The sequence below is a fragment of the Peromyscus eremicus genome, chromosome 4 (assembly GCF_949786415.1).
Source record: "Peromyscus eremicus chromosome 4, PerEre_H2_v1, whole genome shotgun sequence".
NCBI classification, from domain to species: domain Eukaryota; kingdom Metazoa; phylum Chordata; class Mammalia; order Rodentia; family Cricetidae; genus Peromyscus; species Peromyscus eremicus.
The window spans coordinates 18,434,632-18,578,810 of NC_081419.1; the positions used below are offsets into that span (position 1 = coordinate 18,434,632).

General features: G+C 37.7%; 1 protein-coding gene across 3 annotated transcripts; it reads left to right on the forward strand.

The window, feature by feature from the left end:
* The first annotated feature begins 32,135 nt into the window (after positions 1-32,135).
* Positions 32,136-93,937, forward strand: Spopl (speckle type BTB/POZ protein like). 3 transcript variants are annotated; one of them, XM_059260402.1, is made up of 11 exons: positions 32,136-32,325; positions 71,079-71,214; positions 71,393-71,514; positions 71,770-71,921; positions 73,375-73,502; positions 79,435-79,525; positions 79,690-79,745; positions 86,057-86,179; positions 89,371-89,513; positions 89,603-89,656; positions 92,991-93,937. In XM_059260402.1, exons 2-11 carry the CDS (start codon positions 71,137-71,139, stop codon positions 93,133-93,135), a joined length of 1,092 nt encoding a protein of 363 aa, XP_059116385.1. In that variant the 5' UTR covers positions 32,136-32,325; positions 71,079-71,136; the 3' UTR covers positions 93,136-93,937. The 3 variants fall into 3 exon arrangements, with proteins under 3 accessions (XP_059116385.1, XP_059116384.1, XP_059116387.1); XM_059260401.1 differs by having other exon boundaries at positions 79,435-79,612; positions 92,991-93,936; XM_059260404.1 differs by lacking the exons at positions 32,136-32,325; positions 71,079-71,214 and adding an exon at positions 75,341-75,437 and having other exon boundaries at positions 71,401-71,514; positions 71,841-71,921; positions 79,435-79,612.
* The last annotated feature ends 50,242 nt before the right edge of the window (positions 93,938-144,179 follow it).

Consider the following 144,179-nt stretch of genomic DNA (forward strand, 5'->3'; position numbering starts at 1 on the left):
GATAGTATGAGATGACAATTTTAACAAAAGAATTTAAGATTCTAAGCAACTTATCTAAATCTGGTTTTGTCAAACTTCAAAAGTGCAACTTCAAAGAAGCCACTTAATCTTTATGCCTCAGTTTTTTAGTTGTCTTATTTGTCAAGTAGAGATTTACCATCCCTCACTGGATAATTGTGAAGATTTCATAAGGCAATAGATGTAAAAGTACCTTGAAATTTTCAGATATCCTACACACATATCATCCGTTTTTTAGTGTACTTGTGCAATCATTTCATTTCATTGTTTAATTTTTTAAAATTTCACAAAGAAGTCCTCTACTGACATCCTTTCCACCCTCCCACCCTCTCTATCTTCAACTTTTCTTATGTTCCCCCCATTCCTCTCAAATTTATGACCTCTTGTTCTATGATTATAACATATATATATATATATATATATACACACACACACATATGCATATGTGCATGTGTAACCATTTAGTGTTTTCAATATGTATATGTATCTAGGGCTGTATATGTATAAGGGGCTCATCCCTAAAAAAACTGAGTCTCCATTTATCAGTAACCATTGATTATTTATAGCTCTTGTGTGATCTTGTGAAATTTCCATCATTCATTTTGGCGTGTTGACTGGTACTGTTATACAGGTATTGTTAGGTGACCATATTGTTGAGTTTTCATAGATGCAGCATCCTTGCTATGTCTAAAAAAAAATTTTAAAAAAACTATCTCCCAGCAGGTTTCATGGTTATTTGATTCTTATAATTTTTATGCTTCTTCTTCCTTGACGATATCTGATGCTTAGTGTAGAGGGTGGATTGTAGATGTACTAATGAGGGCTAGGCATCTCACCAATAACTTGTTCTCTGAATTTTCTCTTATTATGAATCTCTGTAGTAGGCTCCATCTGCTGCAAAAAGAAATTTATTTAAGAAGTAAGAGCTACAATTACCTGTATGTATAAAGGTATCTGGTGATATATTATGCACCTCAATAAAACTTATGTGGGGATCAGAGGACAGAGCGAGCCACTAGATTAGACATAGAGGCCAGACAGTGATGGCATACACCCTTTATCCTATCACTTGGGAGACAGAGATCCATCCGAATCTCTGTGAGTTCAAGGCCACACTGGCAACAGAACCGGACATTGTAAAACACACCTTTAATCCCAACATTTGAGATCTCATACCTTTACTTGGGAAGCACACATGCCTTTAATTCCAGGAAGTAAGATGGCAGGGCAGAAAAAGGTATCTAAGGTGTGAGGAAACAGGAATGCTCTCTCTTGAGGCTGAGGATTTCGTAGAGGTAAGAATGTGGCCGGCTTGTTCTGTTTCATCTTTCAGCTTTCATCCCACTGTCTGGCTCCAGGATTTTTACTAATAAGACCATTTAGCAATTTGTGTTACATCTGGTGACCCAACGTTTGTGGCACAAATTCATGAAAAAGCCGCTTACCTGTTTCTCAGGCTGGAGCTACACAAGGCCGGAATCTCCACCCTTCCTGGGCTGGAGTCCCTAACCCACTGGCTAAGACTCTATTGCAGCCTCTCTGCAGCAAACTCCTCAGGCTCAAGCTCCAAACGCCCCAGAATTAGCTGCTTTCACACGTTCCCCAGTGCAGAAAACTGGCTTTTTGGTTTCATTCCTCTCCTGGTGGATTCTGGCTCCCCCTGCATCCCCATCTCAGGCTGCTACCACACTAGGTAGCTGCCTTGAAATCCACTTGGGCTTCTACTGTTCTATGTAGTCAACATAGTTGGTGAGTCAATTAAGATATCTTAAAGAGAGAAATTAGTAAAAAGAGAATTTTTTCCCACATTAAAAATTGGGGAACATTTTTATAATGAAGGGTAATTGGTCTCTGTTTGATAACACATTAGGCAGTCTGAAAATGGAACAATTAAATGAGAGGATAATTAATTTTGATGGAATTTATATAACATCAATTATAAATATTATTTGTTTGATCTTTTTGTTTTATCATTAAAAAAGTTGGTTAAGGGGGCTGGAGAAATGGCTCAGGGGTTAAGAGCACTGCCTATTCTTCCAAATGTCCTGAGTTTAATTCCCAGCAACCACATGGTGGCTTGCAACCAGCTATAATGAGATCTGACGCCCTCTTCTGGCCTTCAGGCATACATGCAGGCAGAACACCGTGTGTGTGTGTGTGTGTGTGTGTGTGTGTGTGTGTGTGTGTGTGTGTATAATAAATAAATAACTCTTAAAAAAAGAAGAAAAAAAGTTGGTTAACATGAGTGCTAAGATAAAACTTTTAGAAAAACTTGTTAAAAAAAGATCATAGAGAAATTCAGACCCAGACGGAAGAATTTAAAGCTGAACCTATCTCAGCTGCATTATATGGTTACAGAGAAACAGCCTAAGGCTTTCTTTCTTTCTTTCTTTCTTTCTTTCTTTCTTTCTTTCTTTCTTTTTTTTTTTTCTGCTTTCTTATTGTGGGGATATCTTTGTGGATTTCTGTGGGCCTCTCTAGCACTTTGCTTCTTCCTATTCTCACGTGGTCTTCATTTACCATGGTCTCCTATTCCTTGTTCTCCCTCTCTGTTCTTGATCCAGCTGGGATCTCCCACTCCCCCAAGCTCTCTTTCTCTCGACCCTTGCCCTTCATTACCCCCACTCATGTCCAGATTGTTCATGTAGACCTCATCCATTTCTCTGTCATTGGGTGATCCCTGTGTCTTTCTTGGGGTCTTGTTTTCCAGGTAGCCTCCCTGGTGATGTGAGTAGCAGTCCAGTCATCCTTGTTCCACATCTAGTATCCTGCTATGAGTGAGTACATACCATGTTTGTCTTTCTGAGTCTGGGTTACCTCACTCAGGATGATTTTTTCTAGATCCATCCATTTGCCTGCAAACCTCATGATGTCATTGTTTTTCTCTGCTGAGTAGTATTCCATTGTGTATATGTACCACATTTTATTTATCCATTCTTCAGTTGAAAAGCATCTAGGTTGTTTCCAGGTTCTGGCTATTACAAACAATGCTGATATGAACATAGCTAAGCAAGTGCTCTTGTGGTATGATTGGGCATTCCTTGGGTATATGCCCGAGTGGAATAAATTCAGCTACTCTGAACCCGCTAGAAGAGAAAGTAAGAAGTAGTCTTGAATGCATTGGTATAGGAGATCACTTCCTAAATATAACACCAGTAGCACAGACACTGAGAGAAACAATCAATCAATGGGATCTCTTGAAACTGAGAAGCTTTTGTAGAGCAAAGGATACAGTCAACAAGGCAAAGCGACAGCCTACAGAATAGGAAAAGGTCTTCACCAACCCCACATCTGACAGAGGACTGATATCCAGAGAATTCTCAACAGAGGAAACTCAAATGGCTGAAAGACATTTAAGGAATTGCTCAACATCCCTAATTATCATGGAAATGCAAATCAAAAGGACTCTGAGATACCACCTTACGCCTGTCAGAATGGCTAAGATCAAAAACACTGAAGACACCTTATGCAGGAGAGGATGTGGAGCTAAGGGAACTCTCCTCCACTGCTGGTGGGAATGCAAGCTTGTACAACCACTTTGGAAATCAATATGGCGCTTTCTTAGAAAATTGGGAATCAATCTCCCCCAGCCTAAGGCTTTCAAACAGCCAACCTTAATCTATCTGATAACCTTACAGGAACTGCCAAATGCTCGAGACTGTATACAAACTGATTGAACTCCTGTGCAAATGTTAGATTGGAGGATATTCAAAGAAGCTATAGTCTCGTATGGTATGCATTCTCCATTCATGAAGCAAATGTTAAACTCATGGTCAACTTGTAATAGAATTATCCCTCAAGACTGGAAAGATTTGGTTACAGCTGTCCTAGAAGCTGGTCCACAGTTACAATGGAGGAACTGGTGGAAAAATGATGCTAAGACAATTAAATAATGATGTAGGGCTAGAGGTATGGAAATTTCCCAAGATCAACTTCTTGGAGAAGGCGATTATGCTGATATACAAAGACAATCTTTATATGATGACCACACCCTAATTTTATGACAAATGGCAACCTTGAATGCTTGGGACAGACTTGAAGAAGTAGGAAAGAAAATTAAGTCATTTACAAAAGTTATACAGGGCCCAAAGGAAACCTTCACAGATTTTTTACAAAGACAGTCTTCAGCAGTTAGACAGATAATAATTAAATCTCTGTCTTTTAAAAATACTAATGTATAATGCAAAAGGATAATGGTTACAGAGACCATTAGGCCAGTAAAGGCAAGTTCAGTACCCTTGGAGAAAAGGATCTGAGATACAATTAATATTGAATCTCATGACCATGATGATGCTTGGATAGGAGAGGTGATTTCCAGAGGTTTGAAGAAAATTAGTAATGTCAGTTGTTTCAATTGTGGTAAACAAGGTCACCTAAAAAGGGAATATAAACAGGGCATTCCTAGAAACAATGTTTTTTCAAAGAATAATCCCAACAGAATGCACCACCCTTCTGGATTATGCAAAAGGTGTGGTGAAGGCAAACATTGGACTAACAAATGTAGATTTACAGGGGACAGACATGGTAATTCTTTGCCTTTGCCATTGGGAAACTCCCAGAGGGGCCTGTTGCAGGCTCCCTTGACAAATTCATTTCAGTCTTTTCCTACCATCATAGAAGAAACCCCTTCCCAGAGCAATTAAATAACCTAATGTCTATTGTAAAAAAAAAAAAACAAAAAAAAAAACAAAAAAAAAAAACATACTACTTGGGGTGATAGAACAGCAATAGAAGAGAGTACAAAAAAAATTTTAAGGAGAAATCAAGAATCAAAATTGATAAAGATTAAAAAGGGAACCTCCCCAAACTTAGGGTTGAGGAAGTGTTTTGTTTTTATCTTTCAGGAGAATGAAGGCTAAGGAATCTGAAGAACACTGGACAAATGAGACATCTGAAGAAAAAGGACAAGTCATCCAGAAAAAATGTCCCAAGAAAAAGAGTAAATTGGCTTATTGGTATATCACATATCTAACAGGATAAAATTTTATAGGTCTTCCTAAATGTTTTTTTCTGCTGTTCTCTACAGACATATAACATAAATGGTCTTTATTTAGTCCTAGTTCAATTAATAATTAAAGCTGGCTTTGGAGTTGTAGTGTGGCTCTCTCCTTCTCTAAACCCAAGCATGCTTGTTAAAAGAAAATGCAAAATCTCTGTTTCATGTCAGAAGAGCCACTTGATATGGGACAGAAGAAAAACCAAAATTAATTATTCTATAACCACTAATCTCATGATCTTTGGTTTTATTTTCACTCTTCAAAACTCTTTCATAAGATATGAATATTATCTCAAAATTTATAAGATTAATACATATTTTTAAACTTTTTGTCATATTTTAATGGTCATATAGAGTACTAAGTAATCCTAGGAAGGAGGCTTCATCTAGCTTCCTGTACATGATTTTGGGTTTGAGTCTATATCAGTTTTCTGCAGGGAACCATGACTGCACCTGACAGTGACTCTGAAGTCTACAAAAAGATGATAGGGACCCACAACGATGATTCCACCAGGATGATGATAATACCACTAAGCTGACAAACATCACCCAAAAATCTTCTTTGGGCTACAAACTGCTCAGGACAACCTGGAGATGGCTAGCTGAGATGATCTAGCCTCACAGACTACTCAAGCAAGGACTTGAGACAAGCCCTGCACTTTCCCATTATGCAGAGAATGGACAACAAATGATACAGATACCTCTCCCAGGATTTGATAATTAACCCACAATTTTCTTTTCAGGGTTTCCTAGAGGTAAGAATGTGGCTGACTTGTTCTATTTCTCTGAACTTTCAGCTTTCACCCCAATGTCTGGCTCCAGGTTTTTTTTATTAATAAGACCATTTAGCAGTTCATGTTACAAAGGTAAGTACTTAAATTACAGTCAGAAACTGTATTTACTTAAGAAAATCACAATATTTGGCTCTCCCCTCAAGGCTATGACCTCTCTAATCATGGGTAGTGAAGTTTACAAGACCAAGCATTAGTTCTCTTTCAATGAGGAGACTTAGATCCAATGCCAGTGCTGCACCATTGGGGATGTATGTAAGGGCTAGTGATTACTGTAGCTAACAGGCTTTACAGATGCTTTGACTACTCATTGATTTTTCTCCTTTAACGTATTGCATAGCACCTTCTAATATGACAAGAGCTAGTCCTCAGGAAGGAGGCTTCCAAATCAGTGCTAATTCCATTCCTCCAAGTCTGGTGGTCAAAATGTATGGTGTCCCCAATAAAAAAAAAAAAAAAAAAAAGAGCAGAACCTTCAAGTTCTTGGAGTCATTCAAAGGCAAAGGCAAAGGCAAAGGCAATAACTTATATGTTTGGGTTACTCTTTTAATACATCTTCAGTAATAATGTACTTTTCTTTCCTTCCTCTCCCATAAAATTATGCTCTCTCTCCCAAATTCTTTCACAATTTTTTCCCTTTCACACTTCATAGCACCTATGTCCTTCTTTCCTCTCGACAGAGATCCTTCTCTCCCATCCCCCATGGTCCCTCTCTGTTTTCCTGGTATCTCAGTTACTCCCAGTTGTGTGCTCATATCCAAAAATCCATCCTTTTAAGTCATTAACCATATGTTAGATGTTGAAAGTGACAACAACTTAAATGTTATCTTTGTATATTAGTTTACCTAATACGACATGACATAAGCACCAGGAAACACTCAAGGAAAAAGGCTGTTGACACAGTAGAAAAGTCAAGGCCTACACCATTACAGTGTTGAATCCAATCACTCTCATGAGTTCACTGTAGATATTTATGGATCATTGTGGGGTTAAGTAGGAATGTGACATTCTGAAAGGGTGGTAGGAGAGGATTTCCTTAAAAAATGTGAAATTACCAAAGACAAATCCACTGCTAACTTAGGAATTGGATGTTTTACAAAATATCCAGCTTGTTTTTTTTTTTTCAGGCCTAGCATTTGTGGCATGCAGCAAACGAGTTGTCATAGGAGCACAGTAAATGTTCTAAGTACTATGCTTGGTCCTAGCACAGCTGTAAAAGGGATAGATTATAATCAGGACACACACCCCCACCCCCATCCCCCCCATCCACCCCATCCACCCCCCACCCCCACCCCCCACGCACTTTGGCTTCATAAACATTGACAACATTCATGCTTTCTTTTTCCAGAACCTAGGGCTTAGGAATCACTACTAATCAAACAAAACACATATTCCCTTTGGTACTGAATTAGATTGGGCAGAGTCTGTACAGAGCTCCTAACAAACAAGAGAATGAATCATTTTTCTAAGCTAGTAAGTCTTATTATAGTATGTTATGCCAAGAAGGGAAGCCACACATTTTTATTAATGGATGGAAGGGAAGATATAAGAATAACCATCATGACATCATTATTGGAAAACTATATTGGATTAAATTTTATATTCCTATAATAGCTATACATGCTTAAGTAAGCATATATAAAAATGAATGCATATGTTAATTAATGAAAGGCAGGAAGCCTAATGAAAGTCATATAAATCTCTAGAAGTTGGTTCATTTTGTAGAATTAGAAAATTCAGTGTTGGGGACTTGGTCACCACTGAATAAAAATACAGCTATTATTTCTGACTTTGTTCATGTCGCACAGCTACAGAAAGTAAGCACCCTTTAGAAGAAGCAAATTCATATTCTACGTTATGCCCAGTCTCATTAGTCAAGGGCACACCAATAAGCCCTGCAGAAGAATCATTACCACCATTTGTATTTGAAACACAAGCCTATTCTTAGAATGTCAGTATCTTACAAATACACTAATTGTTTTTTTTAAAAAGTGACTATAAGGCTATATAAGACCAAAGAGATTCTTTAACAGAAATGAGAAATGCATTCTTCTAAATTATGTGCTAGATCTCCTTCAACCTTAAAGTCCTCAAAACCATCCTCATTTATGCCCTTGATTCTGACACTCTCAATGTTGGAAAGATCTTCAGCTCATATGTGAAGGAATTTCTTTTATATGATACAGTTAGAATGTATAATAACTAAGCCCTACAACATCCTAGTAACTGTAAAGGTATAGTTCAGACATTCCATATAAGGTTTTCCACAATCACAATTTTCCAACCATAATTCACAGTTCTGTGCTTAATTATATTGCAGTCATTAGTATACTCAAATGTAATCTCCTAATGTCTCACAATGTACTTTAGGATAACTATGTATCTCAGTTGTTTAATAGATTCCTGGTACATGCAACAGCATTTTTGCCCCAAACTATTTGGTGAAACTATAGCTTTCAGTAGCCCTAGGCATTTTTTTGTTGTTGTTCAACTACTCATCAAGATCACCTATATATAGTTTTCTAGATCAAACAAATGTTTTAAAGACATTTGCCTATGCATATATTTATTCAAGTTTTGTATTTCCTCCAACAGTCTCTCTCTCTCTCTCTCTCTCTCTCTCTCTCTCTCTCTCTCTCTCTCTCTCTCTCTTGTGTTTTCATTTGAGGTTTTCTTCAAATTTTAAGTTACTATTTTCCATAACAATTTCTTCCCCTTAATGTTTATTTTAAGGCTGTACTCAGCAAGTCCTCCAAAACTGTCCTCTCTCCATTCTTAATGGATATAAATATGGCAAAATAACTGATGTATTATTTAGGAAGCAACCAAAATGGTCCTTTAAACAATATAGTTTTGCATTCCAAATGCCTCAACTTATGCAACTCTGTCTTTGTTTTCTGTATTAGGATTCCACACAATATTGTTTGTAAAATAAATAGGAGAATAAGTAATGTTGTCCCAGCTGTACTAATAGAAAGTGAATATTTCACTTGGATGGGTCTTCTTGCTAGTTGACAAACCCACTATTGAGCAGTAGCAGTGATGGTGATAAGTAAAAGTACTTTGGGACAAAAATATTTTAAAACACAGTGCACAACAGTGACTAAAGCTCATATATTCCCAATACTTACAGTTCAATGTAGCAAAAACAGTTAACTCAAATTTTTCTTCATAGTTCTAATGTTAAGCACACACACACACACACACACACACACACACACACACACACACACACAATACTTGTCATTAACAGAGATTTGCATTACAATATTTGAGAAGCACATATGCATGCAATTTGACTCTTCACACTGGAGTAATTACCTAGTGTTGTAGCTGGACTCAAGGGATTTGGAGTAAAGTAATGAGTAACTGCAAATCTTCCAAGAAATATAGAGCCATATGTCTCTGGGACTGGGTTGAGGCTGCAGCTTTAGATAAGAATGTGAGAAGGGAATGAGAATGCTTCCAAAGCTGACTACTAATGTGAATAAAGCTGGAATGCATTCTTCCCAAGCTGTTTAGAGTAGAATTTGTCACATAGTAGGAAACTGGTTGCTAAACTTCGTAAATTGTTTTCTAGTGATTAAAGAACAAAATATCCAAATACTTGAGATTTTCATACTACACGTTCAAAATTACTAGAACTTCCTTTATTTTTGTGGTTACAATGTAAAACTCTCAGGAGCTTTGGCAAAAAAAAAAAAAAAAAAAAAAAAAAAAAAAAGCCAGAATGAGAATGAAATCAACAAGAGTTAAAACACAGTGGACCAGAAAAGTGAGCTACAGACATTCAAGGACGTTCAAATTGAAGCAAGAAAGAAAATGCAAATAAGAAAAATGCAACCTAACCAATTAGATCTATTTATTGTTTGTGTGTAGAAAGAATGGGGTATATTTGTAGAATCACAACAGTTCACACTAAGGCAATTTAAACTCAGCAGGTTTCCAAAATAGACTAGTAAAAGGTTTATTCAACATTAGAAGAAAAGAGACTATACCTAGGTCACATGAAGTGTATTGCAGCTATGAATAGGGGCAAATCAGCAAGCTTTTTCTAAGTTTCTTTATTATCTTTAAGATTCCAAGAAAGAAAGGATAAAGAGTTGTGGGGGAAAAAAGCCATCTACAATCGTTTGACTTTATTTAAAGGAAATAATCCAAGGTAATCTGACTCCATCCATTGAAAGGCCTTTGCAGGGAACTGAACTTTCCAGGAAAAAGGAGAAACTGTTTATGATCTATAACTTCATTACAATTAAGAGGTCCCCACACACACACACACTCTGCTTCTTCTGGACTTGCTTACCCAGTTTCCAAAGCCAAGTGAGCCAGTAGAATAAATACCCAAGAATATGTTGTCTAATGGTTTTGCTTATTTCCATTTAATCTTATTTATTTTTCCATGTAACCTTTCTTAGGCAACTAATGCATACCATGTACTTGATCAAATAGAAAGAGTAATTAAAGAAAGAAGATTATGGTCAAGAAACAGGCAATTCAACTGAAAAGAGAAAGTGAATTCTAGAATTCTGATAACTGAGAAACCCTGGGAGAGCAGTCATGGATCATATTCAACAGGATACCTAGTATTTGTGAGAGAAAAGATAATTATATGATGAAAGTTACCATGCATCGGATTAGTATATGTCAGTAGCTTGAGAAAATGGCAAACAAGGCCACTTTAAGAACAGTATTGACCGAAGTATTCAGTGCCTAACACAAAGCTTCCAAGTAGCTTTAAAGGACAGAGAAGTTTGTCTATTGTCCAGGAAGGAGAGCACTAGTGATACTACCCCAGGTCCTTATGATAGAAAGATAGAGAAAATCTTAGGGGTATGAAAAGGAGAGGAAACCCTCCACTGGGAATCTTGCTGAAGACTGGTCAATAAAGGAATTTAGTATAATTAACAACTGTTTAAGGCCTTTGTTCCCTTCCCAGCTTAAACCTGCAGTTTTCTAAGAATCTCACCAGAAACTCGTTGCCTCTTTCACAGTCTTGGTTCTGGTTTTACTTTATCAGACTATAACTACCCAAGGCATTGCCAAAGCCACAGAGAGATTATAATTTCAGTAATCAAAAGAAAGGGGAAAAAGAGGGCTCTTATTAACCTTGTAAGATGTAGCTTTAGAGTCACCAAGATGGTATATATGGCTAATACTAAAATAAGTAATTACGACTGCTTTGAGGAGCTTCTGTGCACACATTTCCACCTACTGTTTGTGACTCTGTCTTAGTGAAGCCCATACCTATGCTCTCGGGTACATTCTCTTTTCTCCTTAATCATCTGTTTTTCCTCCTAGCTCTTACGCTTAAGTCTGTATCAAAGTACCCTTAATATAATCTCCAACTCTGCTGCAATGGGATATGCTTGCAACTCTTTTGTATGGCAGTGCCATGGTTCTGCTTTATTCTGAGTCATTGTCTCAATTAGATTAAGTGATTCCTCAGACTGCTGAAAGGGACATTATGAAGCTGTGTCTCTGTCCCCTCACTGCTTATGCCTGCCCATGCCGTAATCAAGTCCTCAAGATGAATGTTTCTCAAGATAATGGAATTCTGAACCACAAATGCCTGTCCATGGTTTTGTTATAATAGAGAAAACTAATTTCTGAACACAAATGAAAAAATATCAGGATAGAAAATATTCTCTTCTTCTTTTTAATATTCTCTTCCTCCTCCTCTGCCTTCTTTTCCTCATCCTCCTTTTTTTTTCTGATTTTTTGAGACAAGATTTCATGTAGCCCAGGCTGGCTGTGAACCTCTGGTCTCCTGCATCTTAAGTACTTGGACTACAGATATGAGCTATTAAAGCAAGCTTGAAAAATAATCCTCACAGTCAAAAGAAAATCCAAACTTGTGTTTAGAAATATTTACTGGGAATTGGGAAGGCACTATGAAAGTTGTGATTTTATACATAGTCATATAAGATGCTGATCAATCATGGCAATTTTGATATTAGCTATCAGAATCTATTAATAAAATACATTATTGAGATGTCAGCATCATAGTTTTTGATCAACTAGGTCAAAGCTAAATTCAAAAAATGTTGGCTCTGAATTGTGCCTTAGCAAAAGGGAAACTATTTGGATGGCAACATCTGCTAGCTTCATGATTCTATATTGCTGTGGGATGGTCTGTATGTCAAATTGCTCTGATTGGTCAATAAATAAAATACTGATTGGCCAGTGGCTAGGCAGGAAGTATAGGTGGGACAAGGAGGAGAATAAAGCTAGGAAGTGGAGACACTGCCAGCCGCCACGATTAGAAACAGCATGTGAAGATGCCGGTAAGCCACGAGCCATGTGGCAAGGTATAGATTAATGGAAATGGATTAATTTAAGTTATAAGAGCAGTTAGCAAGAAGCCTGCCACGGCCATACAGTTTGTAACCAATATAAGTCTCCATGTTTACTTGGTTGGGTCTGAGCAGCTGTGGGACTGGCAGGTGAGAGAGATTTGTCCTGACTGTGGCCAGGCAAGAAAACTCTAGCTACACTATATGATTGGAATATTTTGTCCATTCTTTTGCTTTAAAGTGGAGCCTATCTTTAGAGTTAAGATAAGTTTCTTGTACACAAGAGATAGATGAAATTTGTTTCCCCATTCATTCAGGTAACCTGTGTCTTTTGTTTGGAGAGTTGAGGCCATTAATTTTTGGAATTATTATTGAAATATGTGAATTTTGTTATATTTGTTTGTTTCTGCTAGTTTGTGTTCTTAGCTGTGCTTTTTATGTATTTAATTAAATTATAGTTTTGATTATTTTCCTTCTAGAGTTTCTTGGCTGTGCTTATTTATCTCCTCAGTTTGAAGAAATTTTTCCAGTATTTTGTGTAGTATTTATGTTACCATTAGATATGAATATTTTGAGGCTGTTTATGTCATAGAAAGTTTTTCCTTCTTGTTCAGCTATGGTGGACAGTTTTGCTAAATATAATAGTCTAGGTGGATAGTTATAATCTTTTAGAACTCAAAGCATATTTCTCCAGGTTCTTCTGATTTCAAAGTTTTCACTGAGAAATCAGGTATTATTCTCATAGGTTTTCCTTTATATGTGACTTGTTTTGCTCTTGTAGCTTTCAATATTTTTTTTCTTTTTTCTGTATGTTCAGTACTTTAACTATAATGCAGGATGTTTCTCTTCTGGTCTTGTATATTTGGGGTCCTACATGCTTCTCTTATCTGTATGAGGATGTTTGTCCTTAGTTTCGGGAAATTTTCTTCATGATGCTGTTAAAGATCTGGTCTATGCTGCCAACCTGGAGATTGTTTGGTCTTTTCATGGTGTGCCACATTTTCTGTATATTCTTTTTCTGTTTTTTTTCTTTTTAACTTTTCACATTCTTTCCTTATTTTGTCTAGATCTTCTACTTTATTTTGGGGTCCTGATATTCTATTTTATTCTACATTCATTCTACTTGTAAGGCATTCCTCTGAGTTTTCTAATTGGGATACTGAAGATTTTCATTCTATCTTCATAGCATCCTCTTCAATATTTCTATTTTTTTATTAAGTTTAGTTTTCAAATCCTGAATTATATGAATCATTTCATTCAACTGTGTATTTGTATTTTCTTGGATATCACCAAGTACTTACTTTCATCCTCTTGGAATTCATGGAAGTATTTGTTCCTGTTTTCTTTAAATTTCCTGTATTATTTGATAAAGTTTGTGATTTTTTTTAATCTGGTGTCCTGACATTCATCAAGGTAATTCTTATTACAAAACACTTCTATAAGACTAGGGGGAATGATTGGAGACATGCTGTCCTGGCCAGTCCTGTTTTTTATATTACAATTTGACCCAAGCATGTAAACTTGTCTCTTTTATTGTGTCTGATATGAAAATCTGGCTTTCTTTAAATTGGGCCAGTACAGAAGCTGTATGGCTTGAGGTAGGCCATGTGAAGCTGCTGTATGATCTGTTTAAAAATGCTAGGCAGCCAGGTGGTGGTGGAGCACACCATTAATCCCAGCACTTGGGAGGCAGAGCCAGGTGGATCTCTGTGTTGAGGCCAGCCTGGGCTACCAAGTGAGTTCCAGGAAAGGTGCAAAGCTACACAGAGAAACCCTGTCTTGAAAATAAATAAATAAATAAATAAATAATAAATAAATAAATAAATAAATAAATAAATAAATAAATAAAATAAAAGTGCTAGGCAAAGATGGCTCCCAAACCACAGGTCTGGAACTGGGCTTATGGGTATAGAAATGGCAGCTAATGGAAGAAAGATGAGAGAAGGAAGACATGTCACTAGCCAAAGGTGGCCCTTTAACAAGGTTTGAAGGTGGTGGATATAGACCTAGACCAATGAAGGCAAAGATGGCCATAGTAAGGGGGGGATTTTAAGGTATGGAGGGTATAGAGAAAGGCAATAAGGGATTTACTTATCAAAGATGGCTCACAAAGAAAGAGGAACCAAATTTGTGGGTTTTCAGATGTTGGCCAATATTCTATTTTATACACATTTTGTTATCTTTTAAAAATGCAGAGAAATAAAAACATACTTATGGAGAAGTCATCAAGGAAAGCCACAAAATCAAAAGGATATTTCAGATATGTTTTTTAAAAACTAGATGGATGTGGGTTCCAGGACTCTTTTTCTGATGGAGCAATTTTTAAATAGTTTTTTTATTATTTACCAGAGTCACACTGCTAAAAAACATTAAAACTAAATAAGGTTTTGTTGTGTTAGTTAACTCATTAGGTAATTTATATATGTGTTTAGACAGGGTCTCACTTTTTATGCAGGTCTGGCTTTGGATTCACTTTGTGGCTGAGGATAACTTTGACTTCCTGATCCTTCATTTCCATATTCCAAGGGCTAAATTACAGTGATGTGGCTCCATTTAAACAACCTTTGATAGAGTGCACCCCATATCTTTTTTGAAGGACTAGGTAGGTATTTTTTTCCATACAAGGATTTTTGGATAAATAGAATATTATTTCTTGATAAGCAGATCTCTGAGGAAAAGATTCAGATAATTTCTGCAAGTTTTTAAATGTTTTAGTAGCACATTTGTACATAATAATGAATCTCATAATAACATTTTCATACATATATAAAAACGTATTTTTGAAGAGCAATTTTATATTATATTTATGTACAAGAAAGTCACAATGTACATTTAACTCAATTCATGGCCTTTTTTTCCCCCTCCAGCTTGGCAATGCAAGCCACAAATTTTGGACCCTGGCTCTTGTTGCCTCTCTGTGATGGTGGAGATGAGTGTTTCTGTCATTGCAATTGGTCTACATAGCTACAACCAGCTTAGCCTTTGCTTTCAAACCTGTGTGAAGTCAAAGGTGGTCCCTGTCTTCCTGTGGACCAGTCCCTCCATCCTGAAATTCCTTTTATTGATGATGCTGTACAGGACCCCTGTATTTTGACACAGGATAGACAGGAAAACCACCAGACGGATTGGGTCTACATCAAGTGCACTCGCCACCAGCTGAACCTTCTTGTTCTCCACCAAGATGGTGGTAGTATTGATCCCAGCTTAAGGTCAGGCTGTCAAATGAACCAACAGCCTCTACTGCTTTATTTGTTTTGTTTCTGGCCTCTTCTTGCAGGAGAGATTAAACAGCTAGGTGACTACTTGTTGATCTGGGGCCTTAGCAAAGTAGTTAACCATAAGCAGTACATTTAGCCACTTATAGAGGACAGCCCTTTGCCTCTGCAGCCATATGTCACATCAATGGCCATTTGATGAAGGGTGCAAGGTTTCTTTGAGGATGGATGTCCTATCCAATGCTGAAGTTAGGCATTTTCACTGAGAATTCACCCTCCTTTTTTTGGACTCCTTCTTCTTTAAGGGAACAGGGGGCAGGGCTACCTTGTTCTCCTTTGCCTTCCTACCTTTTGGCATTTTGTTTAGTTAGAAAAGCAAGAAAGTAAACAGAATTATGGGCAGTCATATATAATGTATTTTGATTGTATTTACCCACCATTACCTTGTTGTCTCCCTCCCACTCTTGCTGCTCACCTTCCTCTTCCCAGATATTCCCCCTTCTACTTTCATGTTTTCTTTGTGTGGGAGCCAATGAGTCCTATTAGGTTTGGACTACCATTAGGTAATAGGACTCCTCTTCCTCCAACAACCATTAACTGTTGGTAGTTTCTCAGTTGGGGATGAAGCCTTATGAGTCCTTTCTCCTCTGTTATGGGATGTTGACAGGCAAAATATCAAGCAGGGAAACACAGCTACTATGAATGAGTTCAAAAGAGTCAAAGCCATGTTGTGTCCAGATGACAGCTTTACACAGGACTCTTCTCCATCCTCTGCCTCTTCTTTCTTTCCACCCTCTCTTCCATGATGCCCTGAGTGGTTAAGGAGATGACATAGATGTCACATTTCTGGCTAAATATTCAACCAATCACTTATTTTCATCGCTTTGACCAGTTACGAATTTTTGCAGTTATACTACCTGCCTCATTAAGAAGCTTCTCTGACAAAAGCTGACAGCTGCAATAATATATGGGAATAAACATCACCATTTAAAAGGCAATTTAATTGGCATGCCATGCCCATTTAGTAAAAACAATAGCTAGAGCTTCCACACTAAGGCCTATGACCTGCCTATCCACTCTTTTGGTTAGGTTTAAGGTACCAGTTTTCTACAATATTTAATTCTAAATATGACTCTAAAACTCTAAGCCAGATGTTGGGTTTAATGCTGGATTATCTTTCTGTCCTCTTATTTATACATGATGTTTGGTCCAACTTCATTTTACAGATCAAAGTTCAAGCTATGTTAACATGTTATGGAAAAACACAAGAGCATGACAGTCCAGGTCACCTGACTACTGCAGATGGCTATGATGCTTATTTTCTGGAACAATGGTTGACCTATGGCAGGATTAAGTAGCACCTGGGGCACATACATTAACTCAGTAACTGAAGTCTGTAGAAGTGCTACACGATAAAATTTCACAACTAAAACAAAGGAAGGTTTTGTAGAGTACGAGTAGTAGTCACACTTCTCTTTCTTATAAAAGCAGGAATCATAACATTGTTAGTCATTATTTAGAGTCACAGTTACTAGATACTGATTCGTGGATTTCTTTTGTGATTTAAAGAGCTGCTTGTACTTCCTATTTGCCAACCATGACTTCACTTGCTACCTGAAACAGAATGACCTGGGGAAGTAGCTGAAACAATGGGCCGTTGCCCTTAACCTACTGACTATCAAGAACACTTCTCTAAAACCTTGCTTGCTTGCCTGCCCTCTCCCTTTGGGTTTTGTGTATAAAAACAGACTACAGAATTACAACCTGGACCCAGGATTGAAGCCTTTCTGGAATTTCCCTGGCTTCTGCATACCTGTGACATCACCTCTCTTCCACTCTCATTGGTGTCACGGTGTTTATTCTAGAAAGATTCCCACATTTCTAGAGCCTCCCGTTGCCCAGAAAGATCTCTTTCTCTGCTACCCCAGTTGGTCCAGAGAAGCTGACACTCCAGGGCCTTTCCGGCCACTAAATGTCTCTGAAACAGGGAAGCAAGTGCCATGGGATTCCAGGGTCACCTTCCAGTGGTGAAGGCGACTGTCAGTCCCAGAACCAGAGTCTTCATGTGGAAGAAGAGACTAAGCTAGATGTTCAGCCCATGCAAGGACCCCCAGGGAGGTGGGCAGGAAGAGCTGAGCTGGCTTGAGTAACCTGCATGAGATTGCATCTAAATCCTCAATAAGATATTGAGGTGGCATGGGTCTCCAAGGAAGAGCTTCAAAAAGATACTGAGATACTGGTATTGACCTCTGGAGAAATAGACATACTAGAAATTTAAATGGGAATGTATAGGTTCTGAGTGTGGATGCTTGCGACTGTCCCACAGCCCTGTGGCTATGACATCCGACTGGGTCCCAACCTGTGCTTCCACTGCCATCATTTAACCTAACGGTGTTCACCTTCCCTAATCAGAGACTACTGATCTCAGAGATCTACTTGCGGCCCTAAAGCAAGTCCTTTTAAGTCACTGCTGTGAGGTGGCAGGACAGGCAGGTACCTGCTTGCGGGAGACACCTGTCTTCTCCATCCCACCCTAAGCACCACATGGAGCTAGGCATATATAAACTTCCCAATTCCTGGTTAGAGAACTCTTGTCAATGGGTCTGCACTGTCCTACAAACTATGCTTGACAACTTTAAGAGATGATTTAATATTAACTACAGAATAAAGATGAAGCCCTCCAAATTAAAGACTCAGTGAAATTGGTTAGATTACCTTTGATGTCTTCTGGCCATCTCAAGGAACTCTAGATTTGACTCTGATTGACAGAGCCCAAGAGGTCTGTATGGGACCTGCTGGCTTAATAACCTCTGAATGGCTTTACTACCAGATACCAGGACCTTCCCAGCCCCAGATGATATTGACTGCAAACATTGTTAAGCCTGAAGACACCAAGGAAGCACCCCCTTTAGCTTCCCCAGAGGACGAAATTTCACCCATGATGCTGTCTCTCCACTATTTCTGATGCAGGCACAAAACCTCCTCCTGCTGCTGCTGCTGCTCCAATAAAATCTGCTGGCATGCAATGTTCAACAACTTCATCCATCCGACCAGCTCCATTAGAATCTGGTCCACTGTGTTTCAAGGATGAGCTCATTCCAACGTGTTAACTAAGGGGAGTTCTAGGTCATTCCCTCATCCAAGAAGATGGAAGATATGTTATTCTGCCACCTACTTGCCTATGATTGTGGAGAAATTACAAAAGAGATTTTTCTCCTCATGGCTAGTCTAAAGGACAAGCCACTCCCCAAAATTCAGATCTGGAACCTTTTACAGGTAGACACTGAGGCTTCCAACAGGGGGCATAGCCCTTCACACCAAGAGACTAAAAGCAGCAAGGTGTTGAGAAAGGGATTTGCTTACCTCAGGGGACAAAGAAATTAAAACAGAGATCAAGTCCTCCAACTGCTAGAAACTGTCTGGGCCCTGGGCTATGGCAGTGGTGACATTGCCATATTCACATAGAGCCCATATGGGCACACAAACAGGGGTCCTATGCATCTGAACTTCTAGAAGTAGACTTTAGTGGCATTAAACCCAGCAGATGGTACCAATACTTGCTGGTCATGGTGTGTACTGTCTTAGGCTGCATAGAAGCTTTTTCTACATGCACAGAGAAATCACTTGGAACTTGCACACGTGATACCACCTCCGATCAGGCCACGTTGAGAGACTAAATCTCTGAACCTATAAACCAGCCCCAATGAAATGTTTTCCTTTGTAAGAGGGGCCATGGTCATGGTGTCTCTTCATAACAATAGAAACCCTAACAAGTCTAAATTTGATATAGGGATGGGGCATTGCTATGAGAGGCCTGACTATGATTTTCTTTGGCAGAATTTGGATTTCGGATAAGGGAAGCAGTTGAGTATTTTAAGTAGGGAGATAAACAGATTAAAGAAAAACCTGATACTAGATGGAATAAAGAGAGTGGTGCCCTTAGGGCACAACTCCACCCAAGTAAACTTTTAACTTGTGATAATTAATTAAAGAAAAGCTTAGGGCCGGAGATGTGTTGGTACAAACCTTTAATACCAGCACTTGAGAGGCAGACTGAGGTGGATCTCTGAGTTCAAGGCCTGTCTTGTCTGCAGAGCAAGTTCCTGGACAGCCAAGCTTAGGTAGTGAAGGAACTCATCAAAAACAGAAAGTTAGTAAAAATGTATTTGAATGAGGTGATCATGTTCCAGCCCCAGCCAACAGCAGAACTTGGCAGCTTCATCCATGTGATTCTGGCATTAGAATCAGAGATATAAGAAAGAGGTTATGGAATATCCCTCTGCGATTAAGAAAAGCCACTGAGGCCAGGCATATGTTGGGGGAGAGGCTCTGTATGGAGGCCTAGAGAGGCCATTATGTGATGCTGTGAAGCTGAAGTCTGGATTGCCTTCGAGCCACCAAGATGTTGAAGATGCCAGAGTTTTGGGATTTCTGCCGAAGAAAGCTACTAACAGGAAGTGGAACTAGCTCAAGAGAGAGAAGTATGTTGGAGTTAACAAAGCTGAAAGGAGTTGGAGATCGGAAGAGCATTTTGACATCATACGTGGAGTGCAGAATTTGGAGTTTGCCCAGCTGGTTTTTGGTCTTGCTTTGGTCCAGTATGTCCTCACTATGCTCCCTTTCTTCCCTTCTGGAATGGTAATATATAGCCTGTGCCATTATATGTTGGAAGTATGTGATCCGATTTTTTATTTTGATTTTATAGGGTATTGCCCCTGTGAGTACCAGCCTCCAGCAGCGCCTGGCTCAAAGGGAATCCACGGAGTCAGTGTGCTAAGTAAGACTTTTTATCTGAGGGAGTAAGGGAAAAGACACACACATTCTCTCAATGGTTTTCTTCTGACCTTTTCTTTAGTCTTTTTCTGTATTATTCCTCTACATATTTCCTGGTGTATTCCTTCTCTCATTCTTGATGTTTTCCTTCTAACTCACTTTATTTTTTCCCTTACTGCTTATACACCCCAACAAAGTCTTTCAAGCAATGTAAAAATTACAATGTAGTTACATTTTATTTTTCAAGTGAATGATTACAATGAATACAAGTAAAAAAACAGCATGTTTTCCATATCCCTTACATTAAACATTTTACATATTACAGATGAAAAACAAGTTGTCCCAAGAACCCATATACATTCATATCCAAGCCACTTGTTATAGATTAACAGAGTGTGAGCAGAGCAAGCAAGGTATTCTTCTTAGCCAGATCTTTTACTAGCAGGCTGCATATTGCAGTTACAAAGAAAGGACCAATCATTTTATTATCTATCTCAAAAGGTAATCTTATAAGAAATCTTAGAAGGATCACAAATCTAAACTTTTATATATAAAGAAGAATCAGTCAACTCTATTTTAAATTCTCAGGCTGCATATCTACTCATTAATAGTTTTTTATATTGGGAAGTTGAGGGCAAAAATGGGTACAAGGAATTAATCATCATCTTTGGTCACCAACCCATTCTAGCAAGAAAGGTACATCAGCTAATAATAATTGAGCTGCTTTATTTTTGATCTCAAACCTTAACAAGTCCCTCACACAGCTATGTGCCTTTCTAAAACTTCAGATTATCTTTTTGGGGTTTTCACCTCAGAGTTATTTGACAAAAACATCTTTGTCTGACCTTAAGTTATTTTAAGGCTTTGTTTCAGCTATGATATAATCCAAAACCTGTGAACACATCTCCCAACATTAACAGTAGAAGAATTTGAACTAGCTGGGCTACTGGGACTCAGTTATTTCTCTTAATCATTAATCTAAGCCACAGTCTATATAGCTCCTCAATAGAAACTCATGTGTTCTAGCTGTGTGACACTTCCTTGTTTTATTTTTATCCTCTGCAGCCGCTGCTTTATCAGGAGCAAGGGCAACATTTTATCCTACATTTATCTATGTTAATTTTTCCATTAAACTAACCTCTATCTTAACCCCTTGCTATACTTTTAAAAAGCCCTCAGTCATAAAATTCCTATTTAAACTAACACTATTATTGTATACAATCACTGCTTCAGTTAAACAATACCGCTTAGGAGGAAATCATCTCCATAATAATCCACAGGTAAAAATGCCCAGTAGAACGGGATATTTCCAAGAGATGATCATCCTGCACTAAGGGCAGTGGGGATCTCCCCACGCCCATCCATAGCAGGCCAGATACCAGAGAAGAACGGCAGCAGCAAACATGCAGACACCGCAGTAACAGAAAACACTCTGTGGCCAAGGATTTCGGAGCCTTGTCCATCCAAGGTTCACCCATCAGGGTTTTGTTTCCTGGTGGGTCAATCTCCTAAAGTCAACTGAACTCTGCTGCTCCTCTGACACAGCCACCAGCAATAGGAGATTACAGTTAAGAGATTGCCTTGTGTCTCAGAAGAGACTTTGGATTTTTATACAAGGTTGAGACTTTTATTGTAGACTATGGGGACTTTTGAAGTTGGATTGAATGCATTTTAAAGTTGGGCTGATTGAATGCTATAAGCCTAGGGGGCCAAGGAGTGGAATATGGTGGTCTGAATGAAAATTGCCCCCCGTAGACTCATAGGCAGTGGCATTATTGGAGATGTGGCCTTGTTGGAATAGATGGGCCTTTTTGAGGAAGTGTGTCACTAGTGGTGAGCTTTGAGTTTTCAGAAGCTCAAGCCAGGCCCAGTGTCACCCTCTCATCTTGTTGCCTGCTGATCCTGTTGTAGAATTCTCAGCTGCCTCTCAGGCACCAAGTTTGCCTGCATGCTGCCATGCTTCCTGCCATGAATGATAATGGTCTAAACCTCTGAACCTGTAAGCCAACCCCAAGTAAATTTTCTTTGGACTTCATACTTGTGGTCACTGCGAGCTGCAGGTAAAAATGTGTTTTTGCATATTTGGAACTAACACTTAGGACTGGGGATAGGCTAGAGGTTTGAAAGGGTTCACAGGAGGAAGGAGCCCAGAGTGTTCAGCCAGGATCTGCTTATTTCATGTCCTTGCAATGGAGGGAGATAGTGAACAGAGTTCACCTCTGCCATAGCACTGGGGATGAAACTAGGGTTGTAGCTAAAGGAACAGAAGGAGAAAGGGAGATCTACAGACAGCCTACCTGCTTCCGTGGCAGGAGTGGCCTTCGGGTCAGCAGCAACTGCCTGCTGGAAAAGGGCCTGAGATAAATCAATAGTGGGGAGAGGGAAGCTACGAGGGGAAGGTCTGTGGGATCCACAGGAGATAGAGCAGAGGAGGAAGGAAGACTGAGTCATGCTGCAAAAGTAGGAATGAAACTCAGGGATTGGCTTTGGAGGAGAGGAGGGAACTGTGAACATCTCCAGTTAGCTTACCTGTTTCCCTGGCTTGCTCAGCCACTGTTGGTGTGGCTGTTGGTGTTGGTAGCTGGGATACTGGGATGAATTGTGGGAAGGAAGGGTGGAGGATAAGATATTTGTGATCAGTTGGGCATGGCATCAGAGAGGAAAGGGATATCAATGCAGGTGTTCTGCTACAAAGTTGGGGATGAGCCTTGGGGAACTGGAACTGGAGGAGCAGAAGGAGAGGCGAAGATTTGCATTCAGCCTTTCTGCTTCCCTGGTAGGAAAGGCCTTTGTGTTAACAGGGGAAGGAGGTTAGGAGAGAGAGGTCTGTGGAATCCACAGTACTAGATGAGGGTGGGGTGGGGGACAGGGAAGGCTGCAGCAGATGTTCTGTTGCATGAGACTACGGGATTGGGTCTGGAGAAATGGAGGGAGAAATGAAGAGCTTCAGCCTATCTACCTGGTCCCCTGACGAATATGAGTTTGTGATTTTTATTTTAAACCACAAGTTCTATCTGTATGCTATTCAGATAGGTTTTTAATATGTATTTGTTTCTATTTTTAGATAGCATGATGCACAAATACATTCACAATAAATGATTGCTGCCACATTAATTTTAAACATATTACTACGACAAATACATTACCATTACATAGAAACGAACCACACTGACATTATATAGACACTAAACAAACAAGCATTATGTAGACACTCTTTTAGTCAGGGTTCTCTAGAGGAACAGAACCAATTTATTACATCTTAAAATAGTAACAGCCAAATCACGCCAGAGAAGCTGTACACCCATTAGTTCCTCATCCTTGGGGCTGAATGACTCAACAGTCAGAATAGTCCCACGATAGCTGTCTCATTCTTGAGGGTAACAACCGGTCGTTCTTTAGTCCCCATGGTAGGGTACCTCAGCAGTCCCAATGTGATGCCAGAAGTCCAGCGGGTTCCTGGAGAGTTGCTGGTTCCTATTGCAGCATGAAAGCTTGGAAACAATGGTACTGCCATCACAAAGCAATTATCAGCGCAGAAACAATAGGGCAAAGCAACTAGCTGGTCAGAGGGAAGCCAAGTGAGCAAAAGTGAGATAAGCTTCCTTCTGACTTTGCTTATTTTCTCTTCAGTCCAGAGAACTCCTTGCAGTATTCTCTGTAGGGCTAGTTTGGTGGACACAATTTCTTTTAGCCTGTTATTAACATGTGAAATTTTTCTTTTGTCTTTCAACTTGTGTCTTTGTTAGGGTTAACATTACTGTGAAGAGACACCATGACCATGGAAACTCTTATAAAAGAAAGCATTTAACTGGGGCTAGTTTACAGTTCAGAGGTTTAGTCCATTGTCATCACGGTGGGAAGCATGACAGCATGCAAACAGATACAGTGCTAGAGAGGTAGCTGAGAATTTTACATTCAGATCAGCAGATAGCAGGAAGAGAGAGTGAGCCACTAAGACTAATTTGAACTTCTGAAGCTTTAAAGCACACCCCCAATGGTATAATGCCTCTAACAGGGCCACACCTCCAATAATGCTACTCCCTATGAGTCTATGGGGGCCATTTTCATTCAGACCACCACATTACACTACCTGACCCCAAAGGCTTGTAACCATATCAAAATGTACGATGCATTCAGTACAACTTCAAAAGTCCCCAAAATCTATAACAGTCTCAGTACTATCTAAAAGTCTGAAGTCCAAAGTCCCTCCTGAGACTCATGAAATCTCTTAAATACAATCCTGTGTAAAATCAAAATGAAAAAGCAGATCACATACTTCCAACACACAATGGCACAGGATATACATTATTGTTTCAAAAGGGAAGAAAGGGAGCATAGTGAGGAAATACTGGACCAGAGCAAGACTGAAAACCAGCTGGGAAAACTTGAAACTTTCCATCTCCATGTCTGATGTCAAGGCACTCTTCAGATCTCCAAATCCTTTTAGCTTTGTTGACTGCAACACACTTCTCTCTCTTGGGCTGGTTCCACTCCCTGTTTGCAGCTCTCCTTAGCAGACATCCACAACTCTGGCACTTTCAACATCTTGAGGTCTCCAACATAATACAGGCTTTACTTCTATAGCTTCACACAATGGTCTCTTGGTGTATAGACTTCCCTAATGAACACCTGGTCTCAGAGGATTTCCTTAAGTGCAGAGGAAGATTCCACAACTCCTTTACTCCTGTATCCTCCATGGACTCTAAAATCACACCACTGAAGTGGCCAAGTGGTTTGAATAAAAATGTTTCCCACTAGACTCACATATTTGAACACTTGTTCTCTAGTGAGTGGCACGATTTGGGAAGCATATGGAAGCTTTAGGAGATGAACCTTGCTGGAGTTAGACAGACTTTGAGACATCTAGTTCTCTCTACCTGCTTTGTGTTTGTAGTTGAAGATGTGATCTCTTAACTTCATACTCTGACTGCTGCTGCTATGCTTCCTCTGCCTGATGGACTCTCCCCTGGAACCATAAGTCAGAATAAACACTGTTATCAGATTTAATCAGAGTAGCCTCTGTTTCCTCAGATGCCTGCACTGGTTCTTCAAGAAAAATGGGCCCATATATAGTCAGTCATGTACAGAAGAAGGGTTTCAGGGTACCAAATCCCTCACTACTGAACCCCTTTCTTCTGATATATTCAGAGTGAGCATTCATTATTGTCTTTAGTTGTGTACCCAGTGGAGACCTCCCAAGGCACCAATGAATGTCTGATCCAATGGTCCCACAAATGGTGCTGACTAAATTAAACTGGTTACAAAACAAAACCCTAGGTTATGAGTCTGGGAAAGGGACTGTAAGGAAGAGGGACAATTGATAGGGTTGGGAGGGAGATAAAAGAAGGTTGGACAAGAGAGTAATTAACATTGATTACATTTATGAAGTTGTCAAAGAACAAACTTATTAATAAAATTTTTAAAAGATAGAACAAATGGAAATACCAATGTAAATGAAAACTTTTAGAAAAATGTAATATTACAGATAACAAATAAAAGAAACATAAACAACTATATGAAAATGGACTTTGAAATAAACAACAAATAGCTGGCTGAACAGCCTGGGTATGATAGTACATATTTGTAACCGTATATTAGCCCAGCACTCAAGAAGCAAAGAGGGTAGAGGATTGAGGATCACAAGTTTAAAGCTACTCTGAGCTATGTGAAAAACTTTATCTCAAAAATCAAAGTAAATAAGTATAAATAAAAACAAATCATTGCACACCTTTAAATATGTGACTCCAGAAGACAGATAACAAACTGTTCTGAAGCTGGAAAGATTGTGGTGGGGAACAAGTATGTTGAATATAGAGTAGAAAAATAACAACTTTAGTTAAGCCAACTAGAGGAGCAGGCATATTTAAATTTAATGTGATTAATTTCCTGTAAGGGGGAAAATCACTTTTCTTGTAAAGAGTTAAGACCCCTATTGAAACATAAAGTTAAAACATGTGCAAAACTCAAAACAGAAGCTGTAACAATTACTTCAAAGTATTTGATACAAGGAATCTACTGCATGAGTGATGGAAAAACTCTAAAGAATCCAAGAATTAGCCACCAGAGGAAGCCTTTACACTTTTAAACAAAGAGGATGGAGAAGCTGGTATTTTCAGAATTCATGGCTAAGGAGGCGGTATTTCCGGATCCAATGGCTAAGTCCCTAGTGGCCTGTTCCATAAGACACACAGTTGCAGCAGGGAACTGTGCCAAAAGCAGGAAGAGAGGAGGAAAATACAAGAGAGGAGAAAAATACAGTGGATTCTCCCACTCTCCAGTCACCTGACATGTCCTCTGTTGACCCAACACAGCAGACATCTAACTGACACAGGTTTCCACATAAGAGTGGAGGTAAGGAAAAAAGGAGGTGAAAACAGGGAGGCAAACAAGAACCTGTCCTGCACACGGGTGCCAGTGGAAGGAATAAGGCACAAATTGGCTTAAAGCACCAAGTAAATACTCAGAAGTGTAGTCATGTTTTCTTTCAAGGGAAGATGTCTTCAGTCTATCCTAGACCAAACAAATAAATAAATGAAATAAAAATCAAACTCAGAAAATAAAGGCATTTGGAAATGAAGCAAATAAGATTTTATGTAAACATGCAGCTCTATTAGTGTTAAGTTCTTAGAATGAAAAGAAATAGCATATGTACATATATATATATGTATATATGCACTTATATATACTTTTTAAGAAGTTGGGAGTGATGTGATAGGATGATTACTACATTTTGAGACTGGAATGGACTATTGAGTGATATTGTCTCAAAAAAGGGGGAAAGAGAGAATACAATGATACAGATAAAATAGCTGTTCAGAAATAACGATATTTTTGTTGCATCTCTTTGCACCCAGTAAACTCCAAAGTCAAAATTGAGGCAATTATTTTGAAGTCATCACACCATGAAAATAAAATAATTTATCCCCTTTCCAGTCATAATTGTAGACTACATCATAAGAGAATTTTTAAAATACTGTCGTATACCACCATTCCCCTTTAAACCTTCATACCATTTCATTCTACATCTCCTTCTTAGAATCCCTTCCCCAATGGCCCCTTAGTAACTCCCTGGCTCTTGTGGGTATTGCAAATGGAACACACATAAGACTGAAGGCTAACGTCTTCAAATGTGAAAAGAGGATGGGAGAGAAGGATGGATGAGGGACTACATGCAGGCAGAACTAACACTAAAGATTCTTTGAAAGAGTCATGTGGAAATCTACTGTAGAAGCTTCCCAAGATTATACAAATATACATATAAAAAGAGTTTAAATGAACACATCCTATAATAGGGCAACAGCACTCCTTCTGTGTAGGGTCCTTTTTCTTTGTGGTCCATTGACCGCCAGTTCATGAGGACAAAGAGGCAGAAGTGGTGATAGAGATCTTTGTACAGCCAGGAGACATCTTCAGTGAGGCAGCTCAGCTTTATTCCAGAGTATCGGGGATATATAGGATTAGGGATGGGAGCTGGGAAATCATCTAATTCGCATTAGGTGGCATGTTCCTTTCATATAGTTGGATTAGTAGCAGCATGGTCCTATCAATATACCTAGAACATGTCACCTAATTACCATATGGGCAGCAATAGAAGAGCGTTTGCAGAGAACTGGGTCAAGGGTTATCCTTGAGATAAGTCAGGTATCTGGGCCTAGAGACATTCTCCAAATAAGATTAGATAGAAAGCAGGAAGCCCTCCACCAGGGGGGAAGGTGTTCTCTATGTTGTTGAACTTGGAGAGAGCTGCCAAGTCAACATAGACAGCAACCTTTGACCAACAGGGCCTCCTAACACTTTTACACACTAGAACCTAGCAAATACAAAGCTCAATAACAGGAGAATGGCACTTCTTTTGGAGTTGTTGGCAAGTGATGTCCCACAGACCATCAAACATTAACAATTATTACCAATGTTCTTGGTTACTACCTGCACCACCCCCTCCACCCCGAACCTGACAGTAAGACCCTATTGCTGAAGATACGACACACTTGAGTCATAGAGAAATAAAGTCATGGAGAAGTCAAACTGGTACTTACCTTGAAGATTCATCTCTAGTTGCTAGCTTTCATAGCACTGGAAAATGTTATGCTTTCTATCAAAGGAGAAAACCAATTACCAGTCTTACCCAGCTGTGAACCCTATGAGATACACCAATAACTGGTTTGTAGACATGTCCATTTGTGCCACAAAATGTTACAGGAGTAACCAACCACTTTCTGATTTGATTTAAGCACTCTCTGAAAATTGAAACCCATATCTAGCACCATTACTGGGGACAAGAACCCATGGCTAGATACGTCAGATTTTTGGAGGAAACCTACTATTATTACTATGGTAACTGGACACTATATTAATCAGATAACATTATACGTAGTATGGTAACCCCAGTCCACTGGAAAGGTAGAAAAGGACAATGATCTAGAGTGAAACCTAAACAAGCTAATTCAGGAGACTTGATCTCCCTGGCCAAACTATTGCTCCTAGATCTTGGAATATGCCTAGTTGCCAGGTCTTCACACCATTTGAGGCTCTATATGGTAGGCCCTTTCTCACTAATGATCTTGTACTAGACCATGAAACCACCAAACATGTCACCCATGTCACCCACCTGGCAAAATCTCAACAGATCCCATCAGAGCTACAAACAGGACTTTATAGGGAAGAACAAACAGGACCCCTACCTCTGTTGCTCTGGAAATTTGATACTATTCAAAATACCAGATCCCAATAAAGGCCATGTTCACCTTTTATGGGAGGGTCCATATTCTGTTTTCCTGTCCACTCCCATGGCAGTTTGAGTTGCAGAATTAGATGCCTGGATCCATCACATTTGTGTTGAGCTCTAAACAGCTACTGAAATCCCTGAGACTACAGCACATTCCCCTGAAGCTGTGTGTTTCAGGTACACCTGCAAACCACTAGAGGACCTCAGGTTACTCTTCAAGTGTCCACACTCTAGGATAAGTCCCCATAAGGGAAGCACCATGTTGGGGTACCACTCTCTGATGATTAAAATGTTTCTGTGGCCATTCCTTTCAACAGTCTTGGTGGAGCCTTCTTTGGCCTAGTGCCCCTGCTGGACTTCAAGGTTCTTTGAACCAGAGTCCCAGAAATGAACAGATATAAATGAGGTCTGTTGCACCACAACTGATTCTGGTGACGTTTAAAGATGTATTCCAATACCAACATCTGGTAAAGGGCTCATACAGATCTGCCATTTGTCATTCGTCAGCAGGGCCTCTTGCTCTAAGATGGAACAAGACTACCTTAGACCTATATAAGAGGGGATCATTTTCGAAAGTACTCTCATATTTGGGCCCAGGCCCCAGTAAAAGTTATCCCTTCAATTCTTTCCTGGTTGACACCTGTTTGGAAAAACAAAAACTGCCAGGGACAAATCTGTTGTTACAATCAGTATGATAAATACACCCGGGCAAGAATGACTAACCAACTGCAAGGCCCACTTCCAATCTAGAACATTTGTGTGCAGAATTTATGAACCTGACCAGATAAGGTTCCCTGTAACTTATAAAGCTGTCCCCAAAGCTCCCTGCCTTGTACCTGTGGGATACTTATGGAGTTACAACCCCAATTGACAGGAATAACCTTGTGGGAACACAGGCCTTCAAGAGCTAATCTCATTTTTCATGCTGAGTCTGACATGACTAAAATGATCCTAAGGCCTTCTGACACTCTGTAGGTTGAATGGATCTAAAAGCCTCTCCAGCATACCTAAACTTTTGCCTACCTGGGATTGGTACCAACTATTCTCATCCTTCAATGGGCTATTTCTAGATTTTGAATCCATTTTATACCAGTTGTACCCAAACCACAGTCCTCCAACAGACTCAGTTCCTTTGGTGGTTATCCCAAACTTGGCCAAAAGAAATGACAGACTGAGAGTGCCCTATGGCTACAGCCCCCCTTCCTAAAAGGACAGTCTTACTTGAGGGAAATTGGTATAGTTTTAGGGATTGCAGGACAATGAGCCACTTCAGAAGAGAGACACTCATTAGAAAACGCCTCTATCAAAAGTAGGACACAGACTTACAATATTATTACAAGAAGAAGGAAAAGGTGGAGTATATTAATAAAGTAAAATTTAGGGTTAAAAGAATGGATAAAGGCCACAAAAAAGATCTCCTACTTCCTGACAGGGAGCTTGTGCATAAGCCCAGCAGATCTGCTGGTCATTCAAGTTCAAATGAGATCTGACCTAACTATGGGCCAATGGCCCATCCTCCTAAATGCTGAGGCTAAACTCAACCATATTTTCACTACTTATGGTACCTGATCCTCTGGAAGATAACCTCCCTCAACTGCAATGTGGCATGTTATATCCTAACCACCCATGTTCTCTGATTAAATGAGGCAATTAAATATTCTATTGTCAAAATCACAGGATTAGGGGAAATTATTCAAAATACCAGTGTTGTAGCCATGGGATATCCATAGACAATTCTATTAAACAAAACACAATGACACTATATTTCCCTTTCAGAATGTCAATTGGGACTGACCTAGGCTGTCTACATATATGTGTGACAGTTGTGTAGCTTGGTCTACTTGTGGAACTCCTAGCAGTGGAAACAGGGCCTGTCCCTAACACTTTGGCTGGCTTTTAGGAAACTACTCCTCATACTGGGTTGCCTTGACTACCTCAACTTGATATACCATGCTTTGTTGACACCCATGGGAGATCTGCCCCTTTTTGGACAGAAACAGAGGAGGACTGGATTTGGGGGTGTGGAGGGGAGGTGGGGAAAGGGAATGGGAGGAGAGTAGGGAGGGGAAACTGCAGTTGGAATGTAAAATAAATGTATAAATTTAATAAAAAAAAAAAAAAAGAAAATGGCATTTGCCTTTGCCCTCAATGGGCAATGGAATGGGACCCAGACTTCACCTAAATTTGTCTTCTACTGTCCACTTCCATCAAAAATTACGTATGGTATATATTGTTGGGAGGGACTAACTAATAATGCAGTTCCTCTCATCAATTTCTCACATAAGGTTTCCAAACAGTCCTTCAGTCCTGCAGGGTTCTCATGCACTACTTTGCTGGTCATGCAGTCACAGTTTACCTTACTAAACAAAATTTATGTTAATCATGATGTCAAGGAACTTTCCTCTCTAACCTTGTCTCCTAATGTTGCCCTGAGGTTTATAATAGAGGAAACTCAATAGCTGACTTCTGAACTTAAATTGGCTGATGAAAGGCTTCTTGAAGTCCTGAACTAGACAAATGGCTCCTCCAAGGTATACACATCTTAGAGTAGGCAATGGTGGCAGAGAAATCATCATTGTCATTGTTACCTATGACAAATTCTGCCAAAATTTCTTGGGATGGTTTTCTTTCCTGTCCTCTTCCCCTCATAAAGGCAAAACTGCCCCAGCTATTTTTCTAATTGTGCTCTCAGAAGGAATTACAGCACTACAAACTCTACCTTTTTATATGTTACAGATGGTATCCCACTCGTACGACAAGTTTCAAATATACAGATCATCACCAAATGGCTGTCCTATGCTCTGGATCATTACCATCAGTTAAATTTTATTGTGGCCCCTTAGATAGATCTTCCTCTGAGTCACTTTAATTTACTGTGGTTCAATCTCCAGTTGTTGTCTGGTCTTGTTGAAAGAGGCTCTACAGACTTCTCTCTTGTATGAAAAGTCCCCTTCACTCCCTCCAACCTAAAGTGTCTTCAACTATTTACCCACACTGAGTTGGTTTTCAGAAATTAGAACAGTTAAGGGCTCAGAATGGGAGGTGAGCACATGTTACACCCTGGTGCATCCTAAAGGGCCCTTGGCCCTCCGGTTTTCTCACTGTGTGGAACTTTCTGAGTTAGGAGGCATCCCAGGGAAATTTTCTATTGGGAGGTGCGAGGCGGAGTGCAGCAGAACACTTTCAGGGGCTGCGGCCCAGCAGGCACACCCGCCGCCGGAAGTCCCCAGCTTCGGAGCAGGAAGAGCTCTGCGGCGCACGCGCCCTGGTGACTAGCGGGGCGGAAACTGGACGCCCGAGCCCCAAGGCCGGGCGGGGGCTCGGGCTAAGCGCAGCCTCTGGCGGCCGGGTGTGTTGACGGTGGGGAAGAAGTTTAGCAGCCTGTGAGAGCCAGGAGGGAGGCCGGGAGGAGGATGCGGCTTGGCCGGGGCGCCCGCTGCAGGAGCTCGCCGCCGCCTCAGCCTCGGCCCCCGGGGCCGCCGAGGGTCCACCCGCCGCCCCGCGTGTCCGGGTAGGTGCTCCTGCGGCCGGCCGGTCCTGGGCCGGCTCCGCTCGCCGCGCCAGTCGCCGCTGCTCGGGCCCGTGCCCTCCGGCCCTGTCCCCGGGGCCCTCCCTCTGGCGATTATGCTTCCTCGGGACGTCCCCGGCCCTCCCGGGAGCCCGCTGCTTTGGCCCTAGGTTCCCTTTTGATCGCGTCTGACTCCCTCCTCACCTGCATCCACGCCTGCATCTTTATGCCTTCCCCTTTCTCCCCAAAGCAAGCAGCTGCACCCCTCTAGCGTCGTCCCCCGTCCCCCTCATCTCAAGCATGGGTACTGAATACTGTCGTTCTTGTTAGCTCATTTCAGGGCGACTTTTCAGACCACGGGAGTGTGCCTCTCCAACCACACACTTGCCCCTCACTGCTCTTATTTACCAGGATGTGACAGGCTGACCCCGTGACTCAGGGTCTAGTTTTTGAATATCGACAATTTTCTACCCCCTTTTATCTTTTGCTGCTGTCTTCTCCGTAATTCTTCCTCCTCTTAAGTATGTATATTTGTGTGCTGACTCAAGGGAAATGGGTGATAGAATTTTCTCCCTCGAAGAATTGAAGGTCCCTGTAGAAATCAAAGCCACCCCTCTATTTCTACGACAGAATACCATGGTTAAGCTGCCTGTCCATTCTTCCCATGTTTCTGACACTTCATCTATATCTGAATAATTCCGGGCTTAGTTTGCCCAATTAGGAAACTTTTCTTATTTTTTTCTACAGTTGAAATCCACTGTTTATTTGGGCTGGAAACTGAAGTGGTAAAAGGCTTATATGGTTAGGAGCTCAGAGAGTGTAGTTGAATTGCCAAACTCCCTATCTCTGTTCTGGTTTTGAGAAAGTCATTTAACTTCTCCAGCCTTTAGTATAAAGGGGATGTTGATAAAATTCTGGTAGTAGTGCTTGTACAAGTTAATGCAGTTAAAGTACTTGAAAGAGCCTGGGATATGGTAATGCTTCAGAAATGTTACCTTTATCATCACCGCTTAGCCTGACTTGATGTGATTGTTGGTAAGTTGATGGTAGGAAAGGAAGGTAAGAATTGAGGGTTGTGCAGGGTAGTGGTGTGGCACGGCTTTAATTCCAGCACTGAGGGAGGCAGAGGCAGGTGGATCTCTCTGAGTTCTAGGACATCCACAGCTACACAGAGAAACCCTGTCTCGAAAAATGAAACAAAACAAAACCAAAAAAAAAAAAGAATTGCTTGTTTTTTACTTAACATCCTTTTTTAATGTATATATGATTTGTACTGCATTATTATTTGCATTAATATTTCTTCTTTAAAAATACAAGGTTTTAGCTTTTTATGTTTCCTATTTCGCATAGAAAAATTGGTGAGTTCCTATTTCAAATATCTGTTTGGAACATATCAGGTTTTATTGTTTTGAGAACAAATGAAGTGAAATATGTAGCAGATTTTTCACAGTGGAAAAATTACATGCTGATTTTAGTACTACAAGTTAAATACTCAAAGCTGAGGTGGTAGTCCTTGTGCATGACTTATATAGAATTGTTACATGAGGCAAAGCTCTGCCTTCATCCGGAAGACTGGTATCTCTTTTCATTACACCTGTTACAATCATTCATCTTCCCAGGCTTTTGTCTGATTACTAAAATTGACTCACCTGTAAATGGTGACTTCTTTTTTTCCTGTTTTTGTCTACCTTCTGTGAACTGTAATTTAAGATATTTTTGATTCACTTCATTATTCTAAGTAATAAAAATTTGAACTATTTGCTCTCCTAATTACACGAAAATATATATGTACATGTATTAGTTACTTTACTCTTAAAAGTTCTTGTTACCAAAAATAAACCCAGAGCCAAGTATTGGGGTGAATGCTGGAAGATCAGAGAAGCAGAACAAGCCACAGCTAACCTCACCTCACCAATTCCTCAGCTGATCCTGTTTCCTCAAACTGGAAGCCTCTGTGTCCTCATCCAAATGGCTCTCAGCTGAACTGCTGCTCAAAAGCCTAAAACCTTAACCAGCTCTAGTCCCTGGTTTTCACGCCTTATATACTTTTCTTTCTGCTCTCTGCAATCACTTTCTGGGATTAAAGGCGAGAGCCACCATGCCTTGCAGGTTCCAGTGTGACTTTGAACTCACAGAGATCAAAGTGATAGGATTAAAGGCGTGTGTGCCACCATTTTCTGGTCTCTATGTCTATCTAGTGGCTGTTCTGTCCTCTGACCCCAGATAAGTTTATTAGGATGCACAATATATTGGGGGACACAATATATCACCATACTTTACTGTTGCTGTGAAAAGATACCACTACCAAAAGCAACATAAGGAATTTATTTTAGCCTACAGTCCACGATGGGGAGTCTGTAATGGTGCAGAAGATCAAGAGTTGGTGTAATGAGTCTTTGTCTGTCACTCCAGCCAGCTCCCAAATAATGACATGGAGACTCTTTGTTAATTATGAAAGCTTGGCCTTTACTTAGGCTTGTTCCTAACTAGCTCTTACATCTTAAAGTAACCCATATTTTGTAATCTATGTTCTACTATATGACTTTTTACTTTTCTTTCATTCTGTATCTCTGACTTGTTCTGAGTCTCTTGGCATCTCCTCTGTGCGACTAGATTCATCCCTGGTTCCACATTTTGCTCGGAAGTCCCACCTGTTTTCTCTGCCTAGCTGTTGGCTGTTTAGCTTTTTATTCAACCAATCACAGTGACACATCTTTACACAGTGTAATAAAATGTCTTACAACAAGTTGGAAATGGGGTGAGGCTGGAAACTCCCAAAGCCATCTCCCAGTGATGTGCTTCTTCCAGCAAGACGAAACTACCTAAATAGTCCACAACCCCCAAACAGCACTGCCAGCAGGACCAAGTGTTCAATCACATGAACCCATGGGGGACATTTCTCATTCTAATCACCGTAGTACATAACGTTTGAAATAAAGACATTTTTTCCATGTAGAACCTGAGATGGTTTTTGTATTACCTATGGAATGTGCATTACGCTTTGGGTGACATTTCCTTTGCTAAAGCTATACCTTGGCATAGAATAGTCTGAAGTTTTGCATATCCAGATTCTATGTACTACCTTTAAACTAGTTGTTGTTAATATTAGTTTCTTGGTTTGCTCATATTTGCATTTTTTTGGCTTTGAAATAATATAGGAAGCACAATTAGAAGAAAAACAACTCACATAGAATCTGACTTTTTTGTTTGTTTTTTTTCCGAGACAGTGTTTCTCTGTGTTATTTTGGTGTAGATTCTGACTTAAAGCTTATAGAAACTTTGAAGGGGGAAGGGAGAAAATTGGTATGTAGTGTCTATCACTTGCTTAGAACTGCCTTTATTTTATAAAGGTTCATTACTTTTAAAAATATTTAATGAGTATTTGTTGTGTGCCATACATTGGAAAACACTGAAGCCCTTATCCATGGTCCCAGAAAAAAATCAAAATTTTAATACTCCAATATCTTTCAGAGTATATAATGAATTACTTCATCTCCTAAGCACCTTTCATGATACTAGCTGTATACCATTCTTGAGAGAAAGTTTACTTCAGAGAACAAAATAGTCACTGCTATCAAATTTTTAGGATTAATTTCTGCCGAGAATTGGATCAGGAATGCCCTGTTAGAGAATAATTATGATGACCTCCTCAGCACCACCCCAGTTATAGTCTAGCATGGCACTGACAGATGGCCGCAAGTAACAGATCCATTGAAATGAGGACTGCTGATATCAAAGATAATGATAGTGGCTAATGTTTATAGAACATTGTGTCAAAGACATACTCACATATTAACTTATTTAGACTGGGAATCCTTTAAAGAAGGCTTTGTTGCCATTCCCTTTTTGCAAATGAGGGACTTGAAGCAATATCACTTCCACAGTTGAGTAAGCTATGCAGTGACAAAGAGTGACTTAGAGTCTGTTATCCTTTGCTACCACCTCTCAAATCTGCCACTTCTTGGCCAACTACCTTAGATAAGCTTCTCACCTTTTTGAATATCTTACTTATTTTTTTAAATTGGGTCTACATGCTGAGATTTCTTCTGGGTTGTTTAGGGAAATAGAGTAGTGCTTTTGTAGAGCAGTGGGGACAGTTTATCTGAGGCCTTACGTGTGACCAGATATGGAAGGCATTTGTGTTTGATTGTCTTGCTCATTATCTTTTTTCAGCAACACACAATAGAATGAATATTTTGGTATGTCAGATGGCTATTAAAATTTTTAAAAGTTTGTGGAGTAGTAGTATTGTAGTTCAAAGAACATACTTGGAATGGCTTTGAATATAGCTGTAAGAGTAATTTGGTTTGAGCATGTAGCTCAGTGCTAGAATGGTGCATATCTAAGGTGCTGCTTTCTGTTCCAAGTAATTTGGACAAGAAATGATGAAACTTTAGGGTAGGAAGAGTAGAATTGAAGTAGCTTTTATTTTACAAATACTTGAAAGGCAAAATTGATAGGACTTGGTGATGGATTAGATTTGGGATCTCAGGGAGAGGTGAAGTATATACCTGAAGTATGTAGAGTGAGAGGCAAGTATCCATGACTAGTAATATGTATGCATGTGTACCACAGGTATGCAGTGCCTGTGGAGGACACTTCCGGAAATGGAGTTACAGATGGTTGTGAGCCACCATGTCAGTGCTAGAAACTGAACCCAGGTTCTCTGCAAGAGCATCAAACACATCTAACCATTGAGCCATCTCTACAGATCCCAGGAAACAATTTTGAATGCACCTGAGAAAAAAACTACAGAATACACTTTGGGTTTAGTAACATAAAGACAGTTTTGAATTTCTCAGTCAGTCCACCCATAAATATTTGATGATTAAATTCTGTTTTAATTGCCAAAGCTACCACTGTAAACATAGAGGGGAAAAATCTATAGTGTGAGCCATTTTTTTCCTTTCTGAGCTCAGGCCCATGTTTTTTAATGACATTTGGATGCTATACATATCTGCACCCCTCACCCTTTAGTAATTTAAAGTCATTTTTAGAAGTCTCACCATCAGATACTGAGTTCTAGATTTAGGTATGTAGTTAAGAATTTGGAGTGTAGATAACAGTGGACAGGTAGATGCATATTCATTACTCTGGTATGAATAGTGCTGTCAAAGCAGTTTGTTCAAGTTGACTTGGAAAAGCGTGACATTGGACCAGAGTGTTAAACAGCAAGTTGAACTTGGGTGGAGTGGGTAGTATATACTTCAGGTGTTTTGATAGCATGTATAGGCAGAGGTTGTTAATGCTGTAGCTGGCAAAGCCTTGATTGAGCAGAGTCCCAGTCAAAGAAAACAGTGATGTGAAGGAAAAGGAACTTTAGATGTATCTTACATTGTTTTGAGGTAATCTCTTTTGGTAGGTCAGGCTGTCCTTGAATTTTAGTCCTCTAGTGTAGGGAATGAATATGTTCATGCATAGCATGCCCAGTAAAACAGGTTTTAAATTGCTTTTACAATTCTCTACCCCCGGTGTGTAGGGTCAGAGGACAATGTGAGGGAGTGACTTCCTTCTACCATGTGTTCCAGTGATTGAACTCAGGTCATTAGGCTTGGCTGTAGGTGCACTTAACTGCTGAACCCTCTCACACAAACATATTTTCAAAACAAAAGGCCTAGGAAGCGTTGGTTTAAAAGGAGAGAGAGGCTCTATAAAATATGCTGCTGAAACACTGTGTTATTCTAATCTAAGGTAGTCTCCTTACATTTTAGGTTAAAAAGTTGTGACTTTGAAATTTCTTTTTATACTTTCTTGTTGTCTTTAATAGCTACTGCTCCTGTGTTCTCCGTGCTTTTTGTAGGTTGTAGTAAGTAGCAATTGTGCTTTTCATATGTCCTTGGAGTTGTTGTCATTATTATTTCTTAATTATTGGAATAATATCTGAATTGTGCTACATAGTTATATGCAACTGAACTTTCCATAGCTAAAATCTACCAAATTTAAAACTTAAGGGAGGCCAGCCTGGGCTACAGAGTGAGTTCTAGGAAAGGCGCCAAAGCTACACAGAGAAACCCTGTCTCGAACTCCCCCCCCTCCCCCCCCCAAAAAAAAACCTTAAGGAGCTAGATGTGGTAGCACACACTTTTAATTCCATCATCTAAGAGGTTGAGATAGGAAGATTGTCAGTTCCAGGGATTCAGGGACTAGGTAGTGAAGCAGTTTCTCTAAATGCATCAAGTCTCAAATTGTGGTTGTAATAGGTTGTATGTACCGCAGACTTGAAAGTGTGCTGGTAATAGCACCTTTAATAACGCCAGTAGAACAGGAACATATTTAGAAAGCATGCTCCCCCCACCTTTGGGACTACTGTTTGCTTACAATGCATAAATCAGAAGTGAAAATTTTAACTAAAGGAGCAATTTTCTTCTCTTAGTAGCTAATACAGATATACAATCTTATATGCCTAAAGCATAGTAACATGCTTTTAAAATATTTCTGGTATTTATTAAAAAGAATATAGTAAGGCTTAGGAAATGGCTCAGTAGTTAAGATCACGGGCTGTTCTTCAGCGGACCTGGGCTTACTCAGAACTGTACCTCCAGTCCCAGGGCACCCATTACCCACTTCTAGTCTCCATGGGCATTGTATGCATGTGGTGCATAGACACACAGGTAGGTAAAAAAACACCCACACATCGTAAAATGAAAAAAGAAAGAACATTTTGTTGCTTCCTGCATGGGTATGTTTTCTGAAGCAAATTAATTTTTAAAAAGTTTTATAATTAAAAAGTTTTATATAAAGTGTATTTGTAAACTTCTCAGTTGCCCTACCTCAAGTAATTAAATAATTTACAGAGGAGAAGAAGAAACTTTTGGAAGCTGTCTGTTTTCAGTTGACAGCAAGTTGAACAGAAGGTACAAAGATTTCTCAAATTTCTCCTGTGTCTGTACCCACATAGTTTCCACCATTATCACTCTCATCTACCAGAGTGGTTCATTTTTTACAGATGATTAATCTGACTTAACAGATCATGATTACTCCTCTCCCTACACTAAGAACCACTCCTACTATATAGTCTATGAATTTCATCAAATTTATATTTACCTATCATGATAGTGTCATACAGAGTATGTTTACTGTTATAGAAATTCTGTGTGCCACCCGTTCATCCACCTGTCCTCAATCCTTGGAAAAACCACTAAATTTTAAGAAATGATTTTGACTTTCCAAATTGTGATATAAATGAGGCATACAATGTATATTTTTTTTTCATTCTGACTTCTTTTACTTACTATGCACTTAATCTTCCTTAGGCTTTCATAGCTTGAATAGAATATTGCTTTTAATTCTGAGTAGTATTCCATTGCATGGATGTCCCACCATTTATTTATTTGTCCCATTAAAAGACATATCTTCAAAGTTTGGGCAGTTATGAATCTAGCTGTTATGAACAACCAATTTGTAAAGGTACAATATTTCAACTCCTTTGGGCAAATAGCAAGTATTGTAATTGCTGTGTGTAGGATTATATTTAATTTTATGACACCCTGATCAGCTGTCTTCTAAAGTAGTTGTCTCACTGCATTTCCTCCAGCAGTGAATAAGACAGTTTTGTTTCATGTTTTTCTTTGCATTTGGGGTTGTCAGTATTTGGGACTTTGACCATTTTAGTAAGTGTAAGTGATGGAGAAGTACCTCTTCCTGTACATTTTTGGTATATGTGTAGTCTCTGTCCTAACGTGTTTGTTTTCTTGTTGTTTCAAGATCTCCTTATTTTCTGTTACAGTTTTGTTTTGTTTGTTTTCTTTTCAGCTGTACCATTTGAAAGTATTTTCTACCAGTCTGGCTTGTCTTTTTCTTCTCTCAACATGACTTTAACAAGTCAGAACAATTATCATTTTATTTCTTATGACTTGCATTATTTCTTTAATGGATTATACTTTTGGTTTCATCTTTAAAGTAATCATTAAGTCCAAGGCCATCTAGGGATTTTCCTGTGTTATCTTTTGGCTGTATTGAGGCAGGTTTCCATCCTCTCCCAAGAGTGGAGTAGGGAGACAGTGAAGAGTACAATGAGAAGGACTTTATTGTTGATTTGGGCTTAAGTACCTTAAGTGGGATAAAACAAACAAACAAACCAACCTAGAACAGACTGCCATGTAGGATTTAAATGAGCTACATTTGAACTCTGGTGGTTTGAATGAGATGTTTCCTGTAGCCTGGAGTATTTGAATACTTGGTCCCCAGTGGAGCTATTTGGGCAGTTTAGGACATGTGGCCTCCTCAGAGGAAGTATATCACTGGGGAATGGGCTTTGATAGTTTAAAGACTCAGTTGCTAATTTTCTCTGTATGTTTCCTGCTTGCCTTTGGGGTATAAGTGCATAGCTGTTCCTGCCCTCCTGCCTGCTGCTTTCCTACCCTAATAGACTCTTAACCTTCCACAAGGGTAATCCTAAATAAACCCTTCCTTCTCTAAATTGCCTTGGTCATGGTATTTTATCACAGCAATAGAAAAGTAACTAATACACCAGCAGAGAGCTGTTACAGTTCTGAGAAATGTGATAGCTCAGAAATTCTCAGGGTTTGGGGTTGCCAATGAAGAGCAGTTGCTTGCAGAGCAAGTTTACAAGTAAGGGCATAGAAAGTTTTGCAGAAAGGCTGCAAAAATGAGTTCCCATCTCTAGCTGAAATTTGTGGTGTCAGAATTTAAGGCAAGAATCAGCCTGCCCTGTGCCTCTTGTCCAGTCCTGGATGCTGGCCCAACCATGCTTCATGACGAGGGCAGAAGCCCCAGACTTCAGTGGTCCTGTCCTCAGAGTTCTGAGTTATTCTTCCTTCTGCAAAGAGTAAGCTGCTTGAGAGACAGGCTTCTTTTCCTCTTGGGAGTGGGGGTTGGGAGGAAGATCTGGGGACAGATGCATGGCCACAGTCAGGAGCAGGGCTTTCTCTTCTTCCTCCGTCTACACCTGCTGTAGTTCTATGCCTGTGTTCTGAAGTCAGAATTTATAAGGTATCAGGTGCATGTGATCCCAGAGTGACAATATAAGCATGCAAATAAAGTGAAAAAATGAGAGCAATCAGGGAAGAACTGTCAGATCTGTGGGACTGGAGAAGAGGTGTGGGGGGGGAGTGAGGAAGGGGGAGAAGAGAGACTAAGAGAGGAAGACTAAGAGGGCTAGCATAGCTGAAGTAGCAGAGTTATGAGGAGAGTGAGTAGCTGAGGGGAGGGAAGCCTGTGAGCTGGGGAGGAGCTGTGAGGTAGGGGAGGAGATGGGAAGAGCTGCTGTGCTAGCTAGCATGAACTTTGAAATGTGTAACAGGTACTTGTGATAGTGAGGTAGCCTGGAGGGCAGCAGTTCTTTGGTATGCTAATCACACCAAGGATAGCCATTTGTCCCTTTTGCGGTTGGTTAGTCAAATGTCTCCTTTGGTAGCAGGGAACTTGCTTCACAAGTTCCTGAGGAATGCTGGCTTTTGTCTCACCACCAGGAAATGGAGTTTCCTTTGGACCTGACAATTTATTGTTGGTTTTGATTTGTCTACATTGTTCTGAGGAATTTTCTGTTTATGACAAATACTTATTTGTACATTTCTTGAAGTGTTCTGGTCTAGTTTAGTATTAAGGTTATGGTAGGTTTGGTCTTCCAATGTTTTGTAGAGATTATAATATAATTATACCATTTCCTCCTTCCCTTTCATCCTCCCTCCAAACCCTCTTATATACCCCTCCCCTTTTCCTTTGTTGTTACATACACACACACACACACACACACACACACACATACACACACACACACGTATATACTGTAAGGATTATGTCCTTTTATGGTGTCCCAGCCTAAAAAGCGAGCGTGCCCTCCCATGGGCTCTCTTTCTGGGCTCTCTTTCTGTATCCCCTCTGTACTTCCCCTCCCCATGGTCTCTCTGTCTGTCTGTCTCCGTCTCCGTCTCCGTCTCTCTCTCTCTCTCTCTCTCTCTCTCTCTCTCTCTCTCTCTCTCTCTCTCTTTCCTCCAAATAAAGCTCTAAAAAGGTAACCATGGCTCGTGATTTTTCCGTCACCGCAGCATCCAGCGCTCTCTTCTGGTGTGCAGCGGCCAGCCAGGAGTGCCCCATTAAACCCTTCACACACACTCACACATTCTTCAATGTCATCTGCTCAGTCTGTATAATGTTACCTGTATGTATGTTTTCAGGGCTGAGCATTTGATACTGAATAGCCGATTGGTGTGGAAGGCTTTTTCTCCTACTCTCAGCATTCTTTAGTTATCTATAGTTCTGTGTACAGGTTGAGGCCTGGTGGTCTTTCCCCTGTATACTTTATCATGTCTGTCATTATCATTGCACAGCTCATGTTTAGGCAGTCATGTTGGTGAGACTTTATGAGCATAGCCTACTTCTGACTTTATAAGAGACAGAATCTCACTGCAAACTCCCTGAGTTTGCTAGCTTTTATAATCTTTCTGCCCCATCTTTTACTATGTTCATGAGCCTTGGATGTGGGAGTTCTTTCATAGATACATCTCTTGGGCCTTTTGTTGGTTCTGGTGTTGTATAATGGTCTCTCTTTGTCACAAAGAAAAGCATCCTTGATGAGAGGTGAGGACTGCATTTACATTGCTCCAAGTTTCCTTTTAAGATTTATTTTTCTTTATGCATATGTGTATCTCTTTGTGTATATGCCAGGTATATTAGGATGCTCACAAAGGGTAGAAAAAGGTGCTGGATCCTGTGGCATTGCAATTACAGGCAACTGTGAGCTGTTCTACATAGGTGTTAGGAACCAAACTCAGGTACTCTGGAAGGGCAGTATGCACTATTTATTAACCACTGAGCCATCTCTCCATTCCATTAATGATTCATTATTTTTATGTGTATGTATATGCTTGTGCCTCAGTGAGTTTATATGCACCACATGTGCACAAGCACCTGTGAAAGCCACAAGAGGGCTGTAGGGCCCCTGGAACTGGAGTTATAGATGATTGTGAGCTTCCATGTCGGTTCTGGAAACAGAATCTTGGCTTCTGCAAATATAGTAAGCACTCTTAACCATTTCCCCAAATTGCTATAATTTCTTCCTTAAATATTTGGTAGAATTATCAGTTCAGCTATCTAGGCATGGTATCTTCTGTTTTGGAAGTTTATTTTATTATTGATTTAGTTTTTTTCACAAATCAGCCTTTTCCCATGGTCTGTCTCCTGTGTGAATTTTGAAGATCCTGTCTCAGGAAATTGATACATTACATTTTCACTATCAAATAGTGGGTATAGAGTTGATTGTGTTATTCCTTTATTACCCATTTCACATCCATGGCGTCCTTTATGATCTTGTGTCCTTTCTCTCAACAAGCCGGGCGGTGGTGGCGCACGCCTTTAATCCCAGCACTCGGGAGGCAGAGCCAGGCGGATCTCTGTGAGTTCGAGGCCAGCCTGGGCTACCAAGTGAGTTCCAGGAAAGGCGCAAAGCTACACAGAGAAACCCTGTCTTGAAAAACCAAAAAAAAACCAAAAAAACAAACAAAAAAAAACAATTGGTGTCTTTTTTTTTCTTCTGGTTACCAGCTGTGCTGGATGCTTATCAGTTTCACAGCTCTTTCCAAGGAATGTCATTTTTTTTTTTTTATTGTTTTCTTACTTTCAATTTTATTGACTTCTTTTATTGACTTTGGGTTTAATTTACTTGTCTTTTTTTTTTTTTAGTTTACTAAGGTAGAAATTCAGGTGAGATTGTAAATCCTTCCTGCTGTTTTTATAGTTAGTTGTCTTTTGCTATTTATGGGGTATTGGTTCTAAGATTCCTATGAATGCCTAGATGGAAAGTTGCTCAAGGACTTTATAAAAGGGGGCAGTATTTTCATATAACCAGGATATAACTTCTCATATGGTTTAGATTAACTCAATATGACCCATAATTCCTATATTGTATACTGTATATGCAGAGAATATATTACCTGTAATGTAAATAATTTGTTATTATTACAGTATATTGTCTTGTTTACAGAAGAAAGACAAGTAAAAACAAATGTAATTTTCAGTATATATGCAGTTTGTTTCTTTAAAAATAATTTTAGTCTGCACTTTGTTTATTGACTCCACAAATGCATAACAGAGGTCAACTATATATTCATTCATTGTTCCTAACTTTCTTTTAGGGGTTGTTTTGGTATATCGCACAAACTTTAATAAGTTGTTTAATTTTCATTTAGTTTAGTGTATTTAGCAGTGTGTTGTTCAGTATCCACGTATTTTGAGTTTTCTCTACCATCGCTAGCTTTGATTTCTAGTTTAATTCCACTGTGGTTTGCTAGCAGCATTATCCGATTTATGCATCTATAATCATATAACAGTGAGCAGGGATTCTGGTTCTCACATATTCTGCCACAGTAGCTGTATGTCACATCTTATTTTCTAGTTATCCTGGTGGCTATAAAATGGTATTGCACTATAAGTGGGTTGTTTTCTCAAAATAAACATGATCTGACAAACTCAGGGGAAATGGAACACAGACCTGCATATTTTCACAAAATCTTTAAGATGGTCCCAGTTGACCAGATGCAGAATATAAAACGCATTTAAATATTGTTTGAGGAAAATAAGATTCTCATGAAAATTATAGCTTCCCAGTATAGTTTATTAGCTTTTGGCAAATAATACATTTCTGTGTAACTTGATACACATGGAACAGCTTTTCAAACTTTGCAAGCTAGTCAAGTTTCTTAGGTACTTATAGAGTTAATCTGTGATATTGCCTACAGCTTTAATTACACAGTATTGTAATATACTTGATCTTGACCTACTACCAAGATTGTGATTGTCTCTTTTTTCTGTAAAATTTTGCTGCATTTTAAGAAAAGAAACACTGTTTACACAAGTTTACTCAGTTCCCAGAACTTGAAATGAACAAATATGGAGAAATTCAACTTTATTATGGGCTTATAGCATGCTTATTTTAATATTTAATTTTTTTGTTCTTTGTGTGTTTTGTTACTTCTGTGTTTAAAACTTAAGTTTCACTGAAGGAGGTGTTGCTAAGTTTTATTTTTCATTATTAAGTTATGGAATTAAAGTCACAAAATATTTCTTACTGTGTATCTTTTGATTGTGAATATTGTAGTTCAACTCTTAATAATATAATATTTTATACTTTGAGAATTTTATACATTCATACAGTGTATTTTGCTCACATTCACCCCACTTTGCTTATCAGCAGTCCACTGCTTAAAAAAAGTGTCACTGAGGAAGGAGGTCTGGGAGCTGCATTAATCTGTGGCTATAGAGTTACCTATTGAGAGGGCAATTTGATACTGTGCCCATTTAGAAAGTAGTAGTACAAAGTTTTCTCAATTAGGGTTGTCATTGCTGTGATGAAACACCATAATCAAAGCAACCTGGTGAGGAAGGTATTTATTTGGCTTATATATCACAGTCCATTGAGGGAAGCCAAGGCAGGAATTCAGACTGGGAGGGCAGAAACATGGAGGCAGGAGCTGTCCTAAGGGTCATGAGTCAGTGCTGCTTAATGGCTTCCTCTTCATGGCTTGCTCAACTTGGCTTTCTTACAGAGCCCAGGGGTGTCTCCACCCACAATGCCATACAGGATTGTCTGTTTAGATCCTGATCTTCTGGAGGAATTTTCTTAATTGAGGTTCTCTCCTTTCAGATGACTATAGCTTGTGTCAAGTTGACATAAAACTAGTCAGCACATATGTTGATTCCAGGACCCATGAGCTCTCCTGCCATGAGTTCTTGACCAGATTTACAGTACCAGGTATGCATTTTCTCCTCTGTCTTTCCTGCCATGAGTGATAACAGAGATATGTGATACTGCTCCATTTTTAGCTACTTTTGAGTTTAGACAAGACTATATTTCTGTAGCTTGTGATATTCTTGAATGGCCAGGGTGGGACTAGGTGGAAACTGGTTATTATTCAGGCGTCTCTAGAGGAATAGAACTGATAGGATAAATCTATATATAGTAAAAGGGGACTTAATTGGTTTACAGGTTGTGATCTGGCTAGCCTAAGAGTGGTCATCTCCTGACAAAAATGTCAGGAATAGCTGTTTAGTCCACAGGCTGCCTGTCTCAGCTGGTCTCTAGACTACATTGGAATCTCGAAGAAGACTCTAATGCCAGTGAAGGAATGAACTTACCTGTAAGCGTGAGGTTGAGCAGGCTAGAAGCAAAGCTTCCTTCTCGGTTGTTCTTTTATATGTGCTGCCACCAGAATGTGTAGTCCAGATTTCAGGTAGGTCTTCTGACCTTAAGTGATCAAACTCAGGGTAGTGTCTTCCTCAAATGATCCAGAGAAGAATAATATCTTACAGGTGTGTCCAGCTGCTTGGGTTTTAGTTGATTCCAGATATTGTCAAGTTGACAGCTAAGATTAGCTATCACAAGTGGGGAAGGGAATATGAGTTGAAATATTGGCTCATTCATCTTAGAGCATGCTTAGTGGCTCTGTTTAATAAATCTGTGTGCCATGATACAAATATTCTGCAATCTTTGCTTTATAACATAGGGGTTATTACTTTTGTCGGTCTGTGAACAGCCAAAGTGAATCTAGAATAGACTTAGAAATGGATTAATAATTTTATAATTTAAATTGAAATAGGAATGTTTGGCTAGGGCCTAGCATTATGAATAGTCAGAAAGCTCTTATGATATTATATTTGGATATAATCTTGAACTAATTATTTCCTCATTTAGTAAGGCTTTTATTTTGAAGCAAATCAGTTGACAGCTGTGAGTTTAAAAAAGAAGTACTGATTAATGAAATCTATGCTCTTACAAAGCTGCTCTTCTGCTTTCTTTGAAGCCTTTCTGTGCTTTCCTCATCAGCTCAAATAAAGGTGGTGAGCTTGGTGTGGAATAGAGGATTACCTGGAGGTCATGGTAATGGAACAGGAGTGAAGTTTTAAGCATGCCATCTAGAAAGTGTTTGAAGTGATACCACATAGATTTGAGGTCTGTTAAGGAAGATCATTGTAAGAAAAACTGGTGACAGAGCAAGGATGTATTGGTAGTAAGGTCTTAAAGGATTAAATCTGTGTTATAAAAAGGTAAAGCAAGGTTTATTTTCAGAGTTAGTAAAGCTTACTTGAGAAAGATTGATAACATGTTAAGTAGATGAGATTATTCAGAAAGGCCAAGGGATTTTGTCCTGAGTAGGTTGAAAGTCCAGAGGTGTAAGGAGTAATCTTAACTGATGTTAGGAATAGTAAAGATTAGAAGTGAGGGAGGCAGTCATGAAATCCTCAGTAAACCAAAGAGTAAGAGGTGCTTAGATGATAGCGATGGAGAAGAGTCCAAGTTTAGGCCCTGAAGTTGTCAGTTTTGACAGAAGGCTGGAACAGTGGTCTGGAAGGAACGATGAGGAGTTGGAGGAACTTGGGGACAGTGCTTCTAGATCTTCACAGGTGTCAGAGAGGCCAGTTAGATTGGGACTCTCTGCTTATCTACTTCACCTCTCTGATCTTACCTTTTATAGTCTTTGTTTCAGTTCCTGGTCTATTTAGAAACTTGTTCAGTATATGCTAAAGAAATGAAACGAAACAAAACAAAAACAAAAACAAAGCAAAAACTCAGTGTCTTAGAGCTCTAGAACAAGAAGGATTACACAATAGATAAAACAACTGTTATTTTAATATATATTTTAAAATATGTAGTTAGCCAGTTGTAATGAGACATTTGTTTCAGAGAGATAATACAGAAAATGATAGTGTAAGTTTTTACTTTTTATCAGTTTCTTGATTTTTTTTTTTTAAGAAAAGTCCAGATTTCAGGTAGGTCTTCTGACCTTAAGTGATCAAACTCAGGGTAGTGTCTTCCTCAAATGATCCAGAGAAGAATAATATCTTACAGGTGTGTCCAGCTGCTTGGGTTTTAGTTGATTCCAGATATTGTCAAGTTGACAGCTAAGATTAGCTATCACAAGTGGGGAAGGGAATATGAGTTGAAATATTGGCTCATTCATCTTAGAGCATGCTTAGTGGCAGTTTCTTGTGCTGCCACCAGAATGTGTAGTCCAGATTTCAGGTAGGTCTTCTGACCTTAAGTGATCAAACTCAGGGTAGTGTAGTTTCTTGATTTTTTTTTTTTTAAGAAAAGATTTTACTTCTGTCTGTCCCACCTGCTCACTGGGTACAACCATTGTGCTTTCAGCCCCTTGAGCTGCATGCAGCAGAGGTGGCCCCATGCTGCAGGCCTGGCATGCTGGCCTGATCCTGCTGGCAGACCAAGGACCAGCCAGACTTAGCAATGACATGTTCCTTTGTCTGCTGCAGCTGCACACCCACAGGCATTGCCATTGAGTCTCTAGCCTTGCTTCTCTCCTCAAGTGCTCTGCTCCGCCATCTTTTCTTCCAGTGTCAGGAGACCACTTTATAAAAGCATCTTCCAATAAGACTTGCGTTATCTAGTTGTTCCAAAGATAATACATGCTCTGCAGACTCATCCTCCTCTGCTGCATCTCCCCCTAGAATCTCCAGCCCTTTCTTTTTTAAGTTAATAAAGTTTTATACATAGATTTTTAAAGGTAACTTCAGTGATAGAGGTGTTCCACAGCTCAGTGAAGGTATCAGTCGATCTCATTGTTTCACGAAGTCTCCTCAGTCCAGAATGTGATTCCTGGGAGAATGCTTGGGTGTCGACTACTTTCGCCTAACTTGGATTAAAAAGTAGATGAAACTTTAGAGATAAGCACCATCAGAGGGTCTAAGTAAATAGCTGATAGAAAAACTGATGGGGAGCCCAGTGATAAAAAGTAAAAAAAAGCAAGGGTAAGACCTTGGAAGCCTTATTTGGTAAAATTCCCTCTTTCTTTCATTGTTCCTGATAACTCTGGTTTCTAAGTTAATTCTGTCTTTGAGGTTTATATTAACACACAAGTAAGACTATAAGTCTTTCTCTGGATAGGAAAATTAAGGCTCAGAAAGTTTACACTGCTTTTAAACCCAAATCTAATATCTGCAACCAAATTATCAACTTTGATAATATTCTCTGAATTCTATTAAGAGTAGGCTAACTTTGTGCTTTGTTTTTGAAGGCAATAAATTATGTATTGCTTTTTCTAAGTAAATCATTCTTTGGCAGTGACTAATTTCAAATCCAGTTAATAATAAATTTGGCTTACTATACCAAGTAAGCAGTGGTTGCATGTAGAGGAAAATATAGTAATCAAAAGGACTTTAGAATTGAAAAAGAAGTAATATTTTCAACTAAAAATTATGAGTTTAATTTCTGATTTCCTGACCTATACCCTAAGATTATATCCTTTTTCTGCATTTAACGTTTCTGCAAAATAGACTCTTCACATGACTTCTAAATCTCTTTATGCAAATGTTTTTTGATTACATTAATACAATTTTAATATTTTATTATTTTATATGTTTGGGTGTTTTGTATACATGAATCTCTTGATACCATGTGCAGCCTGATGCTCTAGGAGGTGTTAAAGAGAGTTGTGGGTGTTGGAAATCTATCCACTTTCTCTGGCTGAGCAACAAGTGTTCTTAACCACTGAGCCATCTCTCTAGCCCCCCTCTTCACAGGACTTTTTAGAAGATCAAATGAAATAGATAATATGTATAGACATAAAGTTTAAGGTATGAAGCAAACCCTTACTGATGATCATTGTATAATTAATTATAGTGTATTTCATTAATTCTTGAAGAAGCATTACAAAAATGGTCAGATAGCTTGTGAGCAAATTATTTTGCAAAGGAAATGGTGGTTAAGTTTTATCATAAAGGTGATGTTGAAGAAAAGCAAATTAGCTCTGCCTCCATGCACATTCCTTTCCAGTCATGTCCAGTTCTATCTGGTACCAGTGTCCCTCACACAGTGAGCTTCAGGCAATTGACCAAGGGGGAGTTGAGGTCATGAACCAGCTCCTGTTTACATATGACCTCCAGAGTGAAGCCTTGTTACAGGTAGGTTGATGGTCTGAAAGATGTGGCTAGCCTGTGTATGTTCATGAGCAACTGCATGCAGGCCATGATTCCTGGATCAGCTGCTCCATGGGTAACTGACACCAGCTAGAAGCCCTCTCCAACTTCAAGGCCATCGTCAGCTATGGTGTGAACCTGTTGGAGAGTGGGAACATGATGCAGCTGACAGGGAAGGACGTGTCTTGGAGCGGCTGGACATGTCATCAGATGGAGAAGCAACAGCTGAACTTGCATAATGCTAGCTAAGAAGATATGCTGGTGCCTCCTTGGGCTGCAGATGTTTACCAACAAATGTGCCAACCAACCCAGTATGGTGGCCTATAGTACCAAGTGATAATTTCTACAGCCACAAGAATCACTTCACTGCTGTGGATTGACTGCGCCACCATCCTTTAGATGGGGACCAACAAGTCCTCTAGCCAGGTATAAGGTATGACAGCCCAGGGATCCGGAGACATAATTGCAGCACCAAAGTGGCACACACAAGTATGACAACTCTTCTCTGTCCCTAAAGAAGGGCTATATGCAGGGCACTGACTGGAGTGGCCATGTCTGGAGAGGCAGATACAGGACCCTCTGTATTGCCTGCAGAGCTCGATCTAGGGGCAGTTGCCCAGGCTAGGCTCTGGAGCAGCCCCACCACTGCCAGGAGGAGGCTGGCTACTGTGAACTATCTCTTATTCCCTTTAAGATGAGAACTGTAGTTTTTACATTGACAGTCATGGTGCCCAACCTCAGGCCCAGAGAATGATCCACCTTTCATGGGATGAATCCCATGAATGGAACCCAGTACCTATGTGGACCCATTGAATACAGTGCATCAGGTGCTCTGTCTTCAGGTGCATTGTTAGTGCTTTCCAGGGCTCTGGATCTCCCTTAGTTTGTTTGAGGATCCATTTTCGGTATTCTGAGCTGGTTCAGAAGGATCCTACTTCATCCGGTATCATTATTGTCTGCTTTCAAAGTATTTGGTTTACAGTATCTAGTTTGGTTGCTTTGTAAGTAAGCATTTTGATCTAGATACTTGGTTTCATTTGCTTGCTTGCTTTTGGATCTCTGAAGACATTTTGGATTCTGGCTTTTTGGCTTGTTTTCAGTATTTTGTTCAACTTTGGAATTTTGAAAGCATTTTGGTTTTTGTTTTGTCCTGTTTTTTCTTGTTTTTGAAATATTTTGATTTCTTATCACTTGTCCTTTGTCTCCTGACATTTCTCCTTAAATGCACAATTCTGCATTTTCCCGCTGCTTCTTCCATGACCTTGTCAGGCCTTTAGCTTAGGAATTTTATGAGGGCCTGATGATAAAGATAGCAGGCTGAAGGGCTGGCAAAGTCACAAGAAAAGGCAAGAGTCCAGTCTATAAATTAAACTACAACTTCACAAACTCTTCCTATCCAAATTATACAAAAGACATCAATGACTAATAATAATATTAATCATGTTTTGTACTTTAAGACTGATGTTTCTTGATTTAATTATCTAAAATGTTCCATAGTACAGTTTGCTGAGATTAAAAATTAATTAAATAATATTTAAGTTATATAAAGGAGAGAATACTACAGTAACTACTTTTTAAAGTATTGTTTCTAACTGTCTAAGTAAGATAGTTTATCAAATGCAAATAACTGTAAATAGAGGGAACTATATAGTCAATACAGTAAATTTTGTTTATTTTAGACATTTGTTTCATCTGTAATCTTCACTCCATCAGGCCAAACTGTGTTCACTATTATTTAATTTTAGACACAATAATCTATGTCACATGTAAATATTATGTCAAATAGAGAGGGTGAAAAAAATTCAGACCTGGATCATAATGGCTAATAATTTTAATATGATCTAGGAGTTTTCCTCTTAATGGCCTTTACCAGCTGTATCTCTTTCCTGAAGACTGCTTTGCTGCACACTACTCAGGCTTATCTGCATTTGATCATAGGAATGAGATTCCTAGCTATGAGGGACCTTATAATAGTTAATAAACAACACATGGCTCCTGAATGACAAAGTGTGATGTTTGGCCAACAAGGTGAACTCTGAATGAAAACTTTCGAAAAGAAGTTGCATCTCGCTGTGAACAAAAACTTCTGAAGGAGTCTGTCTGCAGAGACTGATTACAATTCCAGTACTGCGGGATAGTGCAGTGTTTAGTTCTGGAGGTTAATTATGTTGGACTAAGTTTTGGCCTTCTGGAACAGTCATTCCTTGCCAACTGGATTATGTACTTCCCTTTCCCCTGCTTAAAATACACTTTTAAAAATAGAAGTTCCAGTCATATGAATCTTTCAGTTACAGAGTAAAAAGACCAAATTGCTATCCAACACCTAGTTCTGTTCTTGAGCTGTGTCTGTCTGTAGCTATGTTAGTAGGTTTCTATGAAAGTTCTCTTCCTTAGCTCTCGACAGTGTTACCCATCTTTGTGAATAATAGTCTTGTTTCTTTCCCTACCCCTCAAACTCCCAGTCCTCCTGCTAATTTATATCATCAAAGCATTTATATAATGCATGATATTTTCTGAGTCCGTGCTAAAATATTTAATTCTAGAAATACGTGTTTATATGCGCACTCTGTAACAAAGTTGAATGGTATTCCCCACTGAAAAAAATGACAAAGAACAAATTCTTGTAGAGTCTCTCTTAACTCTTCCTAGTTCTTCCTTTTCCCCTGAGACTATAGCTTTCTTGTTTCTTCAACTTTGGCGTTTTCTCTTTCTCAGATTTCTTTTTCACTTGGTTAGAGCTGTAGTCCTCAAAATGAAGCATCCACATTATAAGGGATATAAAGTATACTGTGAAGGAGTAAGGTTAGAAAACAAATCATCTGTGTGATATAGAAAAAATGTAGGGTTCGTTGGGTTCAGAATACAATATTGAGTAATTGTTACTGGAGGCGAATGAACTGTTTAAGTGTTTGTAGTTTGAAACTGTTCTTTTTTTGACACTCAAATGTAAGTAAATTTGATTATGGAATTCCAAGCTCATTTTTTTTTCTCAGAAAATCTTAAAAATACTTACTATTTGTGTTAGCAACATTTAGATTTCAGTGTGGCTTGGTCTTTCGTAGATAACATGGTGAATTTTAGGATTTTCTTTATATTTTTAAAAAATAGAATCCTGAAGTTTTAATAGAAGTGTCTGTGTGTTGCTCTTCTTTCAGTAATCATTCTTGACATATAATGAGACCTGACTGTAACCTTATGCCTCCTTCATCTCATGACTATTACCCTTTTCTTTTTAAATGTATGTATCACTGTTACTCTTCTTTTAATCTTGTTCATGAGTACTTGTTGCTAAATCTGGTTCCCAGTGGCTCATTATTTCCTATATTTGGGTCTTCAAAAATAATCTTTTTATCTTTTATTTTCCAATTATGAGTGAGTTGTAGCCTTTTTACTTATGTTGCAGATTGAATTAGTCTTTCTCTAATAATTCCCATTTATGAACACCTTTTCAAAATAGCTTATTCTTGTTTTATTCAAATTAACTTTATCAGAAGACTTTTACTTTTTCTCACATTTTTAAACAGTCTCCTTGTAGCCCTGGATGGCCTAGAACCTGCTGTGTAGACCAGGCTGACCTCAAACTCACGTAGATCCTCCTGTCCCTGCCTATTTTCTAAGAAAATTTAAGTCTACCTTTCTGTTTCTTGAATTGACTAAGTTACTTGTTTCTGTTTTTTTCTTATTTTGGTTTTTCTTTTGAATGTTATTTGTTCTTCCCAAATGAATATTAGCCCTAGTGCTTCTGCTCATATTTTTGTTTAAATATGTTTTCTTGAATTTTTTAGATCATATGTATTATATCATTTCCTCTTTCTCTTTCTTTCCTTCCAAACCTCCCATGTACTCTACTTGTTCTCTTTCAAACTCATGGCCCTTTTTCTTTAATTGTTGTTAGATACATGTGTTTATGTATATAATATATATTCATACACATACAGAAAACCTGCTCATTCTATATAATACTACTTGTATATATTGTATGTATATGCCTCTCAGGGCTGACCATTTGGTATTGAATAACCAATTGTTGTACTCTCTGGGAAAGACTGTTTCTCTTGTTCTCAGCATTCCTTGTTTGATCAGGACTGAGGCCTCAGGAACTTTCGCCCTTCCATGTTAGCATGTCCATTGGTGTTACCCTTGTTCAGGTCTTGTTTAGGCAGCCATGTTGGTGAGATTTCATGGGTGTGGCTTATTTGACATTTCTAAGAGACACAATCTCACAGCAAACTTCCTGTTTATTTGGCTCTTAAAATTCTCTGGCTCTTAAAATCTTTCCTCCCTAACTATTAAAATAATCCTCAAGCTTTAGGTGCAGGAGTTGTGTTGTAGATGTTATCTTCTGGGATAACATCTGGCCTCCATAACTCTTCATTTTGATTGGCTTTAGTTTTCAGTAATAATAGTCTCTAGATATGTTCCAAAGAGAAGTTTCTTTGGTGAGGGTTGAGAAGTACATTTATCTGTGGGTATAAGGATAAATAGTTAGGGATTATGCTGGTTTAGTTAATTGCTAGCTGTAGTTTCTCCTTCATGATATGCTTATATTTTAAGGTATAGGACAATTTTGCAAAGTAATGGTATTTGGCTGGTATGGTTTTCTCTCAGGTTGTGCAGGTTTGTTTCCTCAGCAATGCTCTTCTGAGTAGAAATGCTGTGTACACTTTCAATGAAAGAGTTAAGGGTGTCTCAGTGTGATGACTTCCTTGTATGTTGGGAACTTTTACCCATGTCAAAATAAGGATTTTTTTTTTTTTATAGAAAAGACCTTTAATTTTATTTTCTGTCATCTTCTCTTACATCCCTAATATCTCTTAGGCTATTCAGAGTGAGTCCTATGTGTCCTCTTTGCTTCTCATGAAATGACATACTTAGAAAAAAGTATATGTATTCAAATGTTCCATGTCCTTTGGAGGACAGTTCTTAAGAGTTTGGCAAGATTGTAAAACCATGGCTCATCCTTGTGAAAAGCCAACTGTGTCTGCCAGTCCAGTCTAGTCTGCTTATGAAGTAATGATCCTGATGATTGCATTTGCCTTTTTGCTGGCTCTTTGTATTTACAAAAAGACCTTTTTTTTTTCTTTTTTTTTTCTCCCCAGAGGAATTATTTCTAGTATCTTGGATTCTAATATTTCTCCTATTTCTTGGATAACTTTTAATATTTCTTGACATTGAATATCTCAAAATTTATCTTTTTCCACCAGTACCCACCCCCCCTTTTAATTTTTCAGCCCTATTAGAGCTTGTTTATCATTTTCCCCATGAATATTTTTTATCTCATTGGTATATTAGGGAATAAACATGGCAGATAAACAGTATGCATGTTACTGTCTTAAACTATACTGTTTAAAAGTTCCATCATAAGTAGGTATCTTGAAATTGGACAATTGGATAGAAGGCCTTATGTCTGAGATCATAAACTCCATTTCCACTGCTTTATGGCTTTAACCAAACATTATTTTGTGCTACTAACATGCTCGAAAGAATTCATCTTCAATCATCTAGTGTAAGCCTTTGCTCAAAACAGGCAAGCGCTACCAAATTATTCTGTGACAGGATCTCAGTTGCCTAGGCCAACCTTGAACTCAATGTGTAGCTAAGGGATACCTTGTACTTGGAAAACTTCTGCCTCAGGCTTTCCAGTGTCTTGGGTTACAGGTGTGCACCACCACTGCTAGTCACTGTCAAATGCTTCTCTGCCACTATCAAAGTAAGCTTTTTACTTCATTTTTATGATTAATGTGATAAATTTCAATAATCGCTTTTAATGATAATTATTTACCTTTTATTAATTCATTGAGAATTTTGTACAATGTGCTTTGATCATATTCACCCTGTCTTAATTAGGGTTTCCATTACTGTGATAAAATACCACAACCAAAGCACCTTGGGGATGTAAGGGTTTATTTCATCTTTCAATTCTCAGTACACACTTTAATCACTGGAGCAAGTCAGGGCAGGAACTCAAAGCAGAAACTAAAGCAGAGGCCTTGGAGGAACACTGCTTATCCTCTTGGTTTGCTCAGTCTGGCTTCTTATAATACATGAGATCCCTTGCCCAAGGATGGTACCACCCATTGTGAGCTGGGTCCACCAATGTCTATCATTAGTCAGGACAGGATGCCATAGTCTTACCTATAGGTTAGTCTTAATGAGGAATTTTCTCAATTATTGTTTCCTTTTCTCAGATAATTCTAGCTTCTGTCAAGTTGACATAAAACTAGCTAACACACTCCCTTACCTAACTCCTTCTAGTTCATTAGTTCTCAGCCTTCCTAATGCTACTGCCCTTTAATACAGTTCCTCATGTTTTGGTGACATCCAACCATAAAATTATTTTCATTGCTACTTCATAATTGTAATTTTGCTACTGTTAGGAATCGTAATGCAAATATCTGTGTTTTCCAGTGGTCTTAGGTGACCCCTGTTAAAGGGTAGTGACCTATAGGTTGAGAACCACTGGTGTAGACATTTAATTCTGTGAAGTCTCTTTTTAGAACTACCTTCACTTTGTCCCATAGATTGTGGTATGTTGTGTTTTCATTTTTGTTCAATTCTAGGGATTTTAAATTTTCCTTCTTCATTTTTGCCTTTGTTGAATTCTCATTCAATAGTGTATTATTTCCATGAATTTGTGTTATTTCTGTTCTTTCTATTGCTGTTGATATCCAATGTTATTCCACTGTGATCAGATAGAATGCAAAATGTTATTTCAATTTTCCTATGAGTGTTAAGACTTGCTTTGTGCCCTCATATGTGGTTGATTTTGGAGAAAGTACAGTGGGCTGCTGAGAAGAATGTGTATCCTTTTGTGTGGGAGGAATGTTCTGTAGATATCTGTTAGGTCCATTTGATTCATGATGTCATTAACTCTAGGCTTTTTGTTGTTGTTATTGTTTTTCTAGATGACCTTTCTATCTGTGACAGTGAGGTATTGGAATTACCCACTATCACTGTATTGGGTTCAGTCAGTGATTTTATATCTAACAGTATTTCTTATATTGAATTTGGTGCCTCTGTGTTCGGTACTTATATGCTTAGGACTATACCATCATGTTGGTGCATTTTCCCTTTAATGAATGTAACATGTCCTTATCTTTTCTAACTAATTTTTGTTTGAAGTCTATTTTGTCAGATACTGGAATAGCTATCTCTTTTTGGTTCTTAGTTCTATTTGCTTGGAATGCCTTTTCTTATCCTTTACCCTCAGGTGGTAGCTATCATTGATGGTGAGATATGTTTCTTGGAGGTAGCAAAAAGATGGGTTTATAATCCAATCTGTGAATCTTTACCTTTTCATCAAGGAATTTAGACCATTAGTATTCAGAGTTATTTGAACAACACATGTTAGTTCATGTCAGTTTGTTGATTTTGTGGTGTTTTTTGTTTTGTTTTGTTTTTTGGTTTCTTTTGATAACCACCTGTGCTGGTATTGTGTTTTGTTTTTTTTGTTTGTTTGTTTGTTTGTTTGATCTCTCTGACTTCTTGGGTGTGTTTATTTTTTTCTTCAAGTTGAACTATTTTCATCAGTATCTACTGTGGAATATTTTTAGCAGATAACTATCTGTAATCTCTTTTTATTATGGAAGATTTTTATTTCTCCTTCAATTTTAATGGGGTTTTTCTTGATATAATAATGTGTTTGACAGTTGTAGTCTTTTGGAACTTGGAATTCATCTTTCTAGGCCCTTTTGGCTTTGAAGATTTCTGTTAAATATCATAGTATTCCAGTTGGCCTGTTTTGTATGTGACTTGATATTTTCATTTGCAGCTTTCAGTACCCTTTGTGTATTATGTGTTTGTAATATTTTAACTGTAATTCATGGAGAATTACTTTTCTTGTCTCGTCTGTTTGCTGTTCTGTAGGTCTCTTTGTTTGGGCATCCTTTTCTCTTAATTTGGAGAATTTTCTTTTGTTTTGCTGAAGATATTCTCTATGTTTTCCCTAAGGTAGTGTTCTCTATAATTCAGGGTTAGGTTTTTTTTTTTCCCTATGGTGTTACAACATTTTTCCATGTTCTTTTCATGCATTTTTTTTTTCAAACTTTTCCTTGATGTTTACCAGGTGTTCTAGTTCCTCTGATTCATCTAACACCTCTGACTTTCTGTTTTTGAAGTGTTCAATTCTGTTGGTGAGGCTTTCCACTGAAAATTTTAATTGGCTTACTGAATTTTTCATTTCAAGCATTCTTAAAGCCTGGGTTTTCTTCATAGATTCAAAATCTATTTTTCTGTTTGGGATTGACCTCCTTATTTCACTCATTGCTTTGTCTTTTTATTCTTTGAGTGGTTTAACCATATTTACAGTCATTCTTTTTGAATTCTGTGTCTGGGAGTTTTTCCAGGTTATTTTCAATAGGGACCATTATGGGATTTTACTTTTTGAATGAGAAATTATTTTGTTTTTTTTTTTTATGTTTTTATTTCTGTCTTTGGATTTTGCACATTTGTAGTTAGTTAAATTTTCTTTTTTGTTCAGATCACTTTCAGCATGGGTGTTTATAGTGTTCAGGATAAAATTCATCACAAGGTTGGGATGTCTGTATTCCCTGTTGGTCTGATAATGGGGCTGTGGCTCATCTGTTTGTCAGCTATAGTCTGGGGTCTTCTATGAAATGATCAAGTCACTTGGAACAAGTGTCCCTTGGCAGTATGTACTGGATATCAAGGCAATTGAGGATCTCAGTCAGGCAGCTGCCTGGGCTCTGTTAAGTTGTGAAGGGAGAAAGTTCTCTAGCCATGTCTGGAGAGTGCTTTGTGGGGAGCAGGCTGAGAACTGGAAGTCCCAAAGGAAGGAAGAGAGATTAGGAGACAGTCATGTTCCTGGCAAGCCACTATGGAGCTTAAGAGTGACCTGAATGGAAGAGTGCTGGCAAGGGGAATGCAGATAACCTCTGTGTATCTTTTTGATATATGGGCAAGGTGGAGTGGCCATGGTGTGGAGTGGTCTTAAAACCTTTGAAATGCATGTGTTTAGCTTAGCTACTTGTCTTAACTCTGAGCACTGCTGTCACCCCATGTCTTAAGCTGTGGTATGTTGTTCTTTTTCTGTTTGTTTGTTTCCTTGTCTCAATGTATTTTATAGTCTTGTGGGTTTTTTTCCATTTATTGTTTAATTTCACATACTTATGAATTTTACTTGTTATAAATTTCTAGTTTGACTCTCTTAAAATCAGAGGAAACACTTTATAAGACCTTAATCTTCAAATCTGTTGCATTTTTTTAATGAACTTAAGCTGTTAAAGGATGAAATGACTGCTAGGTCTGATTTGTTTATACTACTGTTAAAGTCATCTTGTTACAACTTGGTTCTTCTGTGTATTATAGAAGGTTGAGGAAAGATTATCTATTAATAGAGAAAGCTCTGTTCTTTTCTGTTAATTTTCGCATGATATGATTAAAGGTGTGTGTGTGTGTGTGTGTGTGTGTGTATGTGTGTGTGTGAATTACATATTAAAACTTTTTTATGAATTGACTCTTTTTCAAGGTAGTGTGTTACTGGTCACTTATAACAATTTTTGACTAGCCACTCAGTTCTTGATTAGATATTATTTGCTTGAGAGAGAGAGAGAGAGTGTGTGTGTGTGTGTGTGTGTGTGTGTGTGTGTGTGTACACATGTGCATGCGTGTGTGTGATTTTAGACTTTGGTTTCTGTGAATATAGAGCTGGAAGGGCAGGAATGATGCAGATGCAGTGCCTACATAGTAAGTTCTCAATACAAATTAAAACTGTAGTCTCTGTAGATTGGCTGTTACTTTGGGGACACTTCTTTAAAAAAAAAAAAATTCCTCAACTTTTTTCCTTTTATTGAAAATAGATTCTTTTTTTTTTTACACAATATATGTTGTTTACAATTTACCTTGCCTCTATTCCTCCCACTTACTTCCCACCTCCCCTCCTATCCAGATCTACCTCCTTTTCTGTCACTCCTCAAAAAAAAAAAAAAAAAAAAACAGGCTTCTAAGAGAAATTAGTTTCTATTTCTATTGCTGTGATGAAACACCATGACCAAAAAGCGAGTTGGGGTGGAAAGGTTTTCTTTAGCTTACACTTCCATATTGCTGTTCATCATTGAAGGAAGTCACGACAAGAGCTCAAATAGGGCAGGAACCTGGAGGTAGGAGCTGATGCAGAGGCCATGGAGGGGTGTTGCTTACTGGCTTCCTTCCACTGGATTGCTTAGCTTGATTTCGTATACACCACAGGACCACCTATCCAAGGAAGTACCAGCCATGATGGACTGGGCCCTCTGTCATTTGATCACTAATTAAGAAAATATGCTACAGGCGGACTATAACCCGATCTTTTTGAAGCATTTTCTCAATTGAGGTTCCCTCCTCTCCAGTGACTCTAGCTTGTGTCAAGGTGACGTAAATCCAGACAGCACAATAACAAAAATAAAACAAAACATCATATTTGAATTGGACAAGACAAAACAACAGAAAGGAGAACGCAAGAATAAGAGATCTACTTGTTTGCATACTCAGGAGTCCCAGGGAAACACTAAACTGGAAGCAATAAAGTGGATGCAGCAGATCTGGTGCAGACCTGTGCAGGCGCTGTGCATCTGTTTCAGTTTCTGTGAGCTGAGCTTTGCTGATGTTGATTTAGAGGGCCTTATTTTCTTAGTGTCTGTCATCCCCTCTGGCTCTTACACTCTTTCTGCTTCCTCTTCTGAGGGGTCCCCTGAGCTTTGAAGGGAGGGATTTGAAGGAGACATTCCATTTGGGGCTGAGTGTTCCAAGAACTTTCACCCTCTTTGAAATGTCTAGCTGGGGTTTCTATGTTTGTTTCCATCTGCTGCAGGAAGATACTTCTCTAATGATGGCTGAAGAAGTCACTGATCTATGAGTATAACAGAATATCATTAGGAGTCATTTTATCACTTTTTTTTTTTTTTAAAGACCAGTAGTATTTTGTTTTACCCTAGATACCTAGCTTATCTAATCTCTGGCTTTTTTTCGACCCAAGCAGTATCACATATGGGTTCCGTCTTGTGGAGGGGGCCTTAAGTAAAATCAGATATTGGTTAGCTACTCCCACAGGCTTTGTGCCACTATTGCCCTAGCATATCTTCCAGGTAGTACAGCATTGTAGATCAAAAGGTTTGTGGCTGGTTTGGTGTTTATATTTCTCTTTTGGTGGTGTGCAGAGTGCCTTTCTGTACCAACAACATAGGACATATGGGTGAAGGCACCAGCTCAACTTTTCTCTGTTCAGTGCATTCTATAGATGTTGTGGTCAGCAATGGGGCCCTGCTGTCAGTTTGTAGAGAGAAACCTGTAGTCTTGGCAACTGCCTGAGTTGGGGATTCCTGTGTTGCCCCTTTGACCACCAACTCAATTAGATGTGACTCAGTTCCAGTGCTGGGAGATTTGTTTGGTAATGAGATTACCTGTTGGGACTCTTCCCATTATTTCATGATTTCATTTAGATCGCTTTTATATATGTATATATTTTAGGAAGATTCTACTTTATTTGGTTTTCATACTACCCCTCAAATGGTCCTTACTTTTAGCTGTTTCTCCCCATATTCCCTCCCTCAACCCACTCCCCCTCCTGTCTTCCTCCCCTTTCCCCTCCCAAGTTAATCCTGATCCAGCCATCTTCCATCCATCTATAATTATCTATTTGATTTTTCCATTCCTAACAAGAACTATCTATATCCTCTAGTCCCTTATTCTGTACCTAAGCTCTGTTGTTCTAGGGATTGTTATTTGGTTATCACTAATGTAAGAGCTAATATTCACCTATAAGCAGTTACATACCTTAATTGTCCTTCTGGGTCTGGGATACTTCACTCAGGATGATTCTTTTTTCTAGTTTTGTTGCACTAATTGCTAAATTATCCTATAATAAAAACCTGGAGCCAGATATTGGAGTAAATGCTGAAAGATCAGAGAGACAAAGGAACAAGCCACTAGAGAAACTTCTCACCACTACCTAAGGCCGAAAGGAAGATGAGATCCTATCTCCACAAATCCTCTGACCGAAAGCCTCTGAATCCTTAGCCAAAAAGGCTCTAGTTCCTGTCTCCTCACTCCTTATATGCCTTTCTTCGCTCAGCCATTTCACTTCCTTCCTAGTGCTGGGATTAATGGTGTGTATGCTTTCCAAATACTGGTACCAAAGGCATGAGATCTCAAGTGCTGAGATTAAAGGTGTGTGCTACCACTGCCTGGCTCTGTTTCTCTCCTAGACTGAATCAATCTCATATAATCCAGGGTGGCTTTGAACTCACTGAGATCCAGATAGATCTCTGCCTCCTGAGTACTAGGATTAAAGGTGTGTGCCGCCACTGCCTGGCCTCTATGTTTAATCTAGTGGCTGGCTCTGTCCTCTGATCCTTAGGCAAGCTTTATTTGATACAGAATATATCACTACATTCATCCATTTGTCTGCAAATTTCAGGATGTATTTTTTTTTAATGGCCTAATCACACTTCATTGTGAAAATGAACTACATTTTCTTCATCCATTCTTCTGTTAAGAGACATCTAGGTTGTTCAGTTTTTGGCCATTGTGAATAAAACAGCAATGAACATACTTGAGTAGATATCTTTGTGTTAGGACAAACCATCTTTAACCCCAAGAGTGGTATATCTGTATCTTGAGGAAAATCAATTCCTGTCTTCTTGAGAAACCAATGCACTGATGTCCATAGTGACTGTACAGGTTTGCACTCCCACCAGCAATGGATGACCGTTTCTTATTCCACATCCTCACCGTCATGAGCTGTCACTTGTTTTATTGATCTTAGACATTCTGACAGGTGTAAGATGAAATCTCAAAGTAGTTTTGGTTTGTATTTCCATGATGTCTAAGTTTTTGAACATTTCTTTAACTGTTTCTCTGCCATTTGAGTTTCCTCTTTTGAGAATTCTGTTTAGATATATACACTATTTTTTCTTTTTTAAATTGAAAACAGATTCTTCTCTCATACAATACATCCTAACCACAGTTTTCCCTCCATTGACTTCTCTGAGCTACCCCACACCTGTACTCTCCCCCTGTTTCACTCCCCCTACCGCCCTGTTTCCTCTTTAGAAAAGAGCAGGCCTTCAAGAGGTGACAGCTAAATAGGATAAAACAAGATACACTAAGACGGTGAAAGCCCTCATATAGAGGCTGGACAAGGAGCCCAATAGAAGGAAAAGAGTCTCAAGAGCAGGCAAAAGAGTCAGAGATACACCAGCTCCCACTGTTAGGAATCCCACAAAAGCACCAAGCTAATAGCCATAACATATACACAGAAGACCTGCTCTGTACTCCATTTTTTAATTGGATCATTTGCTTTCTTGCTATCTTGTGTTTTGAGTTCTTTACATATATTTTGGATATTAGTCCTCTCTTGTATGTGTAGTTGCTAAAAATCTTTTCCCATTTTGTAGGCTGCTGCTTTGTCTAAAGTATGGTATCCTTTGTGGTGCAGAAGGTTCTCAGTTTCATGAAGTCCCATTATTAATTGTTGATTTAGTGCCTGTGCTAATTGTCTTTTTGGGACACTTATTTAAATGCTTAGCCCAGTCATTTACATCTTTGACTTAGTTTTCACTTTCACTTTGTTCAGCACTTGTATTAAGAATTGAAAGGTTAATGTTTAATAGTATCCTTTCTACTAATATAGTTAGCCCTTGGCATGCATGTGGTGTTCACGATTTCCAGTATAATGTGGGAGGTCTTTTTCAAAGCTTTAGTCCACTAGTTATCTGTATTAGTAACTCTTCTGTTCCTATAATAAAGTACCTTGACATAAAGCAGGTTAGTGAAAAAACAGTTTCTTTTGTCAGTTCCAGAGGAGATACAGTCCATCTATCATGACAGGGAAGGCATAGCAGCAGGAGCTAGGCTGGCCTGTCAGCTAGGAAGCAGAGTGATCACATTTCAGCCTCATACAAAATGAAAGGGGTTGGGGGCGAGACCTCGGAGCCCTCCCCTGGTGATGTATTTTGTCAGCAAAGTACAACCTCCTAAAAGTTGCATAATCTATCCATACGGGCCGCTATGTAGGGGACAAGAGTTCAAACACACGAGGCTATGGGAGACATTTTACATTCAAACTGCAACATTTTTCTTTTTAGACTTTTCCTTCCTCTGCTGTCCTTTATGACCTCTGCTGCTTGCACTCATTCCCATTTCTTGTTCTAGGTGACTTCAGCTAGTAGACTTACTCTTAAGTGTTTTAATCAATGTTAGAGACCAGAATGCCACTTCTGCATTCCCAAAGTGTGGAAACAGGTAAAACAGGCAAACCCTTGAGCCAGGCTTTCAGAGAGTTTCCAAGCCAGTTAAAGATAGAACCACAGTTGTTTTAGAATAAAGTTCACATGTTCTCTTTGGTACCGGTTCCCTGGTACCCTGTTTTCAGAACATGTGCTGATAATGGTATGGCTACTGATGAAGGAGACCCTGACAGATACATTTACTAAAATGTCAGATCATTTATAACTGAACTTAGTAAGTTCTTTCTTCATTAACAGTCCACTAACTGTAAGGGTTTTATTACTATTATTATTCCAGTATCGCAAAAAAATTTATTTTGACAGTCTTTGCTAGATTATTTATTACATTTAGTGTCATTACTCTAGTATTTCTTAGTCATATCTGTCCATATATTTATTACATCTGTAACTTTCTGCCTGTAAAGCTTAGGGATTCATTGATAAATCTCTCCACATTCTTTTAACATTATCAGCAATCTCAGGCTACAGGTTACTTCTGGTAGGGAGAAGAAATGTAGGTACATGGTTATTTGACCTGATCTTTATTTTCTCCTAAATACTGGGAAATTTTGTAGTGAACATAGGTAGTTATGTTAATATACATCTGTTTAAAACATTAATTCTGATGCTTTCATAAAATAGTCTTGTACATGTTCATTCTAGTAAGACTCATTTTCCTTTAATAAATAAAGTGGGAAATATCACAATTGAAATTTCTAAAGCGTGCCCAGACAGTCCTTCACGTACATTGATTTAACATTTGACTTTTACTACTTTATGAAAGTAGTCTACATTCAGTAGACACTGTACTTTCAACTTTAAAGTTTGATATTTTCTTAGGCTAGCGCTGTTACATTCTCAAGATATTAGACTACAGCAAGATACACTTGCCATTCAGCCATGCAAGTAAATACAATGGTGTATTATATAATTATGCTGTGATGTTCAGTGTATTTTTAAACTTAGGACGGATTTATCATGCCATGGCTCTGTCATATATCCGTAGAATAAGGAAGAAATCTTTTGTTTATTGGTTCTCATACATTGTTTGTTACACTAGATATTATTTTATTTATATTTTAGTTTTTTTGGGTATCCCTTTTCCTCATGGTCCATTGCCCACCAGGCTACTAGGACAAAGGGAGCAGAGGCAGCCTGCAGGGCTTTGTAAAGCCTGTGACTATGATGCAAACAGCTTTCTGGGAGACAGTTTCAGTGTTACAGCTCAGCTTTATTTCAGAGTGAGGGGAAATATGTAGAATGGAGACAGCAGCTGGGGCATCACCTAATTTATATTTGGCAACACACTTATATCATACGATGGGAGCACAAAACCTAATTATCATATGTGCATCAGGGGGAGAACATCTGCAGGGAGGTGTGTCAAAGGTCACTTTTGAGATAGATCAGGCATCCAGGCTTAGAGACAGCTTCCAGATAAGGTCAGGCCTCCTGGAGACACTATCCAGGTAGGGAGGGAAGCCTGCTGGAAAGGGAGTCCTCAGTTTTACTCCAAGCTCAGAGCTGTCTGGACATGGTAGACTGCAAACTTAAATGCAGTGTACTCTAGCACCTTTTTATGCAAGCTTTTTTGAAAGAACAAATATAAGAAAGCCTAAATGGCATTGGATAATAGAATATATTAATTTTTTCTTTTTAAAATAAAGAGATTGGAAAAGAATAATGGAAACAGTAAAGTTGACATTGGAGGCTCATCTTTGTCCTTTATTCCAGTATTTGCCTAACACTGTAAAACTGATGGTTTATTATTCTACTTTAATCTATGTCTTTTGATTATCATCTGTAATATTAAGTGTTGAAACAGTGGGTCTGTTGCATCTCTACACTTTTTATGGGCAGCAGTAGTCTAGGGGAGGAGCATAGGTTTGGTGTAGCTGGAGAGCTTCTCTCCGGGTCGCCAAGCCCCGACAGTCTGACAGCCCACTTATAAAATAAACACAAAGACACTTATATTATTTAAAGTGTTTGGCCTTATGGCTCAGGCTTCTTGCTAGCTGTCTTAAATTAACCCATAATTATTAGTCTATAAGTTGCCATGTGGCTCATAGCTTATCAGTTTCTTACATGTTGGTACTTATGGTGGCAGCTGGCAGCGTCTCTCTGACTCAGCCTTCTTGTTCCCAGAATTCTCTTCTCTGCTTGTCCCGCCTATACTTCCTGCCTGGCTACTGGCCAATCAGTGTTTTATTTATTAACCAATCAGAGCAACACATTTAACATACAGAACATCCCACAGCAGTTTGGAGACAGGCAAATGTGTGTTCAATCCCTTGTTGATTACGTACATTCTAAAGTAGAAGTTTTTAAAACATTTGAAATCTTTTTCCTAGTTAAGGTGAGGTTATCACTACTAACAGCATTACTGAAACATAAACAGTCATAATACCTTATAAAGTGCTCAAGATGCAGTTGAGCAGTATTCTCTGTAACCCCATGTCATAGATACTTCATTTGAAAAGAATCCAGGCTGGAAAAAACAAACAAAACAAAACATCCTTTCTAACCATGCAAACCTTTTCTTTAGTGTTTTCTTGAATAGGTTGATGCTGTGGCTCAGCCATTGTGAACTATGAGGAAACAAATATTTGAGTGCTTTCAAGGATGTCTCCAGTATCTTAATTTTCAATTTTACTTAGCTAATTGTTGATCCCTCAGTTTATCATTGTGCTACAAGCATGTTATGACAGGTTCTATTTATTTATTTATTTACTTATTTTATGCAACCTGTGAGCACATCTGGGTCACTACATTAGAACTGATGTTAATAATAAAAAGGAAGTGGCACAATCTAATGGAAAGATTAATTTGAAAGTTGTTCCACTTGAGATATACTGTGATGTTGCACACTCACTATATTGAAACCTGTTCTCCAGCCCCCAATTTTACCCTGTTTTCCCTGTCTTAGTGTATGGTATCAACATTCTCCCATTTCTCAAATCCTAAACAAGAACTTATCCTTGATTGCTCCTCACTTTAATTTCAGTCCATCAAAAATTTTGTTGATTGTCAAATATTTCTTCAAATGAGAGGGCCCTTTTCTGTAATTTTACTGAGGTAGCATTATCTCTTGTCAAACTGTCCTTAATAGCCTCATAATTTGTTTTTCAGCATGTATTCTTCCCTGGCTTTTACTAAACCAGTCTGTTCTCTGAAAGTTGCCTTTTCAATTGCACTATTACCTAAATTATGTATATTTTTCCCTTAAAATCTTGAAATGACATCAGACACATTTGACTGCTATCAGTATTCTCAGGACTCTCATAGGCTTTTCTGCCCAAGGCATTCACATTTGCTGCCCTTCTCTTCTCCAAATTACTGGCTTTGACTTGTGTCTGATGTTATTTAATCTTCTGGTCTTCCATTCAAATATTTTTTTTAGAGAAGCCTTAGAGATTACCCTGTGGTGGTATTGTGTTCCCCAAAATATTGTGCACCCTAATAAACTTATCTGGGGTCAGAGACAGAACAGCCACTAGATACAAAGGCTAGAAAATGGTGGCACTCACACCTTTAATCCTAGCACTCCAGAGGTAGAAATCCCTCTGGATCTCTGTGAGTTCAAGGCCACATTGGAAATGGCCAGGCATGGTGACACATGCCTTTAATCCCAGAAAGCGAGCCTTTAATCCCAGGGAGTGATGGTAGAAAGGAAAGATATATAAGGCGTGAGGACCAGAAACTAGAAGCATTTGGCTGGTTAAGCATTTGGCTGGTCAAGCTTTTAGGTTTTGAGCAGCACAGTTCAGCTGAGAGCCATTGGGATGAGGACACAGAAGCTTCCAGTCTGAGGAAACAAGACCAGCTGAGAAGTTGGCCAGGTGAGGTTAGCTGTGGCTTGTTCTCGTTCTCTGATCTTCCAGTTCACCCCAATACCTGGCTCAGGTTTGATTTTATTAATAAGACTCTTTAAGATTCCTGCTACATCAGTAGCCTCCTTCCTGTCTAACTGAAGATTTCTCATCTATTGCATACCAATTTCTTAATCTTATTTCTTTTATTTGCTTTTAATTTTACATATTTCATATTAAAATTAATGTCTCCCAAGCTTGAGGAGCATATGTCAATGTCAGCTACTTAAAATATTTATAGATAAATGAACTATAATTTGTCCCTTATTGTATACCAAACCTTATCAAATCTCGCTTATAGTTTACACTAACCTTTTTAAAAAAATAAAATGAATATATTCCCTTTATGTATTAAAAAATAACTTATTTTATAGTTTTAATTACTGTTTTAACTTAGTGATTTACTTCATCATAGTCTTTTAAGAGTTTGTTTTTATTATTATTTTTGAGAAAAGGTCTTGCTATGTAGCCCAGGCTGGTCTCACAATGACAGTCTTTGTTCTCTTGCTTCTGAGTGCTGGGGTTACAAGGGTTATGGGTGTGTGCCACCATGCTTGGCCACTATCTCCTTTAAAACATGAGTTTCTTGTTCATATTCAAATGGGATAAAAATCAGAACTGCTTTATATGGAGATTGTTGTGTCGTTTTCCTCTGTCTGACTGTAATTTGAGGAAATTTATCTCATTCAAGAAGTAGGTGAGTATGGTATACATGTTTTACATATCTAGAAATGTTATTTTGCCTTTTAAACATGAAAAATTTGTCTGTGAGACTAGTAATCACTCTGTTTTTCTTAGGTTTTAATCAGCAAGTAGAAAAATAAGGCCACATTAATTTGTTTTTTTCCTCATTTTGAATTTCATAGTAATATATTTCATTGGTGATTTTTGTCTGTGTTTGGTTGGTTTGTTTGTTTTACTATTTTTTGTTTGTGGAAAGGGTGGAGGGGCACTTGTGTACCATGCCCCACATGTAGAGCTTAGAAGACAACCCCAGGAGTCAATTCTCTTTTTTTAACCATGTGGCCAATTCTCTTTCTTTATCAATTTTCCTTATTCAAGGAATAGTAATCATGTTGTCAGGCTTGATGGCAAGAGCTGTTGCCATCTGAGCCATCTCACTGGCCCAATTTTGAATTCTTATTTAGGTTGTTATTGTTAACCTCACTCATGTAGTCCACATTTGTTAGTTATTTCAGTCAAGTCTAAATATCTCAGTAGTGTTACACCATTGAAAACAGCGACTCTCTTTCCCCGAACACCCATCAGCTATCAATAGTCTGGGCCCCATGTGGAAAGCCCTCCATTCATGAATGGATGGGTCAAACCTTGTGCAGGCCCTTTTTAGGTAGCTGTGAGTTTATGTACAAATGTCATTCCCCCCAAATACAGAATTTCATAGCCCTCCTCTCCATTTTGGGGCTCTTAAGTTCTCTCCCTTTCCAGTAGGCCCTCCTGGAATTTTCCATGCAGTCCAGGCTGTGTTTCCATGATCCTGTTGCTCTCTGCCTAGGGATCTAGGTCTGCACAGTGATTTCTGGCTCCTGCTTCATGTCTATATTGCAGAGTTTTAAAGTTCTTCTTCATTAACAATTTTATTTGTTGTTTTATCTTTTATAGCTTTATTTTTTTCTCAGTCTTTCAAGTGGCTTATTTTAATCTTTATTTTCTCATCTTAAACTACTGTCCTATAGTTTTATAGACAGTTATGTCTCTTTTTTTATTGAAGGATTTGTCGTCTTCTCGAAAGTATATCCCTCCCTCCATAGGATTAATGTGGTTTCTTTATCAGTTCTTAAATCAAAAGTAGATTCTCATTGCTCTTACACAGTACAGTATATTCAACAATATCAATAACAACAGTCAGTGGATGGGAGGAGAGTGGAAGACGTGAACATTGAAAAAAAGAACACAGTTCAACAATAATGAAATATATTGCTTTAGTATATAAAAATTTTCCCATGCAAGTACAACCAACTGATTTTTGACAACGTTTGCAAAAGTGCATATTGGAGAAAGGAGAATATCTCAAACAAATGCTGTTCAACAACACCCAGATAGATTGTTGATTGTACATCCAGTTGATTTGGTACAGAAACAGATAACTAGAAGGGAAATACATGATTCAGTCCATCTGTGAAGGAAACACTCTGACAGAGATACAGTCTTATGACACAGCCAGGTTGTCTGCATTCTCTGTAGGCTTTTTTTGGAGTCTGGGATTCTTTGCTAAGAACTGGGAACTGGAAGATGATGACAAGTAGTTAGTGATAACTTGCTCATGGCCCTTTGGATTTCAGGAAGTGATGGCAGAGGATGAATCAGACATTGATGTCATTAGGTTTCTATAATATGCTACATGATTTTTTTTTTTGTTTTTTTGTTTTTTGTTTTTTGAGACAGGGTTTCTCTGTGTAGCTTTGCGCCTTTCCTGGAACTCACTTGGTAGCCCAGGCTGGCCTCGAACTCACAGAGATCTGCCTGCCTCTGCCTCCCGAGTGCTGGGATTAAAGGCGTGCGCCACCACCGCCCGGCTACATGAATATTTTTAATTTGTGATATTTTGAAAATAGTGTCATATATAAGTATTGAGCTTGTTTAGATTTCAGATGTGTATTTGACAGATGTTTATGATTTCATTTATTAAAAATTTCTAAAATTATTTGAACACTTAATGTGTTTTTTAAAATCTAATTTTAATAATAGTTTCCTCAACTTTATATTCTCTCTCCTGATTTTCTCAAAGGTTGATCAATAAATTTAATTTCTTTTCTTGTAGCTAAATTACTCAAGTTTGTGGGAAACTATATGAATCTTAAGCCTGTTATAAGGTGGCAATGTCTCGGGAACCTACTCCACCGCTGCCTGGAGATATGTCTCCTAGCCCTGTTGCAGAAAGCTGGTGTTACACACAGGTACAGCCATTAAAATTCATTTGATGCATGTCACATGAATTTTCTGGTCATGACAAGTATTATTGTAAAATTGTAAAACAGTATGACATCGTTGCTAAAAGCATTAGAATGAATATTAATTCGTGACAAGTTAAGAGATTAAGTCCTGAGTATAAAAAGTGGCTTTCTGATCTCATAGGTTAAAGTGGTGAAATTTTCCTACATGTGGACTATTAATAACTTCAGTTTTTGTCGAGAAGAAATGGGTGAAGTGTTAAAGAGTTCAACATTTTCTTCTGGCCCAAATGATAAAATGAAATGGTAAGCATTATTATTATATTTTTTAACTATATTTTTTCTTACTTTGGGTTTATTGTTGTTGTTGGCCCTATGGGTATTAATATAATTTTACATTAAATTAGTAATTAATTCCTACTAAAATGGAGAAAGGGAAAAAACATGGAGTTATTACAGGAGTGCTGTTGTGATATAATTTGCAAGTGATTTCAGTGTCGCCTGTCTTTTTGCTAATGTCAAATACTAAATTCCTCTAAGTGACCTATTGTTTTATTTTAGGTGCCTGAGGGTAAACCCAAAGGGATTAGATGATGAAAGTAAAGACTATTTGTCCTTATATTTGCTTTTAGTCAGCTGCCCAAAAAGTGAGGTTCGAGCAAAATTCAAATTTTCCCTTCTGAATGCTAAAAGGGAAGAAACAAAAGCAATGGGTAAGTGATTGGCAAACTGGATGAAGAAGTCTCTTTATCTACCTAGAGTGACTTTATCTGGAAAAGTTTTGGAGTATTTTCCTCCCTTAAATTTCTTTAGTCCAAAAATTTACCTGTAACCATTACTGCTTAATTTTGCATTTCACATTCTAGCTAAAGTTTCTTCATAAGTTTTAGCTTCCATAGACATATAGAAGTACTTCAAATAATATTAAAGTTTAACTGCTTCATGTCCCTAAAGTGACTTTTCACTTGTCACTTGGAAAAATAGTTGGTGCTAAAACAGGATGCCTGGTACATGTCACTAGGGAATTTCTTCTCCCTTTTCTTCTTGCTGGGCAACAATACAAAGGAGGTGGAATGGCCTCATGGTTTGTCCCTGGGATTTATTTTTACCAGTTAACTAACACTAAATGAAAGAAAATCCATTTTTCTCTTATTCAGAGCCTATTAACCTTAGTGGAAATGCTTTACTTTGGAGCTTCATAATAGAAGAATGTTAGAGAATATTTACAGTGTTTTTAATGGATAATAGCCTGTAACCTGTCACACTGAATTGTAAATACTTTCTAGAAGTGAATCAAAGAACCAAGGAACTTACTACACACACACTTTTTAATATTTATGTTTCCATATTATGTGACATTTAAAATAGAGTATTTTAGTTAAAGTTACATCCTGATTGTATAGATAATAATATATAATGAATATTTTCTGCTGAGAATCTTGTGTATTTTACAGTGTACAATTGAGCAGTATCTGAGATATTTGAAACATCTTAGGTATTTATCAAAATCTTTTACAAATTATACTGAAAGCGTCTTTTGGCCTTTTGTGTATGAAAGTGTATTCCATGAGATTATATCTAAAATCTTGGGAATGGCAGGAGGCTTATTCGTGTTCTTACAAATTTGAAGTTTTCTATAATTCAGCAAACTTAAATAAATAGGATGGGTTTGCCAGCAGAGCTTAAAACGTTTTGTAATGGATTAAGCACCTAGTTTTAAGGGAGAAACAGCTATTAAGATATTTTGTAATTAGATTAGATGACTACTTATGCCTATGTCAGTATGTTTTGAATCTGTTTTATTTAGAGACAGTTGTGTGTGTGCACGCAAGACAGAGAGAGAGAGAGAGAGAGAGAGAGAGAGAGAGAGAATGAGAATGATAATGTGTTTCTGTGTGTCTGTATGTATCTTTCCCTTCTAGCAGATTTGATGACTTTGCTTAAGAGAGTCATAAGTCTTAATTCAAGTTCATTAACTGTGGCCAAACTTTTGAGCAACAATGTAGTGGTTTGATTCTCCTTGACATATTTCTTCAGATACCTTATTTACACACATGGCTGATATATCATAGTGGTTATTTATGTCCTGTAAATATATATTTCTTCACCATTAAGAAAAAATGTATCTTTGATACTTGTTTAATTTAAACTTCTGTTTTCCACCAGAAAGCCAAAGAGCTTATCGATTTGTACAGGGGAAGGACTGGGGATTTAAAAAATTCATTAGAAGAGATTTTTTGCTTGATGAAGCCAATGGTCTTTTACCAGATGACAAGCTTACATTATTCTGTGAGGTGGGTATGTTTTTATTAATAAAGACTTCCATGGTTTATTTAGTAATGTGGCAATGTTGTTTAAATCTTAGATGTTCTTTCAACTAAAAACCCAGAGCCAGATATCAGAGTGAAAGCTGAAAGATCAGAGAAGCAGAACAGCCAGCCACTAGTTCTTACCTCTATGAAATCCTCAGCCTCAAGAGAGAGAGAGAGTTCCTGTTTCTTCATGCCTTATATACCTTTCTCTGTCCTGCCATATTACTTCCTGGGATTAAAGGCGTGTGTGTTTCCCAAGCAAAGGCATGAGGTCGAGTGCTGGGATTAAAGCTGTGTGCCACCACTGCCTGATCTCTATGTGTAATCTAGTGGCTAGCTCTGTCCTCTGATCTTCAGGCAAGTTTAGTAGGGTACCCAATATATCACCACATGGTAAAAGTACAAGCTAGATTAATACTGAGTATACTTTTTAAAATTAAAATAATTGGTATATTTCATAATTTCTTTTGTAAATTCAACAGAAAAAGCTGACAAAAATTATCTTACAAATTGATGTGGTCTATATTTTTATCATATCTCTAGTTGTTTGAATAGTTATACCTACTACATACTAAATCCTTCTTATTGAAGAAGCTTCTTATGTATATCTTTGTTGTGTTTATTTAATATCTTTTTCATTCTAAGTAATTCTGATATAGAGAGCAAGTTTTTTAGGTTAATCTGATTCTACTTTATTACTCACAGTTTGTTAGTTTGAATAAAAAAGCATGTGGAAAATATTGGAAAACTTTCTAGTCCTTCAAGTTATTGGACTGTTAATATAGTCAAATATGTGTTAATATTCTAAAAAGAAACAAATCTGAGATTTTAATGACATGATCATATAATTTGGCAAGCATACGTGCTTAATTTATATTCATAAAGCATCATATTTTGAAAATTATGAGTATTTCTTCTACTAGGAATTTACTCTTATGATTTGTGTTGATTTTAGGTTTGGGTTTGCTTCTGTCATTTTTATCGTTGGGTAGGTTTATTTATATAAAACCATGAGATTCATTTTTTTGAAGTAAACCCAAGGATTATATTTTCAAGATTACAACTGTGTGTCATTGTATTATATCATATTGATGTATGTTTTGGAATTGAAATAGGACCACAGAAAAATACTTGGATAAATGAACTATATAATCTATTTGTTATAAATACAATTATTTGATGAGTTTCTCATGATTTCAAGGGAAAAAACTGAAGCATTTGTTTGTAATAAGCAGGTATTTAAGCAGTATTTTAAACAGATAGAGGTTATACTGTTTAAGTTCTTGCCTTTTGCGTGGACTCTTCCAGAATTTTAGAGTTTACCCTAATTTGAAAATGTTAGTTTTTTTAACTGTCATCTTAGAATTTAATGGTCCTTAAAGAAAACCCAAACAACAACAACAAGTGAATGAACCTTTTTTAGAAAATAATCTAAATAATCTACATTATAGAATTGAAATAGTGTTTGTTAATAGGTATTTTCCTGGGTGTATGCACTGGAACCTAGACAATCAATAAATTCAGAATTAAGGCTGAAATTAATTTTAGGATTATTCAAGTATGCATTTTTGAAGTCTGTTTGGTATATATATATATGCTAAATACATCTGGTGACCCATAGAATGTATTATGACACATGTTTTTAAATTGGTGATAATCAGATCCCATTTTTAGATCTTGAAATATGCTTTTGACTAGCCCAAACATTGTCTCTTGGACACTACCTTTAGCATAGGTGGCCAAAAATCACCTTTAAACAACATTCTCTGTGCCCTCCATCATTCCTTCCACTCCTCTCATGGATGCCCTTCCTTCTACAGCATCTCCAACACTGCTTGCAGAAGAGGAGGAAGCATTGCACTGCCCTCCCTAAAGAACTGGCACCTCCCCCTCCACTGCAAGTGGTGCTGTAGACAGGTAAGGCAGCTGGGTGCTACCCTTTTTAAGCAAGACATAGCTTAGTCTTGCTGTCTATGTAGTGGCTCATGTGGCAAGAGTTAGATGAAAATTTCTAACAGTGTAAGTAGCCCTGCTTCCTTTCTCCAAAGTGATGCAACAAACAAGAATTCAGAATAAGTTAGAGAAAGAAAACACTGGCCAGAGTTACTCATCTTTTGAAACCTTAAAAATTTTTAAATTCTTGATAGTCTGTAGATTTATGGCATTCTTTGATAAACAAAAAAATATATGTATAGCTAAAATATATGAGAAGCTTTTCATAAAGCTAAACTCATTCATTCTTAAGGACATATTAAAGAAAACCAATGAAACATTTTCCTTTTGGTGAGGTTTCAGATTGACTTGACTGTACAAACGCTTTGGTAATGAGTGAAAGATGGGTTTTATTTTCTGAACTCTAGCTGCGAAAAGTAAAAACTTGACTACCCTGTTGCTGTCACCAGAACTTTTAAAATGGTATATTGAAAGCCCCAAACTCTTATTAGCTACCTTTTCTAGGAGATACATAAAGCTAGACTTTTAAAAGTTTCTGCCTTTGGAGTGAGTATATAGGTTAAGCACGTAGTTGATTAGAGAGACAGCATTGTAATACTTTGTGGATTTAGTAGCAGCTCCCTTTTAGGATAGTTTTGGAGGGTTCAGGTTTTTAAAAGTTAGAACCAGTATTGTCTTTAGTCCCACAGAAGAGAAGAACCAGATTTGTTAGCTAGATATACATTCAGTTACACCCCTCAAATGTTCGTTTTCATTTTAAGCTATATCCTTAGGGTCAATCAGTAGCAAGTTTAATAAGAGAACTATGTGTTAAGTCAGCAGAAAATCTCAGCCTTCTTCCTGAATTTTTCTCTCTAGGTTCCATAAATAAAGTTGTTCATTACCAGTCCTCAAAATTTTTATCATTCAAATTATAGATATCAAAGCAATGAACCCATCACATCTCAATTCTAATTAGGTCATTAATTTCCATCTGAATTGAAATGTCTAGTATGAGAGGAATATAAGTCCTTTAAATTATGATTATTTATACAGAATGCAACTGTGCTTCACAACTATGATGATAATGCCTGTTTTTTTTTCATTCTTATTGATTCGTTCATTAAATAATTTACTTCCTCCCTCCCTCCCCTCTTTCTTTCTTTCTTTCTTTCTTTCTTTCTTTTGTGTTTTCTTCCAAGTTTTTACATTAAATATATTATCTTGGGGCCCAAGGAGATAGTTTAGTGGATAAAATCACTTGCCACACACATGCCTGATCATCAGAACCCACATAAAAAGCCAAATGTTTTGACATGTACCTGTAATCCCAAGACTCCTATGGCAAAGGAGAGTCTGAGACAGGAGGATCAGAGAAACGGTGGTCTAGCTAGAAATAACATGACAACAAGACAGACTCAACCTCAGAAACAAGGTGCAGTGAGAGAACTGACTCCTCAAAGTTTTCCTCTGACCTTCACATTGGTAGTATGACGTTTGTGTACTTGCAACACACACACATACATGCACACACACATGCATGCATACACACACACACATATAAATATATTATCTTGAATTAGAGACAACACATAGAATTTAAGAAATCTTTTTTTAAATCAAATGTTACCATACTTTTTTTTTATAACTATATAATTTATGCAAGTTAATAAACAGATCCAGTTATTTCTATCCCAAAATTTCAAGAATAATGTTTAATATAATCAATTAAATATATTATATACTAAAAATTATTTCTAGATAAACCCTGAGTATTTATTTACATCAGCACATTTCATTTGTGTATCGTTGACTTCTGATATATAGTAAAATAGGACAATCAAGCAAAGATCAGGCAAGTGTTTTTTCTCTTTGAAGTTACTGAAATTTTAGATAATTTGAATGATAGAAATCTTAAGATAGAACCTTTATGGATAGCTCTGTGTGCATAATATCTTGGCCCTCATATTTATAATACCATCTCATAAGATTAATAAATACTTCTTTTTATTTTTACATTTTTGTTTTGTTGTGTTTTTCTTTCTTTTTCTTTTTTTTGGGGGCGGGGGTTGTTTTTTTCGAGGCACGATTTCTCTGTGTAGTCTTGGTGCCTGTCCTGGATCTCGCTCTGTAGACCAGGCTGGCCTTGAACTCACAGAGATCCGAGTGGCTCTGCCTCCTGAGTGCTGGGATTAAAGGTGTGCGCCTCCACCACCCGGCTTAAGATTATTGTAATAAATAGTTTTGATCATAACTGTTACAAGGAAATATAAGTACTAGGGTTTCTCCTCTCTGCATGCCCAGTGTTAAGATTACATTTGGAGCTGTAATTTTTTTTTTTTTTCTCATGGGTGCTAGAGAGCAAATTCTGGTCCTTACGCCGCAAATGACCAGGGTAGCTGGGAGGTGCCAGACTGGGGATCCTATACCAAATAGGCTTGGATTCTTTCTTTGTTTTCTAACTGCTTAGGGTAAAGGTTTAATCCTTAGATCTGAAAGCTTCTTTATAGCTAGCTAACATTTGGTGAAAGTGCTAATGTGGACCAAACATTGCTTGTTTTCCCCTGTTGTTTACATTGGTTACCCAGCTACCTGAACCTTCCTCTGCCTGCTGGGAAAGAAGGCAGCACATGGAAGATAAAGATAGTTTTTACCTTGCTCGTGATTTTACTGATTATAGACCTTTAGCTTAGTACCTACCCACATCTAGGAATGTAGTGATGTACACAAGATCCCCTCTTAGATTCCCATGTTGATTTAATCTCTAGCTGACCTCACTGGGGAATTTCTACTTACCACTCCCACCTTGTGCCATAAAAGTAGCTGACACTTACTGCCTTGTTAGTAACTCTTACCTGCTTTTTGTGACCCTGAGAAGATGTAGCTCTGTACCTTGGTTGCCAAGAATTGCTGATTATGAGTGTATGTAAGCTGGAAACTTTGTAGCAAGAGGAGAACAATAGAGAACAAGAAAGAGACGTACATAGAAGGAGAATGGTGTGAACCGATTCTTTTGCCCTCAGGTCATTAGGTTTCCTTTGCTTGTTGTAGGGTCTTTTTCTGAACCCTAAAAGGGACTTTGAAGCTGGACCTTAAATAGGATTCTATTAACTATACAAGTTGTATATGTAATAAAAGTGAAATGTTAATAGGCATGAACTATAAGTGAAAAACAATAAAAATTCCTCCACAAAAATGTCAACTTGTCAAGTTTGATGATATTGTGGAGTTTCTATTAGGAAATCATTTTGTGATTGTAATAACTGAGCTTTTTAATCAATTGATAAGTCATTTATTTAAATACAGTGTTGTAGATGTAACCAACCGTCTTATTAAATAAGAAACACAGCCGATTCAGAGAAGAAAGCCAAGAGGTCAGAACTAAGAGCCTTACCCTTCCTGCTTCAGCCAAGAGAGCTCTCCGAAAAAAGGGACCTACTTCCTGTGTGTTTGTCTTATATAGTCTTTCTGTTCTGCCTTCTCATTGGTTGTAAACCCAAACACGTGACTGCCTCATCACTGCCTGTCTATAGAGACTTCCAGGTCTTCTATGGTTGGGATTGAGATTAAAGGCGTGTGTCTCCAATGTTGGCTGTATCCTTGAACACACAGAGATCTACCTAGCTCTGCCTACCAAGTGCTGGGATTAAAGGCGTGTACCACCACCGCCACGCTCTTGCTATGGCTCTAATAGCTCTGACCTCCGGGCAACTTTATTTATTAACATACAATTAAAATCACATTTCAGTACAAATAAAATACCACCATTCAGTGTCACTACTGAAAACGATTTAGGTTATTTCTAAGTTTCTGTACTATTTCTTTCACTTATTTTAAATTTGTTTAGGAGGGTACTAGGATTTTTAATTAGCAATATATTGAATTAACCATGGTATTGTAAGTTAAAACACTAAATGTACACATAGAAACTGATTATTTATAATACTGTATGAATATGTCTTCCTGTTGTCTTCTTTATCAGGTGAGTGTGGTTCAAGATTCAGTCAATGTCTCAGGACATACAAATACAAACACTTTGAAGGTGCCGGAATGTCGACTAGCAGAAGACTTAGGTAATCTCTGGGAAAACACAAGATTTACAGATTGCTGCTTTTTTGTGAGAGGAAAAGAATTCAAAGCTCATAAGTCTGTGCTTGCAGGTATCTTCTCCTTTGGATAATATAATATTTTCTAAATAAATTTGTGCAATAAGTAATGGTGCTTATTCTTGTTATAGCTCGATCCCCAGTTTTTAATGCAATGTTTGAACATGAAATGGAAGAATGCAAAAAGGTAAATGTTGTTAAAAGGCTTAATACTATTTAATTTGTGTACATGTATAATGATAGAATGCACATATAAAAAATATCTGTGCGTGTTCTTGTTCTGAAGTTCTAACAGAGAAGAACTTTAGAAACCACAGAATTGGGGGAAATATTTTCTGAAATAAAACAGTAGGTGCCTCTCAATGTGAATGCTCAGTGAACATTCTAAATAACAGATATTTTGATGGTCTCATTGCTAGAGCGCTTGCCTCCATGCAGAAAGCCTTGGGTTTCATCCCTAATGAGAGAGAGCGAGGAGGAGGGACCACACTGGGAGCGTTGTTGAGTAACTTCTGGCTTCTGTGGCATACATTACCCACCCATTTGGAATACCTATGTTCACACATTTTTTTAATTTTATTTTTAATAAATCGTCTTACAAAATAACCAATAGTAAGCTTTGCAGAGCTTTTTTTTTTTTGTCATTGCTTTTGATTATCTCTTCACCTACTTCTCTTGTGTTCCCCAGCAAGTGAATTTTTTCATCCTTAGTATTTCCTCCCTCTACTTTAATAGCACATGCTTTCTGCTGTCGTCCTCTTCCATTTAGGCCTGTATTTTGTTCCACTTCCCCTAATAGACCCTTGCTATAGTCTCTCCAAGTTAAACATCACAGTCTGAGGATTCAAAGCTAGGATCCTGAGGGAGACCATGGGGAATTTTTCTGTCCAAGGCCTGATTACTTCATATAATATATAGTCTTTTACAGATCCACCTGTTTACCTAAAAAATTCATAATTCATTTATTGCACCTCATTAAAATTTCAAAGTGTATGTTTACTACATTTTCATTATCCACTCGTCAGTTGATGGGACCTCCAGTTTGCTTACATTGCCTGGGTATTTTGAATAGAGTAGCAATGAACATGGATGTATAAGTTTCTCTGTAGCCAGGTATACATTCCTTTGTGTATATTCCCAGGAGTGGTATAGCTGGGTCATGTGGCAGACCATATCCACACAGATTTTCATAGTGGTTGTATCAGTTTGGACTCCCACCAAAAGTGAATAAAGGGTTCCTTTTTCTTCACATCTTCAGCATATTTTCTTTTGTTTTCATAACAGCCATTCTGAGAGGGTTAAGATGGTATTTCAAAGGAATTTTAATTTGCTTCTTCCCAGTGGCTAAGGATATTGACCACTGCTTCTATTATTCATTTGTATTTCTTCTTTTAAGAGATCTCTGCTCTAAAGCATGGTCCATTTTAACTGGGATGTTTGTTTTCTTGATTTTTAGTTTGTTTTTAGTTCTTTGTATATTCTAATTATTAATTAGATGCATAGTAGGTAAAGATTTTCTCCCGTTCTGTAGACTGTCTCTTTGCTCAAGTTTCTTTTGATGTATAGAAATATTTAATTATATGTGGTTTAATTAATTATTTGTTAATTGTTGGCATTATTTCCTGAGTAACCAGAGTCATCTTTACAGAGTCCTTTCTTGCATCTTTTCTATTTCTTCATCTAGGCATTTCAGAAGTTCACGTCTTATGTTGAGTTCCTTGATCCACTGAAGTGTGTGTTCTCCCCTGTGCTTCCTGCATGCACTTTTCCTCCCTCCTTCCCTCCCTTTTTCCCTCCCTCCCTCCCTCCCTCCCTCAAGGAAGGTTAGAAAGCAGGTTCTCGTTTTAGTCTTCTGCATGTAGATACCAATTTTTCCAACATCACTTATTAAAGAATTTTTTTCTAATGTTTTTGGTGTTTTTATCAGGTATCTGTAGAACATAGACTTATATTTACACTTTTTTTTCCTATTTCATTGGTCTGTGTGTCTTGTTTTTGTGCCAGCAGCATGCTATTTTTATTACTGTAGCTCTGTAGTATAACTTGCAATCAGGTATTGTAATACTTCCAGAAGTATTCTTTTATTCAAGATTGTTCTGGTTATCCAGAGTATTTTGCACTTCTGTATGAGTTTTAAGGCAGTTTTTTTTGGGGGGTGGGGTGTTGGATTTATATTTGTTTGTTTTGTTTTGTTTTCTATGTCTGTTAAGAATGGCCCTAGCATTATATTATAGCTGTGAGGCACAGTGTGAATACTGGACCCAGATGTTCTGGGAGAGCAGCCAGTGCGTTTAAATTCTCAGCCATCTCTACAGCCCCCTTACTTTGTATTTTTGACTTCTTTACTGTGATGTGTCATGGAGAAGTTCTTTTCTAGTCATGTCTACTTGGGGTTCTAAATGAAGCTGGTGTTTGGAAGTCAGTTTTTTTTCTGTAGGTGTGAGGATTTTCTGTTACAGTTTAGGTATCAATTTCTTGTACTTTTACCTTAGCTCCTTCTATCCCTGCATTCTGATTTTGATCTGCTGAATATATCCTAAACTTCTTAGAAATATTAATCATATTCTTTAAATTTTTCCCCAAAGCATTAAGGTGCATCATTACATTATTATTATTTTTTTTTAACATTTTTCTTCTTGAGGCTGCTATAGCTTTGAAATTTCATTGGCAGAGCTTCCCTGTCATATATGGAAGATGGAGTCTTCCAGCAGACTTCCTGGGCCTCTGGCTCTTATAATCTTGCTATACCTCCACTTCTGTAATGTTTTTGCAGGTGTAAGGATTGTGTTACAGATGTGTCTTGAGTCCAGCTAGATAGCTGATAGCTACTTCCAGGATATAAGTACCACCATTCCACCTTTAGAGATTTCTTGCCCTCCTGGTCATTGCTGTGGTTTGTAGGTGTCACAGCTTGGTAGGACTATTCTTTGTTTTTCTTTCTTTGCAGCTTCTAGTCTTCAGGGAGGAAGCTTCAAGGTTTGAAGCAGTTCAGTTCTTCTGAGTCCTATCCAAAGAGCATGGTGGCTTCAGCAATAGGGACTTAACCTTCACATTCATGAAGGCATCCAGGGACAACAGTGATAGCCTACATTGTTTTGAGTGTTGCTTAGACGACTCTGTCCAGCAACTACAAGGGAGGTTTGTCATGCCTGCTACTTGGATTTTTGTTAGAAAGTCTGTGGCTCTTAGGGGAACACTATCACCTTAAGTGGTGTAACATTTATAAAAATAAAAATGTGCGCGCGCACACACACACACACAAGTATGCATGCATATATATTATAAAAGCATCTTTAGTAACTAGGAAATGTTTTTTCTGTGGCCTTTTCAAACATCTACACTTACACTACTTACGCTCTTCCCCTCTTTTCCTCTTGCCCTCCCCACCTCTCTCCAGTTTAAAGCCCTCTCCATTTTCCATGTCCTTCTTCATAGCATTTGTCCTGCTGGTTCCTTCTCTAGAGCCCCAGACACCATAGTTGCTTTTTGCATTTCTGTTTTATGAGGATAATCCAGCTAATATACTCACATCTTAAGATTTGTAGCTAGGAACTACAGATAAGAGACAACTTACAACAACCCAGTCTTTCTGGGTCTGGATGTTCACTGGATTGTTCCTTTTTTGTGTAGAAGCTTTTTAGTTTTATGAATTCCCATTCTCTTGGTCTTAGTTTCTGAGCACTTGGAGTCCTATTCAGGAAGGCATTCCTACTCCTATGTCCTGTATTCTTTGTTTTCTTCTAGTATTCTCAGATTTTAACATTTCACATTGACGTCTTTGAATCATTTGGTGTTTATTTTTGTAAAGGATGGTAGACACAGTTCTAAATTTCATTTTGCATGTAAATATCCAGCTTTTCTGACACCATTTCTTGAAGATGCTGTCTTTACTCCAGTTTATATTTTTGCCATCTTTATCAAATATTAGATGGCTGTAGTTACATGCACTTGTGTTTGGGTTTTCAGTTTTGTCCCACTGGTCTGAATATGTTTTCGTGCTGGTATCATGTTGTTTTCATTACTCTGGCACTGTGTTTTATATTGAAATCTGAAATGGTAACTCTTCAGTGGTGTTCACTTTTGTCAGGATTGCTCTGGCTGTCCTCTGTCTTGTGGGTCTATATGTGTGTTAGGAATTTAAAAGTATTTCTGTGAGGAATGTTGTGGCGATTTTGATAGTGATTACACTGACTCTGTAAATTATTAGCAGAGTTGCCATTTTCACAATATGAATTCTACCAACCCATGAGCATGAGGTCTTCCTGATATCCAGTGTCTTCAGTCAGTTTCTGTAGGTATTTTAAGTTTTCATCATAGCAGTTTTTCTCCTGCTTGGTTAGGTTATTCCTCAGGACTTTCTTTTCTTTGAGGCCATGTGAATGGAAGCATGCCCATGATCTTTTTTAATGTGTCTGTTGTTAGTATATAGGAAGAAAGGCTTCAGACTTTTTAAGTTGGTTTTGTGTCCTGTCATTTTGCTGAAACAGTTGATTTCTGCTCTTTCTGAATATTTAATGTAGGAACGTAGAGCTATAAAATTTTGCTCTTCAAACAGTTTACAATGGGTCTCAGAGGTTTTGTTGTATTGTTTACATTTTCAGTGAATTCCATGTATTTTTAAATTTCTTCCTTGATTTCTTTGCTTTTTATCATTAACGATTGTGTTATTTCATCTCCATGAGTTTTATAATTATTCAAGATTAATTTGCTATTGGCCTTAAACTTTATTCCATTTGGTCAGATTTGATACTTCCTGACCTGAAATGTTGACCCAGGGTAGGGTCTGATGTCTTATGTTTCCTGACTTCCCATCATATCCTAGGATAGAGTCTAAAGTATCAGTGTGCTCCCTGACCTCAGAGGGTGGCCAGGGGTGGAGTCCAAAGTCTCCTACACACTCCCAGACTTCACAAGGTGACATGATGGGGTCTAAAGTGTCAGCCCATGCCTTGTGTGCAGAGCAGTGGCCAATGGGCTATGTGGTGCTCAGCAATTAGTATATTCACACAAGATTTGTCTTTCAAAATGCCTGGTTTATTCACACAAACATCCCTTATAATAAGTAGCATACTAATTTAAAAATCAAATAGATAAATCTCCAAGTGGGGAACAGTTGACTGGGAAGAAAATGCTGTTGTCAGATTTCACTGGGGAATCTTCTCCAGTGGGATGCTTCAGAAGCTTGCAGGCTCAACTCATATCCATAGTGAAAAGGCTGGGAGGATGGCACTGGTGGAGGTCCCAGGAGATCCTTTAGAGCATAGGCAAGTGGCTATATAACTGACAGGCAGGCGTATGTGAGCCCAGCAAATGCCCCTGGTGTTGGACAGCTCTGGAAGTTCAGTGTTCACTGAAGCCAGGGCCACACAGTCTCTCATCTTCTTGCAGCTGAGTATCAACTGAGGCTAGAGAAATTTTTCTTTGGAGCACAGTAGTGTGATCCTAGGGACCGTTTCCAAAGTTCCAATTTTTTGTATCATTTCATTGGATGATAGCTTTGCTCTATTAGGGCTTATCAGTACCACCTTGGGGTTAGTTCATTAGCATATCAAGGCCTGTCCTGGGCTATGTATTAATCAGAACTGTCTGGGGCTTCCTTCTGATTCCTAGCTTTATCAAAGCTCCCTGGTGGCAAGCTTAGGCAGCACATTATAACAAGTCACACTAAATTGTTTTTAAGTTACACAAAATGATTTCACTCATATTCCTAACACCTTGACTTCACAAAAATGACCCAAGATGGTTTCTGAAGTGTTGACACTTCTTGCTTCCTTTATCTTAGAAGAGAATTGGATGTAAGGCTACAAAGTATAAAAGCAACTCCTCTTGCTTGAACTGGAGTATGTCTCAAATAAGTACAGAAGGAACAGAAATAATTACGTGGCATTTTGCAAAAGCAAGTATTCTTAGCTAGTGAGCTCTCATCAAAATTACATACAGACTCTTCTTTTGCTTAATAACTGTGAATAATGTATGTGGTTATAGGGTTTAGGTATTATATTAGGTCCTAAAATTCAACCAGGGAAATGTCAGTAATTGTTCTCTGAAACTGTGATCAGAAACTGAACACAGATGAATTTTATTTGGGCTGCAGTATTTTGTCTCTTTTAATTATGAAAATTCATAAGCTTACCACATGATAATACTTAACATGGTTTCACTATCCATGTATTTACTTTCTGGCTGATCAAAGCTCTTACAAAAAAAAAAAAAGGTGTATGTTTTCATTTTTAGAACTACCTATACTGTGGTTTGGATGGTTAAGTTACTACAGATTTACTTAACTTTGATATAAAAATAGAGTTTGAAAATATTAATATGTTTTTTAATTACTATCAAAGACTAATGTGGATTCATATATGTACCTATTCCTATTTGTGTGTGTGTATGTGTGTGTGTGTTGTTTTCATTCATAGAATTGGGTAGAAATAAATAAACCATGTGAATTCACATATGTTACCTGTTCCTAATATTTGTGTGTGTTGTTTTCAATAATAGAATCGAGTGGAAATAAATGATTTAGACCCTGAGGTTTTTAAGGAAATGATGAGATTCGTTTACACAGGAAAAGCACCAAATCTTGATAAAATGGCCGACAACTTGTTGGCAGCTGCAGACAAAGTAAGTAATGCAGTTTTAAAGGACCAAAAGAAAAAAGAAAAAAAACAAAAACAAAAACAAAAAGCAACCCCTCAGATTGACATTTATAGAAAATAGCATACATAAAAAACTACAAATACCTTTTGACCTAATTTGTGCTATTTATAGATAGCTTGAAGAGTTTTATGAAATAGCACAAAGTAGAATACTGTGGAAATAAAATTGTCTAAAAGATCTATATGATAGGAAAGTAGGAGGGGCCTAGATCTTCTCATGGAAGATTAAATCATAAGCTTAATAATTTCTGGGGTAAATACAAAATGCAGCTGCATTTCTAATGTATTGGAACTTGCAGATATTCTTAGTCTTAAGATACACTACATAACCTTTGTTTTTTCCTTAAAAGCAATATATTTATATTATTCTCTTTGTAGATTTCTTTTAATACGATAGTTTTATTATTTATTTATTTATTATTTTATTATTTATTATTATTAATAATTTTGTTCTGTTATAAACATGTTGTGTCTTTTTTGAACACAGAGAAAATGCAGAAATGTCAGAAAAGTTTTGAATCTCATGCTTCTCAATCCTAAAAACATATTCATGTTACATATATTTAGGACTTTGGTATTCAGACTGTGTAAAGAATATTTAATCTTCAGCTAAAAAGAAATGTTATTGCTAAGAGTAGACAATGTTTAAATAGATACTTCCCAAATAAAACCAATGAAGCTTATTAAATAAAGATGCCCTTAAAGAAATGGAGATTAAACCCATCATGATGCACCACTGCACATCAATCATAATAGCTAAAATTACAAAGTCTATATAAGACTTGTCAAAGATTGGAAGAATTAGCATTCTCAGACACTGCTGATAGGAGTATAGAATGGTACAACCACTTTGGAAAATTAACAGTTTCTTTTGAAGTTAAATGTAAACTTACCATATACTCCATTGAGTTTACTTTGAGGCTTGTATCCCCTGTATTCCCCCCCCCAAAAAAAACCATATATGTATGCTAATTTAAGAATTATATGAGTATCAATAACTGTAATAACTAAGAACTGGCAACAAGTACAATATTTTTCAATTAGTGAATGTATGTATGTATATGTATATATTTAGCTGCAAAAAATTGGTGGTTGTTAACATTTACTTAGCTTTCAATGGTCCTTCTTCAAGACTAAATATAGGCAAAGTAAATATAGTGCATGGTAAATGCCAAGTGTGAAGTACTAGAAAGGAAAATGACTTGTTACAGTAGGTCACTGGCATGCACATGTGTGTGCAAGCACACACACACATATGCACACACACATATGCACAAATATGTGTAGAGTGAGGAGAGGTGGGAAGAGAGAGATACTCATATTTAATGTCCTATGACCTAGCATTAAGAAGGTCTGAACTATATAAGCAATGATGTGCATGAATCTGAAAGTAGTCACACTGAGTAGCAGTGCTAGAGGATGAGTATATACTGTGTGATTACATTTGTAAAAATAACTTCAGGGAATGCAAGCTAATTTCTTAGTAGCATATCACAAATATTGCTTGGAATGGTATGGGGAAGGACTTTAAAGAGTATCTTTACTCTTGTGGGTGGATGATGGGTTTACCATAGATATTAAATCATCAAAGTACAAACTTCAAATGGCCACTGTTTATTGTATGTCATTAAACCTCAATACGGGTACTAATATTGCAGCTTTACATCAATAACTGCAAAAATTAGTTGTTATTAATATTTACTTGGCTTTCAATTTAATCACTCAAGATTAGTGACAAAATATAGTGTGATACATGCTAAGTATGAAGTAGTAGGAAAGAAAACGAATTGTTAACGTAGGTAACTAGTGGCACATATGAGCAGGAGCGTGGAGAGTGTTCTGGAGTTAGGCACAGTCACAATGAGGAGGCAGGGAGCTAGCTAAGCTACTTGGTAACTGTTATCTCCTGGTAGTCAGGATGCCCTTCTGTGGTCTGACATCCTTGAAGCTGAGCTTGGTTTCTTCCCCTTAAATGAGAACTTGAGATTTTAGGCCACTTTTCACAATGGTACGTATACTCAACAGTGAAGATCTAATAAACAGGGAATTTAAAACAAGGGCATCTTGGCCCCAGACCATGCACAGTAGAGTGATGTAGCATGAATTTTAACAGGTCTTATTAATAAGAACAAACCTGAGCTAGGTATTGAGGTCAACACTGGAAGATCAGAAAGACAGAACAGGCCATAGCTACCTCGCCAATTCCTCAGCTGATCCTGTTTCCTTAGACTGGAAGCCTCTGAGTTCTCATCCAGAATGAATCTCAGCTGAACTGTTGCTCAAAAGCCTAAAAGCTTAACCAGCCAAATGCTTCTAGTATCTGGTCTTCACGCCTTATATATCTTCCTGCTTTCTGCCATCACTCCCTGGGATTAAGGGCTCACTTTCTGGGATTAAAGGCGTGAGTCACCATGCCTGGCTGTTTCCAGTGGGGCTTTAAACTCACAGAGATCCAGGTGGATCTCTGCCTTCAGAATGCTAGGATTAAAGGTGTGAGTGCCACGATTTTCTGACCTCTGTATCTAGTGGCTGTTCTGTTCTCTGACCCCAGATAAGTTTATTAGAGTGCACAATATTTTGGGGAACACAATATCACCACAGAGTGAGATGAAATGAAAGTGCTACCTAGAAGAAGGAAGTTAAAAATGATGTCATAAGTGATAGGGACTGTAAAAACCTTAAAAATCCGTAATACAAAATCCAGCCAACTGCTGCTGTGCTTCTCCCACTTAAGGACAAGCCCACTCAGGTCTCTCTTTGAAATATGCTCATTACTTCACTTTCTTTTACTAAATAAAATACAGCTTAATTTTTCTCTCAGCTGAATTCTTTTCTTTGAGAAGACAAGAACTGAGATAAATGTTTATTTGACAATGTACTTTTTAGGATAACTGAATACTAAGATAGCTGTCTTGTAACTCCTACTTTAAAATCCACCATATTTTGCATTTATGATTTCTAAAACAAATTAGTATTTCTCCTAAAAGCATCCATTTACATTTTCTTCATAAGCTAAAGCAACAGTTTATTGATTTAATATAACATTAGTTCAAATCAAGTTTTCTTGTGCTTTATCTACTAAGTTACAAATATCAAGTACTTATACTCTAAATAACTGGAATTAATGTTTAATGATTATATTTTTCTTTTGGGTAGTATGCACTGGAACGGCTGAAGGTCATGTGTGAAGAAGCTTTGTGTAGTAGCCTCTCAGTAGAAAATGTTGCTGATACCCTTGTCCTTGCAGATTTGCACAGTGCAGAACAATTGAAAGCCCAGGCAATAGACTTTATTAATAGGTAAGCTATACTTGGGTTTCATTGTATATGACACATTTAACATTCTTTCACTGGGCTTTTCTTAAACCTTGTTTAAATCTTCTATGCAGGTGCAGCGTACTTCGACAACTTGGATGTAAGGATGGGAAAAACTGGAATAACAAGTAAGATGGCATCAGTTTCAGTCTGCATACGATACGTTCAGTGAAGTGTTTGTATAGCCTTTTGCTCATGAACAATAAGTGTGGCTCCTGATGAAGCTAACAGCCAGTTATTTAAAAAAAAATAATAAATTGACTGCTTTTAGTGAATTCCTTGTAGTTTGGCTTTTGACACAAACAGGGAAGGGTGCTCATAATTTTTTGAGTACATGCATACATATCACATAGTATATAGCTGAGTACAGGCATTATAAGCATTGCTGGAAATCTGGCTTCTGCCCTTTTAGAAAGTGTTAAGGAAGACTACATCCTCAAGATTTGCCTTGGAAGTCTTTAATTTTTTTGTTGATTTTGATAATACTTTTTGATTGAACCCTGGATTTCACATGCTACATAGGGACTCTACCACAGAGCTACCTGAATCTTAACCCTTTTTGAAATTGAATTTTGAGGCAAGATTTTGTTGTTTTCTATGATAGCTTCAGATTTTACTCTTCCTGCCCTAGTCTCTCAAATAGTGAGGATTGCAGATTAGAAGGACTTCATAGGTCCATGAAACTCTTTTATTTTTGTTTGTTTATTGAGCTTATTTGTTTGCTTGATTTTGAGTCAAGGTCTTGCTGTGTATTCTAGACTGTCATCCAACTCAGAGACTTCCTGTTCTACCTTAAGAGCTAACTTGCTACTCTTTAGATCAGCCAAACACCTTGCATTATACATTAAACTGCCTAATATTTTAAATCAGTAGCATGTTAATTGCTAAGAGATTGGATGATTCTAGATCTTTATTACAAAGTGTTAGAAGTAATTTTTATCTCTTTCCTTCTCTTATTTAAGAGTATTCTTTTTAATTATTTGAGGTAACAAAAGGAAGAAATGATAAAGGGTTTTGTAATGTTTTGATTATTTTTACGTATAAACCCCTAAATTTTACTACTTTTGAAAATTATGAAAAGTTGACATACTGAGTTATAGGCCATTCTGGGATATCTATAACAAACCATATTATTGCATGGGGATAGTTGATAAAAGAAAATTTAAAAGGGGGCAGTATTAAAGATAATTGTTCACTTAACTTTTTTCCATTGCGTTTATCTGTTGGTTTCATATTAGTTTTAATTTTTTTTTTGAAAGTAAAACATTTTACTGCTTTTAAATCTGTGGGAGGCATGTTTATTGACAAGTGTAAGATGCCAGAGGATTATCAAAATAAAAATATGAATTCAACATTGTACATTAGCAGCAATGGCTCTCTTTGATCCTTATTATGTAGCTTTAGTTTTAGTTTTTCAAGATTTATTTACTCTATTAAGAAAAAACATCATGCAACTTTTCTTCTATTAAAATGAGGTAATTATACACTTTGGTGTTATATGTACAAACTTTCAATAAATACTTATTGAATTGATAAAAGAAAAGGTTAAAGTAAATTAATAAATAGCAATGTTCTTCTAAACAACTAGTTAAAATTTAAGACCATGATGGTATAGTAGTAATACTGGACAAAGAATATTATTTTGTTGATATCAGCTACTATTTTGTTCAGTATACTTAACTTTTATTATAATTCAAGCACTTCTCTAAGGTACTGCATATAAAATGACATTTGATGAAATGTCTTTGCTTTTAAGAAATTGATCTAACAGAGATAGGTACACACATATGTCCCCTTTTATTTTAAAATGGTGATGATAGAAGAGGATATGTACAGATACTTGACTAAGCCCTGGGAGTTAGGAATGGCTTCACAGAGCAGGCTGTTCATTTCAAAACATGAATAAGAGGTAGAAGAAGGAATAAAAAGGAAATAGCAGATATGACAGACTGAAAGGGGTTACATGAAACAAAGCAGAGCACTGTACAGAGTTGTATGATTGTTTGTTTACTGAGTTTCCAGAACACTATTGCTCAGTACAGAGAATATAGTGGCAGGCATAGTAGAAGTTTCTCCCCTATACAAGTAGTTTATGGTGTATAGCAAATTGATTAAACAAGCAATTGCAATGAATTATGGAATCTACTTTCATTGGTATTACAGAAAAGCAGAATAAAGGGTGTGTGAAGTAGGTATATAGTGAGTGAATAAAAGCTAGAGAAAGCAAGCAAAGATCAGATCTGAAAACAATGCAAAATTAGGACTTTTGACAATGAAGTGAAGAATAATGAATCTCTAGTAATGGTTAATGCCTCTGATTGGACACAATAAGGCTTCCATTCTTAGCAGTGTTTCTGCACGTTGATAGATGGGTAGATGAAAGTTGGAGTAATGTTGGTATTTGAGAAACAAGGTTAAATTCAGGTAAATAGAAGGCCAGAGGAGAGAAGGAAAGTATAAAGAACTAATGTGTTGCTTTTCCAGTTACTCTGATTGCTCATTGAGAGAATGTTATACATATAAGACACAGTAAATAAAATAGTAACAGAGCAGCTGGAGCATAGAAGGGGGAATGAAAAGCAATAAAGAGGATGGAACCACATTTCTCGTTTTTAAAACTTAAATATAGGGAAAGGGAAAAGTGGAGTACTGCATAATATAGTCATACTCCTTTTGCTACAGCAGCCTTATGGAAGCTGCAGTAAGAGAAACAACTTAATAGGATTAAAGACAAAGAAGAAAATGTGATAATGAATCAGTTGTGAGATTATGAGGATTAATTGTGAATACCTGATACCTTTGGAAATTAAAATGGAAGTTTTATGCTTAATTAGAGGACTGGCTCTAGGATACCTCCCGGATGTTTAAATTAAATGCCAAGCAGTGGTGAAAACTTCAAGCCAAAATGAGAGACAAACAATTTGAGGCTTAAGGAGAAAGATGGTGAGTTCTTATGTGGCTGATACTTGAGGCTCATTCAAATGAAAAGAGCCAGTGATTGATGATGTATCTTGTGGGGAAGCACTAGGATTTAACTTCTCAGTAGTTAACTATTGGGCACGTATTAGAAATGTGACAAACAGATGAGATAAAATGCATAGTGTAGTAAAAGGAGAGAATGTAAGTAAAAGATTGGAACTCTAGAGAAAACCTGTAGGAGGTACTCAAAAGGAAAAATAGATCATCAAGTACTTGGAAAAGAATTTGCTAACAGTGAACAGAGAGCTATGAGAACAACCACACATGTCCTCGGGTTCAAACATGCAGAAAAATCTTTTCAATTTTGACAAAAATGCTGATAAGATAAAGATAATATTTAAAAATTCAAGTGAATGTATGGAAAGAGGTAGAGCACTATTTAAAAATCTCAAAATCCACAAATTAGAAAAAGCAAAACTGATAACTCAGCAATGTGTTTGAGAAGTGTTCTTTTAGTAAACATCACTTAATCTTCTTTTTCAGCCAAGCAACTGACATCATGGAAACAGCAGGGTGGAAGTCTATGATTCAGTCTCATCCTCATTTAGTGGCAGAAGCTTTCCGAGCACTAGCATCTGCACAGTGTCCACAGTTTGGTATTCCACGCAAACGGCTAAAGCAGTCTTGAGTCTTCCATGGACAGTAGGAAAATTGATTGCCTTTACTCCCCCAGGTCCAGAAGGATTCCAATACAAACCATAAGCAACAGTTGTTTCTGTCTCTTGTCCGCAGAACAAAAGCTAGAGAAGCATATTGCTTGCTTTCAGGTGGATAATTTATGGTTTATACTTCAGCTTTAAATCAGACTGATTAATTCACTTCAAGGCCTTAAATTATCTTCAGTGACTTCTCTTGTTCATAATAGTTTAATTTTTTTATTGTGCCTTGTCAGTTTGCCAAGGCTATGCAGGATTGCACTAGCTCCACGATGCAGTAATATTGATAACTGAAGATACTGAGTTTAAAAAGGATCTTCCATTATTTTGGAAACAAAAGAATTTTATAGGTTTTGTTCTATGCAGTCTCCAAGTTTAAAACTAGGTTCTCCTGGCTTTGGAGATTGCCAGAGGCGCCTCCAGTCTCAGTTCTGTTGACACTAAAGAGCCTATTACTGTTGAGGTAAGTGTGGCCACACACTGCTCTGGTTAATTTATTTTTCATTTCATGGGGCAGATAAGTAATGAGTTGGCCTAAACTTTTAGTAAAATTTTTGGTGTTTATCTGTATATTAACTGCTCAAGAAACTGGGTTTATGTGCATTTCAATGATTGAGAAATGATTTGAAGTTAAGATTTCAGTAAAAAGAAAGCATGGATTTTGCTGTGTTAAATTTATAATGACTTACATTTGAAAGAATAATTTAGTAGATGTTAAAGTCAGGATGACCAAATGTACATTTCATGAGTGGGCCAATTAAGAAAGATATATATATATATATATATATGCACTTTTAATGTGTAATTTTTCTATGATGAATGGTACATATATATTTTTTTTCCTTTTGAGGGGATTATTAAGGTATAATTACGTTTAAACATTTAAAAGAAGTTTATATGACACATGGAGCCAACTTGGATGTTTGTGATAATAGATAAACATTTGCTTGATTATAGATTAATTGATTTGGATTTCAAATAGTCATTATTGAATTTATTACTATTTTATCACGCTTTGGAAAAGGCACCTAACAATAAATGAGTCCTGTACAATCTACTTCCTTTTAAACAATGAATGGATAATATTTGCCTGTGGGAGATGTGTGGGAAAGTAGAGGACCCTCTGAAAGTGTGTGCAGCCTCATTAGGAAACTTTATTTCCCCTTGTTTTCTCCTTGGTGACTCACTTACTGATTAACTTAGATTGCTGAAGTTTTACATAATATGAACAGGATAAATGATATCAACTGTTTTTCATGAGCCAGTTCTTTATTATGAATTTAGCTTTACACACAAAAATGTTTGGAGGTTGGAAATTGTTGTGAGATGTGTTCTGATGCCTTGTCCTAGAGAAGCAGAAGTGGTCAGTGTCAGATTATATATGACAGAAGCATGGTAGTATGCTTCCTACATAAAGACAGAGCATGTTGCTGGAAAAACAGGTACATATGCCTGTATGTTTGCATTTAAAGCTTTATTTCCCATATTAAAATTTGTGTAATTTGTTTATTTAGTCTTAAAATTCAAGACAAAATAATTAAGCATATGGTTTTAAAATAGACTTTATTGTTACTACAGCTTTATTGGATGTTAACTGAAGCAATTCTAAAATACTTACATTGAGAAAATATTGTCAAATTAGCACAGTTCAAAAGAGCAAACAAGCAAAAATCTATTTTTAGATATTTTAGTTTGAGTCTTTCTTGTTTTACATTAAAATGGAACGAATTATTTGTGATAGAAGAAAAGTTTTCAGCTGACAATGGGCTTCACCCTGTATAGGAGAATCATGACAAGCAAAAATTTACTCCCTTAATTTCATTATAATATGAAGCCTATTACCTTAACATTGTACAATTTTAAAATACACAACACACACACACACACACACACACACACACACACATATACATATATATATACTTTTATTACAAGATTTTCCTGTGGTCTTACGAAAAAAGATGTCAGTCAGCTATGAAATACATTGGCACATATCATAAAAACACTGAAATCTATATACCACCTATTGTAAACTGATTCTCATTAATTTGGTCTACATTCTAAATACAATAAAATACAATGAAATATAATGATCATATAGTGGTCATTATAAATGTTTATTGATCTTAAGGATTTTCTTATAAAGATTTTTGTTTTTAGTTTACTAACATATTTTCTACCAAAAATGTCAAACACTATGCTCTACATGTTATCTGAAATGTCCACTTTTCTGATAATACAATACCTACCATTATACCCATAGAATCATTCAATGTTTTATTTTTTATGTATATTTTAGTAGCATATTTTAGGTTCTTGAGTCAGTGATAAGAGGCTGTTAATGTATTCTTATTGAAGTATCATAATAGCATTTCCCCCACGGACCTCCCCCATTTTTAAACTATATAAAACTTGGCCAAAATAGGTACGAATTCTGTCTAATGCAATCTTTGTCTTTTAAGTTACCAGTTTGCTCCTATTACCCTTTAGTCACCCAAACAAAGCTTTCCTCAACAAGGAGTGGTTTTAAATATTACAATTAAGAAATGTAGCCATTGGAAAACTGTTCTTTGGACTAAGATTTAGAAACACTGTTATTTGTGCCTTTTTCATTTTTTACTTTTAATGTGTTTGATATTTGGAGCACAAATATGAAGGTGCCATAATATGGCTTGCTGATGTTACCTCCTTAAATACTTCTCTGTCACTGTCTTCAGATAGCTATTGGAGAACGTTGAATCAAATGTGGTCATTTGTGTGAGGTATGTATGTGTTTGTATCTGTCTTCCCTTGGGCTGTGTGTAATATGTTTAAGACTGAATTTATGAAAATAGGACTTAGTTAAAATATGCTGAAAGTTCAGATTAATTGATGTATCTCATTTTAGTGTGCTTTATTTAAGAAGACAGTGGATTGCCAGAAGACAGTGTAATCCTCAAAAATGTGACCAGCATTCTGCATGATAAAATAGGAAAACAGTGCTGGTTTAGGATATCAAGTATAATTAAAATTTAAAATAATTGCTTTACGTATCTTAAAAGTGTCATGAGCATTACTGTTTTATTTTTTAACTAGATCTAATTGAAAGTTTAAATTGTCAAAGATATTAATTTGCCCGTTTAAAGTTTTGTATATAAATTCTAAGAATTTTTTATATAAAATTATAGATAAGGACTTCGAGAGTGGTTCAGTGATAGAGTGCTTATCAACATTTGTGATCCCTGGGTTGGATCCATAGCACCACCAAAACACACAAAAAATGAGGAGTCAAAGATAGTATTCCTTGTTAGAGAAATGCAACAAAGACTCGTGTAAGTTTTATGAAAATCCAACCCAGTAAGTTTTACTAAAAGCCACATTCATGAAGAGATAGACTAACCTGACTTGGACATGCCTGGTCTTAAGTGAGTGGATGAGTGAGTTATTTCAGTGTTCTCAGAGTATAAATACAGCACTTTCAGCACACGTGAGAATATTTTGCAAACCTTTTTATATAGAGATTGTGAGCTCCAGTTTAAGTGTTCATGGAATGATGTCAATGTTAGGTCTCGCTGAACAAATACTGAGTGCCTCAAATGCAAGACTTCTTCACTAGGAATGAAATCACACTGTATCTTCTGTTGTTGTATGTGAACTTTATGTCTGAGAAGGAATACTTATATTTAAATATTTTCCTGTTAGTAAAGCTTATTGTATACTATAATCTAGTTAATTTTGCATTGCTTAAAAGTGAATTGAGCCCATTTATGGAAATAAAGTTCTGCTAAAATTATTTAATTATTAGTTCTGAAGGAAGTTGACTTCAAGATTCAGATATATAAACATTTAACTTTTCGGCCTTTATTTAATCAATTGGTGTTTTATGATGAGATACATACTATTTGTGTCTTGATGTTGGAAATAGATTTTGTGTTTCAGCACGTTGAGTTAAAATAAAATTGTTACTACTTATTCAGAATTAATTTGCTTGTTTGGGTTTATTTGAGTCTTATCAAAAAAGTCTGCTTTAGTGTACTACTTTAACATGAAAATTTAAATTTCACATACTATGTGTCTTCTACATTGGGAAGCTTATATTTTTGACAATTTTAAATATTTATTGCTATTAAAGGGCAGGCCTAGGCAGCATATTCCTAAACCAGCTCATTGAGAGTAACAAAGTGCTTAATAGTTGTGGCCATGTTGTCAGCTAGAAGGACACCATGCCTCCCATATACCTAACACATATGTAGATATATGTACATACACTGAATTTTTCTTAGGATTATAAAATAGAACATTTTCCATGGAAGTGTAATCAAATAAGATAGAAAGGTTGGAATTCAGACTCAGAAATGAACTCAAAAGAGCCTTCTACTCATACACTGCCGCAGTCAGCCTGCTTGGGAATGTTGAGATGAATGTTGTGTTATCTACTACCTCAGAGGAGTCCTAAAGGACCAAGAATAGTACTTGCTTTGTTCACAATTTTTTAAAAACAAACAAACAAACAAAAAACTGTTTCTTTTATTTTTTGAGATTATACTATTATTACATTTATCCCTTCCTTTTCATCACTCAGAACTCTACTTGCTGTTTTTCAAATTCATGACCTCCTTTTCCATGAATTGTTGATACATATGTATATGGGTGGTTGGTGTAGGGATGTTTCATGAATACATAAATACAGCCTACTCAGTCTGTATGATGTTACTTCTATGTACTGTATATGTTTTCAGGACTGACCGTTTGGTATTGAATAACCAATAACCTGGTGGAAGACATTTCTCCTGCTTTCAGCATTATTTAGTTCCAGTATTTTTTTTTTTTTTTTAATGTTAGGGTTGAGGCCTTCAGGGCTCTACCCCTACCTCTAACCCATCTACCATCAGCCACACTAACATGTCTATTGTTGTTCTTATTTAGCTCTTGCCTAAGCAGTCTTGTTGGTGAGATTTGATGGGTCTAGCTTCTGATATTTCTAGAAGACACAATCTCACAGCAAATCACATGATCCTCTGGCTCTTAAAAACTTTCCATCCCCCTCTTGAGCCATGATCGCTGAGCCTTAGTGTTCTGGTTGTATTGTAGATGTATTCCTTGGGCCTGGGATCTACAATTGATTTTGATTGGTTTTTGTTCAGTTGGAGTCTCTGGCTCACCCTTGCACTGTCCTGGAAGCCCCATTCCTGTCTCTTTCCAAACCTGACCTGCTTAGAGAGTCTCCAGACAAAGAAAAGGTACTAAAAACATAGTTTTCCTCATTCTTGGTCACTATTGCAGCTTCATCCCCTGTTGTGGCCAGCTACCCAAGTCTCTGCCTAAGCACTTAGCTTTTAACCATACTTGGGCACAAACTCAGCTTGTGGCAGACATATCATCACCCCCACCTACAGTCTATAAAATCTTCCTGCCTTAGTTTGGATGCACATCCTCTCTGGTCTCATTCTTAGAGGCCAGTGAATCAATCCACCTGGGAGTTACTTTGCTTAGTATACATGTTGTTATAACTTTTCAGTTGAGCTTGATCTTTCTTACTGTGTTGGCAGAGAAACTTATTAAGGGGGGCAGAAAACCTATTAGTTGTGGTCTGCTTTAACAGTCTCCAAGTCTGTTTCAAAGAGAACTTTCCTTGATGAGGAAAACACTTGGTGTTAGAGATTATGCTGGTCTTATAAAGTGATGGCTATAGGTTCTCCAAGATTCATCTCAGTAGCCCAGAGCAGCTGTCTAACTTTCCAGTACCAAGGATTATTTCTCTCTTGTTGAGTAGGTCTTAAGTCCAATTAGAGAGCTGTTGATGACTGACCAATTATGTATGCATTACTGCACCCTTAGGGTTATAATGCCATGCTGGTCATTATTATGTTTCATAGGCATCATAGCTCTGTAGGACTTTTGCTTCCCTCTTTTCAAAACTTGTATGGCTCCTTCTGACAGCATGAAATGTAGTCTTCAGGAAGAAGGCATTCATTTAGGTCAGATCCAGATCAGTTTCCTCTGGGCCCTTTGTCTGAAGTACATGGTGTTATCAACAATAGAGACTTACCTTCCAACTCTGGGTTATAACCAAGGGCAATAGCAGCGGCTATTACAATGTGTGTAATACAGCAGTAGTTCTCAATCTGTGGATCACAACCCTTCTGGGGGTCAAATGACCCTTTCCAGGGGTCACCTAATATCACCAAAAAACACAGATATTTACATTACAATTCATAAAAGTAGCACATTATTATATTATGAAGTAGCAATGAAAATAATTTTATGTTGGGAGTCACCACAACATATGGAACTGTATTAAAGGGTTGCAGCATTAGGAGGGTTGAAAACCACTGTATTACACTATTTTGGGAGTCTCTTAGGAAACCCCGATGAACAACTCAAAAGAGGACTTCTCATGCCTGGTGTTAAGGTTTTCATTAGAGAGTCTTTGGATCTTGGTGAGAGAATTATTACCCAGATGAGAAAATTTCATTCAAACCATATATGTATATTTATATATAGTTACATATATATTTTAGGTAGTAGTATAATTCCTTATGATTTATTCAGATAGACTTGCTATTGTTTTACCCTTTTCCCTCCTTCTGTATTTATCTCCGCCCCTCCCTAGCCAAAGCCCCTCCCCACTCTGCCCCATATCTCAATCAGATAACTTGTTCTGTGCTATTCCTGTTTCTTTGCTCCCCTACCACAGCACTCATCCCTTTTTACTTTCCTGGTTTCTGAAGTTACTCCAAGTATGCTCACACTCAGATGAAAGAACCTGTCTTTCTTTTTTCTGGATCTCCCTTACCTCATTCAATATGGCCTATTCTAGAACCATCTATTTACATGCAAGTTACATGAATTAGTTTTTCCTTATAGCTGAGTAATATTACAGAATATATATGTGCCATATTTTCATTATCCATTTTGGGTGAAATCATTTAGGTTGTTTCCATTTCCTAGGTATTGTGACTAGACCAGCAATGAAGATGGCTGAGCTAGTATTTATAGAATCTTTGGGCTTATGCCAAGGAATGGAATAGCTGGGTCGTATGGTAGATTTATGTTTAATTTTTAGAGAGTTTTTCACAGTGCTTTCCAGAGTGTCTAGACCTGTTTACAATCCCACCAACAGTCACTGCCCCTCCACCTCCATCCTCCCCATTCCTTTTCTGTTGTTATGTTGATCTTTGTCATTCTGACTGAGGTAAGATGAAATCTCAAAGTTATTTTCACTTGTATTTCTCTAATTGCTAGGGGTCATAAACATTATTTGAGGTATTTCTTAGCCATTTTCATTTCTTCTTTTGAGCACTCCCTGTTCAGATCCCAAGCCCATTTTTTAAGTGGGTGGATTTTTTTTTTCTGGTGTAGTTTTGACTGTTTTTTGAGTTCTTTTTATGGTTTGGATATTAATCCTCTGACAGATGCATAGCTAACAAAGATCCTTTCCCATTCTGTGGGCTTGCACTTCACCTGGTTGATTGTTTCCTAAGCTGTCAAGAAGCTTTTAAGTTTTAAGAAGTCCTACCTGTTGATAGTTGGCCTTAATATTGGGCAAATGGAGTCTGACTCAGAAAGTCTTCCACCTAGATCATGTAGAGTACTGCCTCTGTCTTCATCTGTTTCCCTGTTGCAGGTTTCACATTTCCATCTTTGATCCATTTGGAGTTGAGATTTTGTGCAAGCTGTTAGATCTTTGGTCCATATGGAGTTGTGTTTCTGTGCAAGCTGTTAGGTACAGGTCTAATTTCATACTTCTGCATGTGGATATCCAGTTTTCCCAGCACTGTTTGTGAAAGGTACTGTTTTTCATCAGTGTATATTTTTGGCATCTTTGTCAAATGATCAATGGCTGAAGTTATATGTACTCATGTTTGGGTCTTCAGTTTTGTCCCATTGGCCGACATGTCTGTTTTTCTATCAATACCATATTGGTTGTATTACTGTAAATCTCTTATATATCTTGAGAACTGAAATGGTAACTCCAGCATTATTCTTTTTGTTCAGAATTGTTTTGGCTATCCAGGGTCTTTTGGGATTCCCTATGAATTTTAGAATAGTTTTTTCTACTTTCAAATAATGAGATAGGGATTTTGATTGAAATTGCAACAAATCTGTAAATAGCATTTGGTAAAATGATTATTTTTACAATATTAATTCTACCAATCCATGACCATAGGATATCTTTCCATTTTCTAGTGTCTTTCTCTATCTCTTTCTGTAGTGTTATAAAATTTTATTGTAAACATCTTTCACTTCCTTGTTTTTTTTTTCCCTAGATAGGTTATTATTTTTGTGGCTGCTACAAATGGGAGTGTATGTATCCATGATCTCTTTTTTAGTATGCTTGTTGATGAATAGAAAAGCTATTGATTTGTGCGACTTGTTTTATATCCTGCCACATTGCTGAATGTATCATTTATAGAAATTTGCTGGTAGAATTTTTGAAATTTCTAATGCATAATATCATGTCATTTGCAAATAGGGATTGTTTGACTTTTATTTATTTTGTAAATCATTAATTTCGTTCTCTTACCTAATGCTCCAAACTAGTTCTTCAAGGTTCCTGATTTCAATGGGATTGATTCAAGTCTTTCTCCATTTAGGAAGATGTTGACTGTGGGTTTCCCATATATAGCTTTTAACTGTGTTGGGTATGTTCCTTCTGTACCTACATTTTCTAGGACTTTTATCATGAATGCATGTTGGGTTTTGTAAAATACTTTCTGCATCTGTTGAGATGATCAAGTGCTTTTTGTCCTTAAGGATGTTAATCTGGTTTATTACATTTATTGACTTGCATTTGATGAACTGTCCCTGAATTTCAGGGATAAAGCCAACTTGGTCATGGTAGTGAACCTTTTTGGTGTGTATCTGTAATATGTTTGCAAGCATTATGTTGAACATTTTTAAATCTATGTCTATTGCGGATATTAACCTGTAGTTTTCTTTTTTGTTGTGTCTTTACATGGATTTTGTATTAGAGTTATAGGGGCTTCATTGAAAGACTTTGGGAGTACTCCTTTTGTTTCTTTTCTTTTTTATGACCGATATTTTTGTTGGATGTATTAGTCTAGCTTGCCTGTCATGGTCTTTTAGGACTTCAAATGCTTTGCTACAGGCTCTTCTGGTTTTCAAAATTTCCATTGAGAAATCGACTGTTATTCTAATGCATTTTCCTTTATAAATGACTTGTGTTTTGTTTTGTTTTTGAAACAATATACCATTTCCTTGTTTTGTATACTTCGTGTTTTAATAATTATATGCCATGGAGATTTTCTTTTTAGGTCTTGTCTATTTGGTGTTATATGTGCTTCTTGCATATGTATGTGTAATGCCTTTTCTTAGTTTGGGGTTTTCTTTTATGATCTTGTTGAAGATCTTGTCTGTGCCATTGGTGGGATTTTTCTCCCTCATCTATTCGTATAATTCAATGGTTTGATCTTTTTATGGTATCCCATATTTCCTGTATGTTTCTTTCCTGGGTATTATTGTATATTGTATTTTTTTTTTCATATTCCTTGCTTCTTTGGTCTAGATCCTCTACTTTTCTTAGAGTCCCGTTATTCTGTCTTCTACTTCCTTTTGCTGTAAGGCTTTCCCTTGAATATTTTAGTTGGGTTATTGGATTTTTCAATTCCATTTTCATTTCAGCTTGAGTCCTCTAAAGTGTTTCTCTTTAATGAATTAATTTTCCAAGTCTTGGTTGGACTTCATTTTGATCAGTCTTTTGTTGATATTTTCTTGTTCATCACTCAGGCATTAAATTCTCCTTAATTTCTTTCTCCTTTGTTTGTTTGTTTGTTTTTTTTCCCCCCCGGAACTGTTTCTTTCAACTCCTTAAATTTTCTGATGAATTTAGTGGTTGTTCTTTTAAGTTCTGTGTACTGGGATTCACCTAGGTAAGTCTGTTAGCAAACATTTCTGCAGGCCTGATAACTTTTGTAGGGAGCTACTGGCTCGATCATGTTTATATTTTTAGGATGAGATCTGGCATTTGGACTTCTTTTGTTAGTTGTGTACAGAACATGCCGGAGCAGAAGAGAGGATGTGTTGCTGGTTTGGCCTAGTTGTTAATGGCTTAGGTAAAGTGAAGTCAGGTAGACAGAAGAGACTAGGCTGGTATGCAAGATTTTCCTCCTGTTCCAGATGTTGAGTGTGGAGGTGGATGAGCCCTTTGGCTTGGGAAGCAAACAGAGCAGGTCCTGGTAGAAGCCTAGAGCTTGTTTGTGGAACAGGCAGGGGTGGCCAGACAATGCTGGTATTCTGGATGTGGGATTCTGGCTAGATCTGACAGGTTAGGGAGTATGTGTGGAGGAGGGTCAGGATGACCCCCAGAGAGAGATCCTGGGTGCAGGCTATCTCTGCAACTATTACAGCCAGCAGAATAATGATATGTGGGAGGCAGGAAAGCAGTTTATTCAACATGACTCAGTGGCTGATTTTGATTCAGATTCTGAGTCTCACCCCTGTAGATGAATTTCTAAATGGCCTTATCAAATAAAAAAAAACATGGAACCAAATATAGGGGTGAAAGCCTTAGAGAGATCAGGGAAATAGGGAAAGCCATCAGCCCACCTTACCTCACCAACTCTGCAGCTTCCACATGCCAGCTACCTCCTGTCTACCCACGTCTATATGCCTTGCTGTTCTGCCATCTGATTTGTTCTCTCTGTTCAGCTACATCACTTCCTCTTCCTACACAGCTCTGTCACTTCTTGTCTATCTGTACAGACCTCTAGACCTCCATGGTTAACTAGTTTTGGGATTTAAGGCATGTGCCACCACACCTGCCTCTGTTTCAAGTGTGGCCTTGAATACACAGAGATCCTGCCTGCCAAGTGATAAGATTAAAGGTGTGTGCTAACATTGCATGACTTCTATGTTGTGGCTGGCTTTTTCCTCTGATCTCCAAGCAAGCTTTATTTATTAAAGCACAAATAAAATATCACCACACACCCCAAGTAGTTTATTTAAGCACAGCACAATTTGACAAAAACTCTTGTGGTAATAATACCTAAATCCCATGTGCACAATAAGGCTCAAAGTAAGCTATATATAGATCAGATGTGACTACATCAGAACCCTTTGTAAAGTACATTACACCTTCCATAAAAGTAGATTGATTGAGAAAAAGAAGGTTACAGTAAGGGACTGGGGGTGGATGTGGTGTGGTCTCCTACCACACAGATAGTGCAAAGGTCACCAGGGTCTTACTACATCTCCCAGCCTTCTAGGTTGATAACAGGTTATACATCCTTCCTTTGAAGAAACAACCTTATGTGTTTAACATTCCAGGTTCCCCTAGTGTAGTGGTTCTCAACCTTCCTAATGATGTGATTGTTTAATATGATTCTTTATGTTATGGTGATCCCCAACCCTAAAATTATTTTCATTGCTACTTCATAACTGTAATTTTGCTACTGTGATGAATTGTAATGTAAATATCTGTTTTCTGATGGTTTAGGCTACCCCTGTGAAAGAGTCACTTGCCTCCCAAAAGGGTCATGACCTACTACTCCTAGTGCTTATCTGTGATAAGGACAAAGACCTCTGTGCCTCCTACACCTGAGGAAGGATGTGTAGAATCTGACTGAGTGAAGAGGTTCAATCTTACTTTTTCAATGAAAGACAATTAGTAGAACTCATTCACAAAGCATGCAGTTTCTTTTTTTCTTAACACCAGGAATGTTTTCACACATTTGCAGTTTCTGTGGGGCTTCCGATATCTATTTCTGTTCATTTCTTTTCCTCTTTCCCAAGGACTCAGATGTGATCTTCTGCTAGTCTGTGATAGAGCACCCATACAATTCTTTATATAACCCAATCTTACCCTTTTCCTCAAATTCAAACCAGGACTTAATAGATGTAACTAAAGAGAAAAATTGTGTCATATAAAAAGAGTGATTATAGTACACACACACACACACACACACACACACACACACACGGCCAGTTCCCTAAGCAGGATTTTGAGAGTGTATACTTTTCAAAGTACTAAAAGTATATGAGGTCCATGAAGATTAAACAGAGATGAAAAAATGCAAATGGTATGCACTTGACAAGGATATAAAGTTGGGTGTATTAAACTTAAGGATATTAAACAGCAGGTATATGAATCAGCAGAGGACACAGTCATATGATCGCAGACTACAAGAGCAAGAATAGAGAAGTGAAAAAAACTGATTTCCCTTTGATTTCATTTATTAGTACATTAAGTGGACTGTCTAGTACTGTGCTGGTTTGTATATGATAATAAAGGAAAAATGGTTTAAGTTTTCTGAAGTTTTATTTTCTTAAAGAAAATATAACTATTTCTGAGAAAATTGCTGGTAGTAGTTGTGATATATTGTGTCCCCCAATATTTTGTGTACCCTAATAAAACTTATCTTTGGTCAGAGAAGAGAACAGGTACTAGATTAGACATAGAGGCCAGATAGTGGTGGCACACACCCTTAATCCTAGCATTCCGGAGGCAGAAATCCATCTCTGTGAGTTCAAAGCCACACTGGAAACAGAGCCAGGCATGGTGGCACACACCGTTGATCCCAGCATTTGAGATCTCATGTCCTTGCTTTGGAAAGACTTACACCTTTAATCCCAGGAATTGATGGCAGGAAGCAGAAAGGTATATAAGGCATGAGGACCAGGAACTAGAGGCTTTTAAACCTTTAGGCTTTTAAGAGTTGGACTGAGACCCCTAGAGGTGAAGACTCAGAGGCTTTCAGTCTGAGGATTTGTGGAAACAGGATCGGCTGAGGAATTGGCGAGGTGAGGTTGGCTGTGGCTTGTTCTGTTTCTCTGATCTTTCAGCATTCACCCCAGTATCTGGCTCCCTAATGAGGGAGGTGGAAGACCCATACATCTAAATTGAGATTGGTTATATATAAGTTAGGCTGCTTAATGGGGGTGCTATCTTAACTGTCATGTGAAGTCCAGTGGGAACATTCATAGAACTTGACATGTCACTTTTCTAGTATGGAAGGAAAAAATAATGTAAAAATCCAGGATTTGTTTTTAGTACACTTCATTATAGAAGTTATACTTAACCTATGAGTCCTGGGAGATTTAAAATTGGGCAGAATAGAAACGTTATTGTGATCAGCAATCTATCCTTCACCAAGAGTAGAGGAGCCTAGAATGGAGAGTCCCTCTTAAAAGGTAAATGATGTTAGTGCTCAATGCAAGCCTTTGGAACATTGCAGCAGAGAAGAAGATTTGGGAAGAAATAGTAAGAAAGCTTCAAGATTAGTTGGGTGTGATAGGTGGGAGAGAGTATAGTGACTCAGGTTTACATTGACTAATCAGATGGAGGAGATCACTGTTGATAGAGCATCACAAACATTAAAGTAGTTTTGAAAGAACCCTCATCTCAACTTAAGGTTCCTGTGGGACATTCTGCTTGGATATTTAGAGGAGATTTGAGAATGATAACACAAAAAGTCAGGAAGATACAGATATTAATTGGGATAGGAGGGGTACTAGTTATCAAGACAGAACTGAGAATGAATCACAAAACTCTAGGTTGAACTGAAATTGACACAGATTCTGAGTGCAATTGGGGCAGAAGCAAGTTGTATGTAACAGCCTACAGTGATGATCAAAGATTGGACTGCCTTATTGGTGGCCAATTGATTGTCTATTGGAGTGGACCATGACAGCAGCAGGACAGCTCCAACCAAAGAGCACAGCAGTAGCTCCTGTTGAGAAGTAATAAGAACATCACTTTTGCAACTCGTAACCAGCACAGACTCCTGGGTGCCTACAGACTTGTGTGTCCATTTGACAGCTGCCAACTTGATTCCCTACTTCTCTACCACCACTATGGCAGGAAAAGAAATGGAACCCAGACCCACTTAAAAATTCTTTGGATGAAATCAGCTTCTGTTCTCAAACCCTCACTGTTTAGGTTTGGCAGCTCTTTCTTGATTGTTTGGATTGTATAGTTAAATGCACATAGACCAACCCAATCAGGGCCCTCCTGGCTCCATAAAACAAGGTATGTGGGTTTTAGATAGGTACTCTTTTCATAGCTCATCAGCTATGGGAGGAAAGGAAGACTACCTTCAGAATGCCACCAGAATGTTCTTACCTGCTATCTCCAAACAGATACCTACTATTCTAGTTTACAAGATTTGACCCCTGTGGTCCTGCCACAACTTACAAGTCTCTATTCCCTGGCTTCAGATGGGCACTTGTTCCTGCTGCTCTCCATATCCACCAATCCTATGACCTGTAGCTTTAGCCTTCCAGACTTTCTTCTCCAAGAAACCGCAGGAGCCGTAGCACTTCTTTTATCACACTTGTTGGCAAACTCCTGGCTACCATCCCACTTCTACCAAGAGTTCAGATACTACTGTTCATTTGAGTAGTAGCAACTTGTTTTCCCATTTTTTTTAATTAAGAGATTTTCTGTTCATTTTACATACCAACCACAGATTCCCCTGTCCTCCCTCCTCCTGCCCCCCAGCATCCCCCCCCCCCGACCCACCTCCCTTTCCCACCTCCTCCAAGGCAAGGTCTCCCATAGGGAGTCAGCAGAGCCTGGTACAATCAGTTGAGGCAGGTCCAAGCCCCTCCTCCCTTTATCAAGGCTGTGCAAAGTGTCTCACCATAGGCACTAGGTTCCAAAAAGCCGGCTCATGCACTAGGAACAGGTCCCGATCCCACTGCCTGGGGGCCCCTAAACAGTTCAGGCTAAACAACTGTCTCACTTATCCAGAGGGTCTAGTCCAGTACCATGGGGGGGGGGGGGGCTCCTCAACTATTGGTCCACAGTTCATGTGTATCCACTAGTTTGGCTAGTTGTCTCTGTACTTTTTCCAATCATGGTCTTGATATCTCTTGCTCATAGAATCCCTTCTCTCTCTCATTGATTGGACTCCTGGAGCTCTGCCTGGGACCCGGCCGTGGATTTCTGCATGTGCTTCCATCAGTCACTGGATGAGGGTTCTATGATGACAGTTAGGGTATTCAGCCATCTGATCACCAGAGTAGGCCAGCTCAGGGACCCTCTCGACTATTGCCAGTAGTCTGTGGTGGAGTCATCCTTGTGGATTCTTGGGAAACTCCCTAGCACTCTGCTTCTCCCTATTCCCATGGCGTCTTCATTTATCATGATATCTCTTTCCTTGCTCTCCCACTCTGTTCCCATTGGAGCCCCAGAGACCGGCCAGCTGCCCCTTCCCCCACCCCCTCGCCAAGCAAACAACCCTCAGAGCTGTTTTCCCATTTTAATTGTTAGTTCTGGGTTAATAAAGTTCTGGGCATTTGTTTACCCTTTGCTCTCTGCCTACTTCATTCTTGTAGAGGGCAAGGCAAGAACCAGCTGAAAACAGAAAAATTAACTGTCTATTGGGATCAAAGAACAAAATGCAGATGGAATTACTGAGGTTGTGGTCATAAAAGAAGAATGGAGTTAGGTCCCAGACAGAAAAGTTGCCCTGTAGCACATTAAACAAATAGACGGAGAATCAGATCCCTTTTTTTTCTTTTTTTTTTTTTTTTTACCCAAAGTTGATATTAGACTCTATGTGAGTCATGTATGTATATGCATGTATGTATGTATATATATTATATATCTTGTGGTACTGTATGTCCAGGGCCAAAAGATGGGTGATTAGTCTGGAGCAGAAGTAAATGAACTTACTTTGTAAAGGATAAGACAGTAAATATTTTAAAGCTTGATGACCCTCATGCTTAACAATTTCATGGTAGTGTGAATACAGCTATAGGCAATACATGACCATTGAGCTTGGCTATATTCCATTACAAATATTAATAAAAGCTGGCAGTGGAAAATATTTGACTCTGCCACATTATGCTAAATTGGAAGATGTTAGTAAACGTTGAAGTAATTGATAGCAGAGAATAAAGTGTGGGTGGCCTCATTGAGTTTGGAGGCCAAGAGTTTGCAGGTGACGAGATCTACTGTTTTCCTAATTGGTGTTTCCACAGGAGTAATTGGAATAGTAATGTAGAGGAAACTGAAGTAATGAAATTGCTGCTATAAAGGATTTACTAATAAACTTGCTTAGGGTATACTAACTTACAGAAAGGAGCATTGCCTCCAACATGACAGGAAGATAAGTAGTATACTAACTAAGCTTGTTAAAAACTATGGGAGAGAAAATTTTGTACCATAATTGAAGATTAAGGTTTCTGAGGAAAAACTTCAATCAAAAAGATTGACCCCCCCATTCCCATAACAAAGGGAGACAACCCTGACTTTAGACCACCATTAGGCCAGTGGTTCTCCATCTTCCTAATGATGTGACCCCTTTTTACAGTTTCCTCATTTGTGACCCCAAACCATAAAATTATTTCATTGCTACTTTATAACTGTAAATTTGCTACTTTTATGAATCTTAATGTAAATATCTAATATGCAGGATATATGATATGTGACTCCAAAGGGGTTGTGACCCACAGGTTGAAAACTGCTGTATTAGGCCCATCCTCATATAAAAGAACATGCCTATGAAGGGCAGCTCAAGAAGGCTGTGCAGAGTCACAGCTGTCATTAAATCCTGACCTGCCATTAAGTCCTCTGTGCTTTTACCAGGAAAAGTATAGTTCTGCCAGGCATGCAGGATGATCGTAGGTAACAACTATTTGAAAAGAACACTGCTGTACTTACAAAAAATAATTCTGGCAATATAATTGCTATGTAAACCTACCATGAGCTCAAGGGGCTAGAATAGAATATATTTCCATCATGTCCACTCACTGCTCCCAATACAATTCCTCCTGTAACCTTTAGTCTTAGTCCCACCCTTTCCCAACTTCATTTTGTCTTCTTTCTTTTAAAAAATAACCTACTAAGTCCTATTAGTTCTATCTACATGATGCACAGGTGTAGGGCATCACCTACTGGAGCATGGACAAACCATCTATGTGCAACAATGCTGAAGAAAACTAAGATTTACCCATCAGGAATTTTCCTCCTGGTGGGCTGACACCCTGAAGTCAATGGCCACGTGCTGCTCCTCTGACATGGCCACTGGCAGGTTGCCTAATAAATACTGATTCCCAGTATCTTTCTCCCCTTTTCTAAGAGAATACCCCACGACTGTGATTCACAGAACTGTGTCTTATTGCTAATAGCTGGTATCAAACTCAGGAAACTATTGTTTATAGAAGCACTAGAATTTTGGTTAAGAAGACCAATATTTATTACATATAATTATTTCCCAATAGACATAAATAAAACAAAATTTAATTCTGGTTTGGTAAAACAGTAAGAATATCGAGAGATGATCAGTGAGATACATGAGCTGGCAAATAGGATTTATGGAAATGAATACTCCAATCAGAGTTGCAGAAAATAGATAAAGTGAAAATTATGATATGTGGATTCTGCAAGGGAAAAATTTTTCAACTAAATTGTACTGACAAGTGGATGATATATAAAGGAAAGATAAGTCATATATCTACGTAACTATATCAAGTAAAATATACCTAAGAAATAAGGAAAACAATGTTTTCAGATTATATAATGGAACTTATTTATTCTAGTGCACTGTTTTCTGCTGTTCATAAGCAAACTGCATTTTGGTATTAAGAAGAAAAAGCATTAGTATGTCTGTAAAAATGTGTCCAGAATGGTGAAAGTCCAAATAAATACCCAGTATGGGGAAAGTATTATATAGTTCTTAGTATGGATTTGAAGTTGGTACTTAACTCTCATTATACCCTTATGACTGATGAAACATTCTGGACATTCGAAAGTATTAATACCTCTCCAAAGTCTAGCCATGTGATTCCTCCTGATTCTCCCCTCCATGTACCTTCCTGAGACATCCCCTTAGTTCTAGCCCAGAACCCACATCCCTTGTACCACCCTTGTCTAACCACCCCTACTTGTACTTCTACCAATATTTAGGCTAATACAAGCCTCACTGCATCTTCTCTCAACATTCAGATGTTTCCCACACCATATACGAGTTCTATAGCCAGTCAGATCATGAACAACCTTTGTCAGGATCTAGCCAGGTGAGTCAGCCTGATCCTCCCATCCACACACTCCCTGAAATGCCATCACTAATCTGGGTTCCAGATCCATTATTTTGGACTAGTCTGGCTAGCTCTGCCAACTCTGATACCAACCCCTAGGCTTCTGCCAGAACCTTCTCTAACTGCCCTCAACCTATAGGTTGACCGCTCCTACAAAACAACCAACATCTCTACCCAGCCAGATCTTACATATCCTTCTCCAGGTTCTAGCAGGTGAGTGACTGATCCTCTTCTTCACTCACCCAGGCAAACACCAAGATCTATTACCAATCTACAGACTTGGGCCAGGACACATAGCCTAGTCTCCTGCATCCACCTAACTTCATTTTGCATAAGCCATGTCCAACCTTTAAGCCCAAATTGAACAGCACATCCTGGTTTCTGCCCTAACTTCCTCTGTCTCTATAAGCCACAGAAGTAACAACAATAACAGCAAAATACCAAGAATTGATCACAAGCTATAAAAAATACAAAAGAGCAAAATACCACCACCCCCAAATCTGCCAGCCCTATAGAAATGTCTAGCAGTGATAATTACCTAGATGAACCCCAGAACAGAGAATTTAAAAGAACAATCATAAACTTCAAACAACTCAATAAATTAAACAAAAAGGCCTTAAAGAGAATACTCAAATGATATCCAAGAAAACAAACATAAGACCAATGGAAATGACAAAGATAATTGAGGACTTGTAAATAAAATTCAATGAAGAGAAACATTAAAGATAACAAGCTGAAATGAAAATGGAATTAAAATATCCAGTTACCCAACTAGAAAACTCATAAGAATAACTTACTACTAGTAGAATGAATCAAGTAGAAGACAGAGTATCAGCACTCAAACAAAGAATAGAGGATCTAGACCAGCAGTTCTAAACCTGTGGGTCTTGAACTCTTTGGCAAACCTCTGTCTCCAAATATTTACATTATGATTCATAATAGTAGCAAAATTATAGTTATGAAGTAGCAACAAAAATAATTTTATGGTTGGGGTCACCACAACATGAGGAACTCGATTAAAGGGTCACAACAGCATTAGGAAGGTTGAGAACCACTGATCTAGAACTAATCAGTGAGGAATATGAAAAATGAAAATTGAGGCACAGGAATATACAGGGAATGTGGGGCACTGTGAAAAGACCAAACTAGATTTGTAGGTATGGATGAGTGAGAAGGATCCCAAGTCTATAGCATAGACAAGATCTTCGACAAAATCTTAAAACTTCCCCAAACTAAGTATCTTAGTTAGGGTTTCTATTACAGTGAAGAGACATCATGATGACAGCAACTATTATAAAGGAAAACATTTAACTGGGGATTGTGGTGATATTTTATTTGTGCATTTATAAATAAAGCTTGCCTGGAGATCAGGGGGAAAAGGCCAGCCATTTTAAACAAAGAAGTCAGGCAGCACATGCTCTTAATGCCTTAGCAGACAGGATCTTTGTGTGTTCAAGGCCACCCTAGGGAACAGAGCCAAGTGTGGTGACACATGCCTGTAATCCCAGTACCAACCATAGAGACTTGGAGGTCTGTACAGACAGACAGACAGTGACAGAGATGTGTAGGAAAAAGAAGTGATGTAACTGGGCTAAGAGCCAATGAGAGGGCAGAAAAGCAAGGCATAACCCTCGGTAGAGAGGAAGTCATTCTCTTTGGAAGCTGCGCAGTTGGTGAGGTGAGGTTAGCTGTTGGCTTTCTGTATTTCCCTGATCTCTCTAAGGCTTTAACCCCAATTTCAGGCTCTGTGTTTTTTTTTTTAATTTAATAAGACCTTTTAAGATTCATGCTACAGGGGGTGGCTTACAGTTTCAGAGGTTTAGTCCCTTATCATCATGGCAGAACATGGTGGCATATAGGCAGATGTGGTGCTGGAGAAGGGCCTGAGAGTTCTACATCTTGAACTACAGGCAACAGAAGCAATTGTGTGTCACATTGAGTGTAGCTTGAGCAAAGGAAACCTCTAAGCCCAGCTTCACATTGACACAAGTCCTCCAACAAGGCCATACCTACTCCAACAAAGCCACACCTCCTAATCGTGCCACTCCCTATGTGGGCCATTGTTTTTCACATCACCACACTAAAGAAAGACATACCCGTCCACATGCAAGAAGCACATAAAACACCAAATAGAAAAGACCAGAAAAGAAAACCCCCATGGCACATCATAGGAAAAGTATTGAAAGCTGCAAAAGAAAAACCAAAAGTCACATATAGAAGAAAACCCTTCAGAATAAGCAATGGGAGTTTTGAAAACCAGAAGAGCCTGGACCAAAGCATTCCAAGTACTAAATGACCAGAATAACCAACATCCAAATATATCCAGAAAAAATATCTGCCATAATTGGAGGAGAAAAGAAACTTTCCACAATATAAACAGCATTTTAAAAACATTCATCTTTGTTATGGTTTCCTTTCCTAGTGATAAACTTGAATCCCATTATCCTTAGTATATTTAGTTGTTGATCAGTTTCCCTGAGGGTAGTCTGTACTTTCTAACTTCTGTTTAGGCATCACTATTTTACCATGAATCCTTATTACTCCCTTTTTCTTGTCTATTTTGGGATGAAGAGAGGAATGAGCATAGACAAAATTTAAAAATAAATATGAAACAAATTACTAAAGCACCAAGTACCACTGAGTATACAGCACCCTCAAAAATCAACAATGACTGCAGTCAACATACACCTCTCAATAATAACTTTAAACATCAATCGCCTCAATTTTCCAGTCAGAAGACACAGACTGGCTGAATGGGTCAAGAAACAAATCTGTCTTTTCCCAGCAACACATCTTACCTTTAAAGATAGACACTTTCTTAGACTAAAAAGATGAACAAAATTATTCCAATCAAATGGGAGTAGGAAGAGAACAAGTGCCACTATCCTAATACCTGACAAAACTGACTTCAAACTAAAACTAATCAGAAAAGACAAAGTAGGACCTTTCATTCTAAGCAAGATATCAGTTAACCAAGAAGACATTACTATATTACACATGGGTGTACCAACAAATAAGCAGAGAAACGTCAAGATTAAATGACATCATACATCAAGTGGACTTAATAGATATGTAGAGAATATTCCACCCAAACATCAAGTAATATATCTTCTGCTCAGCTGCTCACAAATATCCTCTTAAATAGACCACAATCTGAGGTCACAAACACATCTTTACAAATCAGATTGAAACAACTCTGTCTTCTACTGGGCAATAACGCATTGAAACTTAAAATTGACAACAAAAAATCTCGACTAAATATTTAAGCTCATGGATATTAAGGAATCTATTACTGAATGATGAATAGGTCAAAGAAGAAATTATGGATAAACAAACATTTTCTAGAACTAAATGAAAGTAAATATACACATCCCCAAAACCTCTGAGACACATTAAAAAAATCAGAGCAAAGATAAATGACTTATAAATGCAACTCAAAACTTTGGAAAGGCAAGAATAAACATAATTCAACCCAGTCTACATAAAAAATAATAATAAAAAAGTAGAAATTAATGAAACAGAGACAAGGAAAGCAAAAATAATTTTTAAAAATCGAAGAGCTGGTTCCTTGACAATAAACAAAATTGACAGATCTTTGGCCCAACTATTCAAAATTAAAAAAAAGTGGACCCAGATTACCAGAATCAGAAATGAACAGGGAAGTAGTACAATGGACAAGAAAGAAATTGAGACTATAAGGGAATACTTTAAAAACCTATACTCCATTAAGTTGAAAACCTCAAAGAAAAATCAGTTGAGTTTCTAGATTTAGCCAAGCCACCAAAATTAATCCAAGAAAAGGTAAACAACTTAAATATACTCATAACAAATGTGGAGATTGAAATAGTAATAAAAGATCTTCCAACTAAAAAGAATTCAGGGTCAGATATGGATTCACAGTAGAATATTACCAGACTTTTAAAGATCTATACCAATTCTTAAACTATTCATATATATATATGTGTGTGTGTGTGTGTGTGTGTGTGTGTGTGTGTGTGTGTGTGTGTGTGTGTTTAAACATATATGCTGGGGAAAAAAACAGCATCTTCAGCAAATGGTGCTGGGAAAATGATGTATACATGCAGAAGAAAGTAGACCTAAATCTATTACCTTGCACAAAACTAACTATAAATGGATCAAAGACCTAAATGTGAAATCCAAAACACAGAAACTGCTATAAGAAATTAAGAGTCGGTACCCTACAGGACATAGTTGTAGAAAAGGACTTCTGAATAGGATTTCATTTGCCTAGAAATTGAGGACTACAATGGACAAGTAGGACCTCCAGAAACTCAGTGTTTCTATACAGCTAAACAAACAATTAGGTGAAAAAAAAGCCCACAGAACGGGAGGGAATCTTTTCCAGCTATACATCTGACAGAAGATTGATATCTGGAATATATGAAGAGCTCAAAGCTCAGAGACAAAGAAACAACCCTGAAAATGGACTTGGTATCTGAACAAGAAGTTCAAAAAAGAAGAAATAAAAATGGCTTAAAAAATGTAAAAAAAAAAAATTGTCCATCATCCTTAGCAATTAAGGAGAGTCAAATCAAAACTTGGCATTTAATCATACTCCAGTCAGAATTGTAAAGATCATTAAAACAACTAAAACACCCAACAACAAATGCTAGAGAAGATGTGTGAAAGAAGGGACCCTCAGTCATTCTTGGTAGGGCTATAGACTGGTCTAGCCACTCTGGAATTCAGTGTGGAGAATCCTCAAAAGCTTTCAAAACAACACTACCAACAACAAAACACCTAGTATATGACTCATCTATACCACTCCTTGGCATATGCCCAATGGACTGGATATCCTACTAGGTCAACCATATTCATAGAGCAAACATGCTTTTTTAATTCGTAATACTTAGGAAGTAGAAACACCCGTAATATCTTAAACTCATGAATTAATAATGAAATGTAGTGCATATGCACTGAAATAGTGTTACACTGTAAAGGAAAATGAAATTATGAAATTTGCAGAGATGTGTGGAATTGGAAAAAAAAATCATATGGAGTGAGGGAGATCCAGACACCAAATGATGATGATAATAATAATAATAATAATAATAATAATAATAATAATAAAAGAAAGAAGAAAAGACATTTCACCCAAACACTAAAGAGCCTAATGTACAGCATCTGTGCTGTAAATATATATCATTTGGCACTGGGCTCCACATTTTGACCAATTGTAGTATTCTGTAATGGCCTCTTATCTATTGCAAACAATTTTTGTTGACAAGTGTTAAAGATCATACTTAAATTTAGGTATAAGGATAACTATTTAAAATGGGATAAGGATAATATGGAAAACTATTTTGTTAGGGATTGTGACAGTTTATTTTTTCCTATTTATTTATTTATTTATTTATTTATTTATTTATTTATTTATTTATTTATTTATTTATTGTTTTTCAATACAAGGTTTCTCTGTGTAGTTCTGGAAGGGTACTGAAGCTACCTATTATCACTTTTTTAAGTTTAACAGGTAATTGTAACTGGTACTTTTTTTTTAAATGAAGTTGGGTGCTCTTGTGTTTGACATAGATGGTTATATTTTTTTATATTTTTTTAAGTTCTTTTATATTTTTCTTTTAATACCCATGTAGTGCTTTTTCCTATCTTTTCTGTTTTAATTTGATTAAAATATTAAATTATCTTAACCTGATTGCTTCTTCATTCCATTTGCTTGAAATACCATTTTTCCATTCTTTTATCCTAAGGTTTTGTCTATTCTTGTTGGTGAAGTTTTTTTCCTTGGATACAGGAAAAAGATGGGTCCTGTTTTCTAATTCAATCTGTTAGTCTATGTCTTTTTTCTGAGGAATTGAGACTAAAATGTTGAGTTATTATTGAGCGTTTTTTATTGATTTCTTTAAGTTTTTATGATGGTGTTGGTTGTGTTAATTTCATTTTCCACCCCTTCACTGCAGTTTTGAACAGAAGTGATGAAGTGGGCATCACTCCCTGCTTCTGAATGACAGACAGAATTACTGTGTTACTGTTGTGGGATGTTAGCACATCCTGGATGCTCTCTTCTTCTCCTGTTAATCTGAGTTTTCTCATGAGTAGGCATTGAATTTGGTTAAATGTTTTTTTTTTTTATCTGTTGAGATTACCATATGATTTTCAGTTTTTCTTTTATTATGAATTGAATTAATTTTAATATAGCTTTTCTTTCTTGCATTTCTGAAGTAAACCCAACTTGATAATGAGCTATTACTCTTTCTCTGTATTGCTGGATTATGGATTAGAAGGAAGTGGATGGGTTCAGTAATAGCCATATTAGGTTTTGGTATTATGCTTAATCTAGAATCATGGCACAATTTATGAAAAGTTAATTAATCCTCCATTAAAAATTATATAAATTTGCCACATTTCTAAATATATGCAAGAGTCTTAGTAAGCTGGTTTTTAGTTAACATCCTGTATGTTAACAGATTTACTGGCAAAAGTTTCATGCTATTGCATTGAATCTCTTCAGAGCTGTGTGGATGCGCAAGGATGGGCCTTTTTTATCCTTGATATTGGTATTAATTGCTTTGTCTGCACTAGAAATATCAGCTGTATTGTCAAAAGTTCAATTGTAGTTTTTAAATCTTATGAATTTTGTCTTTACATGAGTTTTCTATTGTGTTGATCTTCACCATGTCTTTTATTTTTAGTTACTATGGATGTATTTTACTATTATTTGTCTAGCTTCTTTTTTTTTTTTTTTCTGAGACAGAGACAGGGTTTCTCTGTGTAGCTTTGCGCCTCTCCTGGAACTCACTTGGTAGCCCAGGCTGGCCTCGAACTCACAGAGATCCGCCTGGCTCTGCCTCCCGAGTGCTGGGATTAAATCGTGCGCCACCACCGCCCAGCTTTGTCTAGTTTCTTAATGTAAGACATTTTAAACCTCTATACTTTCTGATACAACTTTTTAAAGCTACCTTATTTGTCTAAAAGTGTTTAGAACTTTTTAATTATTTTACATTGCATTTTATTGTTTTAACAATTTTCTAATTTCTCTGTGTATTATCTTGCCAGTGAGTTATTTAGAAATGTTTTATCTTGATTTCCAAGTCACTTGAATTTTATATTTTTGAATTTTAAATAACTCTGTTGTAGCCAGATGATATACTCTGGCCATTGATCTGACACTTATTTTATCCATCAAATATAGTTGAATTGAGTATGTTCTTGTATATACTGAACCAAATGTATATTCTTCAGTTGTCTTGCATACCAGTCTGTAAATGAATTTCTTTGGTCAACTTGGTTAATAATGCAATTCAGTTCTCTGTATTGCACTCATATTTGACTGACTTCTACAAACTCAGATGCTAGAAGAGAGGGATATTAACTTCACCATTTATAATGATGCATTTGTTTATTTCTACTTTTGGTTCAGCTAGTGTTTATGTTCTTTTATTAGATACATGCACACTGAGAGCTTCAGTGTTTTTCAGCTGAGTTGATTTTACATAAGAATATTCCTTTTTATTCCTGTTAATACATTTTGTGATTTTTTTTCTCAACGTAATATTTTTTATTGAGTCTTTGGGAATTTCACATCTTGTATCACAATCTCACTCATTTCCCTGTCCTTCCATGTCTGCCCCCAACCCTTGTAACCTCCCCCACAAAAGAAAATAAAAAATTAAAATTAAAATCAACAAATAAAGAAAACACATCTCACCAACCTCTCTGGGCAACGACCTGCTTCACTATAAGCTGCAGCCTTCTCTTAGACCAGTCACAGCTGGCTTGTCTCAAGTTCCATAGTGCATGAACCACTCCACTCCTCTGTCTTTCTCACTTCTCCATTAGTCATAGTGGCACTGGAGGCTGCAGTGTGTCTCCCAGTATACCCCCTTTTGCCCAAACACCTTTACTTGCAAATATTCATTGCAATGAGTCATTGGTTTTGTTTGAGGCCTCTGGCTTCTGCTATACTGTAAATACTGGACCCTCACCAAAACTCCTCTCAGATATCCTGCTGTTGGCCAATGTCATGGAGATCCTGCACCTATGGTTTCACAGGAATGGCCCTTTCACAGGCTCCAGCAGGTCATAGATGGGATAGATGTTGGGAAGGGTCAACTCAAAGCCCCGGATCTGGGCCTGGGAGGTAGCTGAGTTGGTCAGCCCTGCCCTTCGCTGGGATCCCAACTCTCCCATGGCAATGACACCACTGGTGCTGAGCAATCATTTTTAAATACTTGCTGAGCTGTTTAGGAAAGCTTCTCATCTTACCACATTTATGTCCAGTTTTCTTGTGTTATCTGTTTGCTCATATACAGGTATTATTAAACAAAGTTGAGTACTGGTTACCTGTGTAGTTTCTTATTTAAATTGAAAATGTCAGCAGATTTCTAATTATGTTTGATATTCACTTTCAGAAAACAGACCTTATCGTATTTAAATAATCTTACCATATAGCTGTTGTGCTTATATTTTGTGACAGCTCAATGTTGTCAAATACCTTCTTAACATCTATTAACATGTTTATATATTTTTCAATTAATTAAATAAATGGTATTGATAGAGTCATATGTTTAAATTAATCTTTCCAACATGGAATAAAGCCTATGAGATGGTATGTTGTTATGGTCCATTTCTGGGTACTAAGTACTATTTTAAACCATTCCATTGATAATCAGTAGTAAGTTTTGTCTGTAAGGTTTTGTTTTTGCTTTATACTCTATCAGGTGTACTGTTAACATTATGAAAACAACATAGGAATAACTCTCATTTTCTCAGTATATTAATATAATGACACCAGCCTTTAAAAATTATGCTGTGCTATTTTTAAATTTTATTTATTTATTTTGTTTCTTTGTTTAAGTCAGAGTCTCACTATGTAATTTATTTGGCCCTGAACTCTCCATGTAGCCCCAGCTATCATGAAACTCTCCATCCTCCTGCCTCTGCTTCCCACGTGATGATATTACAGGCATGCACCACCACACCAGGCCCTATATTAACTTTTGCAATCTTATAGTAATACAGTGCACATTTCCCACCATTCACTTTCAAGTGATTAGTGTTATTATATGTAAACTGACTCTTTTCTAAATTGTGCATATATATATATATATATATATATATATATAAAACTTTTTAAATTCTGCCAAGTTCAAATTTTAATTATGTGCTTATGTTGTGAATGTCTTACATATACTGCATTATGTAATTATCAATGTGTTTTAATCTGTACATACTATTTTGGTTTTTTAAATCTTTATTGCCCTTTTGTTTTTATTCTTTTCTTTCTCTGTTACTTATCTTTTTATGTGATTTCTTAAAGCTTCTTATACTCACTGTCTTCTGTTTTGTTTTTAGCTATACTTTTGAGTTTTAATGATTGTTCTAGACAAGATGCATCCCTCAAAAGAAAGCCCACTTCTAAAGAACATTACAACACTTCATGAAAAGAACAACTATTTAATTTCATTTGCATGCTTCTCCATCTTTTGTGCCACTGTTTTCATACATTCAAATTCTACTGAAGCTCTGCAGTGCTGTGCTGTAGATCTTATCCTCAGCATATTTTTGATAAACTGAGAATTTCTTATAGTATGTTTTGGTAAAATTTACCCCTCCCCCAACTCCTCCCAGATCCACCCTCAACCAGCTCATTTTGTGTCTTCATTTATAAAAAAGCCAAGTCCAACATGTGCTTCCCGTGTACTCTTGAGTGTATGGCCACACACTGGAGCTTTGTTGATCTACCAAGGGCCACACCTACAAGGAAATAGTGTTTTACAGACACAGCAGGGAAATTGCACATATGACATCAGAGTGATTGTGAAAGCATGCACAAGAACTATTCTAGCTCAAGCCAGACAGAAATCTCAGTGTAGTGAAGGAAGGTAGGCATAAAATCCTACCCTAGCTGAGAGGCTATTGGCAATTGTGGGTGCTCTGGCAGAGAGTTTGTGAATGAATTAATGATTGATAAGTGGAAAATTGAGAGAATATTTAGCAAAACTTTTTCGAACCCCAGGGACCCACAAAGATTAAACTCAAAGAAAATGTAGTCAGAACATATTAATATAGACACTGAATAGATAGCATAATAACCGAAAATCATGTTTTCATATTTTAACCTTTCTTAATGGGATATCAGAAAGTTTCAAACACTAAATAGCTAAAAGTCTTTAATAAAAACCATGAACTAGCCATGTCAGATGTTTGGAGTTTAAAAAGAGAGAGATGAATTCTTGGTGGAGAAAAGATACGAAGCTCTGTAGGGCTTACATGTGACAAGCAGAAGGTGTCAATAAAGTAGAGACAACTCTTGCTAATTTTATTTCTACCTTTTCATTTTATGTACACATATTATTCTGAGAAACAAACAAACAAAAATTAGTGACAATATTCCCATTAGAAGAAAATCAGAGCCAGGCTAATAGAGTCCTCAGTACACATGGACAGTAATCAGTAAGTTAGATGATTGTCTTAGGTGGGAGAGATGGGTACTGTGGTGAATTTTGACAAGAGAGAATTAATTAGAGTACATGATGGATTGTGTTTGCTGACAGAAAGCCAAGGCAGGAGTCAGCGTGTGAGTAAAATGGAAACAATCAGACAGTTCACCCAAACCAGCAGCACTGAAAACGAGTGTAGCTGCTGTTTTAAAATCTTTATCAATTCTCTTTTAGTTACTTTTGTTTTCATATTCATACTTTCATCCTGATATTTTGTATTTTAGTTTATTTTATCTGAAATTCCTTTCAGTTTTTTTCCCCTGCAGGCCGATTTAACCCCTAAAAAGATACTTGTAGACTTTCAAAGATGTGCTCTCTTTCTGTTCTCTGAAAGGCTTAAATCAGCTTTGACAGTATCTGTAGAAAATCCTGAATGTCAGCATCATTCCTCTGCTTTCTTAACTCTAGTGTTCTTGACAACATGTTAGTAATCTAAACAAGCTTAGACTATAATGGGACCACAGAGCAAAGCCTTGAGCATAACGCTGTCTAAAATGCCAGCTTTGAGTTTGGTAGAGGAATTACTCAGCAGTGACTAGAGGAATCTGGTAGATACTAAATGGTACTCAAAGCCTTTTGACTAGGACGTGGGTGGGCTCAAGCAGCTGTATTTTTCTGCTTCCACCAGAGATTGAGTTATAGCTGTGTGGAGCCAGTGTCGCTGTCTCTGGTCCCTTCACTGCTCACCAACCATGTAATGGGGCAGATCACTTATACTCTTAGCTAACTGGCTCATCTTTACAAATGTCAATAACCTCATAACTTCACGAGGATGCGAATTTTGAATGAACAAATAGATCTGAGGATTGCTACCCTAGCTAGCGTACATATAAGAATACATTACATATAGGAAAATTTGCTCTCAGTCAGCCAACACCGCCATCAGAAAAGCTGCAAACACAAAATCTTCTAAATTTGAGATAACTTGCATTATAATCAAGAAATAATGTGTTCTAATTTATTTTCTTATTCAACTGTTTGCTTTTCATTTAGTTGCTTTTTTCCTGATAAGTCTAGTTAAACCTGTAGGCAGTCCCTGGCAGTGAAGTAAGGTAGAATAGTTTTTCTGGGAAAGGACATGAACTCCTTCCTAGCAAAGCTGTGAGCATACTACCAATTGCCAAAATATGAGTGAATCATTGCTCAGATGGGACAGCTCAGAAATTTACTTTTTTGCATTTGATACCAAGTATGACAGTTAATTTACCATAATGGATCAGTTGTATCCTAGAGCAGATGTTGGCCAAAGCCTTGGGGAAACTTTGAGCTTAATAATGTTCTTTTTCAATTGAGCCTAAGATCTCCCAAACCTTCCTCTTTCCTGCAAGCAATATGGGCATGTAGGACATAGAACCTTGAGTTACCAAAAGAAAAGTGTATGAGTTAATGATATTCTTTTTTATTCTTTGTTTTACCTTAATACTTCTCTATCTTCTTTCCCTCTCTCTCCTCTTTTCTCCCTCTCTTTCTCCATATCACCCTATCTCTCTTTCCCTCTCTACAAATGCAAAATAAACCTAAAATATCTCATTGATGTTATAAAAATCAGAAATCTACCTAAATTATTTCTGAGATTAAAAAATGAAAATGGGGACTGGAGAAATGGCTCAGCCATTAAAGGCTAGGCTCACAACCAAAAAATAAAAATATAAAGATATATTAAATATTAATATTGTAGGCACTCATAGAGAAATATGTTACATTTAAATTCCTGAAAATTTACTCAATAAATACATTTTAAAAAATAACTATTTGTTTTTTTTCTTGGTGTTAAAGTTTATCATTTGAGAATATACTAGTTTTATCTCATTTCCTTTTTATGTATGCTATATATGAATATATTGTCAGCATTTAGAAATTTCTAACAATAGAAAGATGTTTTGAATCATAAACAAGATTCCCAATTTCATTACTCATCTTTCCAAAAAGCAACTACTGATTATCTAAAAGTTCATATTTTCAAGAGCAGCAGCATCAGCCTCTATTGTCTTGGGAGACTGGGCCCTCCCTGATGAATAACTCAAAGGGAAGTTTCCCACATCTACCACCTGGATTTTCATGTAATAAGCTATTGCCTCTGGGAGCATATTATCCACCCACTGGAGATACTTTCCTTAGTTAAAATTTTTGTTGCTGTGACAAAGCACCATAACAAACAGCAACTTGAGGAGGAAAGGGCTTATTTCAGCTTTCACTAACATCCCACTTCATCGGTGGGGCCAGTCAGAGCAGAAACTCAAGGCTGGAACCTGGAGGCAGGAACTGATGAAGAGGACATGGAGGAGTGCTATTGTTGGTATGCTTCCTATGGCTTATTCAACCTGCTTTCTTATTCAATCCAGGACTACCTGCCCAGGGGTGACATCACTCAGTTACCTGGGCACTTCCAAATCAATCACTGATGAAGAAAATGCCCGACAGTATGGTTGGACATTTTCTCAGTTGAGGTTCTCTTCCCAAATGACTCCTCCAGCATGTGTCAAGTTGACATAAAATCTAGCCAGCATAATACTTTCATTCAAATGCTCTTGTTTCTTTTTTAAATTTTATATAACTTACTCTCACAGGAGTAGATTTCCATACAATGTTTTATGTGTCTCTTAATTTTGGCTGACCTTATACTCAATGACTGTCCTTCCACTTAAAAGCCTTCCCCAGGATCCTCTGCCTGTACTTTCATGTCACATGTGTTCTACTGTCCTCCCACCCCGTGGTAATGCCTTAACCCCCATAGCCCGTTTCTAGGTTCCTGGAGTCTATTGAAATTCTTAAACATACAAATTTAAAAATTCAGAGTTATGGCCTGCATACAAGAGAGGACACATGGCATTGCCTTTCTGAAAAACTTTATATGTATATAAAATACTTTGTGCTCAATTTAAACGTGTGTGTGTGTGTGTGTGTGTGTGTGTGTGTGTGTGTGTGTGTGTTAAGCTATTAGGTGGTAGACATTAACATATATAATTTTACATATTTGTCAATTTAAGAAATAAAAATGAACTATTTTTTAAGTTTAAATTTCATGTTTTCAGCCGGGCAGTGGTGGTACACACCTTTAATCCCAGCACTCAGGAAGCAGAGCCAGGCTGTAGTGGGTAGTCATTCCAAACTTGATCTGGAAGTTCCAACCCCCATTGAGGCTTTGGTAACTGTCATGCCTACAAGGCGGAGCCAAGAGAGGACATTGAAGACCTGAGATCCAGATGCGCCATCTCTTCTTGATTCCTGGACCCTGGATGCTGGAGGTAGACCAAGCAAAGTTCTCCAGAGAACACCACCGGACTGCACTGTGTCTTTACCAGACCCTGCAACCTACCTATCCCTTCATTTGTAAGTTACACCACTAAATAAATCTCCCTTTTAACTACGTGGAGTGGGCTTAATAATTTCACCAATACCAGGCAGATCTCTGTGAGTTCGAGGCCAGCCTGGTCTACAGAGCGAGATCCAGGACAGACACCAAAACTACACAGAGAAACCCAGTCTTGAAAAAAAAAAATCATGTTTTCATATACACGTGAAAATGCAAAATTTTGTTTTCTAAATTTATAATTGGAACACACTATATATACTTTTTACATAGTTGTCATTAGAATACTTTTTGAAATCCTCAACCTCTGAGGAGTTTGCAACACAAAGCACTTTATTTTCTGAACTGTTTAAGAGTAAGTTACTAGCCTAATAATCTATAACCCCGAATACTTTAGTGAATATGGTGGTTTCAACAGGGATGGCTCCCATAGGCTCATAGATTTGAATGCTTGGTCATTAGGGAGTGGTGTTACTTAACAGAGATTAGGAGGTATGGGCTTGCTGCAGTAGCTATGGCCATTTGGAGGAAGTGTGTCACTGGGGGTGGACTTCGAAGTTTCAGACGCTCAAGCTAGGCCCAGGGTGCCTCTCTACAGATCTGAAGGTAGAACTCTCAGCTACTCTTCAGCACCATGTATACCTGTATGCTGCCATGCTTCCTGCCATGATGATGATGCTCTAAACCTCTGAACTGTAAATTAGCTCCAATTAAAGGCTTTCTTTTATCAGAATTGCGATAGTCTTGGTATTTGTTCTCAGTAATAGAACTCTGACTAAGACATTGTGATTTTCCTACATTCAGACATGTCATCCAGTAGAATCATCTAAATCAGGTAATCAAAACCAATTACTAAGGTTATCTGTATTAAGTCACAGAAATAGGATCAATATTTTATACATGTACATAAAGTTTTTATAAAATATCATCTAAGATTATTGTGGTCAACTGTTGTCTACAAGCTGGAAACTGAGAAAATCAAGTGGCATAATTCAGATACCTGATTGTTGGAGCTGGAGAGCTGTTGATGTGCTCTCCTCTATTTTAATTTGAGTTGGAAGGCCTGAGAATCAAAAGAACAAAGAACAGAAGATCAATATTCTAGTGCAAGCAGTCAGCTGTAAAATAAATTCTTTATTCTTTCTGTTCCATTTAGGTCCTTAACAGATTGGTGAGTCCTACCTACTTGGGGGAGGCCATCTGCTTCCTTCAGTCCTCCAGTTCTGAAAGCACCCTCATAGATACACAAAGTGCATAAAGTGGGGTTTCATTATCTTAACAAAATACCTAAAGTAAGGTCCAGCTAGCTTATGGTTTGGGGTATTCAAGGCACCTGAGCACAGACCTCTCCTGTCTGGTGAGGGCTTACTGTACCATGCACTTATGGCACAGGGCACTGGCAGGAACACTTGGGACAGCATATGATCACATCACCAGATGGACTGGGTGAAGGCATATTGAGATTTCTATAACAATCCACTGGAGAAATAACCAGGATCCCATAAGAAATAACTAAATTCCTTTTGAGTACATGTCGCTATTGCCTGACAGCTTCCCACTAGGCCTTCTCTATTAAATTTTCTATTACCACTTCCCACTGGCACAGTCCTAGGCACTGAGCTCCCAACACATAAATTTGCTGGAGGCAAACTATCAAAATCAAAGCACCCATAAAAATGTTTAACCAGATTGTGGGCATTCCATGGCCCAGTCAAATTGACACATAAAGCTAACCATCACACTACATAATCTGGGACACCATCCACAGTTCAACAGTTGCTTCACTGTTCTTTATGGAAAAAGAACTAGTTTGGTATCACATGTTATGCTTTGTTCTAAAGTTTACTTGATTTTTTTTCTTACTTTTATAACCTTAGAACTTTTGAAGAATGATCACCAAATACTTAGATCCAACCCTCCTGCCCTGACCCCATGATTAACCTATACCCAGGATTGATAGGCAACAGCATGAGACAAATGAGTGTGTGGCTGCTGCATCCTATCTGGTTGGCATTCTTGCCATGACATCACGTTTGCCCTAACTTTTTCATTATGGTGATATTTTCTATGTCTTCTAACTGCATTGTGATGTTACATTTTATCTGTTTGTAATTGATAAGCATTATTTAAGGAATGACATGTGAGTTGCTATATGGATGCTAGGAAACAAACCTGTGTCCACTACAAGAGTATCTTTTAATTGCTGAGCCACCTCTCCAGCACTAATAAAATATTTTTAAATACCAATTTATACTTTTATGCCCTTACCCCTTCCCATTAAGTGGTATAGAATAAGAAAAGGACCCACATTAGAAAAAGAAAGGGATATAAGGATTCATGGGAAAATAGTCATGTCTGAACAGGAGAAGGCAGAATGTATAGGCTTAATCATCTTTGTTATAGATTTCTTTCCTAGTGACAAACAAATCCCTTTCTTGTTACATCTCACTTAATGGCTTTTGTATTACATTTTTAGGGAAGGGGTAAGGGCATAAAAAAGTATGAATTCGTATTTAAAAATATTGTATTGGGGCTGGAGAGGTGGCTCACCAGATAAAAGATGCTTTTGTAGTGGACCCAGGTTTGGTTCCCAGCACCTGCATGGTGCTCACAACCATCCATAACTCAAGTTCCATGGAATCTGATGCCTTCTCACCTCTTTGAACACTAAGCATGTTTGCAGTGAACACACATACACACATGCAGGGAAAGCACTCATACACATAAAATAAATAAATCCAAATGATTTAAAATTTTATTATGTAAATGTATATCTTTCTCAATTTGAAATTTCAGTTTTCTAATAAGAGATCTCTGAGTGTTGACATATCAAATTCATTCTTTTTAATTGCCTTATTTAATGTTTTATTAATAACTTACTGAATAAAGGAAGTGTAAAATATACACTTGATTTTATGAACTTTTAAATGTTATAAATAATGAATGTCACATGCATATTGCCTGTTGTGTATATTTCCAAATGGAAAATAAAATTTTTCAGTTTAGAATATTACAGATATTTTATTTTAGTAATACTTTAACCACATTTTCTTTGCAAGTGCTTTGGGTTTTGCTCACTGATTTTAAAAACTTCCATGTATTAAGAATTTAAGATATTAACATAAAAATAAACACATTGACCAACTGAATCAAAATGAAGATCTGCAAGATATCCCTCACACCTATGGACACCTGATTTTTGACAAAGAAACCAAAAATATACACTGGAGTAAAGATAGAATCTTTAACATTCGGTGTTGGTCAGACTGGATTACTGCATGTAGAGTAATGAAAATACATCCATAGCACAACAGTCATCCTCAGCTATGTCTAGGACCTCAACATAAGACTTGATACCTGGAATCTTATAGAAGAAAAAAATGGAGAATAGCCTTGAACTCACTAGTCTAGGAAAGGTCTTTCTAAACAGGACACCAAAGCATAGACACTAAGATCAACAATTTATTAATAGGACCTTATCAAACTAACCTTATCAAAGCTTCTGCATTGAAAATGACACCATCATTTGGACAAAGGAGGCAGATTAGAGAATGGAAAAAGATAGATAAAAGATCTTTATCAATAAAATTATGCATTTTATTGATAGAGGATTAAAATCTGGAATATATAACTAAAAAAATTGACCATGTAGAACAATAGTCCAATTAAAAAAAGAATATAGACTAATCAGAGAATTCTCAAAAGATGAAACACAAATGACTGAAAGCCTTTTAAAGAAATATTCAAAATCCTTAGCCATCATGGAAGTGCAAATTAAAACTACTTTGAAATTTCATCTTACTCTAGTCAAAATTTCTGTGATCAACTGAATACAACAAATGATAGTACATGTTGACTAAAATGGAAAGGGGAACTCTTATTCATTGTTCATGGGTATGCAACCTTGTACAGCCACAATGGAAATCAATGCTGTGGCTCCTCAGGAAGCTGAAAATCAATCTACCATATGATCCAGCTATACCACTCTTGGGCATGTACTCAAAAGAACTCTACATCATACAGCAGAGATATTTACTTATCCATATTCATTGCTTCTCTAGTCATAATAGCCAGGAATCGAAAACAGCCCAGATGTCTATTAAATGATGAATGCATAATGAAAATGTGCCATATTTATACCATAAAATATTGTATAGCTGTTAAGAAAAATGAAATTATGAAGTTTGCAGGTATATGGATGGAGCTAGGAAAAACATCCTGAGTAAATTAACTCAAACCCAAAAGAACAAATATTGCATGTGTTGTCTTATATGTGAATGGTAACTTTTGAGCTTTCATTATATGTGATACAATCTGAATAACCACAGAGGTTAGGTATCTAGTAAGAGACTGGGGAAAAGAGAGGATATCCTGAAGATGGGAAAACAGGATATAGCTATTGAGAAATAAAAGAAAAACTAGAATAGGAGAATTAAATGAAGAAGGAATAGGAGAAACAGATAAAGGAAGGAATATGGGAGGGACAGTTAACACCAAAGGACATTTGAGAAAATATATGGAAACCTACTATTGTAGAAACTGAAATTTCTCTCTCTCTCTCTCTCTCTCTCTCTCTCTCTCTCTCTCTCTCTCTCTCCTCTCTCCTCTCTCTTTCTCTCCCTCCCTCTCCCCTCTTCCTCTTCCTCTCTCTCCCTCTCTCCCCTCTTCCTCTTCCTCTCTCTCTCTCCCTTCCCTATGTGTGTGTGTGTGTGTGTGTGTGTGTGTGTGTGTGTGTGTGTGTTTATGAAAGGAATCTAAATGGAGTTACTAAATTGAATAAGAGTGGAAAGAGTGTGTACTGTTTTCTTCTTCCACGTTTTTGAGGGAATGCTTTGAGTTTTTCTCAAAGTATACTCTTGGTCATAGGCTTGTTGTATCTAGCCTTTACTCTGCTCATGTTTCTTCTAGTCTTAGTTTCTTCAGTACTTTTATGATTACTTCAACTTTGTCAAGTATCATTTTCCCTATTGAAATGATTACATGGTCTTATGTTCTTAAGCCTATATGTATGTGTGGTGGTTTGAAATAAAATGGCCCTCAAAGGGAGTGGCACTATTAGGAGGTATGGCCTTGTTGAAGTAGGTGTGGCCTTGTTAGAGGAAGTGTGTCACTGTGGTGGTGGGCTTTGAGGTCTTTTTTGCTCAAACTTCACTCAGTGTGACATGCAGTCCACTTCCTGTTGCCTGCATGCTGCATGACTCTCAGCTACCTCTCCAGCACCATGTTTGCCTGAATGCTGCCATGTCCCACCATAATGATAATGGACTTAACCTCTGAAACTGTAAGCTGCCACCTCAATTAAATTTCCTTTATAAGAGTTGCCGTGTTTATGGTGTCTGTTCACAGCAATAGAAACCCTAACTAAGACAGTAGAATATTATAATGCATTTATTCATTTTTGTATATTGATCTATTTTTTGATTTCTAGAATAAAAGCAACTTGATCATGATATATGATCTTCTTTATGTGTTCTAGAATTCACTTTGCAAATACTTTGTTGAGAGTTTTTGTAGCTTTGTGCATCAGGGAAATTGGTCTATAGTTCACTGTTGTTGTGTCCTTGTCCTTGTTCTGTTTTTTTTTTGTTTTTTTTTTGTTTTTTTTTTTTTTTTGAGAGCAGGAGTTAGCTTCATAGAATGAGTTTTGTAGTGTTCTTTCTTTTTCTATTATGTGCAACTAGTATTGGTTCTTCCTTAATAGTTTGATAGAATAATGTTTCAGTCTTACTGGTCTTTATGGATCTTCTCTAACATAACTTTCTGGTTTAGTTTTGGTAGAGCATATGTACCTAGGAATTTGTCATTTTTTAAAAAATTTCCAGTGTTTTAGAATACATATATTTTCAATGTATTCTTTATTTCTTAGATATTTAGTATATTTGTTATAAATACATTACATTTTATTTTTATAGATGGCAAAAGGAAACAATTTATTTTCTCCTAACGTATACTTAGTTGTTTCAGTACATAGCACAGTTAATTTTAAATGTTATTTTTTATATTATTAACTATTCTTGAATTCTGTATTCTGTATTTAATATAAGAATTGACACCAATAATCAATCCTAATGATAATTTGCTGGAAAATATTTTATACTGTTTTACTTTGTGTTTGTTTCTATATAATATCTATCCGATTTAAAATATGTATTGTAACTATAAAATATAAGATATGAAACAGGGAAACATAGGGAATAGTTCAGTACCCTGGGACTCTGCTTGCTTTAGGTTATTCATACCTCTCTTCTAATTATGCACTTGGCAACCTAAAAACTTTACAGAACCTACTACAACTACATTAACACATGCCTCTCTTCAAACAATGCGCCTTATACCTACTAACAATAAAGAATCCCCACCTGCATGAACCTGCCCACATACCCCTAAACAAATGATAAGTTTCTTTTCCATTAATAGCCATTAAACCTAGGCATTTTCTATTCACTGAAGACCAGACAGAGGCACAGCTAGGGCTACTAAGCTACCATGCTGTGTTTCTCTTCTAGAGAAGGGTGTGAGCTATTTAATGTGTATTTTCTCTAGAACCAGTTCAGTAGGAAACCCTTTGAACAAAACAACCTGGGTTGTCAGGTTAGCTGCTGTTGGCTGGCAATGGAAATCTCCAGTTTAAAAAGGCAGTGGAGGAACAATAGTCAGGGTTTCTGTGCTCAAAAACCTAAACCTTGCTTCAGTGTATTACCAGTAGCTATACACCATCATGACAAGCCTTCAGGAAGAAGGGCCCCAGAGAAGCTCTGACAAAGATTTGTCCTGACTGTGGGCCAGGCAGGAAAACTCTAGCTACAAATGGCACCCAACGGCTTGAGTTTCCACCTTAAACTTGAGAATATTTAATAAGCAATTCTAAACAGAGCCAAAACCAGGTTCCTGCTTCATATCTCATATGGGCAGCTAGACGCCGCAAAATGTGGGTTTGAGCTACTGGCGGGTTCCTGGCGTTTGCGCTTGACCTGCAGTATGGCGGGAATGAGGCATCTACAAGCGGCACATTGCTGCTGCTATGTGGTGGATTTAGCCTTTGCGAGTATAAAACGCTGCTTGGATAAAAGCATAGACCCACGATGGCTCCCAGAGCTGGCAGTAAACATACCACCACCATGTTGGGAAGCTGAGGTGGGTGGAGCCAGCAGCCATAGCACCTTTTCAGTCTTACAAATGCTGTAGTTTAAAGCAATAGATTCACAATAAGACAGATTCAGATGTAATAGTTTACAATGTGTGTAAAATATACTTAGGCTTGAAAGAGACAAAAAAGGTGATATATACAGTTATATAAACAAATACATAGTTTTAAAAAATAAAGTCTTTAAAGAGACAGTAAAATTAATATAAAAAATATGCCATGTAAAGATGAATATTATACACAGAATCTGGATTGTGTTGTCTTTGGGATTTTTAACTGCAGAAAAACATTTGATCGTAAAAGCTGTTGAGTTAAACCAATATGTATATTTTAAAGGTACCTTGACTTCAAAATTTGGATGTAAGGATATGTTGCTTTGGAAAGGAGGCTCTGCTTTTGTTTCCACAGAAAGCCAGAGGCTATGGATTTGTTCCAGATTAAGATACATCAGGTTTGACAAGCTAAGACCCCCTGAAAGGTCTCCGATGACACCAAGGCTCAGATGATCCAACATCCAGAACCATTTCAAGGCAACTGGCTCAGACGATACACCCTCATGGACTACTCCATAATCCTAAAATTTTCTTTGTGTTCCCATAAGATACAGCGCCCCCCTCTAGCAGGAAGTAGTAAGAGAAGCTACGCCCAAATTCCCAAATATATCAAGCTGGCTTTGGAGATGTGTAAAAGTTAAAACCTTCCTCTTTAAAAAAAAAAAAAAAAAAGAAAGAAAGAAAGAAAGAAAAGGGGAAGTGCTGTGGGATGGTCTGTGTATGTCAAATTGCTCTGATTGGTCAATAAATAAAACACTGATTGGTCAGTGGCCAGGCAGGAAGTATAGGCGGGACTAACAGAGAGGAGAACTGAGAGAACAGGAAGGCGGAGGGAGACACTGCCAGCCGCTGCCATGACAAGCAGCATGTGAAGATGCCAGTAAGCCACAAGTCACGTGGCAAAGTATAGATTTATAGAAATGGATTAATTTAAGATATAAGAACAGTTAGCAAGAAGCTTGCCGCGGCCATACAGTTTGTAAGCAATATAAGTCTCTGTGTTTACTTGGTTGGGTCTGAGTGGCTATGGGACTGGCGGGTGACAAAGATTTGTCCTGACTGTGGGCCAGGCAGGAAAACTCTAGCTACAGAGCTCCAACTGCTCTGCTCCATGTGGTTGTTTGGCTTCAATTCAGGTTCCTCATCGAAACAAACTATGAATTTGAGACCTATGTATGTGGTCTTAGTTAGGGTTCTAATGACGTGTCCCAAATGGAAAAACCAGGTGGACAGCAAAGCAGATCATGTATGTTAACACCCATCTTACTAGTTAACTTTAATTTGTACATTAGGAAGAATAATTCAACTTTAAAACAATTTCATGTTTGTCACTCAGGTGAACAGGAAAATGTGAACTCAGATAAGCCCTCACTCTTAGGAACCAAGTGATTGACCCACAAAGTGGGTTTCAGTTATGAATAAAGTTGACAGCTGTGCTAACAACAGAACACAATCAGTGCCTAGTCTGTGTTGATAAATTTAGCTACTAATACTTCTGATTATACATCAATAAACTTCAAGTTTCTTCTAGTTTCAATTCTCTTGCTGTGATAAAATACCCTGACAAAAAGCAACTTAGAGGAGAAATACTATTTTTGTTCAAACTTCCAGTTTATGGTCCATTATATCAATGAAGTCAAGACAACAGGAGCTTACAACAGCTAGTCATATCATATCTTTAACCCAGGGCATATAGAAATAAATGCACACATGCTCATTGCTCAGCTATCTTTCTCTACTTACTCTTACATAGCACAGAACCCAAATTCATGGAATAGTTCCTTACATATTGCTCAGACTAAATACCTGACAAACACACCTGAAAGAAGAAAGGGATTATTTTTGCTCAAATCTGAATTCCCCATTAGGGTGAGAGGATGTTTCAAAGAGCTTGAGGAGGCAGCTAGTCATGTTGCAACTGTGTGGTGGTATTGTGTTCCCCAAAATATTGTGCACCCTAATAAACTTATCTGGGGTCAGAGAACAGAACAGACACTAGATATAGAGGCCAGAAAATAGTGATACATATGCCTTTAATCCTAGCATTCCAGAGGCAGAGATCTGCCTGGATCTCTGAGTTCAAGGCCACATTGAAACAGCTAGGCATGGTGACTCATATGCCTTTAATCCCAGGAAGTGAGCCTTTAATCCCAGGGAGTGATGGCAGAAAGCAGAAAGATATATAAGGCGAGAGGAGCAGAAACTAGAAGCGTTTGGCTGGCTAAGCTTTTAGGTTTTTGAGCAACAGTTCAGCTGAGATCCATTCGGATGAGGACACAGAGGCTTCCAGTCTGAGGAAACAGGATCAGCTGAGGAACTGGCGAGGTGAGGTAGCTGTGGCTTGTTCTGCTTCTCTGATCTTTCAGCGTTCACCTCAATACCTGGCCTCAGGTTTGATTTTATTAATAAGACCTGTTAAGATTCATGGTACACAACTGCAGTCAAGGAGAGAGTGATGGATAGTTGGTGCTCAGTGCTGTCTTCCTCACTTTTATGCAGTCCTGGATGCAAGCCCTAGGCATGGTGCTGTCTTCCTTTACAGTGAATCTTCTCACGTCAGTGAAGCCAGTCAAGATAATCCCTGATAGGCACAGCTCTAGGACTGTCTCCTAAGTGTTTGTAGTCAAGTTAGTAATCAATATTAACCATTGCAGGTACCTTAACTGTTAAACAGTGTAATGCTGTGGAAACGATGGGCACAGCAGGAGAGTCTCTGTCTTAAGCTTTCTCACAGAACCTCAGAGATGTCATCACCCGCAGACAGCAGAAAGCAATTTTAAGAAAATGACATCACCTCTGCAAAAAAGTTTTATTTTCTCATTTTTATGGATAAGTTGTTTTAGGGTTGGAGGTAGAACCAAAAGAAAATTTAGACTCAGGATTCTCTTTCAGAAAAGAAAAAATGGGATATAGACAGGATAGGATATTAAGGTAGATTATTGTATCTACTAGTAAACTAATTTAGCAAACTATCAGCCTTAGATAATTTGCACTGATATGGATTCTTGTATATTGATACAAATGTAAATGATTTTTCTATTCCTATACAAGATAATTTATATATTGATACAAATTTAAAACTATAATTGTCATATTTTATACATGTTCCTACTCCTATTTGAAATATTTTGTATATTGATACAAACGTAAAATTATATTTGTCATACTGTCTGTATGTTCTATCTCTGTTTAGGATATTTTGTATATTGATACATATTAAGGATATTGTTGTCATATTGCACTATACATTTCTACCTCCATTTAAGATATTTTGTATATTGTCACAATTTTAAGGTCATTGTCCTCATACTGTAAATCTGTTTACTTATTTTTTACCTTGATAATGTGAAACTGTAGTCCTTAGGTTATTTAGTTAGATAAGACTTATAGATTAATAGTCACCCATGCTTGTCATATCTATACTTATGTTAATTAGGTTTTCCAGATTTACAGAAACATATGTAAGATGGATAGGTAATCTTCAAACACTTCATAGACCTAGAGAATATAGCATTTAAATGTTTTGCTAACTTAGAATTTTGTTGACATGAGACACGATTGCTCCTGGCCACACCAATCTATTCCCGAGAGAATGTTGGGTTTCCAAGGCACTCCATATGGAAGTTTGTCTTCTTCTTGGCACAAAATGGCTTGGTAAAGAACTGCCCTTGCCTTGACTGCTGACAGTATGCATGCTGTCCTTTTCAGACCAGCAGGACACAAAGAAAAGCAACTGCTGAACCTTGTCAAGACTAGGTAAGATGGTCTTTTAAAATTCCTGTTTCTGATAATGGTCTGTCAGATATTCTAGGCCTATAGCCAAATATGGTTGCCAGAGTGGTGCTTAGAATTTTTAGGTGACTGTCCAGTCTGCCAGATGTCACTGTCAATTCTTGCAATTTTTCAAAAATTGCTTGCTTGCACTTCCTGTTTTCTTAAGTAACATTATTTTCCTTCTCAGATCTTTGATGGGGTTGAAGACTAGATAGTTATAGTTATAATTCTCTTGTAATTTTTAGCTAAGAACACTCTAAGTACTAAAGTTAGATTCTTCAGGATAGGACAGCTATTGGACTAATGTCTGTGCATGCCATTTACCTGTGGTCTGGGTATCTCTGGATATTTAGTATATGTCTTTTGTTTGTTGTCATTCTTGTTGGTTATATTTCTACTTTTTTATGTTATTACTTTTCCCCTCTCCTGGACAATACTTGATAATTGTTCATATTGTCTATAGCCTTATATTAGGTTAGAATTTTCTTATTTAGACAAAAGGGGGAGATGTAGTAGATACCTGTTCTACCTACCTATGACCTTGAAGCACTAGGCCCTGGGGTGTGGCCTTGGGGCTACCCTTAAGACCTAAGATGCATGTAGGCCACTCTCTTCTCTCCCTCATGGCTTGGATGATGGGACTGGCTCAGGACGGGGGAACAGTGTGGGACAGGACCTTAGCCTTCCATAACCCTGCGATGATTCACTTACTCTGTTTAATGAGTGTCTTTTCTGATTTATCTCCTAATAAGTTCCTTATAACTCTTAAGCAGACTCCCTTGGATTTCTCATTATACCCCTCATTTTCCAGTGGTCTGTTCTAATATTCTCCCCACCCTAACCCTATACCTGATCCCTCCTATTCCCATCCCCACCCACCCATCCACCTAAGATGTTTATTCAATTTCCCCTTCCTAGGGTGATTCATGCATCCCCCTCCCAGCCCTCCTTGTTATTAAGAAAGTAACTTTGAAAAACACCCCTCTTAAAATAGAAATGATTAAGATGCTGTTATTATTAAAACAAATTTTATAGTATATTTCTCTTTTCCATTTTCTTTGTGATCATCCTATGATTAAAATATTTAAGAACTTAAAAAAATATGAAATAACTACATATTACTTCAAAGAATTATCAAAACTATGATATAATGACAGCAAGTTTCATGATGAAATTAATGTATAATAACTTTCTGTACTAATAATGAAGTTTTATATATGAATAACTTACAGTATTTGAACATGATTTAAACCACCATAGTTTACATCTGATTCTAGGTTCTGATTTATACATTTGTTTTAAGTGTTGTCCATGCCTCTCTATAAAGCAAAGATTCACAAAACTACCCAAGAACAGCATTTACTTAAGCAATTTGGTGTAATTAAGCAATACTGTCAAGAACATAAATTATATTAAAAACTTCCTAACAATCACATAGCTAGTCTATTTTCTAAAATTAAAGCAAGAATATTCAATAGAATAAATATGTAATTTATGAATTATATATGCCTTGAATTTTATTGCTCATCCTAACATCACTAGCTGTTCAACAGAAAACCTAAGAAGAATTTATAATGTTTTGGCTACTTTCAGTAAAAGAAAAATAATTTAAAGCAATTTTGTCAAAGGTAATGAAAATGTTTTACTTAGCCACTTGTGAAATGTAATAGAACTTTGAAATAATCAAAGTCATGCCTTTTGATCTCTCTTTGGATTCTTATCCCAAGATCTGAAAATGTTAGGGGTAAGCTGATGTTCTGTGATTGTACTAGTAACTTCTCCCCATGTATGCAATGAATGAATTATCTAAAGTGTTACAAGTCATGCCCAAAGTGAAGGAAGACATCCTAGGAGAGGGAAAAGTAGGAATGGAGAATTCAGATTACTCACTACGGTGCTAGCTTTCTGCAAAAGCACTGTGGTTTCAAGGCTGTAGGCCTGACTCGTGACATTCTCTAAGGAATGACTTCTCTATAATCCTTTACCAAATTCCTTTAATAATGCCAACTCTGTAAATTTAATTCTGTCTCATACAAAGATATATCGAAATCCTAACCCCCACTGCATGTGTATATGACCTTGTTTGGAAATAGGGTGTTGTAGATAGAACCATGTTATGATGAAGCTAAGTCTAAAATTATCCGTTGACACCCTTATAAGAAAGCTATCATAATCACAAGGAGCCATGAGGAGAAGACCATGTGAAGATGGAGGGAGAGATTAGAATTATACTGCCTCAGGTCAAAGAACATCAGAGACTGCCAAAAGTTGGAGAAAAAGAAAGAGTTTTCTTTCCAGGATCTAGAAGGACCAGACTTAATACATCAATATCCAACTTTTAGCATCCAGAACACAAAGGGCAAATTTCTGTTATGTTAAGCTATCCAGTGTGCAATGCCTGGTTATGGCATCCCCGAGAAAACAATATAGCAGGTACCATGATCATGTGTTGCCCAGTCCTTGAGATTTTTTCTGCCAGAATGACCCTATCCTGTGTTTTCTATTTACCATCCAAGTACCTTTTATGACTTCCAAGAAGACTATTCGCAGCCTGAATAGATGTGCCTTTATTCTGTCAGAGGGAGTGGCATGAAAGTAGACTGTGGTTTGACAGAAGCTGTTGTGTCTGCATCCAGCCTCACATCATATTGTTTTCCCTTCTGTTCAGGGGGAGCCACATGAAGGTTTTCAGCAACAAGACCTCTTGTTCACTAATTAGACTGGTGTGGCCATGATTGACGTTTGGTGCCTTCCAATGCCTTTCTTATGCAGGGGTACAACATTGGCTAGAATCTGCTCATAGTCTTTTGGATCAATGTGGATGTCTCCACCAGATACAATGCTTCAGGTTCTCTGGGAATTCTAGAGTCTGAAACTTCCAGTGGATCTTATTTGGCTTTTATATCAGAAACAGCATTTCAAGTAGACTTTGATATCATGAGTTAGATGGGGCACACTAAGTGTGATGGTCTATTTACACTTGCAGATTATGTTGATTAGGTCAATTGTATCGAGATCATTTCCTCCAATGAACAGCTGCATGTGCAGGACATGGTTTCCAAAATTTAGTGTTAAAATATGCAAAATTTTTTTTGTTTGTTTTTTCCTTCAAGCTGGGAGTATAGATTCAAGTTCAGCTTCTGAATATCTCCTGAGTTTCAATTGAAAGCCTAATACAGTGTGTAGAAGAGTAGAATTTTAATTTGAAAGGAAGAAGTTCATCCTTAGAACAAATTGGTTAGCTTCTCCATAAAACATTTGAGCTTGAATATGCAAATTATCTCCTAGTAGGAATTATAATTAGTCTTTCTTTCACAAAGTAGTAATTGATGAACATCGTGGTGTATGACAAACAGCATTATGATTCAGCAAAGTCTTAATTCTTAGAATCTCTCACTATACCAGAAAGCAGGTATTTGATTTTGTGATTCTGCTGGTAAATCACTGGGCTCTTTTTCTTGATGTTCATTTTAGTTACCAAATATAATTTGCTCTGAAAAGAATATGATCTGGCATGGTACATCTTCTATTTAATGGATAATATTGCAACAAAGTAAAAAGGAATGGATATGAAGCCTTTGTCCAATCAGGGGCAAGCACACATCCTGATGTTTTTCCTGGCTACATATCTCCCCACTTTGTCTGACCAAGTACATACTGTGCAGTTGGGGCAACCAATCTTATTTACATAATTGAAAACATGTGGCTTGTTACCTTACATAATAAAAGCCCCCAGCAGTCTAAGAAACTATCTGTCTTTGTCCCTTAGGCAAGTGGGTCTTATTGGTTAAATAGATCTCTTCAGCACAGTAATTTAAACCTAAAACATAACCTTAACCATCACAGCAGGAGCACATAAAGTGTCAGACCCAATGCCCTGGACAAACTCCCACATCTGCTCCCTCCCCCACATTCCCTTGACTGGAGTTGCTTGTTCCTATGAAGTTTGTTGTGTTCTTTCTTGGGGGGGGTGGTTGTTCTTTTTCTCTCTGTGACTGCTATTTCTCTGAAACTATGTTCCAGGACTCCCAGGATCTCTGCTTTAACCTTAAGTTGTTGCTTTCCCTCCTCATATCTGTGACCATGACCTTGTGTCCAGGACCCACAGGATATCCACTTTCCCTCCTGTGTGGGTATAGTTGGCTTTAGCATTCTGCTTCAGGGTCTGTAACTTGTTATTTTGTGTGTGGGACCTGCCTGGTTTTTACTTTCACCCTTGAGGCAGATCTTCAACTTTTGCTTTCTGCCAGGGGCACTTGGCTGCTGCCTACCATTTCAAGTCCCTGCCTCAGGTCTCTACATGTAAGTTTCAGTGTCCCTCCTTCCTTCTCCAGCTGTCAGTTCACTTCTCTGAGTGGGTCTTCTTTCCAGGTTGTATAATTAATTCTTTGCTTCACAGAACGAAATTTGTGATACCTCTAGACTACCACCCATAACCCAAGAACTCATAAGATTGTGTTGTGTTGGGCACCCAGACAATTATTGAGAGGCATGGATTGCCCTCCAGCTCTTGCACTCCTTAATGTTCTCTTGATCTTTGAAATTGAGATGATGTTGTGACACTTATACGTGATTGTTGACCTAATGAAGAATAGGACAGTGTGCAAGTAAGAGTAAATATCAATCAGGACCTGGAGCTTATGGTAATGTGCTTGGGTAGCAGACACACTGTAATCAACTCTTAGTAACTATAGGGTAACTTTATTCTTCTATACAACAAAGTAGGTGGTTACTCAGACCTATTCAGCGTGTTGACAGAGTCTTCTTCCCTCTTCTTTAAAATAGCAAAACCATTCCTGGAACAGACTCCCATAACCCTCAGAAAGAAGCATAGTATACACTTGCTTGCCCTTTCTGTTGTCTGCTTTCTCTAAGCTTTTAACAGTTTCTTGCCTCTGGAAGCATTGTTTCTAAGGAATGTGAAGGGTTTGGGTGTATTGATTCAGGTAATTTTAATCTACAGTTTCCTGTGACAGTTAATATTAAGTAAGTCTCCCTCAAGTATTCCTACCTCCCTTCTTGCAACTTCCTGACCTTCACATGATTTTCTAGCCTCTCTTGAACTGGGTGTCCCATATGATCCACTGCATGAGAAACACAAAGGCAGGAAGTATATAGTCTTGTGGGTTTTGCTTTTATAAGCTTCTGACTGATGTGATTAGGGCCATACTCTGTGAATCATGTGCATGTATCTGGCCAGTGCCTATTGTCTTGGTCAGTATTTAATAAAGTTTGTTTCAAATTTGGCTCAAAAACTGGTAGTGTTCATATTCTTGCATGGTGGGGTTAACACTGCCTTACCTTTTCTGGGCCTCCTCTTCTCCCTGATTGGTCATGCCTAGGTTATCTTCTCTTGCATGTATTCTTTCTCCACTACTATCTATCCATTTTGTAGCACATTCAGTCTCCTGGGCCCAGGGAATAGAAGAGGATGGTTCAAAGAGAATGAAGGTTGTGAAAAGCAATCTTACTTACGTTAAGGCCTCCTTTCCATGCTACTGTATACAACATGGATTTGTGTAGTAAACAATTGACTCTAATGGAGAGAAGCTTCTCCTGCTGTGTTAGATTTTCCTTGTTTTACTTCATTGTCTCATTAGTTGTGATGTTGTTTTACATCTTGCCCAGGGAAGTAATTTTAGCAAGGCTCAGAGATCCCACCATTGCAATTGCCCTCAAGCATCCTGGCCGTCCCTTAGCAACTGAATCTAGCTCTTTACAGAAGTATCCCACTGGCTGGGGTGTTAGTACTATCATTTGGATTATAATTCCCAGGCAATCCTCTTCTTTTCAGTTACATGAAGGAAAAACCAGGGATGAGTAGATAGCCCCAGAGGTCCATTTTTGGGTCCCTGTAGAGAGCAACAGACATCCAGTTCCCATACCACAGAGGTCGGGGGAACATTTCTGAGTCTCATTAAGGAGATATTAGAGGAGTTAGCTATTTCTGCAAATCCACGGATCCAGATGTTGTTTGTGCCATGCCCTGAAGCACTGCCCCTAGTGAGGCAGTAGATAGCTGCTAGGTACCTGCCCCTGGGGCGTGGCCTCTGGGGACCCTTAAGACCTGAGATGCGTGTATGGCACTCTCTCTACCTTGTGGATTTTGGATGCTGAAACAAACCAGGGCAGAGCTCGCCAGACAACAGCTTGGACCATGCCTCACCTTTCCAGGATCCTGCTACAATCCCTTTTTTGAATGACCATTTGTACTGCCTAAAGTTCTGAAGTTCTAATCATAAGGATTTCTAGTCACTGTTATCTATCAAGGTTTTACAAGAAAGGGGTTATAATGCTTCAGCTGTCCAATTCTAGGTGGTGTTTATGTAACTAATGTGCAAAAACATCAGTAAACCAGGCCCTAGTCTTATGTACCTCAGTCATGGGGCACAACCCATGAGGCTATATGTTGACTAGCCCAACGTGACAAGAATCCACAGCCGGCAGGTCCGGTTTCCTGCCTGGGCGGCAAACCGGACCTGCCGCCATGACAAGCAGCATATTGAAGAATCAACCAACCCCCCTAAACAATGAAAATTATCCCAGACCCAAAACCCATTAATAAGACCAAAAAACCACCCGCCCCACACCACCTCTTTGGGAATGTGGGCGTCGTATTCTTACAATTGCTTCCTGCTGGGTATGGGCGAAGTTATCTTTATCCTGAAAGAAAAATTTTAGGTTAATTGTCAAATTCTAGGAAAGGTAACTATATCCTTCAGCTATAGGTGCATGCTTGGCAGAAGATAGCTTTGTAAATGGGAGTAGAAACATAGGCATTTGGGCAATTTCTTCAGGTAACTTGCTTGTGTCTTCAAGATCTGATTGGGGCTGATCATATATACCACTCTGATTTGATAACTGATTGTTGCTATGCACATCCTACTTTATGGCTTTGTGAGTCAGATCATACAAAGCTCATGATGGGAATCTTAGGTAATATGCTAACTTGGTGACCCATTGCCAAACTTTGTTTCCACTAATGCCCAAAAGCCGTCCAAGAGGTACCTCCCAAAGGGAGAATAGTTGTCTGCAGATGATAGTGGAGCCTTACTTCAAAAATCTTAAAAGTTTCCCTGTGATTCACATGTAGTGGCCCAGCAAACATGCCAAACAACATCCATGTCTGTCACTGACACCTCAAGTACCACCATGTCTGTTAGATCATGTGGCCCAAGTGATACAGCAACCTGGACATGTTGAAGAGCCTTCTCATGTTCCAGGTCCCAATAAAAACCTACCAGCTGTCTGAGTCACTTGGTATATGGAGCAGAGTAACACACCCAAGAAAGGAATGTAAAGATTATGCTCCTTTCTTGGTAGTAGGAGAGACCAGGTAAAATGACTGATTCTTCAACTTGAAAGGAATGTCTCTGTACTGGACTCCTAAAAATTTTACGGAGGTTGAAGAACCTTGTATTTTGCATTTTAGTGTGATTTATTTCTTATCCTCTGATGTGCATATGTGTTACCAAGGAATCCAAAGTCCTTATGTTTATTTGGAGCAATCAGCATAATGTTGTAAAGACAGTGATATTTTCTGAAAAAGATAGACAAAGAAGATCCTTTTGAACTAAGTTATCACACAGGACTGGAGAGTTAATAGATTCTTCAGGTAGAACTGTAATGGTATACTGCTGACTTTTCCAACTTAAAGCAAATTATTTCTGGTGGTCCTTTTTGGACAGGTACCAAGAAAAAGGCATTTCTAGTTGCATACCATGTACCAGAAGACTTGTTAATGTGTTCAAGTAAGGACACCACATCTGGTACAGAAGCTGCAAATTGGAGTTACTACTTGTGAAAGTTTTCCATAGTTGACTGTCATTTTCCAGGATCCATCTGTCTTCTACTGGCCAGATAGAGGTTAAAGGAAAATGTGGTAGAAGCCACCACCCCTGTATCTTTCAAGTCCTTATAGTGGTAGCAATTTCTGAAATTACTCCTGGGACTCAATATTGTCTTTGCATCAGTATTTACCCTGGTTTAGCAGACAATGAAGACAATTTTCTCAAGCAAAGGCTGAAAAGGCCATACCTCAGGCAGTGAGACTGTGGTGCATCATCTGCAAAGAATAGAGAGACTTCTTCAAGTGAGATAAACCTTTGAGAATCTGAGGGCTAGAAGTTTTCACTCTCAGTAGGGAACTCCCACACATCTTCATCCCAAGTTACAGGACCCCATTTTTTTTTTTAACTAATTAATGCCCTTACTTTAACCACTGATCTTCTTCAAGGCGGGGACTTGAATTTTTGTTGTAATTCAGCCA

Excerpts from the sequence above, each read along its gene's own strand:
- Spopl (XM_059260401.1), top strand. The coding sequence starts at position 71,137 with ATGTCTCGGGAACCTACTCCACCGCTGCCTGGAGATATGTCTCCTAGC. Across the intron at positions 79,746-86,056 it reads AAATGGAAGAATGCAAAAAG|AATCGAGTGGAAATAAATGA; the intron begins GTAAATGTTGTT and ends TTTCAATAATAG. Across the intron at positions 86,180-89,370 it reads TGTTGGCAGCTGCAGACAAA|TATGCACTGGAACGGCTGAA; the intron begins GTAAGTAATGCA and ends TCTTTTGGGTAG.